The sequence below is a fragment of the Pristiophorus japonicus genome, chromosome 16 (assembly GCF_044704955.1).
Source record: "Pristiophorus japonicus isolate sPriJap1 chromosome 16, sPriJap1.hap1, whole genome shotgun sequence".
Lineage (NCBI taxonomy): Eukaryota > Metazoa > Chordata > Chondrichthyes > Pristiophoridae > Pristiophorus > Pristiophorus japonicus.
This window is the reverse complement of record NC_091992.1, coordinates 37852749-37996927: the sequence shown is the minus strand read 5'-3', so window position 1 is coordinate 37996927 and position 144179 is coordinate 37852749. Positions and strand designations below refer to the sequence as shown.

Here is a 144179-nt window from a genome sequence, read left to right as displayed (position 1 = left end):
TGGATTAGGAGCATTCAAAATTAATTTTTAAAATTGACTCTTATTTAAAATTCCATGACTGAAACAATCAGATTTACGCTGTCTTTTGGGATCCAGCATGTGAAGGAACTGAGAGTAACCTGCAGTCACACCTCAATAATAGACTGTAGCTGCACAGTCCAAGATCTTACCTGCAAGCATGGAACTGAACACCAAGTCGTCCCATTATGAATGGGATCCTAGTATTTTACACATAGAATGACATAGAATGTACAGCACAGAAACAGGCCATTCAACCCAACGGGTCTATGCTGGTGTTTATGCTCCTCATGAGCCTCCTCCCACAGTACTTCATGTAACCCTATGTCTTTCTAAAGCATAAAACCTCGAGTTTTCAAAAAGCTGAACTCAGCTGCAGTTATCCTGCCCCACCTCGTCTCCCCCCCCCCACCCACAGGGTGCTGACTTGTACAAGTTCCATGGGGATTGGCTGCACTCGCGTACATCACTCAATGGGGCCATTCTTCATGTCTAAACGGTGAGTGTTAGCAGGCTATTCAAATGTGAAGGGCATCACATACGTCTCCTCGGCTCTTCAGTGATCAGCTAACTTAGCACAGGGCGGAACGTCAGACTTTCCTAGTCTACCTGGCTCAGTACCATTCATCCACAGGTCTGTGATGGGACCTTTAGATCACCTTTCAATGAGGGTTGCCCAGAGCTAATATCCAAGTGTTCAATATCATTAGTGTTGTGTATTAAATTAATGACTCGTTTTCATCAGTTGTCATTCTGTTTTAGTGTTCTCCAAATTGCACAACTAGTGTCATTTAAATGTAAAAATAGATTGAAGATGATTATTGATCTTTGGGGTGTTCGAGTTAGTCACTTGCTGTGTAATGGAGAATCCTGCATTTGATTCAAACGGTCCCTGCCAGTTTCACCTCAAAAGGACAATGATCAGAAGCGCAGATTTCAAAACTCTTTTACCTACTTAAAAAAAGTCTTCCTTCTCATTTTAAAACAAATGCTAAATCTTTTGGTGCAAAAGGACAGTGTCCCTGTTGTCTACCTGCGGGGGCAGCGCCAGGGAGTTCTACATAGTGCTAGCTTTTACCACAGAGAACTATGTGACCACAAGACCATTGCATTCTCCTAAATGGTCAGTGGCAGACATCCACAGACAAGGCCTCAAAGCTGGAAGGACAGTGCTGCTGGATGAAACATACCTCGTCATCCTAAGCTAGAATTTATATCAAGGAAGTGCAGCTGTGCTCCGCTCATGAATAATAGGATAGCAAAAACCAGGAGAGCCAGGCACAGCCATTTCTACATTACAGCCCTCATCAGGACATCTCCGTGCAATTAGCACAGTGACTGACTGTAAGGCTCTGTAAAAACTGGTAATGCTGCATTCCTGCAACACAAAATCTGGCCACCTCAAGGGGGAGGAGCTCACTTTGTATTGGAGAAATTAATAAAAAGCTTTCAGTAATTTAATAAAATGCTCAAATCTCAATATTCAGTATGTTAGCTAATAGCCATTCAAATGAATTCCTGCCTCACTGGGAGCGCTCTCTACTTGCAAGGTTTCAGTGGGAAGCACACATTCTGGGCTGAGTTTGTTGCCGGGGAACTCACCCACTTTAGCAGCACATCGGCCTGTAGATTTTTGTGAATAGAAGCTTACGGTAGCAGATACATAGCCAATGGCCACATTTTGCTGGGGCATTGAGACTGAGCAGTATGGCGAGCTCGGAGCACGTGGCTGAGACCCTTGTTATAATCAACACCGTGCACAATATTACAGCAATTGTGTCTAATCACCACAAGGTTAGGCTAGCAGCCATTGTTTGGGTCAACAGTTTAGAGAAGGGAGAGATTACGAGTCAGCACTAGAATATGCGTTGAGAAACGAAAAATCATATGAGGAAGATGTTAGCTGTAGGAGTTTTGTGATGCTCTGGCACTATAGTATCTGAGGAGACCAGCATGTGACCTCTTCCCCTCCACACTTTATATAAAGTAAGCTCTTCTCCTTTCACATTCATTATTGAGGCTAGCCCCGCCTGAGACTTCAGTTTGCGATTTCTCAGTTGAGGAAAGATGAAATAAAACGGTCTGCAAAGATTGATGGAAAGGTTGGGTGGAAGTACCATGTGTGGAGGATGCTCTCTTGGAGAGAAAGATGAAGACTCGACTAGTGGCAGATTATCTCTCTTCAGGATGCATCCTCCACACACTGCTGGAGAACAATCAGTGGAGACCCTTGCAGGCAGAATGAACGTGCCACTGTGAGGATAGAGCATCCAAACAAGCCAGCATCCACATCGTGTCTGATGATTATGTACTGGTTGCTCCATGTTGCTTCAGAGGCCTAAGATGAGCCTTGAACCACATTGAGTGGGCAACAGTGAAGGGCACATTCGCCGAACAAGGGGGCAATCTGGTAAGCAGTTTAACAGTGTTTTAGGGATGTAGGAAACAAAGAAATGGCTCAACTTTCTGTTCAATGGACAAAATGTTAAGCCATAATGAACATCAAATGGGTTAGAACAAAATTCAAATCCCATATAGGAATTAACCGAGGGCAGTCTGGATGTAAATACCCGCTCGCTATGTCTCAGCATGAGAAATGAATGGCTGTTTTCCTAACTCACCCAAATCAGGTGATAGAAAAGTTGTTGCGCACACATGAATGCCTTGCTTTCACTTGAAGGTCAATTAACAATCTAAGGTACTCCAGAAATAAAGAAACCTCACTGGAGGGGGAGGAATGTGTTCCAGATCTCCCCAAAACTGTATCACTTAAGATTGTCGGTAGTGTAGGTTAATGGCTTGCATGAATCCCGAAGTGCATCGACCACTAAAGGATGAAGGCCTTGCTCTGGGAACCATTCCCCTCTCAACAGAAAAATCTGACCTGATACTTTGGAGTCAGGAGGTCTCTCCTGCCAGGTAGCAAGTTAAGTTCAATGCTTGGATATCTGACAACAAATTAACAAATGACTAGACAAGACAAAAGAAGCAACAGCAGAAAATATGAGAGGTAAATAAAAAGATGCAATGGTGCTGAATATCTATTTAGTGAAAGCATGGACTGAGACGTTTGATCCAGGGGCCAGGAGAAATCAACTTGGGGACGAGCGTGCCTTGTATAATGTTTGAGAGGAGAAGCTTGTCTTGTATAGTATGCGAGAGGGGTCACACGGGGAGTGGAGCCCTCTGCTATCTTAGTGCCATCACAAACCTTTGAAAGAGGAAGCCTTGTCATTCTTTCTCCCCTAGGAAATGACCCAATGCCAGCAATATGTAGAGATCGTCAGTCTGGGGCATTGGGCTCTTTCGTCAGTGTGTAACTGCCAGACAACCCACATGGTGTGGATGGAGAACATACCTGAAACTACTCTCCTCCCTCTGATATGAACATCAAGATCCCACCTGTACGTCAACTATACACAGCTCTCAGGGAAATCTTAGGATTTACAGACTACTCCTGATAATTCAAAGTTTATTGCACTACTAACATTTGAATTATCTAATCATTCAAATTAAGCAGCACAGCAAAGTGGGAATTTAGCTCAAAAGGTTGAATTATCAGATCTTTCAAATTAAGCGACTGCCATTACGAGGAACATACTATACACCTGATCAAAAGAGTGATGCAGGTTCAAATTGATTTAAACACAGAGTTCTGTTTATTGTTAGGGCTGAAATACAACAAGCTAGGAGTCATTTAAATCTAAAATGAGTATGAATTGGAGGTCTGACTCCATCACTGAGAATGGGGCATCACTCCAGAGGGTTCCCTCCCATGGTTTTTGGCGTTCTTTCGATCTGGCAGCAACACTGATGATAAGCTTTGTAATTTCTCAATCAAGACAATGGGAAGTGAATCGCCTCGTGTAGAAAGCAGGACCCAGCAGCACTGTCCGTCCTTCCAAAGCCCCAACATATCCCCTTTCCCAGTTTGGTGAGAGCGCCAGATGGGGAAGTTCAACTGGAGTGGGGGGGACGAACCAATGTTTATAGTAAGTGCAGATCGTGTGGGTCAAACAAAAGGGACACTGTAACTTGGGCAAGCAAAAAGATCAGAGGCTGCCCCCGAGATCAGTGTTGCCTCGTTTGAAGAACTCACTGTGCAATAAAGTGGACAAAATACCCCAGGTCCTTCTTACTCATTGAATTTATGCTGCATGTTACAGGATTTTTAAAAATGTGAAACATTTCCTTTCTGTGTCTGAAACTCTCACTGAGCCTGTCGTTTAACACACTGCTCCTCACCAGCAGTGCTTGATATTGTAAAGATGTGGATGGCTGTCAGTGTTGTCAGTTCTGCCCTCACTGCGAGGATTGCCCTGATTTGTAACTGTGCTGTAGAGCTGATTGTGCTGGTTTATGTGTCGCAGTTTGTTGCAGAAGTGAGGGATAGCGCTGTCTCCCGTCTGCTCTCCCAGCCATTGCCTTCTTGTAAAGTATGTTCATGCTTTGGTTGCAACTGGCTTCCTGCGTTGTGAATTCTTATACAAAATAAACAGTTCTGATCAATAACATGGCGTGGTCTAGTTTATTGCATGGAGGGTGGGGCACCTGGCTTGTTCTTGTCAGGACCAATGTTTGTACATTGTGATGGAGCTGTTGTTCCCTCTGCACCAGCTTTATTTTGAACAGATTGTATGTGGCAGTCTTCAGGTAAATACTGCATCTCTCTGCTGGGACAAAAAAAGGTACGTTGGACAGCAGGATTGCTACCCAGGCTATATTATCCTTCGAATGTTTTATAATGGGTAATCATTCCTTATCTATAAAGGAATAATTAAGCTAATTAGCAGTGGTGGCATTCTTTACCACCAGCCAAACAGAGGTTTGAACCAGTTGACTCTATTGCACTTCAGAGCAGATGTATTAACAGCAAAAAATGCAGCATCACAACCTGGCGTCTCACTGCCTCAGTAGACAGGAACACAATCCAGCATCTCACTGCTACAGCGTCACAACTAGACGCGTCACTGCTGTAGTGGAGATGGGTAATTTCAGAGTGAGAAGCAATTTCTTAAGCTTTAGAAGGTAAGGGGGTTAAAGCAACCTGGATTCATATGGCATCTTTAGTGCAATAAAATGTCCCAAATAACTTCACAGAGACAAAATTAACCAAACACAGCAATGGTGAGAGAATAATCAGGGTGGTGACCAAAGGCATGATCAAAGAGGTACGGTTTTGAGGAGACTTTTGAAGTAGTGGGGGCCACAATAGCATGGCAGAGAGATGAGGTCAGAGTCAGCATATGCTGGAACACAGGGCTGCGGTAGGAAGGGGTGAGACAAGGCAATGGGGGGCACTTGTAGATGAAGATAAGAATTTTCAAATCTATGTTTTGGGGGTTAGGGAGGCAATGAGGTTGGTATGGACAGGGTTATAAGGGAGCATGTTTTTTATTTGTTCCTGGGATGTGGGAGTCGCTGGCAAGGCCAGCATTTTTTACCCATCCCTAACTGCCCTTGAGAAGGTGGTGGCGAGTCGCTTTCTTGAACCGCTGCAGTCCGTGTGGTGAAGGCACTCCCACAGTGCTGTTGGGGTGGAAGTTCCAGGATTTTGACCCAGTGACGATATATTTCCAAGTCAGGATGGTTTGTGACTTGGAGGGGAACTTGCAGGTGATGGTGTTCCCATGTGCCAACTGCCCTTGTTCTTCTAGGTGATAGAGCTTACGGGTTTGGGAGGCACTGTCGAAGAAGCCTTGACGAGTTGCTGCCGTGCATCTTGTAACATAATATAGTGTGGAATAGGAGGCAAGCAGCATGGTAATTTCATGGGTAGGGACGCGAACAGCACAAGCACATTTTCAAGGAGAAATGAAGAACATTGGGAAGATGGACTGAGTAGTCAAACACTTGCAAAGAAACGAAGAACTTGCAGTTATATAGTGTCTTTCACAACCTCAGGATGTCCCAAGACCCTTCCCAGTTAACAAAGTACTTTTTGAAGTGAGCTACTGTTGCAATGTGTGGAAGCACAGCAGCCAATGTGCCCACAGCAAGACCACACAAACAACACTAAGATAAATAACCAAATAATCTGTTTTAGTAATGTTGGTTGAGGGTAAACATTGCACAGGACAACAGAATTCACCTGCGCTTCTTCCAACAGTGTGTGGGATGTTTTATGTCCATCTAAACAGGCAGACTCAGTTTAATATTTCATTCAAAACATGGCACCTCCAACAGTACAGCACTCCTTCGGTACTGCACGGAAGTGTCATCCTTGATTATGTGCTCAAGTCTCTGGCGGGAGGCTTGAACCCACAACCATAGAATCATAGAATGGTTACAGCACAGAAGGAGGCCATTGGGCCCGTCGAGCCCATGCCAGCTCTCTGCAAGAGCACTACAGCGAGTCCCACTTCCCTGCCTTTTCCCTGTAGCCCTGCAATTTTTTTCCCTTCAGGTACTTATCTAATTCCCTTTTGAAAGCCACGATTGAATCTACCTCCACCACCTTTTCAGTGAATTACAGATCATAACCACTCGCTGCATAAAAAAGTTTTTCCTCATGTCATCTTTGGTTCTTCTGCAAATCACCTTAAATCTGTGTCCTCTGGTTCTCGACCCTTCTACCAATAGGAACAGTTTCTTTCTATTTACTCTGTCTAGATCCTTCATGATTTTTAACACCTCTATCAAATCTCCTCTAAGGAGAACAACCCCAGCTTCTCCAGTCTATCCATGTAACTAAAGTCCCTCATTCCTGGAACCATTCTTGTAAATCTTTTCTGCACCCTCTCTAAAGTCTTCACATCCTTCCTAAATTGTGGTGCCCAGAATTAGACACAATACTCCAGTTGAGGCTGAACCAATGTTTTATACAGGTTCATCATAACTTCCTTGCTTTTGTACTCTATACCTCTGTTTATAAAGCCCAGGATCCCATATGTTTTTTTAACCGCTTTCTCAACCTGTCCTACCATCTTCAATGTTTTGTGCACATATACCCCCAGGTCTCTCTGTTCCTGCTCCCCCTTTAGAATTGTATCCTTTAGTTTATATTGCCTCTCCTCATTCTTCCGACCAAAATGTATCACTTCACAATTTTCTGCGTTAAATTTCACCTGCCATGAGTTCCTCCATTCCACCAGCCTGTCTATGTCTTCCTGAAGTCTATTACTCTCCTCTTCACTGTTCACTATATCTCCAAATATTGTGTCATCTGCAAATTTTTTAATTGTGCCCTGTACACCCAAGTCTAAGTCATTAATATATATCAAGAAAAGCTGTGGTCCTAGTACCGACCCCTGGGGAACGCCACTGTGTACCTTCCTCCAGTCCAAAAAACAACCGTTCACCACTACTCTCTGCTTCCTGTCACATAGCCAATTTTGTATCTATGCTGCCACTGTCCCTTTTATTCCATGGACTTCAACTTTGCTGGAAAGCCTATTATGTGGCATTTTAACAAACGCCTTTTGGAAGTCCATGTACACCACATCAATCGTATTGCCCTCATCAACCCTCTCTGTTACCTCATCAAAAAACTCATGATGACTTTGGCAGTATCTTCTTCCTTAGTAAAGACAGATGCAAAGTGCTCACTTAGTACGTCAACCATGCCCTCTGCCTCCATGTGAAGGTCTCCATCTTGGTCCCTAATCCCTTTTATGTTAGCTGTCCATCTATTCTCATATTCTCTCTTTGCCCCTCTTATTTCATTTTTCACTTCACCTCTGGAGTTTTTATATTCACTTGTATTATCAACCTGACATCTGTCATAATTTCTGCTTCATCTTACTAACCCTTTTGTCATCCAGGGAGCTTTGGCTTTGGTTGCCCTACCTTTCCCCTTGTAGGAACGTACCTCAAATGTACCTGAACTATCGCCTCTTTAAAGGCAGCCCATTGTTTGATTACAGTTTTGCCTGCGAATCTTTGATTCCAATTTAAGTGGGCCAGATCCATTCTCAAACCACTGAAATTGGCTTTCCTCCAATTAAGTATTTTTACTCTAGATTGCTCCCTGTCTTTTTCCATAGCTAGTCTAAGAAATAAGAACATAAGAAATAGGAGCAGGAGTAGGCCACCTGGCCCCTCGAGCCTGCTCTGCCATTTAATAAGATCATGGCTGATTTGATCATGGACTCAGCTCCACTTCCCTGCCTGCTCCCCATAACCCTTTATTCCCTTATCGCTCAAAAATCTGTCTATCTCCACCTTAATTATATTCAATGACCCAACCTCCACAACCTCTCTGGGGAAGAGAATTCCATAGATTTACAACCCTCAGAGAAGAAATTCCTCCTCATCTCAGTTTTAAATGATCAGCCCCTATTCTGAGACTATGTCCCCTAGTTTTAGTTTCCCCTATGAGTGGAAATATCCTCTCTGCATCCACATTGTCGAGCCCTCTCATTATCTTATATGTTTTGATAAGATCACCTCTCATTCTTCTGAACTCCAATGTGTATAGGCCCAACCTACTCAACCTATCTTCATAAGTCAACCCCTTCATCTCCGGAATCAACCTAGTGAACATTCTCTGAACAGCCTCCAATGCAAATATATCCTTCCTTAAATACGGAGACCAAAACTGTACGCAGTACTCTAGGTCTGGCTTCCTCAATACCCTGTACAGTTGTAGCAGGACTTCTCAGCTTTTATACTCTATCCCCTTTGCAATAAAGGCCAACATTCCATTTGCCTTCCTGATTACTTGCTGTACCTGATTACTAACTTCTTGTGTTTCATGCACAAGGACCCTCAGGTCCCTCTGTACTGCAGCATTTTGCAATTTTTCTCCATTTAAATTATAATTTGCTTTTCTATTTTATCTGCCCAAGTGGATAACCTCACATTTTCCTACATTATACTCCATCTGCCAAATTTTTGCCCACTCACTTAGCCTGTCTAGCTCCCTTTGCAGATTTAAACTATGATACTATGATCACTGTTCCCGAAATGTTCCCCTCCTGACACTTGCTCTACTTGACCCACCTCATTCCCCAGAACCAGATCCAGCAATACCTCCTTCTTCATTGGGCTGGAAACATACTGATCAAGAAAGTTCTCCTGAACACACTTCAGGAATTCTTCCGCCTCTCTGCCCTTTACACTATCCCAGTCTATACTAGGATAGCTGAAGTCTCCCATTATCACTACTCTATAGTTCTTGCACCTCTCTGTAATTTCCTTGCAAATTTGTTGAGATTAAGGTGGACAGTGAGGGGAACCCAATAAACAACACTCAATCCATACCAAATGCTCAACAATGTGATCCACAGGGACAGCAGATGACACTATCTTTACAAAATTCACCAAAAAGTGAGGAATAGCCCCTTCAGGTAACTATACAGGGGCTGCAACCTCTCACACTGACTATATACATGGCACTAGTTGGCAGCCTATAGAAATATCTAGTAGTGTAGTGGCACCTCTATCGTTTCTCAACACTAACCAAATAGATTATGTTCTTGACCCCCTCCAGGCAAACTCTCTCGTGCTGTAATATTCTCCTTAATACTGCCACCCCACCTCCTTTCTTTCCTTCCCTATCTTTCCTGAACACCCTTTATCCAGGACTATTTAGTACCCAATCCTGCCCTTTTTTGAGCCAGGTCTCCATTATCGCCACAACATCATATTCCCATGTGGCTATTTGCGCCTGCAGCTCATCAACCTTATTTACCACACCGTGCTTTCACATACATGTAAACCTATCTTAGACCTTCTTGAACTCTCTCTTAGTTTGACCCCACCTAATACCATACTAATAACCTTCTGACTCAGAGACAAAAGTGCTACCACTGAGCAAAGGCTGACACCTGTTTCCATCATTTCACTAACTCACTGCTGGCCTGAATTTAGCCAGAAAATAGAGAAATTAAATTGTAGTCAGATCACCAAGACTTCAGTAAGAGTAGGGCTCAACAGAAAGTCCATTTCAAATCTGCAATCTGCAGGCTGAACCATCCTGCGCTTGACAAAAATAATATGTTGGTTTAACTTTACATATTGCCTGTGAATTAAAAGGACAGCAACCAGATTAAAACAAGACAAAAATGCTTCACCTACATGTGCAGCTCTTCTGATGGCCTCTGCCACTGTAACAAATTCTAGTTTACCAGCGCTAACTGTCTCCTTTTCATTATGGATCTACATATCCATCCCTCACCAGGACAGCCTTCTGGCCTCCCAGTCCTTCCTCAACCAGCAGCCTAGTCAGTCCCCATCTGCTATCCCTCTCCTCCATCTGGTTGAATTTATTCACACACTGAACAACCTTTCCTTTAACTCAACTCAATTCTTCCAGAAAAAAAGTGTCACTATGGGAACCTACATCAGTCCTTTCCTAGCTATGCCCATCTTTGTAGGATATGTTGAAAACTCTTTGTGCCAGCTTAACACTGATCCCCCGCCTGACCATTCTTTCTGTTACATTGATCACTGTGATTGTGCTGTTTCCTCCAAGCACCCTGATATAGAGGATTTCACTGTTCAAATTTCCATCTTCCCCTTACCATGATGTGGTTCATCTCAGATTCTTCCTTCCCTTCCTTGACTTCTCCCTTTCTATCTCTGAGGAAAAGCAAATTATAATTTAAATGGAGAAAAATTGCAAAGTGCTGCAGTGCAACACAAACAGTTAGTATACAGGTACAGGAATTAATCAAGAAGGCAAATGGAATGTTGGCCTTTATTGCAAGGGGGTTAGAGTATAAAAGCAGAGAAGTCCTGCTACAACTGTACAGGGTATTGGTGAGACCACACCTAGAGTATCACGTACAGTTTTGGTCTCCGTATTTAAGGATATACTTGCATTGGAGGCTGTTCAGAGAAGGTTCACTAGGTTGATTCCAGAAATTAGGGGGATGACTTATGAAGATAGGTTGAGTAGTTGATCTATACTCATTGGATTTCAGAAGAATGAGAAGTGACCTTATCGAAACATATAAGATAATGAGGGGGCTCAACAAGGTGGATGCAGAGAATATATTTCCACTTAGAGGGGAAACTAAAACTAGGGGACATTATCTCAAAACAAGGGGCCGCCCATTTAAAACTGAGATGATGAGGAATTTCTTCTATCAGAGGGTTGTAAATCTGTGAAATTCTCTGCCCCAGAGAGCTGTGGAGGCTGGGTCATTCAATATATTTAAGGCGGAGATAGACAGATTTTTGAGCGATAATGGAGTAAAAGGTAATGGGGAGCGGGCAGGGAATTGGAGCTGAGTCCATGATCATATCAGCCATGTCTTATTGAATGGCGGAGCAGGCTTGAGGGGCAAAATGGCCTACACCTGCTCCTATTGCTTATGGCCTTTCCACTGACATCTATTAAAAGCCTAATGACCTGGAATATACTTCTTCACACTTTGCTTTCTGTAAGGACTCCATTCCTTTCTCCCAGTTCCTCCGTCCCCCCCGTCCCCATCGGATCTGCTCTTGATACCACCTTCCACACCAAAGCTTCTGAAATGTTTTCATTTTTACTCATCTAAGGATTCCCTTCCACCATAGAAGACAGGGCTTGCAACTGACTTCCTCTTGTTTCTCATGCTTCAACCCACACTTTACTTAGCTCCCCTCCAAAAAAAAACTATGATAGGGTCACCCACCCACCCCACCACCATCCCCATTCAACAGATCAACTTCTGCCATTTCCACCATCTCTAACATGATCTCACCACCAAAGATATCTTACCTTCTACTACCCTCTCAGCTGAAGCAACCATTCTCTCCGTGATACCCTGGTTCACTATTTCATCATCCCTGCCTCCTGTTCTCCTTACTCTGACATTTTTCTATATAACACCTCCTATGACACCATTGTCCAGGATCCCAACACTCCTTCCAGGTGAGACAAAAATGTACATGTGCTTTCTCCAACCTAGTATACAGTCTTCTCTACATCGTGGAAATCAAATGCAAGTCACTGGTTTGCCGAACATCTCTGTTCTGTCCACAAGTGTGACCCCAAGCTCCCTGTCACTTGCCACTTCAATTCTCTGTCCCACTCTAACCTCTCTGTATTTGGCCTTCTAGGCTGACCCAATGAAGCTCAATGAAAGCTCGCGGAACAGCACCTTATCTTTCTATCTGGCACTTTGCAGCCCTCTGGCCTTAATATTAACAGTAACAATTTCAGTCCTTAACTATAGCTCCCATTTTCTCTCTGACAGGAAATGCTTGCTGTCGATGTGGAATGGGTGAATCAGCATTTCTGTACCTCCAGGATTGTCCTGGGGAAGGGCAAGATTAGCGCTTGGGGTGGGAACCCACTATCAGAATACCATACTAATGTATACCCAGGTTCCTGGGCCACAACAGACTGCTCTGCTTCGCCAGTTTTTCACAGTTCCCTTTCCACCACTCTGATTCTCCTCATCCCATCCCTATTTAGATATTTACACACTGTGTCTCTTTTGTCTTTTATTTCTGTTATTATGCCTCCTATTATTCACTTCTACCATTTAACCATCTGCTGTTTTCCACTTAAGCATTTTACAGGGCATTCTATTCCTTTGTGTGTGGGGGCGTGGGCGTGTTTTCCTCGCCCCACTTGCTTTGTTCTGTTCCTGTGTAACATCTCTCAGCTCTGACAGAGCGTCCATACCTGAAACATTAACTTGTCAGTCCTCGTCCCAGATGCTGCCTGGCCTGTTGAATGTTTCCAGCAATTACTGTTTGGAATTTAACTTTCTTTCTAGATATTTTCTACCCTTCTTTGCTTTAGATTTTTCAGCTCCTTGCACCTAGGATTGCCAACTCTTCCAGGTTGTCCTGGAGTCTCTAGGAATTAAACATTAATCTCCTGATCACTGCTGCGAGCAACCTGGGAGAAAATTCATTAAAAAAATGATTGGAGGATTAAAAAAATGCTTTTCTCATTTTCTTTGGAACGCTTCCGTTTATTCGTGATGTAAAAAATACTGGAGATGGGGGGAAAAAGGCAGTTTGATTGAGGAGGATGGTTGGAGCTGGGAGGTCATGTGATGAGATCTCCAGGAATACACCCAACCAGATTTGGCAATCCTATTCCCATAGCTGAGGTCCTATACACTGCATAGTGTAAAGCCCTGTCCCCATTCTATGCCCTATTCTGCAGCAGCTGCAGGTCTCTGTTGCTCTTCCTCATCCTCATGCCCCAATGGCAGACAGAGCAGCACACCCATGTTGGCAGAGTAATTTTGTGCACAAGCCCTGGGCCACAGGTTGCCCTGCTGCTCCAAAATATAACTGCACAATTATTGAACTCAGCTGGAGCAGCTAACGCAGCCAGAAATTGGCCAAAAACCCACAAGGAGTCTAAAGTGACCAACCAGAGACTCTCCTGAATACGGCTGAGGATGCCTTTAAATAATACTGGTGCAGCCTCCTTCCCGGCTGTTACCACCATGGATTTTTTGGCAGGTTTTAGAGTGAACGAATACAGCGCTCCCAAAGTTCAGTTTGGCAGAAGGATCCTTAACCTGGCACATGACCCTGTATTTATATATATTTAGTAAGCCCCTGCTGCTTTCAGCAGACACCTAGGATGACTAAAAGTCACCGAGTCAATATGGCATCCAACGCAATTCGAGTGTCGCAAATCCCAACGTAAAATTCAGAGGTTAACGCCGATGTTATGCCGGAAAAATGGGTGGCCTTGAGGTGAATTTCTCCCTGGATAACTTTTAATATCGCAATGGTCTATTACAGCACCATATACACACGGAACAAATATTGTTGTTAAATGTGGTCAATTCAAAATGAAAAAGCCCATCGGAGAGGATGACATACAGGATTTCCATATATTTTGTCATGGAATGCTGGCGTGCAGCCAAGGTACAACTCCTACGTGTACTGAGCCAGATCATTCGCTCCATTGTCGTTCTGTGTGCTATGCCCTGCTAGTCCAATGCTGCAAGCTGTGAGTTCGGCTGTCCCCGCCTAGTTTCACCATTTTGACTGTATTTCAATTCTATAAACTGTAATTGCGCAACCTGTCCTATGAGATCGACATTGAGAGCACCCAGTAACGGTACTGATGTGGCCAGATTTCCCTTGATTAATCATGTTTTAATAAACAATTCTTTTCACTATATACGGACCTTTGCGTCGCGTGTTATCTTTTTAATACGCCACAACATTTGCCGCTGCGAGCAGGGTGTTCCGGGAAGCCGAAAGACGAGCGTATACGGATCCATCACAAGTGAGTATATTTAACTATCACTCATAATCCGATGTGAGCTGTTACGAGACGTGTCTGTTGCCCGGGGCACCTGAATCCATGAAAGGTCTGTTATGGTGTAAAAGACTTGGGGGAATTAGGAAGTCACAATAGACACTATCGTAAGGTATCGATGTGAGAGTTGTCTCTAAGTTCAAGGGGAACTGGGTAGAGGGACAATCAGTATCTAGAATACAGATAAATCGATAAGGGTGTCGATGGAATTGCAGGCTCTAGGGGTATCTGATTAGAGTGACAATCAGTATCTAGAATACAGTTTAAATCGATAAAAATCGGTGAGACCGCAGACAAAGTGAAACCAAGTAGGGAGACGGTCAGTATCTTAGAAGACAGTGAAACCGACATGGGGTAGACGTCCCAAAAACTGAGAATGGCGTGCAAAGATATGCTGGACACTGCTCCCTTAGGGAGGGGGGGGGGGCGGGTATATATTTTTCAGACGACCATAAAAAACCTGATAGTGACTATGTTAAGTGATGGATGGATCCAAAAATAGAGCCGACCAAACAATAGAATTAATAAGCTTTGATGAATGAAAAGTGCTTGTGTCATTTTTGACTGCGGTATATTTGAGGTGGGAATTAATGAATTTCTCATTTGTCTGAAAGCCTGTTTGAAAAAAATTGGGGAGCTGTCTGTTTGTTTTAGCTTCACCTACTTTTTCAGACAGAGAGATTGAAAGTGTTGTCCTAGCTGTGGGAAGTTTTAAGAAAGTGTGAACGTAGAATTGAATTACATTTTAAGTTAGAAACGCAGGTGTGGATTTATTTTGATGGGCAATGCACAAAGGATAGGTTTGTTTAACAAAAGATAAAAAATGCGTAGTCCCGTTTGTTTCTTAAAAAAAAATTCTGGCACGCTCACTTACTTGTTAAAAGAAAACATGTAATCAATGAGATAAAGAACGGAAAAGGGAAATTGTAATGCCTTTAAACAAAGTCTGCATGGGCCTCTCGAAGCTGCGGGCTGGGGAAGTACGACCCCATTTTCCTTTGTGTAAAACCTTGACATGGAAGCTTCCAGCTCAATAAAAAGAGTTTTGAATAAAAGATTGGCAGTACAATATTTGAATTGGGATTTTGAGATATTTCAGGTGATTCTCCTTGATAAAGATTTTGGTTGTATTGGAAAATCTTGGGTTTGGAAGCCTTTTTAATAAAAGTATACATACTGCGTCAGAAGCTGAAGCTTAAAAAGATGTAATTTATGAGGTACTGTATCACAAAGTATATCTTGAAGTTGCAGAGCAAAAGATTTTCGGCTTATGCTATTCCTACTTGGATTGGAGTTTTTAATGTTCAGCTTCTAAAACAGAAGTTAGGCACATAATTATAAAACAAGTACTTTGCATTCTGTGATCTGTGAATTACTTAGAAACTATAAGCATAAATGAGAATTCCAATATTTGACATTTTGTAATCCAAAGTTAAATACATATACTATAAAAGGGGAGCAGAAATTAGGATGGGAACAGTGAAGAGTTAATTTTGTTGTGAAGGTTTCAAGTACCACTGGTTAAGAAAAGGCACAACAAAATACTGAGATACATTCAAAATAAAATGTTAAATCTAATCTCTTAAAAAATAAAATGTTTGGAAACAATCTAGAAATACCTTCAGGGAACAAAGTATGCGGTATACTCCGAGAGGTAGAGGGAACAACAAACTCCCTGTTTGGCCCAGTGAAAGCCAGACGGATCATACCGGGTAACTATTGATTATACTGCCCTCAATAAGGTGACTCCCCGTCAACATCCTATCGTGGCTAGCCCAGCCACAATATTTAATGGATTGCAGAACCAATACAGCGGCTAGTGAAAGAGGAAAAACCATCCTTAGAAACTATAGAGTGGGGCCCTGAACAAGAAGCAGCATGCGGTAATTTGAAGGAAGCCCTAATGTCAGCTCCAGCGCTGGGACTCCCGAACGTGGATCTCCCGTTCCATATATATTGTGAGAACCAGGGAGGCTTTCATGGAGTCATGGTGACACAAATGCATGGGGATAGGGTGAGACCCGTAGCTTACTACTCGACATAGCAGTAACCAGTGGCTGCTGGTCTGTCCAGATGCGTGGCCACACTGGATTGTGCCATTTGGGCAGTCAAAATTAGCGAGCCTGTCATAAAGACAGGAGAAATAATACTGCACACAAAACACACACCAGTGGAAATGCTAAATACAGTGAAGCTCTCCAACGTCCGCCGGGCAAAATGGGAGGCAGTCTTAATACCACATGATTGACTCGGATCAAGGGACTAATTTCACGGGTCAAATGATGAAAGAAACCCGAAGAATATTCAGTATTAAACAGTAGTTTCACATCCCATACCATCCCCAAAGTTCAGGGATGGTAGAGAGAATAAATTGGACCCTTAAAACCGCCTTGAGCAAGGCAATGAGGTTACCAGAAAGAATAATGACAGGAGGAGCCGACTTAGGCCCTCTACGAGATAGAATCAGAAAGTATGTGAGGGAATTGAGTGAGCAGTTGAAAGGTATGTGACAGGAGGTCAGAGAAAGGCAGAAGGAGGACAACGAAGGTGGTGAGACAACCGCCTCGGCTATAATCCCCGAGGTGGGGGTGAAGGTAATGGTTAACGAAGTGGCAGAGAAACCAGGGTTCGCACCTAGGTGGAGTGGACCATATGAGGTATTAATTAGTGGAGATACGTGTGCTTGCGTGAATATGAAAGGTAGGGGCCGGTGGAAGCATTGGTCCCAGCTGAAAGAATATAAAGGTATGACAGATGGACGTTTTAGAGGATTAGGATGTATATTTGCAATATTAGGGGTACTGGCTATAATAAAATGGATCTGGAAAAGGGCACATGCCCAGAGAAACGGTACAAACAATCGCAGAAACGGTGCAAACAATCCGGTTGAAATAGAAATGGTAAGAATCTAACTAAAAACCTGGAATGTCCAGGATGTGTTTTATTAACAGAATGTATATAAACGTGATCACCACCACCCTTACAATTCTACAAGAACAAGCTACAAGGCGGAGAGTACAACAACTACGTAAAGCAGCCCCTAGGGGCGGCATCCGAGTGTCAGGAGCGTTTATCTTGAAATCACAAGATAAGTGGGTAACAAAATGTTACTTGAATATTGTAAACCAGGGGAATTAACTTCGGGAAAGTGCGTGGTAGTTAAACTTGGAACAGAAGTAATAGTACATTGTCTGTCCTCGTTAAAAGTGATAGAATGGGTCATATGTCAGGAAGAGAGAAAGTGTTCAGGTCCAGCAGTGATGACTAATTGGCAAAAACCTGTAGTCATGACCCCAGGACCAATAACACTACCACCAATTACTTGCCCCCCTCCTTACTGAAGACCTGCCCGGTTGGTGATGAGATCGAAGGGAATGTTGTTATTTGACAATGTGCAGCATGAAATGATACCTGTGAGCATAAATTTAACAGATCTATACCTGCCAGAAAAGTTTAGCCCCAAGACTAAAGCGTTGTACACACGGTTGCTAGACACAATCCTGAGAAAAGCTAGTGACGCATCAGGAGCAAGGGAGCAAGCAGCTGAGACACAAAGGAGGAAGACAGAGGAGATCTACAGGGAATGACGTATTAACTGGAGTAAGTACAGGGACCTCTCTAGTAGATGCACTAGATATACAGTAGATCCAAGCAGGAGTAGATAGTTTGAGGGGAACGATGGAGGTACTAATGAAGCAACAGGCCGGGATAGGGATTGAATTTTCAGAGTTAGGATTTAAAACATCCAAAATATTGCTAGAGGGCGTATCCATATTGGAAGGCCATGCACGAACAATTAACAAGCTAAATAAGCAGGAACGAGAGGACGATGCCGAGGACAGGAAAAGAGTCACATATGGATCAGATACAAACCGGGCGAGTCCCAGATTGGATAAATAGCACCCAGTTGAAAGAAATGGACAGCACACTGGGCCATTAGACGCCTGCACCTTGAAAGGAATGACTAGGGTGTACACGGTTACAGGATGATGTGAGGGGAAACAAACCCCTATGGTAGGGATAATACTAGTGATCCCCATAACAAACCAAGGCTTATACCTGTATCTTCAATATGAAGTTGAAAACATAGGGATAATATGAGGGGAAGAATACATCCGCGATGGACCAGTACGAGATCAAAAAGAATGGCAATATAAGGGAAATATCTTTATCTGGGTGCCGGAGAGAAGGAAGCCTAACTATATGCCCTCACCCAGTGGGAGACGGGAGCAAGGATAGCTGCGGGTTTGACAATACTGCGGAAGGATGTGTCATTGGAATAAGCCCTGCCCGAACTGAACCCACACATTACGCCTATTAAGGACAAGGAAAATATTGTGTGGTAACTAGCTTGGGAACTGACCATTATGGAGGCTTGACTTGTAACATTACAATGCCTAACTTTTGCTTTCCTCCCAGAATGTCGGTGGCAGTAGGAAGAGCATGCATGAAGTATATACCCACCAGGAAGACAATGACATTACATATAAGCGATGAGATTAAGCAAGATATTGATGATTACATGGAAAAGCAAGCATCAGCAATTCCCCTATAACTTGAAGATTTAACTGAGCTCAAAGGACCATTAAGAAATAACATTACAAGATATTATGAGCTTAAAGATAAAGGCAAACAATTGGACATTGAAATAAAGGATAACCTGAAAAACCCGCCTTGGTACTTGAGATTATACATCCGTGGATAAGGATCCTTTCACATACCCTAGTGGCAGTACAGATAGTAATAGCCTTGAGTTGGTTGGTGATGTTATGTAACAAGTGCAAAGACAGAAGAGGCATACCCGAGCAAAGTTACAAGCTAGGGATTAGAATTATATCCCATGTGTTAGTCCTAGTGCAGCTGATAGTGGTGCTGATGCTCCGGGGAGAATGTGCAGGCAGATACAAGAGACGCAGAGCGAAGACGTTGGCCAAGGCCCATAACCAAGAATGCAGAAAGCCTTTGCTAGATCCAAAAAGGGGTAATCAAACACAAAGATGACACGAGTACCTGATATGAGTCATGCATGTCCCAATCCTATCGCCTGATCAACGAAACCGAGGCGGGAGACACACGAATCAAGACAGGGAAAGGCAGGGAAAGGAAAATTGTTGTTCATGGTGGGTATTTGGGGTTACCACCTGATCAAATGGGGGATTGTAGGAGCGAAAAACCTTAATCAGGGGAGAATTTGTGAAGTTATGACATAAAACAAGAAAGGCTGAGAGAAAAGTTTAAACGCGTTCATGGTAGAATAGCTGAATCCCACATCCCAGCAATTAGGCTGAAACACAGGTCAGAGAAATTCTCTGAGGAGATAAGAATACCCACAAGATTTATGTAGACAGCTCACAGAAATAACGAGAGGAGTCCACCATGTTTCAGTCACATGAGATAACAGGAACAAAGCACCTTTGAGCAGACGGTAGCTAGATGGCTGTCAAGGACACTAGCCTGAGAGTTAGCCTGGGAAGACGTTCCCAAAAGGGGCCTTATCCCTAGCAACAGTCATCAGAATTGAATGTACCAATGGAATCATTAGAAATTACTGTAACCAATGAAATTAATGTAACTGTAGTAACCAATGACCTTGCTGAAAACGGTATTAACCAATGTATTAGCAGGTGGGCGGTGACTGGTGGCAAATAACCAATGGAACACTTCCCGCCTAGTTTCACCATTTTGACTGTATTTCGACTCTATAAATTGTAATTGTGCAGCTTGTCCTATGAGATCGGCGTTGAGAGCACTCAGTAACAGTGCTGATGCGGCTGCGTCTCCCTTGATTAATCAAGCCGTAATAAATAATTATTTTCGTTATGTACGGACCTTTGTGTCGAGTGTTATCTTTTTAATACTCCACAACAGTAAATAAAGAGAAACTGTTTCAAATGGATGAAAGGTCGATACAAGAGGACACAGATTTAAGGTGATTGGCAAAAGAACCAGAGGTGACATGAGGAAAAACCTTTTTACGCAATGAGTGAGTGGTGGGTACAGATTCAATAGTAGCCTTCGAAAGAGAATTCGATAAATACTTGAAGGAGAAATAATTGCAGGGAAAAGGGGGAAAAGCAGGAGAGTGGGACTAACTGGATTGCTCTTCGAGTCAGCACAGACTCAATAGGCCAAATGGCCTTCTTCTATGCTGTACTATTCTATGATTCTAGTGAAACTGCATCCTGACTTTAAGAGCAAAAATACAATTCCAGTGCTAGGTTTGGAGCCAACATTACCATGATGAACATTTAACACTGTAATTGCCCATCACAATGCCACCTTTAGGCATAACAGGTCATCATAGGCAGTCCCTCGGAATCAAGGAAGACTAACTTCCACTCTTAACATGAGCTCTTAGGTGGCTGTACAGTCCAATAAGAGAACCACGGGTGGGGCACAGGTGGGGAAGATAGTCCTTGAGGGAAGGGGTGAGTGGGACTAGTTTGCAGCATGCTCTTTCCACTGCCTGCGCTTGAGTTCTGCATGCTCTCGGCGACGAGACTCGAGGTGCTCAGCGCCCTCCTGGATGCGCTTCCTCCACTTAGGACGGTTTTTGGCCAGGGTCGCCCAGGTGTCAGTGGCAATGCTGCACTTTATCAGGGAGGCTTTGAGGGTGTCCTTGTAACGTTTCTGCTGCACACCTTTGGCTCATTTGCCGTGAAGGAGTCCCAAGTAGAGCGCTTGCTTTGGGAGTCTCGTGTCTGGCATGCGAACGATGTGGCCTGCCCAGCAGAGCTGATCAAGTGTGGTCAGTGCTTCGATGCTGGGGATGTTAGCCTGGTCGAGGACGCTAATGTTGGTGCGTCTGTCCTCCCAGGGGATTTGTAGGATCTTGCAGAGACATCGTTGGTGGTATTTCTCCAACGACTTGAGGTGTCTACTGTACATGGACCATGTTTGTGAGCCATTCAGGAGGGCAGGTATTACTACAGCCCTGTAGACCATGAGCTTGGTGGCAGTTTTGAGGACCTGGTCATAACAGGTACTGAAGGTATTTGTTGACACTTTTGAAATGAAATTTGTCAAAGACAGACCCTGACATAGAAATTTTCAATGCATTTTGAAATGTAATGTTTCAACCTACTTGTCAATTTTTAATATGTTAATAGAGATACAGGTTGGGACAGTGTCAGTATCTTTTAAAATTGTCGATGTATTGTCATTGAATAAAAGGGACAGCTACCTTAAAACAAGGCCGAAGTGCCTCATTTTTGTCACACTGTCTCCCAAGCACCAAAGACTGATTCGTATGTTGAAACTAACCTGAACAACCCTAACCGTTTACAAAACTCCCTTAGAATCGACTGCAAGCCTACCAGAGCTGATTCAATGTCTGATACAGTTGCAGTCAGAATAATTTTCCATACTTCCCATGTTAATACACCATGTGTCACATGATACTGTTTCAACAACTGCAGCTTGAAATTCCATCCATAATGGACTGTATTGCAGCCAGTCTAGACTATTTGAAAAGTCAGTGATCAGAAACGCCACTCCCCTAATGCACCGTTTCTACAATGAGATCTAATTGTACTTTGAATAATCTCAATATTTCTATCTCAATTACGTCACTTGGTAGATTATTCCAAACATTTATCACTGAGTGAAGAAGTATTCACGGTATTTGTCCACAAATTTAAATTTATGCCTTCTAGTCCCAATTATGTCCTCTAGGTGTCAGCCTTGGCTCAGTGACAGCACTCGTGCCAGAGGCAGAAGGTTGAGAGTGCTGCAATGTTGGAGCTGCTCTCTTTCAGATGAGAAGTTAAACTGTGGCCCCCTCTGCCATCTCAGGTGGACATAAAGGATCCCATGGCACCATGTGGTGAGCTGGAGAGTTCTTCTAGTGTCCTGGCCAATATGTATCCCTCAACCAACACTTAAAGCAGATTATTTGGTCATTCATCTCATTGCTGTTTGTGGGATTTTGCTGTGCACAAATTGTGTGCCCCATTTCCCTACATTGCATCACTTATTTCACTGGCTGTAAAGTGCTTTGGGATATCTTAAGATTGTGAAAGCTGCTACAATAAAAATGCAAGTTCTTTCTTACTTTGAAGTATAACCTGGATTGTTATTTATACCATTTTATATAGTTTGGCATCCCATAAATCTTAATTGAATTCAAAATCTTTCATGTGGAAGTTTGACCAAACATTCCTGAAAGTCTAAACTATAATCAAAGCGTACCACCATCTACTGCACGATCAGGGGGGACAGGCGCACCAACATGAGCATCCTCGTCCAGCCAACAGCCACAGCATTGAAGCACTGACCACACTTCATCAGCTCCGCTGCGCAGGCCACATCGTTTGCATGCCAGATTCGAGACTCCCAAAGCAAGCGCTCTACTCGGAACTCCTTCATGGCAAACGAGCTAAAGGTGGGCAGAGGAAAAGTTACAGCGACACCCTCAAAGCCTCACTGAAAGAGTGCAACATCCCCACTGACACCTGGGAGTCCCTGGTCAAAAGTGCATCCGGGAAGGCGCTGAGCACCTCGAGTTTCATCGCCGAGAGCATGCAGAAATCAAGCACAGGCAGTGGAAAGAGTGTGCGACAAACCTGTCCCACCCACCCTTTCCCTCAACAACTATCTGTCCCACCTGTGACAGGGACTGCGATTCTCTTATTGGACTGGTCAGCCACCTAAGGACTCATTTTAAAAGTGGAAGCAAGTCTTTCTCGATTCCAAGGGACTGCCTATGATGATGATCATTCTACATTCATGACTATTTCGTATTACATTTTTGCTATACAGATTCTGTACCTGCCTAATCCTTACAATCAATTCCATTATTTTACCTGTTACTGATACTAGGCTAATGAACCTGTGCATTGCTGGCACAGATCTGGGTCTCATCACAGCCGACTGCAATCCAAAAATAAACATGCCAGGATCCAGGTGGGCCAGAAGACTAACTTTGTTTTTACAAATTGGGCTGTGACTGTGACTTCTGGTCCCCACTGCAATCCATCCTTCTCACTTGAGCAGACGTAATGTAGACACTGGCCTCGCAGAAGGCAGAGGATGGGTCCATTAGATGCTCATTAACTACAACACTGTTCATCACAGCTGCCACCAGGAAAACACTCTTATCTGAGGCAATGTACATTGTTCTTCTGGGTTTCCATCTGTTGTTATCCCAAATAATGGCTAATTAGGGAGAAACATAACAGAGAACACTGCCCCGGTCTGGTAAAGCCTGATTAAATTACAACTTATAACACTTGTGATAAAGGAGCTTCAAAAAACCCAAAATGAAAGCTTCACAGTGCACTGAACATGTACCACATTTTGAGCACTGTGATCTATTCTGGTCAGCAAACTACTGCAAAACAGAGGCACTGCAGAGGGTGCAGACAGCTATAATACTGATCCCAAGTGTAAAGGGATAAACTTACGAGGAAACATTGGAGAAAGTTAAGAATCAAGGAAGCGGGATATAAAATTTTAAATGGTATGAAGTAAATCCAGATTATCATTTCGAAGTCAGGAAAGTCAAACCAGAGGAAATAAATGGAAATTATTGAAAAACAAACTCAAAAGAATAATGAACTTTTGGATGAATTCGCTAAGCGGGATAGTAGATTAAAAATGGGGAATGGGGATGTTCGAAATGCAGTTGGATGTACAGAATGAAGCCGAGGAGGAGTTGAGTTTACAGCATTAAAGCAATACACACATTAGTCCACCGTGAACAATGGCTCTGAATTCACGGTCGGTGGCGTAGCTAAGGAGTACGCCGTCGGCATCGCAAGGAAATCTACACTTACCTCATGTGAACCCCCCTACCCCCTTCTAGAGCTTGCTTTCAAACGCTCTGTGGGGCACTACACTGCACACAACTCTATGCGCCAACCTGGGATCACGTGGGACGGTGCTCCTTTCACTTCCTGACTCTTGGCCAATTGGCAATCCCCAAGTGAAATTCTGGGTAAACTGGTAATGCGACCAGTGTGGAGTCCATTGAGCAAACTTTTTATGGCAAGATCTATTTGTTAGGTTGAAGTAGCAATTTTATTTTTTAATTGGTTAACATAGAAATCCTAGGTGACAGTAGCCAGTGTTCATGGCACATTGAATAGATCTGAGAAGGGTTCCCTGCGATGCAAAATATGACATTTTTTTTTAAAAAAGTGTTTTGGAATTATACATTTTTCTAATACACGAGAAGAAAACACCCTTTCTTTGATGTGGGATATGGTAGAGAAAGTTTACGTATGGTCACTTGCAATGGGGCTTATATCAGGGTGTTGTAAATATTCAGAGTCAACAAACTGTATTTTCTACACAAAGATGTTGAGATATTTAGGTGTAGAATAAGTAGAACAGAGAGCTGTGGAGGCTGGGTCTTTGAATATATTTAAGATGGAGAGACAGACAGATTTTTGTATGATAAGGGAGTCAAGGGTTATGGGGAGCGGCCGGGGGAAGTAGAGTTGAGGCCAGGATCAGATCAGCCATGATCTTATTGAATGGTGGAGCAGGCTCGAGGGGCCAAATAGCCTACTCCTGCTCCTATTCCTTATGTTCTTATGTTCTAGGTCCATGGTTTAAAATAAAAAGCTACACCTATCCAATGGCAGCAAGTAATTGAACAGACATATTTACCTTTTGTATGGCATCAGTTAACAATTTGGATTTAGTAGGATGTGAAATGACCCTAGTTGTCTTTTACCTTTATGCCCATATTCTCATTTTGCCCCCTTGTCCTAGTTCTCTTTTTCTTTCTTTTTATGAAGTCGCTCTCTTGGTGAAACAGTATGTGCATGAAAACACCGCAGTTCATTCACATTAATTAAATCAACCATCGACATTAAACTGCTAGGATTAACTAAATGGAAAACAACTGTCAAGATAATGCACAGTTAATGAAACCAGAATTCCAGTCCCCTTACACGGCAAGAGGCTTCCTGCGCCTGTTTACACCAGACTTTAATATTTTCAGCATAATTACCTCGCAGTTGGTGGGCAATTAACCCAATTTTTCACCAGCACATTCATTTGTATGAGAAGATGAAAGATGCAGCAAAGCCTATGTGCAGTCGGAATTTGACAGATCCCAAGTTTGGGATTTAGCGCGAGTGCAAATCCTGAACTTGCGGTCAATTTCAAAGGCGGTGTGATGATGTACTCAGAGTACGCTGTCATACCGACCGCAAATTCAGGGCCAAAGTGGGAGGTTGGAGAGAATTCTGCATTTGTGTATAAAGATAAAAGGATTTGCATTTATATAGCGGCTTTCTGGACCTTAGGACGTCCCAAATGAGATTTATGACCAATTAAGTACTTTTGTAGAGTAGTCACTGTTGTATTGTTGGAAACACGCAGATAATTTACGCACTGCAAGGTTCCTCAAACAGCAATTAAATAAATGACCCAATCATCTGTTTTAGGTGTTAGTTGAGGGATAAATGTTGGCTAGGACACTGTGAGATGTCCCTTGCTCTTCTTCAAATAGTGCCATGGGATCTTTTACATCCACCTGAAAGGGCAGACACGACCTTGGTTTAATGTCTCATTTAAAAAACGGCACTTCAGACAGTGCAGCACTCCCTTAGTACTGCACAAAATCTAGGCTGACGCTTAAGACTTTGACTCGGAGGCGAGAGTGCTACCAACTGAGCCACAGCTGACACAAGGGAAACAACCTTTACTATAAATTAGCAGTTTTCTCTGGCTTCACATGATATCTCTGTGCAGCAAGTCAGATGATGCATTGCCCATTCATTTTCAATGCTAAAATCCCTGATTTTGGTTTACATTGAGTGGATTTTTGATTACCCAGTTAAAGGAGAAAATTCTTATTTTTCTTAATGGCTGAATGTTGTATAATTTGTGACCATAATCTTTACCTAATTGTATCTAGCGATTTTAAAGCGATTTTAAATTTCACAGTATATGTGTAAAGTCCAATTTGAAGGGGTTAGTACAGGTTGCACCTTTAATTGGACACATAGCCTGAAATAGTCATCACAGTTACATGTATAGCAGGTCAGGAAACAGTATGCTCAGTTGAGCAAATGTACTGTTTTTTTTAATTTCACAGGTAATTTTTACCCCATTTGAGGCTCCACAGCAAAGCAGAGCAAAACTTTAGCCCAGAACTGCCCATCTTCAGGATTGGCCAGCACTTCAAAAAAAAAAGCACTTAAAAAAAAATTTGAAGACCAAAACACATTGGAAACAAACATCTGTAAACTGCCAACCTACTATGCTGACTGTTGCTACATTGGAACAGAACACAATAAAATGAGAACCGGCTTCAGGTACAAAGGTTGAAAATTTGTATTTTCTCATTTACAGAAATTCTGCTCCAACCAACAGAACAGATTCAAATCTAGTCCTGGCCATCAATTCCACTGGTTCTTGAGAATGACTTTTACTGATGGCTGGAACCTAATGGCAAGGGATATTGTATCCACTTTGAGTACAAAACAATGTAGCGTTAAAGTGAAGTCACAAACATTCCTCTGAGCCTACAGAGACCCAGAAACACACAGAAACCGAAGGCAACACTAGCTTGCCGCAGTTTTATTCTTTCTTTGTACAAACAGCCTCTAATGCGCTCTGAGCATCATTGATCTGCTGCTGCAATCTCTCCCGCATTGCATCAGTTGTTGCTTTCTTTAGCCTGCCTTCCATCTCTTCAATAACCGCACGGTAGCCCACCACATTGTGGAAGACCCGGATTGCACGGTCACCATAGGAAACTAAAAACCTATTGTTGATGTCAAAGGCCAAGCCAGCAATCTCCTCCCCGTGCACGTTTAACAACTCTTCCTCCTGCTTGCCTGTCTTGGTGCTGTGCACTGTGATGTTGAAGCCACTGGAGATAGCTACCGCCCTGGCATCAGGAGAAAGAGCAATTCGGCAGGGATCAGAGACATTGCATTTCATCGTGAACAGCAAGTAAGGGTCCTGCTGCTGCTTGTACTCAACATCGGTGTCCCACAGCTTCCAGGTGCCATCTTTAGAGACTGTTGCCATTCTGTCAAGGAAACAAATTAGATAAATGAGTGATTTATTTTCACGAATTACTCAGACCTGTAAATGTTTTTTTATAAAAACACAACTCACTGAAAACTAGATTCTGTAGATTCAACAACTCCCAAACATTAATAATTTAACTTGGTAAGTCATTCCAAACCTATAAATGAATGATTTACACCAACCAACCAGTTAATAACTCACTTCCAACTCACCAGTTAAAAATGTAATACCTTTTACCTTTCCCTCTTTTAGCTCGCATTAATTCAAGCACCAAAACCTATTTGAAGGCAGGTGAGCTGCTCGGGGGGACTTTGACAACCTTGTTCCATAATTAATTGCAAGATGCAAGCGGAAGCAACCAATTAAAAACACTAACTACCCAATGTACTAATATACATAGATTAATGCCTATCCTGGCATTACACAATGTACAAACTAAAGGAAAGGTAATCATCAGGTACATCAAAAGTTAAATTTTTCATCCTTCCACTCACAGGGGTTTTTTTGGGGATGACAAGATTTGTTTATCCAAAGTGAAAAGAGCAGAACCAGTGGCTAAGGACATCAACTTGGATTGCTTCAACAGATATTTGCTCAAGAATTAGATCAGTTTGTTTGGGGCCCAAATCAATATTCAAACATGGTGCCAACATTCGAAAAGGTCAACAAGATAGAACCAGGAAATTGCAGACCCATGAGCTTGACTTTGATTGTAGGAAAGTTGCTTAAAGGCATCATTAGAGATGCTCTGTGGGAACACTGACAAAAGGGATTATTAGAGACTCTCAATATGACAACAAAGGGGGCCATGTTTTACCAAGCTGGTAGAATCGTTTTGATGAAGTTATTAAGTTCGTGGATGGAGGTAGCTTGGTCGACATTGTATACTTACATCTTCAAAAATCTTTTGAAAATCTGCCACACAATAGGCTTCTAAATAAGATGCAATCCTGTGGGATTGGCAATAGATCTCAGAGTGGATAAAAAAAAGTTTGCATTCTCATAGACATAAAGTTGTTATTGATGACAGTGGCTGTGTGGGGAGACAGAATGTTGTTATTAATGATAATGGCTCTGTGTGGGGACCAGACCGGTTACTAGTGGAATCTCATGGGGATCAGTGATGGGACGATTGCTCTTTGCCATGATTTGTACAATGGCATTGGGGGCACTATCTGCAAGTTTACAGATGATAAAAAGAAAAGGCTTTCATTTCACGACCTCAGGATGTACCAAAGTGCTTTATAGCCAATTAAGTACTTTTGAAGTGTATTCACTATTGTAATGTAGGAAACGCTGCAGTCAAGCTGCACACAGCAAGCTCCCACAAACAGCAATGTGATAATGACCAGATAATCTACTTTAGTGATGTTGGCTGAGGAATAAATATTGTCCAGAACACCAGAGATAACTCCCCTGCGCTTCTTCAAGATAGTGCCATGGGATCTTTTATCTCCACCTGAGAGAGCAGACAGGGCCTCGGTTTAACATCTCATCCGAAAGACGGTACCTCTAATAGTGCAGCACTCCCTCAGTACTGTACTGGATTGTCAGCCTAGATTTTTGTGCTCAAGTCTCTGGAGTGGAATTTAAACCATTGGGATGCAAACATTAATGCAAATGTTAAGACTTTAGATGAAAAAAACAATTACCATTGGAGCCGATGCAATGGGAGAATGGGCCTGCATTGGCAGATGTCATTAACATAGATAACTGTAGTATTACACTTTGGGGGGAGGGGGGGAAAGAGGGTATAAGGCGAACGCCAAGTATGTGTACATTATGGAGGGTTCAGAGTTTAAGACTGTTGAGCGAGAAAGGAACCTAGTTGTTATAGTATGTGAAACTCAAAGTTCACAATGAGGCATCGGGCGATGTATCTCATGGTCAATGGTCTCCTGGAACTTGTTTTAGGTATTAGCCCTGGCTCAGTTCATAGCAATCTTGCCTCGGAGTCAGAAGGTTGTGGGTTCAAATCCCATTCCAGAGACCTGAGCACAAAAACCTAGTCTGACGTTCCAGTGTAGTACTGAGGGAGTGCTGCATTGTCGGAGGTGCCATCTTTCAGATGAGACGTTAAACCCCAACTGCTCTCTCGAGAACATAAAAGATCCCATGGCACTATTTTGAAGCAGAGCGGGGAAGTTATCCCGTGTTCTGGCCAATATTGATCCCTCAATCAACATCACTAAAAACAGATTATCCGGTTATTATCCCATTGCTGTTTGTGGGAGCTTGCTGTGCGCAAATTTGCTGTGCGTTTCCTACAACAGTGACTTCACTTCAAAAAGTATTTCATTGACTGTAAAGGGCTATGGGACATCCAGTGGTCATGTAAATGCAGGCGTTTCTTTTTTTTTAAATTGCCTTCGGGAGGTCAGAGAGGAATTTCTCAGAATCTTGCCCTGAAATAGCCTCGGGTTTTTCTCTGAATTAGCCTGGTGGGTGGAGGTGATGTGCTCTTAATGCTCAACTGCACAATGACGAAATGGGAAAAGCTCGAAGGACCAGCTGGTCTTTTCCTATCCGGTCAAAAATGTTATATTAAAAATGTGATCTTCAGAGTCATTTTGTTTCTGTGAACTCTGGCTCTCCTGGTCACGCACCATTAAATCCTGCTGTTACGATTGTTTGAAAGCTATTGTTGAGTGTGTACAAATGAAACACAAATTGGGGTGGAGGGGGGGGGGCTGCTTTTTAAACAGTTAAAACAGCACATCCTACTCAGATACCTCTGATGAAATGTGCTCATCATACAAAGAGGTCTCACCTCCTGGAGTCGTTGGAGAAAGCGAATGAGTAAATGCCAGCTGAGTGACCCTTTAGGTCGAAGGCCCTCGTCACCTCCCGGAACTCGCCCGATTTGATAAAACACACCTCCCAAACCTTTACGTCTGGTGTAAAGCCGCATGAAGCAACAAACCTGCAGAAAAGAAATGAACCATGATCCATGGAATACTGTATTTAAAAGCTTTATAATCTGACTTCTCCACAATCTTTCCTTAGAGCTCCTGATAAAGTGAAGGTCTGCAACAATGTGAAGCCACAGCCAAACACTGGCTGCGAAATGCCATTTGGTCAGGCCCAATAGAGCTTTCTGGGCTGCCCTTTCCTCTCCTATTGCAACCAGTATGTATGGCATTACTGCTGGGCTTAGGTTATTTAATACCGAAATGTAAAATGAGAAGTGAATGACACTGACCTTCCGCAAGGAGACACCGTGGCAAATGCATTGTTCATCTGGTTAGTGTTAATTGTAGCCAGAACCTCTCCTTTCAGGTCCCAGATGAGGATGGTAGTGTCACTGGATGCAGACATAATGAACTTTCCTAAGGTTAAGATTAAAATAAACACATAGTTAATATATTTTGCTCTGTATAGAATATTTATAGTTGAAACTATAACTATAACACTGCTGAAGCCCTCATCCATGCCTTTATTACCTCTAGACTTGACTATTCCAACGCACTCCTGCCTGGCCTCCCACATTCTACCCTACGTAAACTAGAAGTGATCCAAAACTCGGCTGCCGGTGTCCTATTTCGCACCAAGTCCTGCTCACCCATCACCCCTGTGCTCGCTGACCTACATTAGCCCCCAGTTAAGCAACTTCTCGATTTCAAAATTCACATCTGTTTTCAAATCTCGCCATGGCCTCGCCCCTACCTATCTCTGTAATCTCCTCCAAACCCACAACCATTCCTCCGCCCTCCCGCTCCCCCCTCCCAAGATGTCTGCGCTCCTCTATTTCTGCCCTCCTGAGCATCCCTGATTATAATCACTCAACTAGTGATGCAAAGGCTGAGTCCCAACACGTGGCACATATTTGCATCTACAATTTCCCAATGCAGTAATTTCAGTCATGATTTCAGTCATGTCACCAGAAGGTACTGGCAATGCCTCGCTTTACACTGTAGGGAGGGAAACATAGCAAGTCATCCCAGATCATGATCACAGCCGGGATCTTTTGACCATTTTAACACAAAGGAAATTTTTACATTAAATGGTGTGCTTAAAAAGGCAAAATGCATGTGTTAAAAAAGGAATTTTGGGTAGATAAAGTGCTTATGAATTAGCTTTGATGCTTTCTCAGACCGCAAATAACAAAACAATTTGGGAGCTTATCTCTGCAATTGATAAACACCTCATACCCATTGAGCTTAGAGAGCTTTGATCTATTCTGATTAAAGCAGGATAGATTTATGGACACCAAAAAGGCAGATTGGCTTTTGTAATAGAATGCGATGCTCCCAGGAGTGAATCAAATGCTGGATGAACCCCAGCCAGAGAAGCGAACCACTAACACTGGATGAACCCTGAAATGGGCATTGAACCGCACCTGTTTCCGCAATTCCGATGTTCACAATGGGAGCTTTGTGCTTCTTCGCGAAGTCTTCAGGTGCAGCGGTGAATGTGAACGAACCATCATCCTTTTTGATCATTTTAAAAACACGGATCGTTTCTTCATTCGCCAGCCATGTGATGAAGGCTCTGCAATGACAGAATTAAAATGAAAATTAAATTAACACTCTGTTGGTATCTCAAACGCCACAATACAGATCAGACACAGTGGCTGGAGCTGTGGTTACTTGTTTTTTTTCAGTCTCACTGAATTTGCAACTCAGGCCCAGCTAATTGGCAAGTGGGATTCTTTTTGATGCACCTGGCACAGCTGAAATAATTTTCTTCCAATAACTTACAAATACTAAAAACCAAGTCAAGTGGGGTATCCAAAAATAAACAAAGGCCAAAGACCAAAATCCTAACAACTCATTAACATGCTGAAATATATCACATTTTACCTGGAGTCAGGGCTGAAGCAGACATGTGTGGCATGATCAAGCTCGACGTTAGCTCGCACACAACGATGGTCGCGCTCAAGAAAGTCTTTTGTACTCCAAATTCGCACTGTGCGATCATCAGCACAGGAAGCCAGGTACTTCCCATTACTGCTGAAATCCAGGCAGCTGATATTCGCACTGTGACCCTTTAAAACAAAATCACAATTCAATCATAACATTTTTTCAGTCACTGATAATAGTTGTCTTATTTATACTGACTTTAAAATATCTTGTCACATTTCAGGATCGCCTGACAATTTTTTTTTTTTACACAAAGTTTTTGGAAAAAGTGTTATTCTAAATGTGTTTTAAATACATAGTGTAGATTTTTAAAAAGGGGTCTGAGATGATAGGCAAGAATTGCTAATAAACTAGCTTTGATGGTGTTTCCTCATAGATTGTAAATAATAAGCAATTTGCTAGCTTTTCTCGGTAATCAATACCTCACTCCCATTGTGTTGGGGAGTGATTGGTGCTGGGCATTTAGGGGGAGATCTGACAGATCTTCCTTTTTCTTAACTATGTGCAGGAATAGACACAGTCAGGTTTTCAAACCAGAAAGGCTATGAAGGCAGTTAGGATTGTTAAAAAGAGCTTTTGCTGAGGTTAGAAATGCTGGAGGATAGTTAAAAGCTATCGCTCTCTAGGTTGAATCAAGTATGATGACCGACTGATGTGGGTAGTATAGCAGGATCTTTATTTTTTATTATTGTACAAATATAAGCTAAATGGATTGAGTTAAGTGTTATTCTGCATGTTCATCTTACTGTGAAATAAAGCAGCTTATTTTTGTGCATCACCGAGTGTTCATTTGATTCACCTTCGGATAATTTGAAGAAGTACACATGCGAAGCACACGAATACCACGTCCAGATCACAAAGGGCTATTATTGTCACACCTTGGGTTACAATACCATGCAAATAGATAGAAAGACAGAGAGAGCAGTGTGAGTCAACTCCCATAAAAGAAAGATGTCCAGACTGCTTACAGTAGCAACCGATACCAAAGGAGGCATTTACGGCAGATCCGGAAATACAACAATTTTGCTGAGATTAAAATGCATTATGGAGTTCTTCCTATGCACAGAGTTCCTCCAGCATCATTACCAACAAGTAGGGGCTCACAGAGTTCATTCTATACCATCAATGAAAAGTACAGACCTATAGATAATACCTCCAATTTCACCAACAGGTCATAAGAGTTCCTTGTTTACCATCAGAGACAAGCACTGGCCCAAGTATGCAGGAATCAGCAATATTACAGGGAAGAACTCATGGGCCAGCATCTATTACTGAGGGAGGAATTACACAGGCGAGAGTTCACTGTCGACTGAACAGGGAGATGGTCAGAAGGCCGCATCCCAGTGACCAGTTGGGAAAGATCTCAAAAAGTTAACACCCATCGGTGACCAGATGCGGATCCAGCACTTCTTAGTGATCAGGCAGAGAGGAAGTACACGAGGCCAATGCTCGGCAGTGACTGAATGGGGACAAATTCACAGGGCTGGCATCCATCAGCGATTAGAATGAGAGGAACTCACAGGGCCAGAGGCCATCAACATCCAGATATGAAGGAACCTGTGAAGAACAATCTACCCTCTCCGTGCACAAAACAATGTTCTAAGCTTATGGAGGGAATGTTATTTTATTCTTTTGCCACAGCTTCGCCAAAGTTGTGTCAGAGAGCCAGCAAAAGCTTTCCAGTGATCAGCTCTTCAGCGTGGAGCTCTGAGGAAGGAACACTGACATAGATTATTAATTCTTCGAACCAAAATGTACAGCAGTTGCATGAACAAAACATCCTGCACAGCACTGGCTGTTACATGGTGTTTACAGTCCTGAAAACATTTTCAGCTACATAAAAGGTGGACAAGTCCAGAATTAATTTATTTTTAAAAATTATTACTACATCTCTGTGATGGGCCTTTGGATGTTTTTCTACATTAAAGACACTATATAAATGTAAGTTGTTGTTGAACTACAAAAGTTACTCAGATTTCACCCTGTTTTCCCCATCTCAGGTATCACACTATCCTCATTCACACATGGTTGCTGAAGCTGGTAGTGTTGCGACAGATTTGCTGTGTAACTTTACAGATCCTTACCTTCAGTGTAGTGGCCAGCAGTGGGTGGGTAAACACATGTTGCTGCAATTTTTCTTTACGTGAACGCTGTAGTTTTTGCTTCTTGGATGCTGCGTTTCTCTCGTTCACACCATTACTGACTTTACTGTCCTCTGAATAAAACAACACAGCTTCAGTTCGCAAGCATTTTATAATAATTCAATTAAATATCTATCCATACCCAAAAGTTCTCAGCCAAACGTGCCCCATCGCTGCTGATGGGATAGCACAGACAGCGGCTATGAAGAGGGGCATAAGGTACAGGCTAGAGAAGGGAGCACAGGCAAAGACATTGCACCTGCAACTAACTTTGCACAACACGAGTCTGTGTAAATACCTGAGTGGGATTTCTACAGAAAAAAAAAGCACAAAGACACAAGTTTGCCTAATATATATTCTCTATAATGTGGTATCGTCACCATATCAACGGATGAGACGTTAAACCGAAGTCCCGTCTGCTCTCTCAGGTGGACGTAAAAGATCCCGCGGCAGTATTTCGAAGAAGAGCAGGCGAGGTATCCCCAGTATCCTGGCCAATATTTATCCCTCAATCAACATAACAAAAACAGATTATCTGGTCATTATCACATTGCTGTTTGTGGGAGTTTGCGTGCGCAAGTTGGCTGCCGCGTTTCCCACATTACAACAGTGACTACACTTCAAAAGTACTTCATTGGCTTTGAGATGTCTGGTGGTTGTGAAAGGCGCTATATAAATGCAAGTCTTTCTTTCTTTATATATAATCACTTTAATACATGATAAAGCTGTCACTCATTTGGATTTGCTCGTACTCTGCTATTGTTGTTTAGTGTACAATGTGCCCAATGAATTAGTGCACCAACTGTTGGCACTGAGCCATAAAGAGGAGGAAGGTCCCTGGGACCTTAGCATTTCCCAAAAGCCTGGGTTTGGAGTTTACAATTTGCCTAGAGCAGTGATTCTGTTAGCTGAAAGAATCCTGCTGTCTAGGCATGTGAAAATGTGCAGAATTTTCCCGGATGCATCAGTAATATTTAAGCTAGCCAACTGATATTATGCTTCTCTGCCAAACTGTAATAAAATCTATTTGGTTGTTTTTCAAAAATATTTGAAGAGCTAATGGATGACTATCAAAAACTCTATGGAGGTGAAATTTATACTGTTTTTTTTGAACAGTGGGTGTGTGCATGAGGGAAAAATATAAATAAATATACTGATTGTACAGTTGTTTCAGTTTTTGTTGGTTTCCTGTTATAAATACTCTAAACTTTGGAAAGTGTATTAAGCAGAGATACATTTACAAACAGGTCTTTCCTCATCTACCTCGTACTGCTAGACACCAGATAACTAACTGCAACTGGTACATCACACACAATCTTGGTGTGTAATTCTGCAAGTTAATACCTGTTGTTAATTCCTCCAGAAGTATTACTACAAAAAACGGTAGCCTGCAATCACATCATGAGACAGCTGTTTACACATCAATTTCTATTTTCAATCTTTACATAAGCAGTTTCAATGTTAAAAGTTGACATAAAAAGCATCAATCAAAATTGTGACACAGAAAGCAAGGTTAGTGAACGTAATGTACACACCGTATGCAAGAATATGTATGTCTATACCAATGCTTTCGCTTCTACCACCTTATTTGGTAGAAATAGTGCTGAGGAGTTAGAAAGGTTTTTCCAGGGGAAGAAGCAATGTTGGCATGTGCCACGAGGAGAGGCCCAGTCTGTGTCGGCCTAAGTTCAGTGGTATAGTCTGTCCTCTGAGTTGGGAGGTCATATGTTCAAGCCCCATTCCAGGGAACACAATTCTAGGCCGACACTTCTGAGGGAGCGCTGCATTGTCAGAGGTGTCATCTTTCGGTTAAGATGTTAAACCGAGGTCCCATCTCCAGTCTTGGGTGGACGTAAAAGATTCCACAGCATTATTCGAAACATATCATGAGAGATCTCCCAGTGTCTTGGCCAGCATTTATTCCTCAACCAGCAGCACCAAAAATAAAAACACATGCCCGATCTCCTCTTCATGCAGAAAGTGATCAACGCTTCCTGGCAGAGTGGTGGAGGTGAAAACCCCAGTTTTATTTAAGAATCAACGAAATATAAGCAATGGGGGGGAGGGGGGGGGGGGGGAAGAGAAAGACAGGGATCTTCTAAATGTATAAATTAGTACGGTTCTTTTAAAACATATGAATTAAGACAGGCTAAATGGCCTTCTTCATCCATTAGTGTCTTGTGATCTCTCATTGCTGTTTGTAGGAACTTGTTTTTGTGCAAACTGGTTACCACGTTTGCCAACAAAAGGCAACCATAACTACACCAAAGTATTTCATTGACCGAAGCACTTTGGAACGTCCTGTGGGCGTTAAAGGTGCTATATGAATGCAAGTTCTTTACTTTCATACCAGACCCGTCAGCCTGAGTCAGCTCAGAAAAGCACCACGATGAGGGGTGGAGGAGCAGATGCTGCTGGAAACACCCAGCAGGCCAGGCAGCGCCTGTGAAGTTCCCGAGTAAATCCTTGGGGACCCTTGGCTCTCGCCAGCCAAAGGCATGGGTACGGCGTAAATTATAGCGTGCGAGTGGTCAATCTATGGCACAGGCTCCCTGGAGAGATGGTGTATGCCGATATATTGCTGATTCAATCAGATTTAGACTAGATTCATTTCTTTCAGAAAATAACATTTTGGGATACATTATATGAGCAATTTGATATTGTAAGTGTAACATGCTTGGTCAATACCAGGGGGCATAGATTTAAAGTAATTCATAGAAGGATTAGAGGGGAGTGAAGGAGACACTTTTTTCACCCAGAGGGTGGTGGGGGTCTGGAACTCACTGCCTGAAAGGGTGGTAAAGGCAGAAACCCTCATCAAGGTCCCGCCTGCTCTCTCAGGTGGATGTAAAAGATCCCATGGCACTATTGCGAAGAAGAGCAGGGAAGTTAACCCCAATGTCCTGGCCAATATTTATCCTTCAATCAACATAACAAAAACAGATTATCTGGTCCAGATTATCTGGTCATTGTCACATTTAAATAGTGAGAATCTATTAAATGTTGGCACTCAAAGAGATTTAGCTGTCCTAGTACAAGAAACGCAGAGTTAGCATGCAGGTCCAGCAAGCAATTAGGAAGGCAAATAGCATGTTGGCCTTTATTACTGGAGGGTTGAGTACAAGAGTAAGGATGTCTTGTTACAATTATACAGGGCTTTAGTGAGAACTGTGCAGTTTTGGTCTCAGTAGCTAAGGAAGGATATACTTGCCTTAGAGGTGGTGCAATGAAGGTTCACTAGATTGAATCCTGGGATGAGAGGGTTGTTCTATGAGGAGAGATTGAGCCTATACTCACTGGAGTTTAAAATACCGAGAAGTAATCTCATTGAAAGATTCTGAGGGGGATTGGCAGGATAAATGCTGAGATTGTTTCCCCTGGCTGAAGAGTCTAGAACTAGGGAGCATACTCTCAGGATAAGGGATCGGCCTTTTAAGACTGAGATGAAGAGACATTTCTTCACTCAGAGGGTTGTGAATCTTTGGAATTCTCTGCCCCAAAGGGCTGTGAATGTTGAGTCATTGAGTATATTCAAGGCTGATAAGATAGATTTTTGGACTCTAGAGGAATCAAGGGATATGGGGATAGGACAGGAAAGTGGAGTTGAGCTCAAAGATCTGCCATGATCTTATTGAATGGCAGAGCATACAGACGGCAGCGGTTCAAGAAGATGGCTCACCACCACCTTCTCAAGGACAATTAGGGATGGGCAATAAATGCTGGCCTTGCTAGCGACACCCACATCCCAGGATCAAATTTTTTAAAAGCAGGCTCGAGGGGGCCGAATGGCCTACTACTAATTCTTATGCTCTTATTGCTGTTTATGGGAGCTTGTTGTGCGCAAATTGGCTGCTGCGTTTCCTACATTACAACAGTCAATACACTTCAAAAAGTACATTGTTGGTTGTAAAGTGCTTTGGGATGACCAGTGGTTGTGAAGGGCGTTATATAAATGCAAGTCTTTCTGTTTTCATTGTATTTAAAAAGTACTTGGATATGCACTTGAAGTGCCGTAACCTGCACAGCTATGGACCAAGATCTAGAAAATAAGATTAGGCTGTATAGTTCTTTTTGACCAGCACAGATACAATGGGCCGATCAGCCTCCTTCTGTCCCGTGAATTTCAATGGATCTAATTGCATTTCAATAACCACTGGACGTTCCAAAACGCTTTACAGACAATGAAGTACTTTTTAAAGTGTAGTCACTGTTGTAATGTAGGAAATGTGGCATGGTCTCACAAATAGCAATGTGATAATGACCAGATAATCTGTTTTAGTGATGTTGGCTGCAGGATAGATATTGGCCTGAATAACACCCCTTCGAAATAGTGCCATGGGATCTTTTACGTCCACCTGAGAAGGTAGACGGGGCCTCGGTTTAACATCTCATGTGAAAGATGGCACATCACTCCCTCAAAACTGGAGTGTCAGCCTAGATTTTTAGTGCTCAAGTCTCTGGAGTGGGATTTGAACCCACAACCTTCTGATTCAGAGGCGAGGGTGCTACCCACTGAGACACAACTCACATTGGGTATTCCCAAAGCTCTCCATCACTGGGGTTTTCCTTGTGTCTGGGTCTGCAGTAGAGATTTGATCTGATCGCTATGATTAGACAACTCCATTATCGTTGCAGCATAGGCCTAGGCGAACTAGATGGACCAAAGGACTCTTTTCCCCCACTAACAACTCTTTTAATTCCAATGCAATGAATGGAGCCTCTTCGGAGCCCCACCCACCTGCTCCTCCAGCCAATAGGGAGTGCTGACAGCCGATGCTATGAAAGGCCGCAGCCACCGGTGCTTGGGTCGGGAGTGACCCCGGCCGGATCACACAGCGCTCCCCGCGGGGCGACCCCTTACCGTCATTGCTATTGCTGCTGTTTTCCGGTGGCAGGCTCCTTCGCGAGCCGGTCACCGCCGCCGAAATGAGGAAAATGAGCGCCCCGATGAGCAGCGAGAGGGCGAGGACAGCAAACGGCTCCATCCGCCCCGTGCTCGGCGGCAACGTCAGCACGCGTGGCAGGGGAGCGTCGGCATGCACGGAGCAGCAACCGCGTTACGTCAGCGCGCAGCCTGCGTCCCGCGGGCCTGTTGGAGCTGCTGCCTTGGTGACGGGGCTTCTGGGGAGGCTTTAGTCTGATGGTTCCACCCCGCCCCTCGGGGAACAAAATTCGTCTCATGGGCCGCGCTTTGTACACCGTCTGAGCGCCTTGGACCCGGAGGGTGGGTTGGGGGTGGCCCCTACCCTCTGAGCTGCTAAACACTCCCACTCCGTGTGTGTTATCTTGCTGCCGGCAACCCGGGCTGAATGTCCTCGCCTAAATGTTATCAGAGGGCGAAGGGTCATCGACCTAAAACGTTAACTCTGCTTCCTCTCCACAGATGCTGCCTCACCTGCTGCAGAGGCAGCTGTCTAACACCAAGGCAGGAGACATGCATTACCCTGTTCCAGATGTGCCCACCTGACTGGATGATAACCAGAAAATATAAGATCTGTCTTTAAGACTCGGACGAGACGTTAAACCGAGGCCCCGTCTGCCTTCTAAGGTGGACGTAAAAGATCCAATGGCATTATTTTGAAGAAGAGCTGGGACATTATCCTGGCCAATATTTATCCCTCAACCCACATCACAAAAACATTATTTGACCATTATCACATTGCTGTTTGTGGGAGTTTGCTGTGCTCAAATTGGATGCTGCTCTTCCTACATTAAAACTGACTAAACTTCGAAAAGTACTTGATTGACTGTAAAGTGCTTGGGACATCCTGAAGTGAAAGGTGCTATATAAATGCAACTCCAATCCAGTCCAGATCACAAGAAACACTGGTTCATATGAGTAGTATAACATTGTGGAAAACACGAGGGCAGTTCTGATGATTTTAGGTGCCCTCTGTAATGCTTGTGGTGCCTCCTTTAAATTGGCATCAAATAAGGCCCTAAGCTGGTTTCAAGTCGTTCTGCACTTGCCCTGGCATTTTTAATTGTGCAGTGAAGAGTTCAGCACAATGGGCATTTAGTTTTATAAATGGCTGCAAACTTTCTCCTCCATGTGGCAGTGAAATCTTCCCAGGAAATGTTTTTAAAGACGATACAAACAACAGGGAAGTTACTAGGAGGTGTTAAAGAGGAGTCATTTGATATGCCGATGGCTCCAGATTGATGTGGCCCGCACTTGGTTATCACAAAAGCCATCCATCGAAAACGCTAGTAGTTTAATTAGAGGCAGTTGTTGAAAAGGAATTCAGTTATTGACTCATCATCTGCTTTCTGAACACTTGGGAAAAGCAATGGGAAAGTAGGATTGGAATAAACCTGAACAGACAGCGTGCATCAAATATATAAGGGTAGACAGTAGAAAGACCAAAATATACAGATGTGCAGGTAAGATGGGGTAATTTTCCATTTGGGAGTAGAACTGCACTTGCAGAAGCGAACATTGGAAAATTGTGCATTTTTTAACATGCATTCTTGGGGTGTGGCCGTAGCTGATAGAGCTGGCATTTATTGCTCATCCCTGATGCAACTGAGTGGTTTGCTGGGGCAGTTAAGAGTCAACCAGGCCCGCAGCCTGTAATTTTTGGCAACTGGGCTGACATAGCAATTTCCTGATGTGTACTTCTGGCAGGTGCAATTCTACACTGGCAGCACTGAAGCAGAAATTCTTTATTACTGTTGTGGAACACTCAATCCTCTCTTGTCTCCCTAAAGATTTTAACCCAAGATTATGCCTGATTTCAGAGTACAAAGTCAGCAGGAGAAAGTCAGAGATGTATGTATAGTGAGTGGAATTTATCCCACTTTTATTACATTAGTGTTAGCTGTGGCTCAATGGGTAGCACTCTCGCCTCTGAGTCAGAAGGTTGTGGGTTTAAGTCCCACTCAGGGGACTTGAGCACATAAATCTAGGCTGACACTCCAGTGCAGTGCTGAGAGAAGCGCAGCACGGTCGGAGGGGCCGTCTTTCGGATGAGACGTTAAACGGAGGCCCCATCTGCTCTCTCAAGTGGATGTAAAAGATCCCATGACACTATTTAGAAGAAGAGTAGGGGAGTTATCCCCGGTACCCTGGACAATATTTATACCTCAATCAACATAACAAAAAAACATTATCTGGTCATTATCACATTGCTGTTCGTGGGAGCTTGTATGTAAATTGCCTGCTGTGTTTCCTACATTGCAATAGTGACTATATTTCAAAAGTACTTCACTGGCTGTAAAGTGCTTTGGGCCGTCCAGTGGTTGTGAAAAGTGCTATATAAATGCAAGTCTTTTCATTCTGCCTGTGCAGGTGGATATAAAATAGTGTTGTCTAATGGAAATTACTTCCAAGCCGCAAATGTGGCTATGGTGACACTGTTTTAGGCACTTGTACTCATTTTAATGGAAAAACCTTACATACACACATAACACTGCTAAATGTACTTCATGTGTATATTTACTTAACAAACATTTACCACCATTCAGTAACCAAGGAAATAAAAACAGTTGCAAACTTTGTTCTTCATTTTACTATTTTATCAACAAATGCGCACGCCGTATGAATAAGAGTATTGAGATCACATGCCCAACGTCTTTTGCTGATTTTTTATTTACTAATCAGAAATGCAATTAGCTACTTGTGGCTAACATATTGGACAACACTGATGTAAATGATCCCATGGCACTATTGGAAAAATAACAGAGTTCTGTCTATGTCCTAGCCAACATTCCTCTCTACAACTATACCATTATACAGATTAACTGGTAATTCATTTGATTTGCTGTTTGTGGGGTGTTGCTATGTGCAAACTAACTGTTGTGTTTGCAACGGTGACTACACTTCAAAATTTATTGGTTATGACAGACTTTGGAAAGTCCTGAGCACATAAGATGTTATATAAATGAAAATGATTTTCTATCTGCGCCTTTAAAGTCAATGTTTCTGCACATCTAAACTTCTCTGTCCCTCCAGTCTTAAGAATGCCACTATTTAAAGTATACTTCCTTTCACTGTCCTTTTTCAAAAAATATATTGGCCGGAATTTGTGGTGGGTAATAACAGTGAACACTGATATTACCCCTTTGAAACTGATCGCAACTTCAGGATGTAGTGCTTGCGCGTCCAAGGTGCGTCACAGGAGTATTATGAGATTAAAAAATTGACAATGTGTAAATCCTGAAGTTGCGGTCATTCACTGCTCCGACACTGGCTGCGCTGTGTCGCTCCCCGCCACCCCCACCTCCATAACCGACAGTATAATCAGTGAAATCAGTGATACTGATGAAAACTTGGGCTTTTCCGTGGTAATAGCGCTGTTAAATATTAGGCTTGTTGGATTATGTGTAACTCTGGCTTTAACAGCGTATTGACTGCTTAAGCAAATATTATAGCCCTGAAAAACATTTTAATTTTCTGGAGATTTACATTTCTCCATTAGGTTTAAAATTAACATTTTTAAGAAACTTTATAAAAATGTTTTATTTTTTTAAAGTTTGTTTATGTTTATTTCAGGTTTACCATTTCCCCATTGTGAGAGCCCAATCTTTATTTTGCTCGCTCTAACATATTTTTAAAAGTCTGAATAAAAGAAACTTCTTTGCTTCCTGGTTCTTGCCTCTGACAATTCTGCATTGTGATTGGTTGCATAGACAGCTTGTTGATGTCACAGCAGTGCGCTCTAGGGATTCCCCACTATCCTACACTGATCTCAATTACGTGTCGAAAAAGGCAAACTTCTCACCACAGAGATCTTGAGATCTTTATGGGCAGCTTTCTTTGGAGCCAGCGGCGAACGCCTTTGCTTTGCTGCTGATCGCAAATTCCAGGCCATCATTTCATGTATCTCTGCATTGACTTCCATCTGCCACTGATCTGCCTACTTCATTAAGATGCCCTCCAAACTCCTTGACTTTTCCTCAGATTGCTATGCTATAATAAATTTTGTATCAACAAACTTCCATAACTTGTGATTCATTAAATTTACTATTTGTGGGATCTTGTGTGCAACTGGCGAACATGAGTGGCTACATAACAATAGTGACAGCACTTAAAAAGAAATTAATTGGATTTGAAGATGCCCTGAGGATGCGATGAGATGCTGTATAAATGTAAACATTTTTTCTTAACCAGGTAAAGTGAGCATTGTCAAAATGAATGTACGGCTCAAGGTAAACTGCATTCTTATTATGATTCCTTTGGCAATGCAAGCACACTAATTCAAGAAAAGCAAACAGAACCCTCTAGTATAAATTTAACTAAGGTTCAGAATGTCAGTACAACCTGAAGATTTAGACTTTATTGCAGCCCCTTTGAATATCTCAAACCATACCTGTAACTTTCCTGATTTCCTTCCACATGTAATTCTACATCTCTTCAAATTTGCCCATTTCTTTCTTTAGTTATGCCAACCTCATCTATTGTTTCACCTCGTTCAAATTCTTCTCCCTTCCAATTTTCTTCTTGCTACTCCCAATGTCTGATCCAAAGAGATTTGTGTATGTGCTGATTATACATTCCCGCTGCTCACCTTAGCTTCCTTGAATTATTTGTGTTTAACACTATATCTACTTTAACTTACCAGATTCTTCTGCTGTCGTCTAACCTTAACAACCTTCTAGAACGTTTCAACTTTTTAACAAAAACAAAATCAAATTCATTAACTCTTAACTTCCTTTCTGCCACAATCACCATCCTTGGTGACTATATTGTTCATCATTACTAGTGCGCCCTGCTTCACTTTGGCCCAGATCAGACTATCCTGAGTGACCTTGAACAACTCATCAAGCAGCCTACCAGTATCCCTAATCATTGCAGTAATTCAGCTAGCCTGGATATTGTTCTTAGAGCTTGTCCTAATCTTGACATTCTATTTGTCTCTTCACGGCTGGGCTAAAGTTATAACTGTACAAGTTTTCACATAAAAACATTGACTAATTATAACAAAAAAACATATTGATCACTGCTGTTTGTACAATTTGTTTTTTTAATATAAAGAATGGGTTCCATTTCCTAAACATCCTTGCAGGGTAACATTCCGCATTTCAAATCTGCACCAAGTCACCCATGGTTCATACCCAGAGTGGAACAGAGATGTAATGTAATTCAATAATGTAACCAGTGATATATCTGAAGTTTGTAAAGTCATGATTAGAAAAACTTTATTCAAAATTGCAATAAAAGGCAAGGTTCAGTCAGAAAAACCAAGCACTCTATAGGTTTTTTTTGTTTCCAACTAAAATGTTGTTTATTTACGTAAAATATTTCTTTTGAGTAGGGAGCTGGTAACATCGTGCTTTGTGAGTTATGTGGAGGATCAGATACTGAGAATGTGGTGATAGTGAATGTTCTATTCACAGTGTGTGCTCAGTTCTTATTCAACAACAAGGAGGCTTCAGTGATCAAGCTTATTCTCAACAGAGTCCACAGCTCACATATACCCACATGAAAAGGAGCATCTATTAAAAAAAACTGCAGGAGAACTGGACTGAATGCTGATTTTGTTTTAAACTTCAACTACACAAAAAGTATTATGTTTTAAATTAATTAAAAGTGGATAATTCCTGAGTAGTCTCTACAGATCTGTCAACTAGTGTGGTAAAGCAAATCTGCTTTCAAGCAGTGGTGTCAGCATCATTAGGGAATTGTGAGGAGTGAATGTGTGCAATATATATATGTGCAATGACATCAAAGGTGAGACACCATGCATTCTTAAATCAAATGACTGATACTCAACAGATCAATAAAGTTTTACTGTAGGGATTAACCAACTGTCAATAGTAATCAACGAACATCAGACTCAGCACTAAATAAAGTTTCAGTCTTTTGTTGGGAGCTTCTGTTTGTGAAGACATGCAAAAGGTTAATTTCGAGCTCGGCACAATGCTGAGCTCTTTTTCCACCGCCTACGCCTCAGTGCCCACTTCTTCGGCCAGGAGTCTTCCCCCCCCCCTACACAGCTGACCATTTCTCCCGTTTTCAGAATTCTCGCTCCAGCTGGACCCTTCCCTCTGGTCTCTTACCCTCTCTAGACCTTTTCATTGCAAACTGCCGACGGGATATCGGCCACCTAAATTTCTATGCTCCCCTCCCTCACTTCAACCTACCTCCTTCTGAACTTGCAGCACTTCACTCTCTTAGATCCAATCCCAACATTGTCATTAAACCTGCTGACAAGGGTGGCGCTGTTGTTTGGCGAACCAACCTCTACCTTGCAGAGGCTGATCACCAACTCTCTGACACTTCCTCTTACCTCCCCCTGGACCATGACCCCACTACCAACATCAAGCTATCACTTCCCAGAGCATCACTGACCTCATCTCCTCTGCAGATCTTCCCTCCACAGCCATCAACTTCATAGTTCCCCAACCCTGCACAGCCTGCTTCTACCTCCTTCGCAAGATCCACAAACGGGACTGCCCTGGTAGACCTATCATTTCAGCTTGTTCTTGCCCCATGGAACTTATTTCTTCCTATCTCGACTCTTTTTTCTCCCCTTGTCCAGTCTCTTCCCACCTACATCCTCTTCCGATGCCCTCCGCAACTTTAACAGTTTCCAGTTTCCCGGTTCCAACTGTCTCCTTTTCACCATGGATGTCCAATCTCTCTACACTTCCCTACCCCACCAGGATGGCTCCGCTTCTTCCTTGAACAGAGGCCCAGCCAGTTCCCATTCACCACCAAACTGCTCCACCTGACTGAACTTGTTCTCACATTGAACAACTTCTCCTTTGACTCCACTCACTTCCTCCGAATGAAAGGTGTTGCTATGGGAACCTGCATGGGTCCTAACTATGCTTGCCTTTTTCGTGCGACCTTTTTGTGGGATATGTGGAACATTCTTCGTTCTAATCCTACTCGGGTCCCCTCTCTCACCTCTTTTTCCGGTACATTGATGACTGTATTGGTGCCGTTTCCTGCTCTCGCCCTGAACTAGAAATTTTCATTCACTTTGCATCCAGTTTCCACACTTCCCTCACCTTCACATGGTCCATCTCTGACTCTGCCCTTCCCTTCCTCAACTTCTCCATCTCCAACACTGGGGATAGACTTTCGACCAGTATCCACTATAAGCCCACTGACACCCACAGCTACCTGGACTACACTTCTTCCCACCCCGCATCCTGTAAGGACTCCATTCCATTCTCCCAGTTTCTCAGTTTCAGTCACATCTGCTCTGACGACGCCACAGTTCACACTAGTGCCTCTGATATGTCTTTCTTTTTCCTCAAATGAGGATTCCCCTCCACCGTGGTTAACAAGGCCCTCGACCGTGTCCATTCTATTTCTCGCACTTCTGTTCTCACCCCTTCCCCTTCTTCCCAGAACCACGACAGGGTTCCCCTTATCCTCATCTTTCACCCCACCAGCCTCCACGTTCAATGGATCATCCTCCGCCATTTCCGCCACCTCCAGCGTGATCCCACCACTAATCCCTTCCCTCCCCTCTCAGCGTTTCGAAGGGACAGCTCCCTCCGCGACACCCTGGTCCATTCTGCAGTCACCCCCAGCACCCTCTCCCCTTCCCACGGTACCTTCCGTGGAGATGCAACACCTGCCCTTTTACCTCCTCCCTTCCCACAGTTCAAGGCCCCAAATACTCCTTCAAGGTGAAACAGCGATTTACTTGTACTTCTTTCAATTTAGTATACTGTATTCGCTGCTCATAATATGATCTCCTCTACATTGGGGAGACCAAAGGCAGATTGGATGACCACTTTCCAGAACGCCTTCGTTCAATCCGTAAGCGTGACCCCGAGCTTTCAGTCGCCTGTCACTTTAATTCTCCGCTCCACTCCCACTCTGATCGCTCCATGCTCGGCCTCAATGCAAACTCAAGGAACAGCACCTCATCTTTTGTTTAGGCACTTTACAGCCTTCTGGACTCAACATCGAGTTCAACAATTTCAGACCATAACATCTGCCCATATTTCTTTTCACTTTCTTCCATTTTTTTTTACAACCCCCCCCCCCCACCTTTTATTTCTCTTTCCCATGGCAGCTGATGATGACTGCGCCATTCACACCCCATCAAGAGTCATCTTTTGTTTCCTACCATCTCATTTTTCCCATCATCCCTTTTGTCTCTTAATTCTCTTCTGCCTTCCACCCGATCACAGACCTTCCTTTTTGTTCTTTCCTCCCCTCCCCCTTTCAGTACCATTTGCACTTCCTTAAGAATCTGTTACATCTCAAACTTTTCCAGTTTTGACGAAGGGTCACAGACCCGAAATGTTAACTCTGTTTTTCTCCACAGATGCTGTCTGACCTGCTGAGATGGCCAGCATTTTCTGTTTTTATTTCAGATTCCAGAATCTGCAGTATTTTGCTTTTACATAGGACAGTGTGCCATTGTGGCTCAGGGGAAGGCCAACCTTTTGCTATAGCCTTCCCTCCTTCCAGAAATCACTCCAATGCACTAAGAATGTGAATTCTTCCCTCCTGCACCAACCCTTCAGCCACATGATCACCTACATAATTTTCCTCTCATTGGCCTGCACAGTTCATTGAACAGGAGTGCTTGCTTTTCAATCTAGTGCCTCAAATCTCTGAAACTCTTGTTACAAGACCTTGATTATACTTTTCTGTCATTGGTTCCAACATAGACCACAACCGTTATCTGCTCTCTCTCTCTTCCCAGTGTTTTTTGCATTTGTTTAATGATATCCTTCATCCTGGCACCAGGAAGGCAACGCACCATTCGAAACTCCTGGTCACAATTGCAAGAAAGTAGTCTATTTCCTTTACAATATAATCTCCCATTACTTCTACTCTCTTATGGTTCATGTGCCTCTCACAGCGGTCGATAGTTCCCTTCTGCATGCAATCATCCTCCTCTGAGTCACTATCATTGTCCACCTCACAGCTGTTAAACGCTAGGCATCTATTGGACAACTCAGTAACTCGGGTTGCTTATACCATTGAGTCTCAACTCCCCGTTTCCCTCTGAATGCTCGCCCATTTCTCTATTTATCCTTATTTCCTAAAATGTCTAACAGAGCTTCTTAGGCAACCACATTCTGGAGACTGCAAAGTGTAGTTAATTGTTCCCCAGGAAGAGATCCTCTGCTCCACAGAATCAATTTTGTGATACTTAGTGCAAAATGCTGCCCCTGCATACACTGGGCATCCATGTGCCTAGCCTACTTAAAACCGTGAACATGTTAGTCTGATTTTTGCTAGCAAGAACCTCCACTTAGTCCGTTTACATAAGTATCACGCTTAGTATCACATCACGTGATATCAGCTAAGTGATACCTGGGTTCTTCCCCATCTGTGTATCTCAGTACCACAGCAAGTGCTGTATTTTTACATTAACATTTTTTTGATAGAGTCTGTTGCTAGGATGATTATTGGAAGATCTCTCCTGAATGGGTCCTGGTGTTGAATAGGGAGAGTCTCGGCACTCAGTAACCTATTAAATGTGATTGGTTCAATCATTACTCACCTGTCCTATATTAATAGGGTAGTCCCTTAAACTGTCTGACGTTATCTCAGCCTTTTCCATGCTAGCTAGTCCTCCTCTCTGCATACTGAGCTAAAATGAAGGCGTCTGCATCTCCGACATCAGCCACGTCTCCATCCCAAACTGTGGCCATCAACAATGCTGCGGATATCAGCGTGATTGTTCTGTACTTTGTTTTGGTCATCGGCGTTGGACTGTGGGTAAGTGTTCATTCCCTCACACTGTTTGGGTTCTTCAATGTTTTTTCATTTGCATACTTTTTACATAGTTGGTCGTATTTTATTTAAATGATTGTTCCCCATTTCTATACCTTGCAAATCTGATCATGCTGCCCCATTACTGAATGCAGTCCCGCTGTCCCATACTGGGCACAATTCCACTGCCCCATGCTGAGTGCAGTCCTCCTGCTCCATACTGGGTGCAATTCCACTGCCCCTTACTGGGATATAGTTCCAGCACATATTGTCAGCAGAGAGCTGCCGTGAGTCTGGCTAAGGCCTCAGGAATGGCCCCAGGATTCTTACAGCCAAAGGCAATTGATCCCTTCGAAGGAATTTTCAGAATTGTGGCCTTCCTGTCATCGGCCTATCCTGGGTCATCCATTATCATAGCAATGTGGCGCCAGTCCGATTTTCTATGGATTGGGGTGATGCGCCCTTACAGATGAGGACCACCCACCTCAGGTATGCAGATGACCCTGTACCCAAGACTCGGAAAGGGCTCTCGGTCTCCCTGTATCAGCAGACAGGGATTGCTCCACCACGCTTCTGCTGGCAGAGTGCACCGATTAGAATTTTGGGCCCTTTGTTTTTATGTAACTTTCTATTTTAAGTGTATAATTCAGTAGTTTCGGGCTCAATCCCTTTTCTGTGCTGAGTTAGTTTATCTCGCTCAGTGTGCTATTAAAACACACAGAGCAGGAAGGGCTCGGGTTCCATCCCAGTACTGAGTTAGCCCATTTCAGCCGGGGCAGTGGTAGTGGTGCTACAATTGGCTTCAATGCCTCTGGGTTAGCGATGGGAAAAATCAGCCAAGAATTCTGCTCCTGGCGGGCGTTTAGTGACTCCTCCTGGAAAGTGTGTGTGTAGGGACATCAGGCAATGACAGGTTTGGGGGCAGCTGTGATCCTCTCCTCAGTTGAATATCACGCTGACGCTCACTGTCTAGTCTCTCCCATGAAGAATGGCCACTTGGATGAGGTACCAGAGGCAAGCCAGTCAGCACTTTCACAAAGAGGAGAGAAAATTGGAGGAGAGGAGGTTGGAAAGTTTCTGCCAACACTTCAGGCTGCAGTCACACTGCCAGTCGAGCGAAAGTTGTGTGAATTGATTTCAGTTTCACATCAATGCTAAACTTGCTATGTAAATCCTGAATCAGGGCCCAATTCCTGACTTCTGAGTGAAGCAGAGCATGACTCCCTGGATTGAAGGGGGCAGTGTCACATTGCTTCAGTTTGACACCGTATGCAGTAAAAATGTGGTGCAGTGTGAAACCTGATTTGTAATGTGCTCCCTTAATGCTTTGTAAACCCACCTGCTCTTAATTGTTTTTTTTTTAAATTCGTAGCCAATCTTTCCAATTCTTTGTCAAATCACAAACGCCAGAGGTCACCTTGCACACATCAAGGATCACTCTGCGCCAATGCTCTTAGCCAAAAGGCCTAGAGCCACTGCACCGTTCCTGGAAGTACTGCAATACCAGGTTCGTGCCATGGAGGTGGATGGGTCAGGCCCCCCACCCACCTTAATTGATATGTTTAGAGGGTGGAGATTCTCCCCTCACCCACTCTGTAAATGTGGTGAGACAGTTCTGCCCAGGCATTTATCCATCCACGGCTTCTGTAGGGTGACTATATTTTCTAAACCGAATCTGCGGACACACGGGGGTGGGAGTCCAGCAAAGTAGCCAGGATGGAAAATGTTGGTTGCGCTGGGTAGCGAGGCAAAAAGTTTTAGCAGCCTCTATTTCAACAGTTGCACATACACACTACAAATGCAAAACACATGTGCATAGAATTACCGCGGATGTGACATCACACTATTGAGGACACCTGAATGGCGTGTTCTACATCATCCGCCATTGAGTCAGCGTCGTAGTTATGGCAACTGCAGTAGTGCTGTACCATCATTACTTGACTCAGAATACCCAAATTTTAATTTCTCAATTTTAAATCCGTTCCAAACAGACTGAGATTTTCCAGATAAGGCGTAAAACACCATCTGTCTCAGAAGTGATCAGAAACTCTTCCAGGTGGGAGAATTTAGAGCTTACCTTATTCATTAAAAAACACGATATGATCTGATCTGATCTTTGCACCATGCTGATCTCTGAGGTAAATCCACTCCACCACCAGCTTTCACCGCGCCCTTGGCTTCTCCTCCGATTTTGTTTCCCGCTCATGTTAAAGGATCTGCCCCCTAGCCAGTCTCTATGGGCTGCAGCTGGCGGTGTAGGTGGGACACGTGGGTTAGGTTTCATCCTATAAGGAGGCAGCTGCCGAACCCGCATGTCCCTCCTACACCGCTAGCAGCAGCTAATCCCAGGAGGGCATCGCCCTGAGAAACTAATGCTTACGCTCCGATTGGTCTAGATTTGAGGCGTGGCAAAGATTGCCGTTTCAGCAGACCAATGAATATGTCTCTAGTCTATTCGGGGATGAGTGTTGTGAACTGGGGACTCTTCTGGGTACATTGTTTGCCCGGCGACAAAATACCTCATCCGGGGCATAGTCCCTGGAAAATGGGAGCGTATGGTCACCCTAAGCTATTGGTTTCTGATGTCGAACTGTAATGTAAATGCACTCATAGCTTTCTATAGCTATACACTACATTAGGAGTGCTGCATATGATATAAACTCCCTTTAAGCATTACAGTTACTTCCTGTAACCATTTCCCCATTACACTTTGTTGATAACATGCCTCTTGTGATAAAACAGTGTAGCCTCCAAGTCACCATGAGCAACACTATAGCAGATCTGCTTATGTGATGTTAAAATTCTTGCAATTATATAACATTTCATCATATGACTCAGAAATGTCCAAAAGCACTTCCCATCCAGTGAATTACTTTGAAGTGTTGTGATGATGGTTATTGCTCAGGCAAAATTGACTGCCATTTTATGCATAGCAAGATGCCACAGGCAGGCATCATCATCATTATCATAAGCGGTCCCTCGAAGCGAGGATGACTTGCTTCCATGCCAAAAAGGGATGAGTTCACATGTGTTTCAATGAAAGACCTAATAGTCCAGATCCCGAACTACATGTTAAAGGGTGGAAGATGCCTGTAATGGATTTTTTTAACGTGTGGTGGCCGTTGCACACCAGCCACCACACAGGCTTGACAGAGCTAGGTCTTGATCCAGTGGCAAGGATTAACCAAGACGACTGGAGACCAGCTCTGCTGCACGGACCTAGCGCGCACACATATCGCAGTGTGGGGCTGGCCCGTGCTGCCCCTGGGCCCTCGCCTCTCCTGGGCCCCAAACTCACGCCTCTCCTGGGCCCCGATCACTTCCCTCTACAAAATCTTGCCGCTCCTTCACCCCATTACAGACAGTAATGACCAGTTAATCAGTTTCTTGGTTATGTTAGTTAAAGGAGAAATTCTTGCTGAGAAACTGGGACCTAAAATTCCAGAGCGCTGGAAACCTGCTGATGGCACCGCGGGATGCAGTTAACGTCTGCCGGAATTAATAGCGCTGGCAGCACCAGTATATTGATACTACTTGCTAATTAACATTAGCGCAGCACTAAACTCACTGTGCAATGCCGGTTTTGGGGCGGTAGTCTTAGCAGGAGGCCAATGTAGTGTGGCCATAGTGTCACTGGAGCAAGAACAGCATTCTCTTAAAGCAAGGCTGTCAGTTTAGAAAGCAGTGTTAGTCCCTTAAAGGCTTCTAAACTGAAACAAAAAATCATTTAAAATAGGTAGTTTATAGACCTTAGAACTCAATTGCCTTCTGAAAAAAATAAACATTAAAAATAATTCCCAAATGGCAGTCTTCAGCTCTTAAAGCTGAATTGCCTTCTACACCTAAAAAAAATGGGAATAGTGCTTCACACAAATTGGTCAGCAAGCCATGGAAGGGGCACCCAGGATCTCGCAAGCAGCACTCCAGCTTTGTGCAGGGGATTAACACTGTATGAGAGACCCTCTATCCACAGGGGCCAGGAGGCCCTCCAGAAAGAAGGATGTGGGACCAGGTCACCGAGGCCACCGTTGCCAGCAGTGTTGTCCCCATAACCTGGCTCAAGTGCCCAAAGAAGCTTCATGACCTCAGACCAGTGGTCAAGGTCAGTGAATGCATCTTCAAAAGCCGTTTCCTACCAACTGCACCACTAGCATCGCACACCGTTTATTGCATGACCACCCACTTACCAACAATCTGTACCAAACAGGAGACACACCTCCCATTCCTAGCTTCACCTCATCCCATTGGAGGAGATGGTGCTGGCCATTCTTGGCAAGGGCATGGATGAACCCTTGGCCAGCGGCAGGGCTGAAAGGATACAAGATGCTGGTATCCTCATACATTATCCTCCTTCTCGCTTGCACCCCATGCTTTCCCGCTCTTCCTTCACCACAACTCAACCCTTGTGCCTTCCTCATTTCACACACCCAAGAAATGCAGCTAGTGGTTGGTTTAGAAGAGGGAGAGGAGAGTGAAGAGGAAGAAGAAGAAACCCTATCGCTCGATTTCATTCTCTCAGCCACCAGCTTCTCAAGTGTCTCCTACTGAAAGTTAGTCGCATTCCACCAGCCATGCTGCAGCCACTGGGATAGCACTGCATGACATCAATAGGATAGGCAAAGACACACACAAGGGAATGCATCAGGGTGATTAGTTGATTTCTTAATATCTTATTGGATGGATAGATGTACGAAGTTCAATTGGAAAGTTTGCTTTATGGTGGTTTGTATTTCAGCATTGTGGCAAGAGGACGCAGTGATGGTCAGTAACAGATGGTAAGGTGTGGGACAAATGTTGAAAGGGGAATTGTGGTTGTGGTCACTGGGACCGCAGGTGGATGATTCCATCCTGGATATCCCGGCCAGAAAGGGACTGTCTGGGTTGCATCTTTCCTTCTGCTTCCTCCTCTACTTCCTCCTCTTCTACATTTTCCTCTTCTCTCTGCGAGCAGGTGCTGGAAAACTGAAATAAAAGCAGAAAATGCTAGAAATACTCAGCAGGTCAGGCAGCATCTCAACCTGAGACATGGGGCTAGAACCTCCACATTTTTGCATGCTTAATGCCCACTTAATGCCCATTTCACAGCTGAAATGGCGTATAATGCCCATATATCGCCCATTCTGGCACAAAATGGAAACTGATGGGCTTTTTTAGGAGATGTATCGCCAAGCCTTATTTTCCCAATGAGCTTAATGGCGAGAAATAATAACAATGCCCACCCACTTTTTTTGGGCGGAATCAGCAGAATGGGCGAATTCAACGCCCATAATAGGGCCCAGCATTACTTTCCACCGGATTTAACGCCGAGATTCAATATTAACGCCCGCCCACTGTTTTTCATCATAAAGAGCATATTTACGCAAACTAGCGGCCATGGAGATCGGCCATCTTCAATTTCACCACCTCGCACACATATCGCCCACAATATCGCTCGCTCAAAAAAACACCCACAGAAAGTGGAGCTAACCGGAACGAACGCCAGCAGTGTGGCTGACATTTGTTAAATCCCACTCTTACGTGAGGAGCTGATATCGGAAAGATTTGACTGAAAGAGCGCTGATGTGAGTGACAATGCTGATACACTGCTGTGCTGTTTGTGTGCAGCTCAGACATCAATGGTGCCCATCACCTTGGTGCCAGTTAAAGTTTACGTTGATTGATGTTAAGTTGTATTTAACCCTTTCATGGTAAGGAATCACCAGTATGTAACTGTCCAGCTATCTGAGACAATGTGCAACAAGGTTATGTTCAATACCAATATTGGTCTGAAATCATAAGTATCACGGCCAATAATACCCAACCCCCGCCCACATCCCACTTTTTCCACCATTGACATAAATCACATGTTCAACATGTCCAACAACACAGAATACAAAGGCAAAGCAGGAGCGTGGTCCCCAACCCCCATACATTACAACAAATTGCATACACCCAGATGGAGATATAACATAGCCATCACCTGCGCACATGCACCTCACTTTCCTTCCCTCCTCTCCTTCTTCTTCCCACCTCTGCCCCTTCCCCTCCTTGCTCAATGGCGCCTGGCCGAGGAGCTCCTCAGGTGGTGCCTCATTGGGGAGGATGAAAACAGATGGGTTGGTTGGACGGGTACGGGAGCGGGGGGTGCCGAGGGGGCAACATTCTCTGATGCAGAAGCAGGATCTTGGTCCTTGCTCTCATCTGTCATTCGCAGTGGTGGTGCAGAACCTAGGGGTGCAGTGTCGCACTCTGGGACCACTGGGAGGGCTGTAGCAGCAGTGGTCCTGGCTATCACAGCCAGGGACTCTGCCATGCGTGGAATGTACTCGGTCATTATGGCCGGGTGTTGGGATATGCCCCCAAAAAGCTCTGATGAGCAGGTCACCAATGTCTACAGTCCTCCTGGACAACTGTACCATTTCTCCGCTGTCATGTTGCGCTCGTGGAACAGACCTGCCGCGTCCACGAGGCCTCCGCGGGGTCGGCGCCGTCCTGGGGACAAATGGGGTGCCCTGTGGAGAGGTGCTTGGGGCCGGCAGCTCCAGAGTGGAGGCGAGAATGACCGGAGGACCAATAGATGGCCTTGGGGTGAATGGGTTCTGGAGCATGGCAATGCAGGTTCTTCGAAGTCCGCGCTCTCATTCATTGAGAAAAAGACCCAGCGGATTGACGGGCAACAATTGGAGCTCCTCAGCACCAGATGTAGTAGGATCGTCCGCAGACTCCTGCCTCACGCCCCCACCTTCTGGCCTCTGTGGCCTTGCCTGGGGCCGCGCTGCTGGTTGAGCTGCAAGACACAAATGAGGTTGTTAGAGGTGCGAGGGTGACAAGGTGAGTCCAGCGCTACACACAGCATATGCACGACAAAAGTACCACCGCTCTCAAAATCATCGCAGACATCACATTTCATGACCATCAACACATTGTGCATTAAAATGATTTTCATTAGGCCAGCATTATTTCTATGACACTTTTAGAAATCATCTATTATATATGATTGGTCGGATATGACTTGGTGTGGCATCTATTGATTTACATCACGCAATGGTGTAAGCTTTACTCACGTGGCATCACTTCAGGGTCTGCAGATGCATCCGTGGCTGTCTGGGGGTGCTTCCCCACGAGTGCTAGCACTCGCTGCTCCATCTCTGTGATGTCACTGGGGACTGGTGGCCCCCCCCCACCCGTTCGCCTTTGCTCGGACCTCATCGTCGAAAGCTTCTTCTGTAAAAGGTGACAGGACGACATGGCATGAGATCATTGCTAGGTACTGTCACAGAGACTGATACAGAGAAACATAGAAAATAGGTGCAGGAGTAGGCCATTCAGCCCTTGGAGCCTGCACCACCATTCAATAAGATCATGGCTGATCATTCACCTCAGTGCCCCTTTCCGTCGCAGTCCTAAATGGCTTAACCCTTATCCTAAGACTGTGTCCCCTGGTTCTGTACTTCCCCAACATTGGGAACATTCTTCCTGCATCTAACCTGTCCAGTCCCGTCAGAATTTTATATGTTTCTATGAGATCCCCTCTCATCCTTCTAAACTCCAGTGAATAAAGGCCCAGTTGTTCCAGTCTCTCCTCATATGACAGTCCAGCCATCCCTGGAATCAGTCTGGTGAACCTTTGCTGCACTCCCTCAATAGCAAGGAAGTCCTTCCTCAGATTAGGAGACCAAAACTTAACACAATATTCCAGGTGAGTCTCACCAAGGCCCTGTGCAACTGCAGTAAGAACTTCTTGCTCCTATACTCAAATCCCTTAGCTATGAAGGCCAACTTCTTACCCTCTTCAACGCCTGCTGTACCTGCATGCCAACTTTCAATGACAGATGTACCATGACACCCAGGTCTCGTTGCACCTCCCCTTTTCCTAATCTGCCGCCATTCAGATAACATTCTGCCTTCGTGTTTTTGCCACCAAAGTGGATAACCTCACATTTATCCACATTATACTGCATCTGCCATACATTTGCCCACTCACCTAACCTGTCCATACCACTCTGCAGCCTCTTAGCACCTCCTCACAGCTCACACCGCCACCCAGTTTAGTGTCATCTGCAAACTTGGAGATATTACACTCAATTCCTTCATCTAAATCATTGATGTATATTGTAAGGAGCTGGGGTCCCAGCACTGAGCCCTGTGGCACCCCACTAATCACTGCCTGCCATTCTGAAAAGGACCCATTTATCCTGACTCTCTGCTTCCTGTCTGCCAACCAGTTCTCTATCCACGTCAGTACATTACCCCCCCAATACCATGTGCTTTAATTTTGCACACCAATCTCTTGTGTGGGACCTTGTCAAAAGCCTTTTGAAAGTCCAAATACACCACATCCACTGGTTCTCCCTTGTCCACTCTACTAGTTACATCCTTAAAAAATTCTAGAAGATTTGTCAAGCATGATTTCCCTTTCATAAATCCATGCTGACTTGGACTGATCCTGTCACTGCTTTCCAAATGCGCTGCTATTTCATCTTTAATAATTGATTCCAACATTTTCTCCACTACTGATGTCAGGCTAACCGGTCTATAATTACCCATTTTCTCTCTCCCTCCATTTTTAAAAAGTGATGTTACATTAGCTACCCTCCAGTCCATAGAAACGGATCCAGAATCGATAGACTGTTGAAAAATTATCACCAATGCATCCACTATTTCTAGGGCGTCTTCCTTAAGTACTCTGGGATGCAGACTATCAGGCCCTGGGGATTTATCGGCCTTCAATCCCATCAATTTCCCGACTAACCCGACTACAACACATAACCGACAGATGTAATCATGATTATTATGATAATAATCATTCTTTACCTAAAGACGTACACCGTGACCACAGGCTTTGAGTAAAACATTCCCAATAAAATACAAGACCTCACATCTGCTGATAGTCACTCATGACTGTTACAAATCAAATTATATAAATACATAAGTACATGTAAATCAATGTAATACTTACTCTTGCGCATCCTACAAGGTCGTTCCATCGTTTGCGGCATTGGTTGCCCTCACACACCTCGTTGGTCGCTGACAAGACCACGTCTGCTATCTCGGCCCATATTCTCTGGTAGGCCTTTGGGGTGGCCTTCCCATGCCCTCCCTATTTCAAATCACCTCAGCGTGACTTGACCAACTGCAGGAGAGAGGCTTTTGCCTCGTACGAGAACCTCCTGGCTCTTTTGCGGCCTCCAATGTGCTCCTCTCCCACCTCACTGCTTTCTCCAGCATCAGTCACCACAGCGTGCTGTGATGCCTCCTCCTCTCTCTCCATTATAGGGCAAATTCAGTCAAATATGTGGCTGATAACAGCTACTTTTTTTTGCCTACTTGCTGTGAAGCTCTAAAGTCTCCCACCTTCCTCCCAAAGCGGCCTCACCACACCCAGCCACGCCTTCAGTCCCTCTGAGCTCGCTCTCTCTCTGTCTCCTCATCAGCGCATGTCATGGTGACCCTTGACCTCCAGAGTCACAGGAATCGAGCGTTGCCATGCCATTGCTAAGGACGGCCACACTTTACGGCAGAAGGTCAAAAGAATTTAACGCCACCGCCCATTTGATCTCGCTCATGGTAACGCCCATTTTCAAAAATGTAAACCAGGTGTTTTGAGAATGGGCGAGAAGTCGGCGATCTGAAAACACTTTTTTACCACCCATGCCAAAAATAACACCCATTTTGGGGCGATAAGCTCAAAAGTGGTGGTTCTATCCCGTGAACTCTGTTTCTCTATCCACAGATGTTGCCTGACCCGCTGAGTATTTCCAGGATTTTCTGTCTTCTCAGAGGTTTTCATTTGCCATCCGAGGCTTTGCAAACATCCAGCAGCACTCCCTGCACACTTTACAAAATGTTGCCATGTATTGCACCAAGCCACTAATTCAATAAAATATTTTAAAATTCCGTCCAAGTGCTTAAATGCAAACTTACCTGAAAGATGTGTGTTGTAAGTGGTTTTGCCCTTGGTGGTTTTGAATCACCCCCCTTACAATAGTTCTAGACCCCGGGTATTATAGTAGTGAACAGAATATTCAGTTATAGACAGATCTTTCAGTCTCAACTGTCGCAATACTTTTATTCAAGTTAAAACACACACCTGCTTCCAGCAACACACACCCTGGTGACGTAAAGCATACACAACACTGGCCATCTGAACAGGCCCCTATCGCGAAGTACACACAATTAAAACCCCCTGCTTGGATCAATAGTGCACCACCGAATCTGTCCAACTGACCGTGCGTACGCCAATGATCAACGCAGAACCTCCCCACTAAACCCCTAAGGCTTGGTTGGGACACACAACACCCCTTCACACTATGCGGTGGTCTAAAGGATGTGTGGGCTGGGATAATGCTCACTAGTTACCCCTTTGGCTTTCTCGCTGCTTCTCTCGATGAGGCATATCTTCTGGATCCGTGCCAATCTTTGGTTTCCAAGTCCCAATCTCAAAGTCAGCTTCTCAGTCGAAATAGCGAGGCTCTCTTTGCTCATAGATGTTGCTTTCTTCTCTCTGGCCCAGATGGAGTGTTCAGTCCTTGAATGCATTGAACGAAGTAAGCAAGTGTAGAAGAGGAGAGAGAGAGAGAAATGGCAGCAGACTGCCTTTCTCTTATACCTAAAAAATGCTTGCTGAATCCTCGCACCAAAAAACAGTCCCTTTCCTTAGGCAGTCCACCGAAAGAGCATGAAATCACATCTCTGGCCTGTGCCTTTGTTACCGGGCTCTTCCTGGGGATAAAGGTTTCAACGAGTCTGGGTGGCCGATAGCTTCCTTTGTCCTGAGGTTCCTGCGCTCCGGGGTTATCTCATTCCAGGATGATGGCTTGAGCACTGACCAGTTTACCTGATCTCTCACTGATGGGTTCCCATTACATGAGAAAAGGGTCCTCCATCAGCCATCTACCTGATGAGGTTCCTGCTTTCAGCCATTGACCCATCCCAGACTATCTCCGCCCACTTGATGTGTATTCCTGTCCCAGTCATGCTGTCAGCCCTTCTGCAGTAAATTCAAATATGGAAAAGCAATGTCCAAAACATAAAGTCCAAAATCCTGAAGTATGTGTCGATGCTTACAATGTGTCCCTTTAAGAAGTGCTGCCAGCATTTCTGTCAGTCTGCTGCACGCTCGCTTTTCAGACTGAGCTTATGCCCCAGCACTAAACTCAGTACAAAGGTCCAAGTTTGCAGAGCGTGGCGTTAATTCGGTGCTGTACCCCGACTGACATCACGTTCTCCAGATTTGCATGTCCAAGGGCAGCATTGCCAAAGGCAGCGCTATGGCCCTTACCAAAATGGCAGTTGGCGAGTCCCGCGCCAGAGGCGGGTGGAAGAGCAGTGGCCGCCATTTTTTTCAGGAATCTGCCGCAAATGAGCACCAATGAGCGGCCAAATTTCTAGGCCCATGAGTATTCCCGGCTCTCCTTCCATTAGTGCCATGGGGTAATTAGCATCCACATTAACAACCAGAACCAGGAAGCAGGCTACAATCTAATGTCTTATTTGAAGATGGTACCTCTATTAATGCAACACTGTATTCAGCAATGTATTGGAGCATCAACCTAGATTAATAACTGGAATGGGTTTGATTGTTCCACAGAATATTGTGGAATATTCCACCTGACATTGAAGCTTTACAGTGCAAAAGGGTAATAATTTCAAGGGAACCAGATTTGACAAAATATTCTCCTAATGTTTGTGTGGATTTATTACAGCAATAAAAATGTTTACTTCAAGGTAACAGTGGTTCAGCTGAAAAGGGAAAAATGATTGGCCCAGGAGTTTCAACCAATGTGCCTGCAGTGCAAGGGTTAACAATCACTTGTATTACTGAATGGGGAGGGGCATGGTTAGTTTAAGAGGAAGGACATTGTCAATCTACATTTCAGAATATTCCATCTGACCCTGTAAAAGTTGACAGAGCAAAAGAGTCAAAGGGCCCACAAATAATTACAAGGGAACATTCTTCAGTCATTTTAATTGCAGTCATTTCGCACAATTGTCAACTTAAGCAAAAGATTAAAGAGAAACATTGCATCAAAGATCTTGTTTACTCTGTTAGTTTACTGATTGGAACAGAACATCGATTTGGAAGGAGTCCAGCAGAGTAGTGTCCGTGTGATCTGCACAGGGCTATTAAGAGGGCAGTAAGTGAAAATGTTCCTCCTATATCTAGTTGCTTTTACCACAAGTAGTCTTATTATTGCCTGGAGACTGACATTAGCACTGGAGAAGGAAGAAGATATGTAAGAACAAAAGAAGGGTTTCCAAAATTACAACATACTGCATTAAATTAACATTAGTATGGAATCCTGAATTGAAATAACCGTGTCTCAATTATATGGAAGGTCTAAATGGGCCGAATTTAGGTGGTATGCATCAACTTGGCCTCCATTAGGTGGCAGGTCTCAATTGGACGCATTGGTTGTGATATTGTGGTGACCTGGAATTGACTTTCCTTCATTTATGCTGGCCGTAAGTCAAGTGTGCGTTGCCCACATATGAAGTGGACACTGTGTCCTCATTTTAGATGCCCTGCCATTTCAAGAGACGTGCTGAAAGTTGTGCTTTAAGCTTTTTTGAGAGATTGGGCATGAAATTCCTGCAGCACCACTCTGCCAGGACTCCAGACTGCCAGCCTGCCATGACCCTAACCCCAACCTCATCCCATTGACATCAGCAGAGAGTAAAATTGGGCAGGGCATAAAATGGGCATTAGACCCATATCTGGGCCATTCCCACTGGGCAGGTTAGGTTAAAATTGGGGCTCAAGCTTTTCTTATCATTTGTATTTCCTCATACCAGGCACCATTCTAGTAAATCTGCATTGTGCCCTCTCTAAAGCCTCAATATTCTACCTGTAGTGTGGTGCCTTCTAATACACACAATACTCTAACTGAGGTCTTATTAGTGTTTTATATAGGATCATTATTACCCCTTGGCTTTTATATTCTATAGGCCTAGAAATTCGAGATCGTGAAAAATCTGCCGGTGTCACCGCAGGCCGGAGTTAACGGCCGCTGAAATTGATGGCACTGGCAGGACCGAGATATTCATGCTGTTTGCTAATTAACATTAGCTCAGTGCTAAACTCACCCTGAAAGGTTGTTTTCGTGCCATTAGTTCCGGCAAGAGGCCCATTTTAGCATAGCCGTAGTGTCACTGCAGCATGAACAGCCTTCATGTTGGCTGCTGCATTTCCCACATTAAACAGTGACTACACTCCAAAAGTACTTCATTGGCTGTAAAGCAGATTGAGACATCTGGTGGTCATGAAAGGCACTATATAAATGCAAGTCTTTCTTTTCTTTCTTTCTCTTAAAGCAAGGCTGTCATTTCAGAAAGCAGTGCGGTCCATTAAAGGGGGATTGCCTACTGAAATGACATTTTTTTTTAAATCCTTTAAAAATGGGCAGTTTTTAGCCCTTGAAGCTCAACTGCCTTTTGAAAAAATGCAGGTTAAAAAGGAATCCCAAATAGCAGTCTTCAGCTCTTAAAGCTGAATTGCCGTCCACGCCTAAAAAAATGGGAAATGTGCTTCAGCACTAACACAAATGGGTCAGCAAGCTAGGGAAGGAGCACCCAGGGTCACGCAGGCAGCACTGCAGCTTTGTGCAGGGGGTCAATACTGCATGAAAGGTCCTCTACCCACAGGGGCCAGGTTCCGTTCCAGAAAAAAACAATGTGGGACAAGATTACCAAGGCCATCACTGCCAGCAGTGTCACCTCCACGACCTGGCTCCAGTGCGCAAAGAAGCGTCATAACCTCAGACTAGTGGTCATGGTTAGTGAATACCTCTTCAAAAGCTATCTCCCACTAACTGCACCAGTAGTCTCACACACTTCTCAATACACAACACCCCCTGTCCAATCACTCACCTACCAACAATCTGTACCAAACACGAGGCACACCTCCCGTTCCTAGCTTCACCTCACCTCCTTGGAGCAAATGGTGCTGACCATTCTTGGCAGGGGCAGGGCTGAAAGGATACAAGATATTATCATACGTTATCCTTCTTCTTGCGTGTACCCCATGTTTCCTGCCCTCCCCTCAACACAACTCTACCCTTGTCCCTTTCCGATTTCACACACCAAGAAATGCAGCCTGCCAACCAGTGATTGACCAATAAGAGGAGAGAAGAGAGAGGAGGAGGAGGAGGAGAAGAAGACGAAACCCCATCGCTCGATTTCATTCTCCCAGCCACCAGCTCCTCAAGGTCAACCTGCAAGGTCATATGCAGTGTCCCCCACTGAAAGTCAGCAGCCTTCCACCAGCCATGCTGCAGCCACTGGGGTAGCACTGCATGACATCAATAGGATAGGCAAAGGCACACACAAGGGCATGCATCAGGGTGATTAGTTCATTTCTTAATGTCGTATTGGATGGAGAGATGTACTAAGTTCAATTGGCAAGTTAGCTTTATGGTGGCTTATATTTCAACATTGTGGCAAGAGGACGCAGTGATGGTCAGTAACAGATGGTAAGGTGTGGGACAAATGTTGAAAGGGGAATTGTGGTTGTGGTCACTGGGACTGCAGGTGGATGATTCCATCCCGGATATCCCTGCCAGAAAGGAACTGTCTGGGTTGCATCCTTCCTTCTGCTTCCTCCTCTTCTGCGTCTTCCTCGTCCCTCTGCGAGCAGGTGCTGGAAAATTGAAATAAAAGCAGAAAATGCTGGAAATACTCAGCAGGTCAGGCAGCATCTCAACCTGAGACATGAACTCTGTTTCTCTGTCCACAGATGCTGCCTGATCCGCTGAGTATTTCCAGGATTTTCTCAGAGGTTTTCATTTACCATCCGAGGCCTTGCAAGCATCCCGCAGCACTCCCTGCACACTTTTTAAAAATGTTACCATGTATTGCACCAAGCCACTAATTCAATAAAATATTTTAAAAATCCAGTCCAAAAGCTTAAATGCAAACTTACCTGAAAGATGTGTGTTGTAAGTGGTTTTGCCCTTGGTGGTTTCGAATCACCCCCCTTACAACAGTTCTAGACCCGGGAATTATAGTCGTGAACAGAATATTCAGTTATAGACAGATCTTTCGGTCTCAACCGTCAGGTTACTTTTATTCAAGTTAAAACACACACCTGCTTCCATTAACCACACTCTGGTGGCGTAAAGCCAACACAGTACAACACACAACACTGGTCCATCTGAAGAGGCCCCTATCACGAAGTACCCACGACTAAAACCCCCTGCTTGGATCAATAGTGCACCACCGAATCTGTCTAACAGACTGTGCATACGCCTATGATTCACGCGGAACCTCCCCACTAAACCCCTAAGGCTTGGTTGGGGCACATGACACCCCTTCACACTATGCGGTGGTCTAAAGGATGTGTGGGCTGGGATAATGCTCACCAGTTACCCCTTTGGCTTACTCGCTGCTTCTCCTGATGAGGCGTATCTTCTGGTTCCATGCCATTCTGTGGTTTCCAAGTCCCAGTCTCAAAGTCAGCTTCCCAGTCGAAATAGCGAGGCTCTCTTTGCTCATAGATGATGGTTTCTTCTCTCCATCCCAGACGGAATGCTCGGTCCTTAAATGCATTGAACGAAATAAGCAAGCGTAGAAGTTGAGAGAGAGAAAAATTGCAGCAAACTACCTTTCTCTTATACCTGAAAAATGCTTGCTGAATCCTCGCACCAAAAAACAGTTCCTTTCCTGAGGCAGTCCAACAAAAGATCTTGAAATCACATCTCCGGCCTGTGCCTTTGTCACCGGGCTTTTCCTGAGGATAAAGCTCCAACGTGTCTGAGTTGCCAATAGCTTCCTTTGTCCTGAGGTTCCCGCGCTCTGGGGTTATCTCATTCCAGGATGATGGCTTGAGCACTGACCAGTTTACCTGATCTCTCACTGATGGGTTCCCATTACATGAGAAAAGAGTCCTCCATCAGCCATCTACCTGATGAGGTTCCTGCTTTCAGCCATTGACCCATCCCAGACTATCCCCGCCCACCTGATATGTATTCCTGTCCCAGTCATGCTGTTAGCCCTTCTGCAGTAAATTCAAATATGGAAAAGCAATATCCAAAACATAAAGTTCAAAATCCTGAAGTATGTGTCGATGCTTACAATGTGTCCCTTTAAGAAGTGCTGCCAGCATTTCTGTCAGTCTGCTGCACGCTCGCTTTTCAGACTGAGCTTATGCCCCAGCACTAAACTCAGTACAAAGGTCCAAGTTTGCAGAGCGTGGCGTTAATTCGGTGCTGTACCCCGACTGACATCACGTTCTCCAGATTTGCATGTCCAAGGGCAGCATTGCTAAAGGCAGCGCTATGGCCCTTACCAAAATGGCAGTTGGCGAGTCCCGCGCCAGAGGCGGGTGGAAGAGCAGTGGCCGCCATTTTTTGCAGGAATCTGCCGCAAATGAGCACCAATGAGTGGCCAAATTTCTAGGCCCATGAGTATTCCCGGCTCTCCTTCCATTAGTGCCATGGGGTAATTAGCATCCACATTAACAACCAGAACCAGGAAACAGGCTACAATCTAATGTCTTATTTGAAGATGGTACCTCTATTAATGCAACACTGTATTCAGCAATGTATTGGAGCATCAACCTAGATTAATAACTGGAATGGGTCTGATTGTTCCACAGAATATTGTGGAATATTCCACCTGACATTGAAGCTTTACAGTGCAAAAGGGTAAACATTTCCCGACAATAATTTCAAGGGAACCTGATTTGACGAAATATTCACCTAATGTTTGTGGATTTATTACAGAAATATTAATGTTTACTTCATGGTAACAGTGGTTCAGCTGAAAAGGGAAAAATGATTGGCCCAGGAGTTTCAACCAATGTGCCTGCAGTGCAAGGGTTAACAATCACTTGTATTACTGAATGGGGAGGGGCATGGTTAGTTTAAGAGGAAGGACATTGTCAATCTACATTTCAGAATATTCCATCTGACCCTGTAAAAGTTTACAGAGCAAAAGAGTCAAAGGGCCCACAAATAATTACAAGGGAACATTCTTCAGTCATTTTAATTGCAGTCATTTAGCACAATTATCAACTTAAGCAAAAGATTAAAGAGAAACATTGCATCAAAGATCTTGTTTACTCTGTTAGTTTACTGACCGGAATAGAACATTGATTTGGAAGGAGTCCAGCAGATTGGTGTCCGTGTGATCTGCACAGGGCTATTAAGAGGGCAGTAAGTGGAAATGTTCCTCCTATATCGAGTTACTTGTACCACAAGTAGCCTTATTATTGCCAGGAGGCTGACATTAGCACTGGAGAAGGGAGTAGATATGTAAGAACATGAGAAAAGTTTCCAAAATTACAACATACTGTATTAAATTAACACTGGTATGGAATCCTGAATTGAAATAACCGTGTCTCAATCATATGGAAGGTCTAAATGGGCCGAATTTAGGTGGTGTGCATCAACTTGGCCTCCATTAGGTGACAGGTCTCAATTGGACGAGTTGGTTGTGATATTGTGGTGACTTGAAATTGATTTTCCTTCATTTATGCTGGCCGTAAGCCACGTGCACATTGCCCACATATAGGGCTCAAAATTGGACCACCCCTTTTTTCAGCGCACTCACAAGCTAGCCCGCTGCCTTCCCGGGCTGAAGATGAAGGTAGGGTAAGACTTCTATTTTTTATTTGGATAATTTGAAAAAATTATGTAAATATGTTTTGTCTCTTGTGAATAGTGGTGACTATTTGTCAAGCCTATTTACCTGGTGCTACTATGAAAGAAGAACATAAGTGATGGAGGAACACTTGAGAGAATATCTTATTTATTGAAGTCGACTATATTTAGATAATATGGGCTCAATTTTGGCCCAGTATAATCATTGCAAACAAATAGTTGTGCTTTAATCTTTTTTATTGGGCATGAAATTCCTGCAGCACCACTCTGCCAGGACTCCAGACTACCAGTCTGCCATGGTCCTGACCCCAACCTCATCCCATTGACATCAGCAGAGAGTAAAATTGGGCAGGGCGTAAAATGGGCATTAGACCCATATCTGGCCCATTCCCACTGGGCGGGTTAGGTTAAAATTGGGGCTCAAGCTTTTCTTATCATTTGTATTTCCTCATAGCAGGCACCATTCTAGTAAATCTGTATTGTGCCCTCTCTAAAGCCTCAATATTCTACCTGTAGTGTGGTGCCTTCTAACACACACAATACTCTAACTGAGGTCTTACTAGTGTTTTATATAGGATCATTATTACCTCTTGGTTTTTATATTCCATAGGCCTAGAAATTCGAGATCGCTAAAAACCTGCGCTGTCACCGCAGTCCGGAGTTCATGGCTGCCGGAATTGATGGCACTGGCAGGTCGGGATATCCATGCTGTTTGCTGATTAACATTAACCCAGTGCTAAACTCACCTTACAAAGCTGTTTTTGTGGTGTTAGTTCCGGCAAGAGGCAAAACGTAGCATGGCCGTAGTGTCATTGTAGCATGAACATCATCAGCATAGGCGGTCCCTTGAAACGAGGATGACTTGCTTCCACGCCAAAATAAAAGGATGAGTTCACAGGTGTTTCGAAAGAAGAACCTGAACTACATCCTGAATGGTGGAAGATGCCTGTGCGTGGATTTTTTTAACGTGGGGTGGCCATTGCACACCAGCCCCACACAGGCTTGACAGAGCTAGGTCTTGGTCCAGTGGCAAGGATTACCCAAGACAGCTGGAGACCTGCTCTGCTACACGGACCCAGTGTGCACACATATCGCAGTGTGGGCTGGCCCGGGCTGCCCCTGGGCCCGTGGCATGAGAGGTCCTCTACCGACAGGCGGCCAGGGGAACTTCCAGAAAGAACAATGTGGGACAAGATTACCAAGGCCATCACTGCCAGCAGTGTCACCCCCACGACCTGGCTCCAGTGCGCAAAGAAGCTTCATAACCTCAGACTAGTGGTCATGATTAGAGAATGTCTCTTCAAAAGCCGTTTCCCACCAACTGCACCAGTAGTGTCACACACTTTTCAATGCACAACACTCCTTGCCCAATCACTCACCTACCAAACACGAGGCACACCTCCCATTCCTAGCTTCACCTCGCCTCCTTGGAGGAGACGGTATTGGCCATTCTTGGCAGGGGCATGGCTGAGTCCTTGACCAGCGACAGGGCTGAAAGCATACAAGATGCTGGTATCATCATACGTTATTCTTCTTCTCACGTGCACCCCATGTTTCCTGCCCTCCCCAACTCTACGCAACGCTACCCTTGTCCCTTTCCCATTTCACACGCCAAGAAATGCAGCTGCCAACCAGTGGTTAACCAATAAGAGAGAGGAGAGAGAAGGAGGAGGAGGAGGAGGAGGAGGAGAAGAAGAAACACCGTCGCTCGATTTCATTCTCCCTGCCACCAGCTCCTCAAGATCGACCTGCAAGGCCATTTGCAGTGTCCCCCCACTGAAAGTCAGCAGTGTTCCACCAGCCACTGGGGTAGCACTGCATGACATCAATGGGATAGGCAAAGGCATACATTAGACAATCACTAAGGGAATGCATAATGGCGATTAGTTGATTTCTTGATGTTATATTGAATGGAAAAATGTATAAAGTTGGATTGGAAAATTTTCTTTCTGGTAGTTTTCATTTCAGCATTGTGGCCAAGAGGATGCTATAATGGTCAGTAACAAAAGGAAGGTAAGGTGTTGAAAGGGACATTGGAGTTGTGGTCATTAGTACCGCAGGTGGATGATTCCATCCCGGATATCCCTGTAGAAAGGGACTGCCTGGGTTGCACCCTTCCTTCTGCTTCCACCTCGTCTGCTTCTTCCTCTTATGTGCCTTCTTCTTCTGCATCTTCCTCTTCCCTCTGCAAGCGGATGCTGTAAATCTGAAATAAAAGCAGAAAATGGTGGAAATACTCAGCAGGTCAGGCAGATCTCGACCTGAGACATGGACTCTGTTTCTCTCTCCACAGATGCTGCCTAACCTGCTGAGTATTTCCAGCATTTTCTGTCTTCTCAGAGGTCTTCCTTTACCATCCAAGGCCTTGCATGTGTCCAGCAGCACTCAGTGCACTTCAAAATTTTTTAACACATATTGCACCACATCACTTCTTCTATAAAATATAAAAATATAAAAATTCCAGTCCAAAATCTTCAATGCAAACTTATCTGAAAGATGTGTGTGTCCCTTTAGAAGTGCTGACAGCATTTCTGTCAGTCTGCGACACGTTCGCTTTTCAGAGCAAGCTTAGGACCCAGTGCTAAACTCAGCGCTAAAGTCCAAGTTCACAGAGCATGACGTTAATTCGGTGTTGTACACTGACAGAAGTCATGCTCTTCATATTTGCAAATCCAGGGCAAGCAAGGCTCCCACCAAAATGGCAGCCGCCGAGTCCCATGCCAGAGAAGGGCGTTAGAGTGATGGCTGCCATTTTTTTCCAGGATTGCGGCGGTAATTTGTGGCGCAATATAGCCCAATTTCTGGGCCCAGAGCTCTTGTGACAAGACCTAAAATGTTACAACTTTATCAACCTGACGCGCTGCCTTTAATGTCCTGTGAACCTGTACCCCTAAATTCCACATCACCGAGCCTACTTCCAGTCAGGTTATAATTACAGAGCTTTTTTTTAAACGAAAATGCATCACCTCACACTTATCGGCATTAAATTCCTTCTACCGCTTTTTAGGCCATTCACCACCGCACCCCGCCCGCCCCCCCGCCGTCAACCGCTCATCTTAGCAATAACACCTTACGGTTTCCTTTCACCTTCTAAATAATTCATAGAAACATAGAAAATAGGTGCAGGAGTAGGCCATTCGGCCCTTCGAGCCTGCACCACCATTCAATAAGATCATGGCTGATCATTCCCTCAGTACCCCTTTCCCACTTTCTCTCCATACTCCTTGATCCCTTTAGCTGTAAGGGCCATATCTAACTCCCTCTTGAATATATCCAATGAACTGGCATCAACAACTCTCTGTGGCAAGAAATTCCACAGGTTAACAATTCCCTGAGTGAAGAAGTTTCTCCTCATCTCAGTCCTAAACGGCCTACCCCTTATCCAAAGACTGTGTCCTCTGGTTCCGGACTTTCCCAACATCGGGAACATTCTTCCCGCATCTAACCTGTCCAGGCCCATCAGAATCTTATATGTTTCTATGAGATCCCCTCTCATCCTTCTAAACTCAGTTGATCCAGTCTCTCCTCATATGTCAGTCCAGCCATCCCGGGAATCAGTCTGGTGAACCTTCGCTGCACTCCCTCAATAGCAACAACGTCTTTCCTCAGATTAGGAGACCAAAACTGAACACAATATTCCAGGTGAGGTCTCACCAAGGCCCTGTACAACTGCAGTAAGACCTCCCTGCTCCGATACTCAAATCCCCTAGCTATGAAGGCCAACATACCATTTGCCTTCTTCACCGCCTGCTGTTCCTGCATGCCAACTTTCAATGACTGATGAACCATGACACCCAGGTCTCGTTGCACCTCCCCTTTTCCTAATCTGCTGCCATTCAGATAATATTCTGCCTTCGTGTTTTTGCCCCCAAAGTGGATAACCTCACATTTATCCACATTATACTGCATCTACCATGCATATTTGCCCACTCACCTAACCTGTCCAAGTCATCCTGCAGCCTCTTAGCATCCTCCTCACAGCTCACACCGCCACCCAGTTTAGTGTCATCTGCAAACTTGGAGATATTACACTCAATTCCATCATCCAAATCATTAATATATATTGTAAAGAGCTGGGGTCCCAGCACTGAGCCCTGCGGCACTCCACTAATCACTGCCTGCCATTCTGAAAAGGATCCATTAATCCCGACTCTCTGCTTCCTGTCTGCCAACCAGTTCTCTATCCACGTCAGTACATTACCCCCAATACCATGTGCTTTGATTTTGCACACCAATCTCTTGTGTGGGACCTTGTCAAAAGCCTTTTGAAAGTCCAAATACACCACATCCACTGGTTCTCCCTTGTCCACTCTGCTAGTTACATCCTAAAAAAATTCCAGAAGATTCATCAAGCATGATTTCCCTTTCATAAATCCACGTTGACTTGGACCGATCCTGTCACTGCTTTCCAAATGCGCTGCTATTTCATCCTTAATAATTGATTCCAACATTTTCCCCACTACTGATGCCAGGCTAACCAGTCTATAATTACCCATTTTCTCTCTCCCTTCTTTTTTAAAAAGTGGTGTTACATTAGCTACATGGGAACTGATCCAGAGTTGATAGACTGTTGGAAAATGATCACCGATGCATCCACTATTTCTAGGGCCACTTCCTTAAGTACTCTGGGATGCAGACTATCAGGCTCCGGGGATTTATCGGCCTTCAATCCCATCAATTTCCCGAACACAATTTCCCGCCTAATAAGGATAACCTTCAGTTCCTCCTTCTCACTAGACCCTCGGTCCCGTAGTACATCCGGAAGGTTATTTGTGTCTGCATTCGTGAAGATATAACCAAAGTAATTGTTCAATTGGTCTGCCCATTTCCTTGTTCCCCATTATAAATTCACCTGAATCCAACTGCAAGGGACCTACGTTTGTCTTCACTAATCTTTTTCTCTTCACATATCTATAGAAGCTAATTCCTACTATCTGTTTCCTCCCTTCTAACCATTTGTTAATCCAGTTTACTATCTTCCCCTAATTCTGTACCATAATCTTCTCTCGTAATTTCTCATGTGGCACCTTGTTATAGCTTTCCTAAAATCCATATAAACGACTTCCACTCCATTTTCCCCATCTACCATCCTTTTCAAAGTTGGACCCTGGGGGGTCTGAATCTCTGATTACATCAGAGGAAGTGACCTCACCCTCAGGAAGATGCTTCCTCTTCCTCCTTGACCACCTCCGTCTGCTCCTGCTCATCTGTGCTCTGTACATCATACAGTTTGCTGCCCTCAAACTGACTACTTAAATTCCCGGGATGCATGGACCTGTGTTGGTTCTGAACAACATGAGCTAGAATGGCAAGGTTCCAGCTGATTCCACAAACGAATCCCTCAAGTCAGCTTACTTGGCCATACATGAAGAAATATAAATATTTCCTCCCACAGAACAGGTTATCAGGCAGCAGAGTTCATGCTGCATGCCAACTTGTGTGTCAGTGCTTGTGTGATTGAATAAAATGGAGTGTGAAGGAAGGATCAGTGTGGTATAAACTTGAGTGGTGCCATGCTTCCTGTATCCCCATCTACTAACTCCTCTTTCTGTCCTTACATTTGTAGGACATGCTCGTCGAATGGGGTCAATCTTTTGACATCCCCACCATCCATTTGCAAACATCTGCCTCCTGTGTACTCTTTACCTTCCAAAACAGAAACAGGCATGATTACCTGTCAATGGTTGCATGGAATGTAATCTGATCTGTTATCTATATATTTTGTTTTTCTCAGTCTATGTGTAGGACCAACCGTGCGACCGTGGGTGGGTACTTCTTGGCCGGGAGGAACATGCGATGGTACACAGTAAGTGACTTTTATTTTATTGATTTCATTTATTTGACAATGGCTTCTTAAATTATAGCAAACCTTAAATCTGAAATCTTGAGGAAACTAAAATCAATTTTGTGTTAATCCACAACCGGGCCATTGTTGGGCAGTAGACCTCAATTGGCCAGTAGGCCATAGTCTGGATATGTGAAAATACGAATGGTTGGAATTAATTAATAATCTGTGACAGTAAAAAAATAAACATTATGTAATGTCCTTGCACACTACTATAAATTCACACGAGGCACATTCTGCAGACAAGGTCACTCTGTGACCTGAACCTTTATTCACAGGACCAAGAAGTGATGACCCTGCGTGGGTCCTCCCTTTATATACCTGGATGACCAGGTGAGGAGTGTCTCCCACAAGTTCACCCCCTGTGGTCAAGGTGTGCATTTCTTAGGTGTATACAGTATGCAGTGTTGTTATGAAGGTTACAGTTACATGAAGGTTACATACATGACACTTTATGGCTATAAGACTGTAAGCAGCAGTAATTACGTTTTAAAGCTATTTGGGCAATAAAGAAATTCCTCAACTCAGCTTTTTATGTAACAGTCCTCAGCTGGGCCTCAGTTATGTAATTGTCCTCAACTGGGTCTCAGTTAGGTGGAAGTAGATTGCCTCCAGGTTCCTGAGCTGAAAGTTCAGTGTGGTAGCTTATTTTGATGCCCAGTTCTCTGAAAACATTTTATAACTAAAGATTATTTTTTGATATCTAATTCAATCATTCTTGCAACAGAAGAAAGTTTTAGTTCCAAAAGAAACTTGCTCAGTCTCTTTCTCAATTCTCCCTCCAGGTTGGAGCCTCACTCTTTGCTAGTAACATCGGAAGCGGACACTTTGTCGGTTTGGCGGGCACAGGGGCAGCAAACGGCTTGGCCGTCGGTGGCTTTGAGTGGAATGTAAGTGTGGTGTAACAAGTATGACATCACTTTGTAGACAATTAACATTTTATAAATCCTGATTGGTGCATCTTTGGGATTCCCCATTCCAGCTTGACACACTCCAATGTGTATTCTCCCAGTGGGGGACACAATATTGCACCCAGAACTCCAGCAATGAGGTACACTACTGCCCTTGGGCCCCCAGTGATCAGAAATATTACTACCTCCGGACCCCCAGAGAACAGGCATATTACTATCCCTGGACCCCCTGGGATCAAGTACATTAATCTCCCAGACATCCAGCAATCAAATTCATTACTATCCCTGGACCCCCAGGGCTGTGGCACAATACTATCACCAGACCACCATAGATCAGACACATTATTGCCCCTGGGCACAATGTGAACAAGTACATTACTCATACAATCATAGAATTTTAGGGGCAGAAATTGGTGAAACCCAAGGCTCGCCCAAGTGCCGCCCAAAGAACCACCGATGGCCGCCGAGAGACCGGGCGGTATTTTGCCTGAAAGATTCCTTTAAAAGAGGTGGCAGTACCGCCCAGCAGTCAAACAATGGCTTACGCCGACAATCTGGGCGGCAGCGGGCGGGAGCTCTCAATCTCGGCGGCAAAGGCTCTTGCCGCCCAAGTGCCACCGAGGATGGAGTCGGGCCCAGCGAGGGTGGAAGAGCTGAAATGAAAAATCATAACAACAAAAAAACACCGGAACACCTTCAGGGGACTCCATCCAGGTAAGTCGCTCTAAAAAAAAAATTTAAATATCTTCACTAACCTTTTTTTCATATTTATCGTTGTGGTTAGAACAGCCTCCACACAGCGGTCCTTCCCCCTGCTGGCGCCGACTCCCTCCCGCAACAATCTGGCAGCTTGGTGGGCGGGAGGCCATTTACATTACTTGGCCGCCAGAGGACGTCAGTGGACAGTTCCCGGCGGTACTCCTCTCCCGCCCGTTCCAGCGCAAGTGGAAAATGGTGAAGAGAGGAAATCGGCAGCAAAACCCGGCAGCAGTCGGCGGCAGCAGGCAGCAGCGGGCGGTAAGGCCACCAATATCAGGGCCATTGAAACTTACAGCAAAGAAGGAGGTCATTCTCCCATCGTGCCTGTGCTGGCTCTTTGAAAGAGCAGTCGTGTTTAATCCCAAATCCCCGCCTTTTGTCCGTAACTCTGTAAGTTCCTCATCCTCGAGTACCTGTCCAACTCCCTTTTAAAATTATTTATAGAATCATCTTCCACCATCTTTTCAAATAGAGCATTCCAGATCCCGACAACTCTCTGAGTGATAACATTTTGCCTCATCTCCCCTCAAAATCTTTGTCAATGATTTTAATTTTATGATTATTGATTCAGTCACCAGAGGGAATACATTTTCTTTATATATATCAAAACTTCTTATCACCTTGACAACTTCTATTAGGTCACCTCTTAATTTTCTCTGTTCCAAGGAGAACAGCATAACTTTTCCACCCTCTCCTCATAACTGAAGTTCCTCATCCTGGGTAACATCCTGGGAAACTCTTCTCTGCCCTCTCCAAGGCCTTTACATCTTTCCTGAAGTGAGGTGCCCAGAATTGTCTACAATACTCCAGCTGAGACCTAACCAGTGATTTATAAAGTTTAAGCATAATATCTTTGCTTTCATATTCTATTCTTCTATTTATAAACCCATGTAATCCAATTGCTTTTTTAAGCCACCTTATCAATTTGCCGTGGCATGTTTAAGGATTATTGTATATGGACATCAAGGTCTCTCTGCTCATCTACACTTTTCAAAATCATGCCATTTATCGTATACTGTCTTTTCATATTAGCCCTTCTAAAGTGTATCATTTCACATTTCTCCATATTGAACTCCATCTGCCATACTTCAGCCCATTTCACCTTCCTGTCGATGTCTTCCTGAAGCCTATAACTAATCACATCACTATCTATTAATGTCTCAAATTTATTATCATCTGCAAACTTTATAATGCTGATCCCTACACCTGAATCTATGTCATTTATAAAAATTGAAAAGAAAAATGGACCCAAAACTGACCCATGGGGAACACCACTGCACACTATTACCGCCCCCAAGCTCCCAAGAAAGTGATGTATTATTCCCCTCTGACCGCCAGCAATCAAGCACATTATTGTCCCCAAACCCCAGGGATCTGACACATTATTTCTTGTGGACCTCAGTGACTTAGAGTCCCTTTGGTCAAAGCCAAGGCCCGCCCACATGCCACCCAAAGGACTGCCAATGGCCGCCGAGAAACCGGGCGGTACTTTGCCAGGACGATTCCTCTGAAAGAGATGGCAGTACCGCCCGACAGCAAAATAACGGCTTTACGCCGTCAATCTGGGCGGCAGCGGGCAAGAGCTCCCAATCTCGGCAGCAAATGCGATCCTCGCCAAAGTGCCGCCAAGGATTGAGTGGGGCCCAGGGAGGGGGGGTAAGACCTAAAAATAAAAATCTTTAAAAAACACACTGCAACACCTTCAAGATGAACCCATACAGATGAATCGCTGAAAAAAAAATAAAAGATGTTCACTAACCTTTTTTTGCAGGTCTTCTTACTTACCGTTGGGGTTAGACCTGCCTCCACGCAGCGGTCCTTCCCCCTGCTACCGCCGACTCCCACCCACACCAATATGGCAGCTCGGCTGGCGTGAGGTCACTTACGCAACTTAGCGGCCATCAGCGGGCGGTTCTCGGCGGTACTCCCCTCCTGTTGGCTGTAGACCTGGAGGAATCTACCATCGAGGGGGGAGCGCCGAAAAAACTCACCGGCAGTGGGTGGTAAGGCCACCAATTTCTGGCCCTAGGTATATTACAGTCCCCAGATCCACAGCAATCAGATACATTACTAACCCTGGATCCCCAGGGATCAGGTGTATTACTGCCCCTGGCCCCCAGGAATTCTGTACATTACTTGTGCATTACTGTCCCTGGATCAGACACATACATCCTACGTGACAGCATGTCAACTGGATGAGATATATTTGATGACATTAGTGCTCTCTATATCAGCCTCTCTTCCCTCTATTTTATCGATAGTCCTATGGTCAACGTTTTTTTGAACTTTATCTTTTGTCCTCTTTAAATCCAAATACCATTCCTACCTACTGCATCCACACGTTGTTGAAAACAAGACACTTCACTCTGTCTCCTGCTCGAACTCATTCTTTCCTAGGCACTATCACATCTCCCTTTCCTTTTGCAATGTACAGACTTTTAAAATCCAAGCATGATATCACCTAACCACTACTTCCTTATTTACCTTGTCATCTCTCATGCTTATTTTAACCTTGGTGCTGCCCTGTACTCCATGTCCCTCACCTGGGCCTCTCAGTAACAAGTAACAAAACAATCTGCCCTGCATAACTTTGGGATTTGCCTCCCACAGGCCCTCTTTATTGTGTTACTCCTGGGTTGGCTCTTTGTCCCGGTTTACCTGACAGCTGGGGTGAGTATGAGATTCCATTTCCATTCAACTGTTTTAGCATTTGTATTGTACAACTCCCAGAGGGTGTGTGGCCTTATTCAACACACTGTGACACCCAGTTTCCTGAGGCTGGATTTAAACATGGTCTCAGAGATGGAAGGCCAATATGTCCAACACACTGTGTCACCCAGTACTCTGAAGCTGGATTCAGCCCTGGGTGCCACTAGTGAAAGATAGCAGGGGTAATTTTGACTTTGGGTGAAACGGGTCTGATATCGATTCAGCCACCTGTTTACATCTCTCCTGATTTCCATCTCCATTGACTTCAATTGATATCGCCTGTTGTACACTATCACACAAAGTCAAAATGACCCGCAGTTTATCAAACAAAATGGCTGGAATTTTAATCGGGAGGTGGGATGGGGGAGGCTGCTAGGAAGCGGTCGGGAAGCTCAGGAAAATGGGTTTCCCGCAGGCCCTGCCAAATGTAACGGCAGCCAGCCAAATGGAGAGGCTGGCTGGCTGCGGGGCGAGTACATAAGAATATAAGAAATAGGAACAGGAGTAGGCCACCAGACCCCTCGAGCCTGTTCCACCATTCAATAAGATCATGGCTGATCTGATCATGGACTTAGCTCCACTTCCCTGCCCGTTCCGCATAACCCTTTACTCCCTTATCACTCAAGAATCTGTCTAACTCCGCCTTAAATATATTCAATGACAAAGCCAGAGAATTCCATAGATTTACAACCCTCTGAGAGAAGAAATTTCTCCTCATCTCGGTTTTAAATGGGTGGCCCCTTATTCTAAGACTGTGTCTCCTAGTTTTAGTTTCCCCTATGTGGAAATACCCTCTCTGCATCCACCTTGTTGAGTGCCCTCATTATCTTATAAGTTTTAATAAGATTACCTCTCATTCTTCTGAACTTCAACGTGTATAGGGCCAACCTACTCAACCTATCCTCATAAGTCAACTCACTCATCTCCGGAATCAATCTAGTGAACTTTCTCTGAACAGCCTCCAATGCGAGAATCATAGGGCTGGACTCAAGCATAGGGGAGAAAGGAAAGAGGATCGGGGGCTGGCCTGAAGATTATCGGTGGGGGTGGGGGGGACGGGGGAGTCCATGAGGATGATTGGAGGCATCGTGGGGTGGAGGGATCAGAGGCCTGGGGATGGAGGGGGGGGCGATTGTAGGCCTACGTGAGAGGTAATTGGAGGCCTCATTGGGGACATCTCCAATTGCGAGAGGTGGGTGAGGCAGGGACTCTCGATTCAGGAGGTAAGTGTAAAGACACTTACCTAATGGATCCAGCTGCCCTCACCTTCCATTAGCTGTCGGGTTCCCCGAGGCCTATGAAACCCGACCATCCACAGTTAAATTTTAAATGACGGTTAAATCTGAGGCATGCCAGCCTCATTCTAATATTTAAATGGGGAACCAGACTCCTGGGAGCGGGTTGGCTGCCTGCCCCCGCCTCCCCCCCACCCCCCGTCCCATCTCCGTTAAAACCAGAAGTGAGCGGGTTGGAAATGGGTTGTGGTCGGAATTCAGTTTTTTTCAACGTTAACCTCCCACCTGAGCCCACTTTTAGGGATTAAAATTCCCCCGCCCCGCCCCGCCCCAGTTTCAATTAATGTCTCCAGGTAACTTTTTTCCTGCCAATCCATTGTAACCTAGCCTGGCCCTTTTCAGAGATATGGATTCAGTGACTATTTTAACCAGGAGGAAGCCTGTAGATGAAAGCACTTGGATATTACTTGAAAAATTTTCCTGTGTCCTTTCCCAGGTCATCACGATGCCCCAGTACTTAATGAAGAGGTTCGGAGGAAGCCGAATCAGACTCTACCTCTCGCTCATCTCTCTTTTACTGTACATATTTACCAAGATCTCAGTGAGTATCTCCTCATGCCCATCACTGCATCAACTTTTTCTTGACTCTCTCACTTTGAAGGATCCCTGATGGTGAGATCTGTTCCTTAAAAAATGTTCTGATAGGGAAATCTCATCTTTAAGGGTCCCTGATGGTCAAACTCTGTCTATGAAGGGTCCCTCTTTAAGGGTCCCGATGGGAAGACGCCCATTTTAAGAGATCCTGATGGTTATTCTCTCTTTTTAAAGATCTCTGATGTTTGGACTCCTCTTCAGTTAGATTTCACTGTTATTGACATTTATTTATTGACAGCGATTTCTTTTGTTTGATTACCTGGCAGGTGGACATGTTCTCTGGAGCCGTCTTCATCCAACAAGCTCTGGGATGGAACATCTATGTTGCAGTAATTTCACTGCTGATTATTACTTGTATCTACACTGTCACAGGTAAGCACTGAAGATCAGGCAGGTGAATATCCAGTTTACATGGAGCATTCTGCGGGCTGACATTTTGGGAAGATGAAAATTGGAAAAATCAGTCATACAGAGCAGACGATGCTAGTTTCCATCTCTTGTTTCTGTTGAGTCAGCTGATCTCACCGGAGTAGTACTGAAACACACAGTGCAGGGATGTCCTGCGTTCTATCCCTGGCCTGTGATTAGTTAGCTGATCATAGAATCATACAATCATAGAAATTTACAGCACGGAAGAACGCCAATTTACCCCATCGTGTCTGTGCCGGCTGGCAAAGAGTTATCCAGCCTAATCCCATTTTCCAGCTCTTGGTCCGTAGCCCTGTAGCTTACGGCATTTCAAGTGCATATATCCAAGTACTTTTTAAATGTGGTGAGGGTTTCTGTCTCTGCCATCCTTCCAGACTGCCACCACCCTCTGGGTGAAGAAATTTCCTCTCAAATCCCCTCTAAACCCCCTACCAATTACTTTAAATCTATGCCCCCTGGTTGTTGACCCCTCTGCTAAGGGACCCTCTGCAGATTGCATCAGGGGTGGCGATAGGAGTGCTGAAATTTGTCTTAGTGGCCCTGGGTTTGGAGAAGACAAGCTGGGGTTCCTGCTTTTGATTATTATCTATCATTTGTGTGGACTTCAGGTGTGGACAGGTTGGACTCAACTTAGTTGCAAACCTCTGCCCCCTCCCATGAACGCATCATGTGGCACACGCGGTCTAGGTTTATTGAGTACCTTGCAAGCCAGCTCTGACCCTTACAAGCTTCCACTGTGGATATCGGTAGAGATAATCCCCCATTAAGTATGAGTCCCAACATCTGTTCTGATACGTCCTTACTATACAGTATAAATGCACACGAGGCCCATGCTTGAGAGAAGGCCTGTCTGTGACCTGTCCTTTATTCCTTAGCACTCAAGTGATGAAGGTGGGTGGAGCTTCCCCTTTTATACCTGAAGGTCCAGGTTAGGAGTGTCTCCCACCTAGTGGTCATTGTTCTCACAGTGTACAACTTAGGTCAGATTATACATGGTTTACAATGCTGGTTGAATACATGACATCACCTCCCCCCCAAAGTCTTCTTGGGATCACAGGTTGAGTCTCTCTGGTGGCTTACGCTCTCTTGTAGAGCACCTGAGTTGGGGCTCCGGTTGTTGGGTGCTGGCCTGAGTGTCTGCTGTTTGCCAAGCCTCAGACCTATCCAGACTGCCCACAGTGATTGGGCTCTCCTCCCTTTGGTTCCGGTGTGCGGTCACCTGTGGTGGAGTGAACTCTACATCGTGTTCTTCCTCTGCTTCTTCTATGGGGTTGCTGAACCTCCTTTTTGTTTGATCCATGTGTTTGCTGTAGATTTGTCCATTGGAAAGTTTAACTACCAGAATCCTATTTCCCTCTTTGGCAATCACAGTGCCTGCGAGCCATTTGGGTCCTGCAGCGTAGTTGAGGAAAAAAACAGGATCATTTACATCAATACATTGCGCCCTCGCATTCCTGTCGTGCTACTCATATTGTGGCTGGCGCCTGCTATCGACAATTTCTTTCATGGTGGGGTGTATAAGGGATAGCCGGGTTTTGAGCGTCCTTTTCATTAGCAACTCTGCGGGTGGAACCCCTGTGAGCGAGTGTGGTCGGGATCTATAGGCCAACAGGAGGCGTGATAAGCGCCTTTGTAGGGAACCCCCTTAGATTCTGAGCATCCCCTGTTTGATTATCTGCACTGCTCGTTCTGCCTGGCCGTTTGAGGCCGGCTTGAATGGTGCCGTTCAGACATGGTTAATTCCATTGCCTGCCATGAAGTCCTGGAATTCAGTGCTTGTGAAGCACGGACCATTGTCGCTGACCAAGACGTCCGGTAGACCCGTGGGCGGCGAACATTGCCCGTAGACTTTCTACCTTGGCAGAGGATGTGTTTGAATTTAAAATGTCACACTCGATCCATTTGGAGTAGACGTCTACTACAACCAAAAACATTTTTCCCATGAAAGGACCTGCGTAGTCCACATGGATGCGTGACCATGGCTTGGCAGGCCATGGCCAGGGGCTAAGGGGGGCTTCCAGCTGGGCACACGTGTTGCACCTGCGAACACAAAGTTCCAGATCTGCGTCTATCCCTGGCCACCAAACGTGTGACCTGGCAATTGCCTTCATCATGACAATGCCCGGGTGCTCATTGTGGAGTTCTCTGATGAACACCTCTCTGCCCATCTGGGGCATGACTATGCAGTTTCCCCACAGTAGGCAATCGGCCTGAATCATCCCTGCGCCTGTGAAATGGTTTAAATTCCTCAGGGCATGCCCTGTATGTGGCTGCCCAGTCCCCATTCAGGACACATTTCTTGACTAGAGACAATAGCGGGTCTCTGTTTGTCCAGACTTTAATCTGACGGACTGTCACGGGTGAGCCATCGCTTCCGAAAGCTTCAACAGCCATGACCATCTCAGCAGCATGCTCGGTAGCCCCCTCAGTGGTGGCTAGTGGGAGCCTGCTAAGTGCATCGGCGCAGTTTTCGGTGCCCGGTCTGTGCTGAATTGTATAGTCATAGGCAGCTAACATGAGTGCCCACCTCTGTATGCGGGCTGATGCGTTTGCATTTATGGCCTTGTTGTCAGCCAAAAGGGACGTTAGGGGTTTGTGATCTGTCTCCAGCTCAAATTTCCTGCCAAACAGGTACTGGTGCATTTTCTTTACTGCATATACACATGCGAGCGCCTCCTTTTCTACCATCCCGTAACCCCTTTCTGCCTGGGACAGACTTCTGGAGGCATAAGCTACCGGCTGTAACTGACCCTTGACATTGACATGCTGCAACACACACCTGACACCATAGGACGACGCATCGCACGTTAACACAAGTTTCTTACATGGGTCGTATAGTGTTAACAGAGTGTTGGAACATAACAAATAGCGTGCTCTATTAAAAGCCCTTTCCTGGCTGTCCCCCCAGACCCATTCACAACCTTTGCGTAGGAGCATGTGTAGCGGCTCTAGCAGCGTGCTCAATTTGGGAAGAAAGTTACCAAAATAGTTCAGGAGCCCCGGGAACGAACGCAGCTCCATCGTGTTACGGGGTCTGGGTGCTCTCTGGATCGCTTCCGTCTTGGACGCAGTAGGGCTGATCCCGTCTGCTGCTACCCTCATACGCAGAAATTCTACCTCTGGAGCTAGGAAGACGTACTTCGCCTTTTTCAGTCGCAGCCCTACCCGGTCCAGTCTGCGTAGCACCTCCTCCAGGTTGTGGAGGTGTTCTTCAGTATCGTAACCCGTGATGAGGATGTCGTCCTGAAAAACCACCGTCCCTGGAATCGACTTGAGAAGGCTTTCCATATTTCGTTGGAAGGTCGCGGTGGCCGAGCAAATCCCGAAAGGACATCTGTTGTACTCAAACAACCCCTTGTGTGTCGTGATGGTGGTCAGCTTCTTCGATTCACTCGCCAGCTCCTGGGTCATGTAAGCTGAGGTCAGGTCCAATTTTGAAAAAAGTTTGCCACCGGATAGCGTCGCAAAGCGGTCCTCCGCTGTCGGTAGCGGGTACTGGTCTTGGAGTGACACACGATTGATGGTGGCCTTGCAATCACCACATATCCTGACCGACCCATCCGCCTTGAGCACCGGCATGATCGGGCTCGCCCAGTCACTGAATTCGACTGGCGAGATGATGCCTTCCCTCAGCAGGCGGTCCAATTCGCCTTCTATCTTTTCCCGCATCATGTACGGCATCGCTCTGGCCTTGTGGTGTACTGGCCTGGCGTCCGGGTTTATGTGAATCACTACCTTGGCCCCCATGAAAGTGCCGATGCCGGGTTGAAATAATGAGTCAAATTTGTCCAGGATCTGTGAGCATGATACTCGCTCCACAGAGGAAATTGCATTGACATCGCCCCATTTCCAGTTCATGACAGCAAGCCAACTCTTCCCTAATAGTGCGGGACCGTCCCCTGGGACAATCCAGAGTGGCAACCTGTTCTCCGAATCTTTGTGGGTCACGACTATCGTGGCGCTGCCTAGCACCAGAATGATCTGCTTTGTGTAAGTCCGTAGCTGTGCGTCAATCGGCGATAATTTTGGCCTCCTGGACTTGGACGCCCACAACTTTTCAAACTGTTTGATACCCATCAGGGACTGGCTGGCCCCCGTGTCTAGCTCCATTGATACTGGGATGCCATTGAGGAGCACTTTCATCATTATCGGTGGCGTCGTGGTGTATGAACTATATACGTGCTCCACATGAACTCGCTGAACTTCAGTTTCCAGCGATTTCCCCCAGCGTTCATTTCTGCAATTTCTGCAGGTATTTTGCTCATCTCTGCAAACTCCGGCTGAGTGTGTGCCTCCATGCCTCCAACATGAGCTGCTGTTGGAAACAAAAGGTCCCTTGCCAGTCGATCGTCCCTGACTGCCCCTGTGACTGTCCTTGAGTGCGCCATTAACAGGTGTTGATGGCCCCATTACTGGCCGCATTGTCCCTTGCAATGGCATGAATCGCTGTTCAACTTGCCATTGTCTCTGTCGAACTCCCCTTCTGGGTTCGACTACATGTTGGGGCATGCCCAACTGCCCTTGTCTGCCTGGAGAACTGTGTGCTGCTTTAACAATGTTGAATCTCTGTCCCAACCATTCCTTAACACAGTACCTCTTGTCTGTTCTGCTAGTGGCCATGCTCGCGTGGTTTAAATCCCAGTTTCTCCTCGCCATTGATACATCCTTACTATACAGTATAAATGCACACGAGGCCCATGCTTGAGAGAAGATCAGTCTGTGACCTGTCCTTTATTCCTTAGCACTCAAGTGATGAAGGTGGGTGGAGCTTCCCCTTTTATACCTGAAGGTCCAGGTTAGGAGTGTCTCCCACCTAGTGGTCATTGTTCTCACAGTGTACAACTTAGGTCAGAATATACATGGGTTACAATGCTGGTTGAATACATGACATGTTCTTTCTCCCATTCCTAGGTCGGTTGCCATCAATCAGATAGTTCTTGTATTTGTATGTCCTCACTGGCTCAAAATTTAAAATGTCTTTTTATTTGATTCCGCAGCTTAATCTATATTTACATTTTACTCACTGGGCTGGGAGTTTCATATACAAAGTTTAAAAGCCATTAGCCAATTGATGTAATTGAAGAATTGGTTTACTAGAAGTAAACACACATGCAAAATGAGTTCTGCCAAGGCCATTACTGTGAACATTTTTGAAGCCTACTAAAGGCCTACTTTCTAATTGAGGCCTTGGAGAGGGTTACTTGAGGCCCACCAACTCATTGATGTCCAAAATTACCCCTACCACCTAATTCAGTCCTAATTTCCTCAATTCAAGATGCCATTAATTCAGTTCCTGTGATTTAGGAACTTTGTGTTTCCATGCCTCTTCTCCCCTCCCCAGGGTTCATGTGAGCCTTTGGCAATATTGAGGCTACCTGTGGTAGAAAGAACTAGATATCGGAGGAACATTTCCATTTACTGCTCTTTGAATATCCCTGTGCACAACAAGTGGACAACAATCTGCTGGGTTCTTTCCAAAATAACAATCTGTTCCGGTCGATAAACTAATATGTTAAACGAGGTCTTTAATACAATGTTTCTCTTTAATTTTTAGCTTATACTGACAACTATGCTAAGTGACTGGGCAATTAAAATTCCTCAATAATGCTCTCTTGTAATTATTCACAGGGTCTTTGACTCTTTCGCTCTGCCAATTTCTACGGAGTCAGATGGAATATTCTGGAATGCAGAATATCCTAGTAATAAAATTATATTTTTAACCTTTATACTGTGAGAACATTTGAGCCAAACAGTTTTATTCCCTTTCAACTGAGCCACTGTGACCTTGAAACAAACACTAATATTACAGCAATAATTCCATGTATACTTCAGGAGAATAGTTCTGAAATCAGACTCCCCCCACCCTCATCCCCACCCAAACATTTCTCGCTATACTCCTGTAGGTGCTGACTCTCGATGCATATTCCACTGGCATAACGATCATACTTCAAAAGGTCATTCTTCAGGCTTGGGCCCAGACATGAGTATCAGTAGGTCATTGTACCACAGGACAAGGAACGGCAATAATCATAGGTGATTTTAACCTTCATATTGATTGGACAAAGCAAATTGGCCAGGGTAGCCAACCAGGTAGCAGGCTATCTTAAATCTGATATTGTGTAATGAGACAGGATTAATAAATGATCTCCTAGTAAAGGATCCTTTAAGAATAAGTGACCATAACATGGTTCAATTTCAAATTCAGTTGGAGGGTGAGAAAGTTGGATCTCAAACCAGAGTACTTTAACTTAAATAAAGGAGACTACAAAGGTATGAAGGGAGAGTTGGCTAAAGTGGACTGGGAAAATAGATGAAAGTGTAGGACGGTTGATGGGCAGTGGAGACATTTAAGGAGATATTTCATAACTCGCAACAAAAATATATCCCAATGAGAAGAAAAGACTGTAAGAGAAGGGATAACCATCCATGGCTAACTAAGGAAATAAGGGATGGTATCAAATTGAAAACAAGGGCATACAATGTGGCCAAGACTAGTGGGAGGCCAGAGGTTTGAGAAACTTTTAAAAGCCAGCAAAGAATGACTAAAAAAATGATAAAGAGAGGGAAGATAGATTTTGAAAGTAAACTAGGGTGAAATATAAAAACATAGTAAGAGTTTCTGTCGGGACATAAAAAGCAAAAGAGTGGCTAAGGTAAATGTTGGTCCCCTAGAGGATGAGACTGGGGAATTAATAATGGAGAACAGGGAAATGGCAGAAATATTGAACAAATATTTTGTATCAGTCTTCATGGTAGAAGTCACTAAAAACGTCCCAATAGGGGATAATCAAGGGGCTATGGGGGGGGAGGAACTTAATGGAATCACTTTCACGAAAGAAGTAGTAGGTGGTAAAATAATAGGACGAAAGGTGGACAAGTCCCCTGGACCTGATGGCTTACATCCTAGCGTCTTAAAAGAAGTGGCTGCAGAAATAATGGATGCATTGGTTGTAATCTACCAAAACTTCCTGGATTCTGGGGCGGTCCCAGCAGTTTGGAAACCCGCAAATGTAACACCCCTATTTAAAAAAGGAGGCAGACAGTAAGCAGGAATCTATAGACCAGTTAGCCTAACATCTGTCGTTGGGAAAATGCTGGAGTCCATTATTAAGGAAGCAGTAGCAGGACATTTGGAAAAGCATAATTCAATCAAGCAGAGTCAGCATGGTTTTATGAAAGGGAAATCATGTTTAACAAATTTGCTGGAGTTCTTTGAGGATGTAATGAGCAGGGTGGATAAAGGGGAAGCAATGGATATGGTGTATTTGAATTTCTAGAAGGCATTCGATAAGATGCCACATAAAAGGTTACTGCACAAGATAAAAGTTCACGGGGTTGGGGGTAATATATTAGCATGGATAGAGGATTGGCTGACTAACAGAAAACAGAGAGTCGGGATAAATGGGTCATTTTCCGGTTGGCAAACATTGACTAGTGGGGTGCCGCAGAGATCAGTGATGGGTCCTCAACTATTAACAATCTATGTTAATGACTTGGATGAAAGGACCGAGTGTAATGTAGCCAAGTTTTCTGATGATAAAAAGATGGGACCTGGGGGTTCTTGAGCATGAAATACAAAAAGTTAGTATGCAGATATAGCAAGTAATCAGGAAGGAAAATGGAATGTTGGCCTTTATTGCAAGGGGGATAGAGTATAAAAGCAAAGAAGTCCTGCTACAACTGTACAGGGTATTGGTGAGGCCACACCTGGAGTACTGCGTACAGTTTTGTTTTCTGTATTTAAGGAAAGATATACTTGCATTGGAGGCTGTTCAGAGAAGGTTCACTAGGTTGATTCCGGAGATGAGGAGGTTGACCTATGAAGATAGGTTGAATAGGTAGGGCCTATACTCATTGGAGTTCAGAAGAATGAGAGGTGATCTTATCGAAACATGTAAGATAATAAGGGGGCTCGACAAGGTGGAAACTAAAATGAGGTGACATAGTCTCAGAATAAGGGGCCACCCATTTAAGACTGAGATGAGGAGGAATTCCTTCTCTCAGAGGGTTGTAAATCTATGGAATTCGCTGTCTCAGAGAGCCATGGAGGCTGGGTCATTGAATATATTTAAAGCAGAGATAGACAGATTTTTGAGCGATAAGGGAGTAAAGGGTTATGGGGAGCGGGCAGGGAAGTGGAGTTGAGTCCATGATCAGATCAGCCATGATCTTATTAAATGGTGGCGCAGGCTCGAGGGGCCAGGTGGCCTACCCCTGCTCCTAGTTCTTATGTTCTTATGTAAGGCACCTCACAGCGGAGCCTGATCCTATCCTCACCGAATGACCACACTTCTCAGCAGGAATCACCAGACAGCGATGAGGAGTCAGATACTTGGCTGATTTTTCCCTCTCTAACCCGGGGCACTGAGGATCATTGTAGAATTCTATGAGGCCGAAATTGCCCTCCACCCCAAACAGGGCGCACAATTCAAATTAAATGATCATTCTCCACCCCAATCCATGGGGCGGAGAATAGAAGGATTCTGCCCTCTTTTCCTCTGTGATTTAGTTGGGGCAGTGTTTCGGGCGGCTGCGGGGCGGAAATGGGTCGGGAGTGGGGCGGAAGGCGAGCGGTGTCATCAGCGTCGCACTGAGCACATTAGCGCGACACTGATGATGTCAACAGCGTCCTTCCCCTTCAGTTAAAGGGGAAGGCTGCTGCGAGCTCTGCAGCCACTTTAGTGGCGTTCACTGGGCCACCAGAGAGGGCTTTGGTCAGGCCAGCGGTCCGGCACCCAAGAGGAGGTGCTGGGCTGCCTGTTGGCGGCCCGGCCGAAGTCGTGGTCGCCATTGTTGGGGCGGCTTCAGAGTCGGCCAACAATTAAAATAAAATGGCGGCCGTGACGGAGCCTTTAAGGGTGGACGCGCTGCCCAGCCACTGGCAGCTTCCTGATGGGAAAAGCTGTTCCACTCCCATGGGGCAATTTCTGATGGATTGGTCCATCCGCATGCCCCCGGTCAGAAAGGCCTTATTGCCCCATTGCTATCATGGACCTTAAGGAGGGGGGCAATTTTGGCCCCTACCTCTCTTGTGTGACGGCACGGAAAGCCTGCCTTTGCGTCCTATGTCCTCTTTAAGTAGATTTCTGACTTGTAGGCTGGAGGCCTGACATGCGCTGTTTCCTGAGAAACAGCTAAACGAAAGAAAGGCTTGTGCCTTTCACCACCTCAGGATATTACAGAACATAGCCAATGAAATATTTTTGAAGTGTAGTCACTGTTTTATTCTCAAAAAAGCTGCAGACAATCTGCGCACAGCAAGGTTCCAAAAACATCAATCAGTTAAAGGACCAGATAATCTGTTTTTTTAGGTGATGATTGAGGGATAAATATTGGCCAAGACACCAGGAAGAACTCCCCTGCTCTTCTTTGAAATAGTGTTATGGGATTTTATAAAAGAAAAAGAAAGACTTGCACTTATATAGCACGTTTCACAACCACCAGACGTCCCAAAGCACTTTACAGCCAATGAAGTACTTTTGAAGTGTAGTCACTGTTGTAATGTAGGAAATGTGGCAGCCAATTTGCACACAGCAAGCTCCCACAAACAGCAATGTGATAATGATCAGATAATCTGTTTTAGTAATATTGATTGAGGGATAAATATTGGCCAGGACACCAGAGACAATTCTCCTGCTCTTCTTTGAAATAATGCTATGGTATCTTTTAAGTCCACCTGGGAGAGTAGGCATAGCTTCGGTTTAACGTTTCATCTGAAAGATAGCACCTCCGACAGTGCAGCACTCCCTCAGTACTGCACTGGAGTGTCAGGCTAGATTTTTGTGCTCAAGTCTCTGGAGTGGGACTTGAATCCACAACCTTCAGACTCAGAGGCGAGGGTGCTACCCACTGAGCCACAGCTAAGAGGGCAGACAGGGCCACGGTTTATTGTCTCATCCGAAAGACAGCAGCTCCGACAGCGCAACACTCCCTTAGTACTACACTGAGGCGTCAGCCTAGATTTTGTGCTCAAATCTCAGGAGTGGGGTCTGAACACACAACCTTTGGACTCAGAGGTGAGAGTGCTACCACTGAGCTGTGGCTGCATCACGGCGGTCGATTTCAGCGGTGCTGCTGGTACTGGGCCCAGATTCAGGGTGGCGATTGATCAGCAGGATGACAGATCTAATCCTGAAATCCCTAAGATGGTGTTTCCCACAAGCTGGCCTCGATTGTACGAAGACCGGATTGCAGAGCTCACTCAAGCTTGTGCCCCAGGGTTCCAGGGCTGCAGTCTGTTCTTCTGATGAGGATGAGGTACCATCTCTCTGGGCACTGTTGTGGGGAAACAGTCCCAGAGCAGAACGAAGCTGCCATTTGCTCCATTGATCTTTGTAACAAGGAGAAAGGTTTCCTGATGTTACAGTAAATGAGGTCAGTGCACCAAATGGAGGCTCAGGTAATATGTCACACATCCTGGAAGAGTGACCTCAGTGCCTGCACATAGGTGTAATGTTCATTGAAGATCATTCTTTTCATAGCAGACCCCATGAACTCTGAATCTGCTCCTCCTCAGCCAAGGGAAGCGGTCTCCACAGCCTCCAATGTGGATTATCCAAGTCCAGATCCACTCTCTGCTCCTCCGGCTCTCTCATGCATTGTAACTCACCTGGTACAAGATCCTCATCGCCACTATGTAGATCCCCCCCCAGATGAAAGTCTCGGAGCTGGTGCATGGGACAGATAAGATGGTGACAAAGGTGATGTAATTTTTGGGGGTGGAGGAATGGGACACGGGCACCAGAGAGATCTGCTGAGTTTGATGATCTCACCCAGTGTGGCAGAGCTGTGCAGATCAAGGGGCAGGATAGCTGTCATCATCGTCATCCAGCAACTCGTAAGGACTATCTTCCACCTCCTCCTCCTCCTCCTCATTGTCGTCATCCTCCTCTTCCCCTACATGTGGCTGTGTGAGACCTGTGGATGAATAGGGAATGTGGTAAGTATGGGTGCACAGCTCTCAGACAGGGTGACACGAGACAGACAGCCTGGAGTTCCGTGGCAACTAGGTCCTTCAAAACAGGTACAGCTTATCTCCTAGTCACCTGCAGCTGGTACTGGCTGAACAACCTCACCATTACCTATTATCAAACCCACTTGCCTCCCCTGCAGCTCAATAGCCTGTTTCCCGAAATCAGATCCCTCCCCAACCCTCCCCCAGTCCCCCCATCTCGCCCAGACTTTGTGAGCCAGTTTCTCCTGAAACAATGTTAACAGCAGTAAGGGAAGGTAAGTATCTGAAGGGAATCTGCCACATGGTAACAGACAGCTGATGTAACATATGCGAGAAGGACGCTGTAATTTGAGAGCTTGGAGCAGCAAGGGGCTGCCTGTGAGTGAAGCCCCGACAACAGGGTTCAATGTGGAAGAAGAGAGCCGTTGAATCATGATGCACTATGAAATAAGACTTATTATCCCATTTAAGAAGTGAGAGTGATGAGTAAAGGCAGGTTTGGGATCCCATGGTGCTAAAGCGAAAAGGCCTGTTTCTGAGCAATGCTGACTCTCTGTTTCTGTTTGGTTGTAGGGGGGCTGGCCGCACTGATGTACACGGACACAGTGCAGACGTTTGTGATCATCGCTGGAGCTTTTGTGCTGATGGGATACTGTAAGTGGGTCACTCTTTGTACCTTTCAGACAAGAATGATTTAAAAACTTCCCCACATCCTCTTAATGGCTCACTGAGTTTAAACTGTAAGTGACTGAGCCACAGAGCAGGAAGGGCCCAGGTTCCAATCCTGGTCTGGGCTGAGTTAGCTGATCATGTCCAGGGCAAGGGATTGGTGCGTCAGGACCTTGGTGCCCCTGGCTTTGGGAGGGAGGTAAATCAGCCAGTGCTCACACTCCTGATCAGTATCCAGCAACCACTCCTGGAAAGTGCACGTGAGTGGATGTTGTGCTTGGGCTCATTGGTGACAGCAGCCACAATTGAGTACCCCACTGACACTGTCTGGACTCACATGGGCACCTGGGTGAGGTGTCAGAGGGCGTTTGGCTCTTGTGGAACCTGTACCCAGAAAGAGTCAGCAAGTTGAGGAGAGGATGGGAGAAAACTGAGAGAGAAGACAGACGTGTCTTGCTCCACCAATAACCTGAATTTTCATCAAAACGCTGTGACACAACAATAACACGGGTACTCACTATACTGAAAAATGACAACCGTGAGAATCATTTTTAGGAGCGTTAATGCTTGTCATGGTTCGGGATTCTTTGGCCACTTTTCCACAAGTAAGAATTGGTCATGAGCAGTTTTTGATATGTATTCTGAGCAAAAAGTGCCTAAAATGCATTCACCTTTTGGGATAGCCCCACACACATAGGCAGTCGAGAGGCATTTAAGATGCAGTATGGCCTAATGTTTTGCACAGATGCCAAGCGATGGCCAATTCATTAACAATGCCTGAGCATCCAGGAAGACATCTAGCACCTTGGTGCTGACAAATCCTTTTGATCTCTGCCAGTGTTTGAAGCAAGGCGTTTAAAAATCAGACACAGAAAGTTCGGAGGTTTCCATGGTGTCAGTGGATGGGATCAGTGGTGGATCGGGTGGGAAAGTGTCTTTTTCACAGCGTGTTTGGAACCCTGCTGTCAACCCGACACAACGCGTCTTTCCCAATGTCGGGTCTGTCAGCGCTGAGCAGACCCAACAGGCAGCGGCAAGCGACTTAAACTCATTATAATGTACTTAACAGACCCTTTTAACTTTAATCTCATGGCCAAGGGAACCACGCTGTCTGGGGACCACGGCTGTTATGCTGAGGCGGGAGTTCAGTGGCCACTGCTCCAGCTGATTATTTGATAGCATCAAATGTATAGTAAAAGCTCCCACCTGACAGATCATCACTTTCCTCAGCTACAAGCTGTTTCTCAGTCCATTTCCGGCACAAATTCTGCAGGCTTTCTACTTACCACTCTCCATTCACTCTTACCTCATTGGACGAACTCTCTCACCAGTGACAGAATGCTTCTGTCATCTCTCTTTCATCTGCCATCTATTCCAGTAACATGGGTGCCCTTTATACTGTCAAACCTTGGTCCTCAGTATTCGAGGTATTCGAATGGAGAAGTCCCATACAGGGAGTCATGGGAGAACCTGGGTGCAGCCCTGTACCTCTGTGCAGTGATTGTCAGTGTTTGCAGCACTTCAGTGCTGTAGAACACTGACAGGACAAATGTCAAAAGTAAAGTGGCCATGGCCCCTTTAAGGAAACTGGCTCAAGATGCATCATGAATGACGTCATTAGACCCGCTTCCTCTAATTGGCCCAGGACGTGCGGTGGTCGGGCGCTACAACATAAATTCATTTAGGCAGCATAATGTGGCCAACAGCGGGGCCACAACCCACCACCGACATTGCCCGCACCGGACCCGCCAAGGTGAGCAAAATCCCAGCCTAAGAGGCAGTTAAGTCTCAGAACTAACTTCTGCCCCAATTGTCAAGACGGGTAGCTGTCTATTCTTTTAAGTTAAGCTACAAACCCCAAAGCAGACTCATGTATGTATTTTGTAATAGTATCCAAACTGAAGGTATACTGATTGTACCAAGTATCTCTCATTATACTCGGTGTTATGTATGTTTTGCCTACTGTGGAATAAAGCAGCTTACAATGGAACTGAACACCACCTCCCTAGTGCTGACACAGTCCACCTTCAGAGAGATTGAAGGAATGCACATGCATGGAGAGTCAGAACACAAAGGAGTTTTGTTGTTAAAGTCCTGAGTGTATTAGCTATTAGGCAGTGGGAGTCAACATCCGTAAGGAGCAGGTCACCAGACTGCTTAAGGGAGCAGCTGACACCACTGAACCCAAGTGGGAATGGACAGTAAATGGGATGAAAGATAGGAAACAAGCACTCTTAAGGAATTTATATTGGAATGGGGGAGAAGACTGAGTGGGTACCTCAGAGCTTAGTGTTAGGACCACTACTGTTTCTAATTTACATAAATGGTGTGGATTCAGAAACTTCATACAAAGTGGTCAAATTTGCAGATGATACCAAACTAGATGGGACAGTTGAATCAAAAGAGATACCTCAGAAATTACATTAAAAACTGGACAAAATTTGTAAGTAGGTAGAACAATGGCAGATGAAATGTAAGTGTAAAGTGCTGCATGTAGCAAGGAAAAATAGATGATATATATACTCTACTGATGGTGTTAAAATATCTAAGAATAAAATTGAAAGAGATCTAGGAGTCGTAGGAGATTTGATGGCTAGATATGACCAACCAATGCAGAGCAGTATTCGATAAAACCAACAGCATGTTGAACTACATAACCCAAATAGTGGAATGTCAGTCAAGGAAGGCAGTGATTAAACTTTATTGTGCTCTGGTCAAATCATACCTTGAATATTTTGTCCAGTTTTGGTTGCCAAGAAACAAAAGAGACATTCAAGCATTGGAGGCAGTGCAGAGAAGAGCCACGAAGGTGATCCCTAGTGTCAGAGGTCTGAGTTACAAGGCAAGACTAGAGAGACTCGGGACTTTTCAGCCTGAAAGTGAAGCATCTGATGTCTAATCTTATAGAGGCTCATGAGGTTGTTAAGAGAATAGAAAAGGTAAGTCCAGCGGCAAAGCAAAGGTGTTCACTGCTGGTCCTGAAGCAAGCTTCCCACAAAGATCTCTCAATCTCTGTGGCGAGAAGTTCTGCTGTTCTGGCAGCGCAGCCAGTGTCGGAGCAGTGAGTGACTGACCGCAACTTCAGGCTTTCCACGTTAGGATGCACACGCGCTAAATCCTGAAGTTTCAAAGGGGTAAAAGTAGTGAACCGTTTGCTATTATTACCCACCGCAAATTTTGGGCCCGTGTATAAATTAAATTGCAGGGGTAGAACAAGGACATACGGGTTAAAACTGGTAAAAATGTAAATTTAGGACAGATATCAGAAAATGATTCTTCAGTCAAAGAGTGATCAACGTGAAATAAACTTCCAGATAAAGTACGGAGGCTGGATATAATAGGATGCTACACTAGGGGAGTAGGGCTTTAGCATCTTTCTTGATGAATTCATTGGAATGGATCGGACGGCCCTCTTCACCTGTAATTATCTTGCGATTTTGTGACTCTGCCATTTACCTGTGGATTTCCCCTCCATCTTCCACAGCTTTCTATGAAATTGGAGGCTACCAGGCTTTGTTTACCAAGTACAAAGATGCCATGCCCATCTTTCATGATTCACTAGATCCCCTCCGCTATAACATCTCCAACAAGTGCTACCTCCCTCGCGCTGACTCATACAACCTCCTGCGAGATGCAGTCAATGGTGATCTACCTTGGCCAGGATTAATCTTCGGCATTACTATCATTGGAATTTGGTTCTGGTGCAGCGATCAGGTAGGCTGGTGATTGACCATTAATAATCTTTGATTCCCTAGGTCTCCACAAAGTTTTTTCTTTAAAAATAAATCAGCTATAAGGGACCAATAATGTTAGTTGAGCTGCCCTTTCACCCCTGGGACCTGGGTTTGAATCCAGCCTCAGGAAACCAAATGTCACAGTGGGTGTTAGGCACATTGTTTTTTCAGCCCCAGGATGATGGAATGAAAGTTTCCGCTGTCTGTTGGCTGAGTGTATTATTGGCCTTCGGGCACAATCAACCTAGTCTCTATAACAATTATCAGATGCATATCCATGCTTTAAGGTATCAAAGCATATCTGAGAGGGACTGATCAGACATGAGCCAGAAAGGGAATTAGGAGAGCTGACTGAAGGTGAAATCTGTGAAATGGGTTTTGAGGAGATAAAGAGAGAAGTCATGAGATGGAAGCCTTTAGGGAGAGAGCTCCAGAGTACGGGGAATGATAACTGAAGATACTGCCACTGATGATGATATAGGGGAGGGCAGACACACATTAACATAGACTCAAAAGAGGTGTATGGGGCAGGAATGTAGAGCTGGAGGGGGTTGGCTGGTTGGGAGGAACGAGGGTGTGGAATAATTTGAAGTTGAGGACGAGCATTTTAAAGTTATTGCTCTAAGGGCTGGGGAGGCAGTGGAGCGTGGTACGGGCAGAATTGAAAGGTGATGTCCATTAGGACAAACATTATAGATGATATCTGTAAGGACAGGGGTGATGGGTAAGAGTGCTCTGGCCAGGAGTGATAGATGCTGTCCATAAGGTCAGAGGTGATAGGTGAATGAGACAGGATGTGGACAGCGGAAGTCTGAATGAATTGTGGGCTCAGGAGGCCAGTGAGGAGAGTGCTGGAAACACCAAATGTGAGATGACAAAAAGTGTGGTTGAGATTTTCACTGGCACTGAGGGTGGGGGTGCGGCAAAGGCAGGAACTATTTCGAAGGACAAAACTGCCCCAAATTTGGTATTAAGTTGCCAAACTCACTTAGTGAGGATGGGAAATGGTGAAGGCGGTGGGGTGGGGGGGAGTAGGGGGGAATGGCACTGTTAAAATAGGGCTCCTCTTCCAAAATCAGGGTTAATTTATTTGAGCAGAGGGAATATCAGCTAACCCTTGCTGTACCTCAGCTCAGAGTGTTTGGCAGGGTAATGCAAAGAAAGCTGTTCTGGGAGTATTTGATGCCGACAGTTGACGCTGAATCCCTTCTGCTGAGATATTTCTAACTAGTTGGTGTCCATCTTTTCCAGGTCATCATCCAGCGTTGCCTTGCTGCTAAGAACCTGACGCATGTGAAGGCCGGTTGTGTCCTATGTGGTTACATAAAGCTGTTGCCCATGTACCTGATGGTCTTGCCAGGCATGATCAGCCGAGTACTTTACCCAAGTAAGTTTGAATCAAATGACTAATTATTCCATCCCAGTGTATCCTTGTTAATTGGTATGAGAACCAAAAAGAGTTACAAACCATTGGCTAGGGCAAGAGCTCATCAAACTCCCCACATCAAACCTCTTCACCCATACACTGCCACGGAATGGTAATAATGGGAGCTTGCATCACCATCATTGACTTTCCAATTTCAGATATTCTCTTGTGTACAGAGGTTAGCAGCCAATTTCAAAGCCACTCTAATGGAAGCAGTGAGGTTTACTGATGGAGTTGGAGACGGTGTTGTGTGATGATGTACTGAGGAAGAGTCTAGTTTTCAGTCCCGGTCTAGGCTGGGTTATCTGATCTCACCTGATATGATACTGGGCCATCATCATAGGCAGTCCCTCGGAATCGAGGAAGATTTGCTTCCACTCTAAAAATGAGTCCTTAGGTGGCTGAAAAATCCAATACGAGAACCACAGTCCCTATCACAGGTGGGACAGATAGTCGTTGAGGGAAGGGGTGGGTGGGACTGGTTTGCCGCATGCTCTTTCCGCTGCCTGCGCTTGATTTTTGCATGCTCTCGGCGATGAGACACAAGGTGCTCAGCGCCCTCCCGAGCACTTCCTCCACTTAGGGCAGTCTTTAGCCAGGAACCCCCTGTTTTCGGTGGGGATGTTGCACTTTATCAGGGAGGCTTTGAGGGTGTCCTTGTACCGTTTCCTCTGCCCACCTTTGGCTCGCTTGCCATGAAGGAGTTCTGAGTAGAGCGCTTGCTTTGGGAGCCTCGTGTCTGGCATACGAACAATGTGGCCTGCCCAGGGGAGCTGATCAAGTGTGGTCAGTGCTTCAATGCTGGGGATGTTGGCCTGGTCGAGGACGCTAATGTTGGTGCGCCTGTCCTCCCAGGGGATTTGTAGGATCTTGAGGAGCCATTGTTGGTGGTATTTCTCCAGTGACTGCACATGGTCCATGTCTCTGAGCCATACAGGAGGCTGGGTATTACTACAGCCCTGTAGACCATGAGTTTGATGGTGGATTTGAGGACCATTCAGAGCAGGCAAGGCTCAGAGGCCTGAAATGACACTCCATACGTTACCAGCTGAAGGAAATTTCAGATTTTCATCCCTACCGGGGGGTGCCAAAAATTTGCATGGCTCCATGGGGCAAGCTTAATTTCAGTATTTGTTACTTCTGTTCTGGGGGCATGTCCAGGTTTCTCCAAAAGGCATGCTGCCTTGTGCCATTGTTGTAATGTCATTCAGGTGCACGATAAGAGCAGAATAGGTTATGACAGCCTTCACAGCAACTACATCTTAAAGGGAAGAAAGCATCTGAAAATGAAATGAAATGTATTGTGGGGGCCGACTGCTGTATCTCTGGCCCTGTCAGTGCTGAGGTAAATCTTCCTCTCTTCCCCACTCTCCCCACTCCCCTACCCCGCCCCCGCCCCCCCCCCCCCACTCCCCCCAGCTCCCAGCAGCGGTATCAGCCACTTGACCTTTGATCTTAGATGGTGACTGGGTGACAGGATTCGGGAAATTGCCTGATTTTCTGTATACTGCCTCAAGTACTGACAGCCCGAGGGGCCACCAGGAGAAGGATGGCAATTGATCCGCGATTGTGGCAGGAAATCCGTAACGGCAATGTTGGGCGAGAGAGGGGCGATTAGTGGACATCGTTCTCTCTCTTTCTTCAGGCCCTTTTCCACTTTCCACAAGGCCCATGATACATGGTATTAATAAAAAGCTCTACGGGACACTTTTGTCCCCCTTTAAGCACTGCCATATTTTTTCGCTCATAGTGGTGGGCTCCCTCTGTAAGATTCCACGAGGATTCCATCCTGTATGAAGAATTAGACCCACCCAAGTAAATGTGTTTGGGCAGCGGACAGAAATTCTGCCCTAACCCACCTCTGGTGGTGAATCCGCCTCAGAACAAAATCCCATCCTGAGTGTCTCCTGTTAAAGAAGGTGTGTCTTACTGACATTGTACTGTGAACCAGTACAGATAAGTAGAGGGCTCAAGTTGTTGACTTGGGGGGTGGGGGAGGAGTAGTGTTGTTATATATGTAAACCTGTATTTAATCTGTACAGCCACCAGAGGGCTCATTCCCTGGAGTCCAAGGGATTTCATAATCCCTTGGGTGCACAGGTATTTAAGGAGGCCTCACAGGTTGGAGAGGCACTCTGGAGACCTGCAATAAAAGACAAAGGTCACACTTTACTTCGAGCTCACAGTGTTCAATCCGACTCTTTCTCCATACATAACAACTGGCGACGAGATACAGATAGCGAATCCAAAGATGCAGAGAACAGTGGGCTTCCTGGAGAAATTCTCGGAGGGAGATGATTGGGAAACTTTTGTGGAGCGACTCAACCAATACTTCGCAGCCAACGAGCTAAATGGAGAAGAGAATGCTGCCAAACGAAGGCCGATCCTCCTCACCGTCTGTGGGGCACCAACGTATGGCCTCATGAAAAATCTGCTTACTCCAGCGATACCCACGGCGAAATCATACGATGATTTGTGCACACTGGTCCGAGAGCATTTGAACCCGAAGGAAAGCGTTCTGATGGCGAGGTACCGGTTCTACACCTACAAAAGGTCTGAAGGCCAGGAAGTGCCGAATTATGTCGCCAAGCTAAGACACATTGCAGGACATTGCGAATTTGAAGGGCATTTGGAGCACATGCTCAGAGACTTTTTCGTATTTGGCTTTGGCCACGAAACTATACTTCGCAAACTTTTGACTGTAGAGACCCCAACCTTGAGTAAGGCCATAGTGATAGCCCAGGTGTTCACGTCTGCAGATGTCTCAGAGTCCACCATCAAGGGTGATGAATGCAAGGCCATTAACACCTTGTTGGCGCTGCGGGAGTGATCATCGTTTCCATTCATGCCGATTCATAGGGTACGTTTGCAAGGGCTGTGGAACAATGGGACACTGCCAACGTATGTGCAGGCGAGCTGCAAATCCTGTTAAACCTGCAAACCACCATGTTGCAGAGGAGGACAGATCCACTGAGGATCACGACGAACCAGAGCCTCAGATCGAGGAGGCAGAGGTACATGGGGTGCACACATTCACCACATTTACTTAAGGAAGGATATATTAGCTTTGGAGGGGGTACAGAGACGATTCACTAGGCTGATTCCGGAGATGAGGGGGTTACCTTATGATGATAGATTGAGTAGACTGGGTCTTTACTCGTTGGAGTTCAGAAGGATGAGGGGTGATCTTATAGAAACATTTAAAATAATGAAAGGGATAGACAAGATAGAGGCAGAGAGGTTGTTTCCACTGGTCAGGGAGACTAGAACTAGGGGGCACAGCCTCAAAATACAGGGGAGCCAATTTAAAACCGAGTTGAGAAGGAATTTCTTCTCCCAGAGGGTTGTGAATCTGTGGAATTCTCTGGCCAAGGAAGCAGTTGAGGCTAGCTCTTTGAATGTATTCAAATCACAGATAGATAGATTTTTAACCAATAAGGGAATTAAGGGTTATGGGGAGCGGGCGGGTAAGTGGAGCTGAGTCCACGGCCAGATCAGCCATGATCTTGTTGAATGGCGGAGCAGGCTCGAGGGGCCAGATGGCCTACTCCTGTTCCTAATTCTTATGTTCTTATTATTGTCCCCCGATAATGCTGAATGTTGAACTAAATGGAGTCCTGATATCAATGGAGCTGGACACGGGCGCAAGCCAGTCCATCATAGGCAAAAAGATTTTCGAGAAATTGTGGTGCAGCAAGGCCTCAAGGCCAGTCTTAACTCCAATTCGCACGAAACTAAGAACTTACACAAAGGAACTGATTCCCGTAATCGGCAGTGCTACCGTAATGGTCTCCTAATGGTACACAAGCTACCACTCTGGGTGGTACCGGGCGATGGACCCATGCGGCTCGGCAGGAACTGGCTGGGAAAGATACGCTGGAACTGGGACGACGTCCGAGCATTATCGCCTGCTGATGACACTTCATGTGCCTAGGTCTTAAACAAGTTTCCTTCGCTGTTCAAACCAGGCATCGGGAAGTTCCAAGGAGCAAAAGTGCAGATCCACTTAATTCCGGGGGTACGACTCATCCATCACAAAGGGTAGAGATCGAGCTGGACTGGCTGCAAAGAGAGGGCATCATCTCACCGATCGAGTTCAATGAGTGGGCCAGTCCGATTGTCCCAGTCCTCAAGGAAGACGGCACCGTCAGAATCTGTGGCGATTGCAAAGTAACTATCAATCGTTTCTCCCTGCAGGACCAATAGCCACTAACAAAGGCCGATGACCTCTTTGCAACGCTGGTGGGAGGAAAGACGTTCACGAAGCTGGATCTGACTTCAGCCTATATGACGCAGGAACTGGAGGAGTCATCGAAGAGCCTCACCTGCATCAACACGCACAAAGGTCTTTTTATTTATAACAGATGCCCGTTTGGAATTCAATCAGCGGCGGCGATATTCCAGAGAAACATGGAAAGCTTACTGAAGTCGGTCCCGCGCACCGTGGTCTTCCAGGACGACATCTTGGTCACAGGTTGGGACACAGTCAAGCATCTGCAGAACCTGGAGGAGGTTCTCAGTCGACTCAACCGCGTGGGGTTCAGGTTAAAATGTTCGAAGTGCGTTTTCCTGGCGCCTGAAGTGGAGTTCCTGGGGAGGAGAATCGCGGCGGATGGCATCAGGCCCACCGATTCGAAGATGGAGGCAATCAAAAACGCAACGAGGCCCAGAATGTGACGGAGCTGCGGTCGTTTCTAGGACTCCTGAACTACTTTGGTGACTTCTTACCAGGTCTCAGCCCACTGTTAGAACCATTGCACGTCTTACTGTGTAAAGGGGACGAATGGGCATGGGGCAAAAGCCAAGAAAATGCCTTTGTAAAAGCTAGAAAATTGTCATGCTCAAATTGCTTGTGTTGTATGATCCATTAAGCGTTTGGTACTAACATTTGATGCGTCGTCATATGGCGTCGGGTGTGTATTGCAACAAGCTAATGATTTGGGGAAATTGCAATCGGTTGCTTGTGCATCCAGGAGTCTGTCTAAGGCTGAGAGAGCCTACAGCATGATTGAAAAAGAAGCGTTAGCGTGTGTTTATGGGGTAAAGAAAATGCATCAATATCTGTTTGGGCTAAAATTCGAATTGGAAACTGACCATAAGCCATTCATATCCCTGTTTTCCGAGAGTAAGGGGATAAATACCAATGCATTGGCCCGCATCCAGAGATGGGCGCTCACGTTGTCCGCATACAACAATGCCATCCGCCACAGGCCAGGCACAGAAAACTGTGCCGATGCTCTCAGTAGGCTGCCATTGCCCACCACGGGGGTGGAAATGGCGCAGCCCGCAGATCTAGCCATGGTTATGGAAGCATTTGAGAGTGAGCAATCACCCGTCACTGCCCGGCAGATCAAAACCTGGATGAGCCAGGACCCCTTATTGTCCCTAGTCAAAAACTGTGTGCTTCACGGGAGCTGGTCCAGTGTCCCAATGGAAATGCAGGAAGAGATAAAAGCCGTTTCAGCAGCGCAAAAATGAAATATCTATACAGGCAGACTGCCTTCTGTGGGGCAATTGAGTAATGGTTCCCAAGAAGAACAGAGACACCTTCATCGGTGACCTTCACAGTACCCACCCAGGCATTGTAATGATGAAAGCGATAGCCAGACCCCACGTGTGGTGGCCGGGTATCGATGCGGACTTAGAGTCCTGCGTGCACAGATGTAATACATGCTCGCAGTTAAGCAATGCACCCAGGGAGGCGCCGCTAAGTTTATGGTCTTGGCCCTCCAAACCGTGGTCTAGGGTACATGTCGACTATGCAGGCCCGTTCTTGGGTAAAATGTTCCCTTGTGGTTGTAGATGCATACTGCAAATGGATTGAATGTGATATAATGTCGGCTAGCACGTCCGCTGCCACTACTGAAAGCCTGAGGGCCATGTTTGCCACACACGGCCTACTCAATGCCCTGGCGAGCGACAACGGGCCATGTTTTACCAATGCTGAGTTCAAAGAATTCATGACCTGCAATGGGATCAAACATGTCACATCTGCCCCGTGACCTGCGTCCAATGGTCAGGCAGAGAGAGCAGTGCAAACCATCAAGCAGGGCTTGAAGAGGGTAACAGAAGGCTCAATGCAGACTTGCCTATCCCGAGTCCTGCTTAGCTACCGCACGAGACCCCATTCACTCACTGGGATCCCACCTGCCGAACTGCTCATGAAAAGAGCACTTAAGACAAGGCTCTTGTTAGTTCACCCTGATCTACATGAACAGGTAGAGATCAGGCAGCATAAATGTGTCACGCGAGATTGCAATCAATGATCCTGTATTTATATTGAATTATGGACAAGGTCCCAAGCGGCTTCCCAGCACTGACATGGCCAAAGAGGGAAGGTCAAACTTTCAAATGGACTCATTCACCGGAAACACTTGGACCAAACCAAACTCAGATTCACGGACTATCCTGAGCAACCCACTTTGGACCCTACCTTCTATGCAGGGAGACAGAGGGAGACAAAAATTAGGCAAAAGCAAAAGACAGAAAGGAGATGAGGAAAAGTGGAGGGCAGAGAAACCCAAGGCAAAGAACAAAAAGGGCCACTGTACAGCAAAATTCTAAAAGGACAAAGGGTGTTAAAAAAGCAAGCCTGAAGGCTTTGGGTCTTAATGCAAGGAGTATCCGCAATAAGGTGGATAAATTAACAGTGCAAATAGATGTTAACAAATATGATGTGATTGGGATTACGGAGACGTGGCTCCAGGATGATCAGGGCTGGGAACTCAACATCCAGGGGTATTCAACATTCAGGAAGGATAGAATAAAAGGAAAAGGAGGTGGGGTAGCATTGCTGGTTAAAGAGGAGATTAATGCAATAGTTAGGAAAGACATTAGCTTGGATGATGTGGAATCTATATGGGTAGAGCTGCAGAACACTAAAGCGCAAAAATCGTTAGTGGGAGTTGTGTACAGACCTCCAAACAGTAGTAGTGATGTTGGGGAGGGCATCAAACAGGAAATTAGGAGTGCATGCAATAAAGGTGCAGCAGTTATAATGGGTGACTTTAATATGCACATAGATTGGGCTAGCCAAACTGGAAGCAATACGGTGGAGGAGGATTTCCTGGAGTGCATAAGGGATGGTTTTCTAGACCAATATGTCGAGGAACCAACTAGGGGGGAGGCCATCTTAGACTGGGTGTTGTGTAATGAGAGAGGATTAATTAGCAATCTCATTGTGCGAGGCCCCTTGGGGAAGAGTGACCATAATATGGTGGAATTCTGCATTAGGATGGAGAATGAAACAGTTAATTCAGAGACCATGGTCCAGAACTTAAAGAAGGGTAACTTTGAAGGTATGAGGCATGAACTGGCTAAGATAGATTGGCTAATGATACTTAAGGGGTTGACTGTGGATGGGCAATGGCAGACATTTAGAGACCGCATGGATGAATTACAACAATTGTACATTCCTGTCTGGCGTAAAAATAAAAAAGGGAAGGTGGCTCAACCGTGGCTATCTAGGGAAATCAGGGATAGTATTAAAGCCAAGGAAATGGCATACAAATTGGCCAGAAATAGCAGCGAACCTGGGGACTGGGAGAAATTTAGAACTCAGCAGAGGAGGACAAAGGGTTTGATTAGGGCAGGGAAAATGGAGTACGAGAAGAAGCTTGCAGGGAACATTAAGGCGGATTGCAAAAGTTTCTATAGGTATGTAAAGAGAAAAAGGTTAGTAAAGACAAACGTAGGTCCCCTGCAGTCAGAATCAGGGGAAGTCATAACGGGGAACAAAGAAATGGCAGACCAATTGAACAAGTACTTTGGTTCAGTATTCACTAAGGAGGACACAAACAACCTTCCGGATATAAAAGGGGTCAGAGGGTCTAGTAAGGAGGAGGAACTGAGGGAAATCCTTATTAGTCGGGAAATTGTATTGGGGAAATTGATGGGATTGAAGGCCGATAAATCCCCAGGGCCTGATGGACTGCATCCCAGAGTACTTAAGGAGGTGGCCTTGGAAATAGCGGATGCATTGACAGTCATTTTCCAACATTCCATTGACTCTGGATCAGTTCCTATCGAGTGGAGGGTAGCCAATGTAACCCCACTTTTTAAAAAAGGAGGGAGAGAGAAAGCAGGGAATTATAGACCGGTCAGCCTGACCTCAGTAGTGGGTAAAATGATGGAATCAATTATTAAGGATGTCATAGCAGCGCATTTGGAAAATGGTGACATGATAGGTCCAAGTCAGCATGGATTTGTGAAAGGGAGATCATGCTTGACAAATCTTCTGGAATTTTTTGAGGATGTTTCCAATAAAGTGGACAAAGGAGTACCAGTTGATGTGGTATATTTGGACTTTCAGAAGGCTTTCGACAAGGTCCCACACAGGAGATTAATGTGCAAAGTTAAAGCACATGGGATTGGGGGTAGTGTGCTGACGTGGATTGAGAACTGGTTGTCAGACAGGAAGCAAAGAGTAGGAGTAAATGGGTACTTTTCGGAATGGCAGGCAGTGACTAGTGGGGTACCGCAGGGTTCTGTGCTGGGGCCCCAGCTGTTTACATTGTACATTAATGATTTAGACGAGGGGATTAAATGTAGTATCTCCAAATTTGCGGATGACACCAAGTTGGGTGGCAGTGTGAGCTGCGAGGAGGATGCTATGAGGCTGCAGAGTGACTTGGATAGGTTAGGTGAGTGGGCAAATGCATGGCAGATGAAGTATAATGTGGATAAATGTGAGGTTATCCACTTTGGTGGTAAAAACAGAGAGACAGACTATTATCTGAATGGTGACAGATTAGGAAAAGGGAAGGTGCAACGAGACCTGGGTGTCATGGTACATCAGTCATTGAAGGTTGGCATGCAGGTACAGCAGGCGGTTAAGAAAGCAAATGGCATGTTGGCCTTCATAGCGAGGGGATTTGAGTACAGGGGCAGGGAGGTGTTGCTACAGTTGTACAGGGCCTTGGTGAGGCCACACCTGGAGTATTGTGTACAGTTTTGGTCTCCTAACTTGAGGAAGGACATTCTTGCTATTGAGGGAGTGCAGCGAAGATTCACCAGACTGATTCCCGGGATGGTGGGACTGACCTATCAAGAAAGACTGGATCAACTGGGCTTGTATTCACTGGAGTTCAGAAGAGTGAGAGGGGACCTCATAGAAACGTTTAAAATTCTGACGGGTTTGGACAGGTTGGATGCAGGAAGAATGTTCCCAATGTTGGGGAAGTCCAGAACCAGGGGTCACAGTCTAAGGATAAGGGGTAAGCCATTTAGGACCGAGATAAGGAGAAACTTCTTCACCCAGAGAGTGGTGAACCTGTGGAATTCTCTACCACAGAAAGTAGTTGAGGCCAATTCACTAAATATATTCAAAAGGGAGTTAGATGAAGTCCTTACTACTCGGGGGATCAAGGGGTATGGCGTGAAAGCAGGAAGGGGGTACTGAAGTTGAATGTTCAGCCATGAACTCATTGAATGGTGGTGCAGGCTAGAAGGGCTGAATGGCCTGCTCCTGCACCTATTTTCTATGTTTCTATGTTTCTATGTTTCTATGTTTCTATGACCCCCCCCAACATACACACCAGTGACAACCGGCACTGCGGTTGGCTACGAAGCAGAACTCATCATCCACAGCAGCCCAGCAGGACTCACCACACGAGGCAGCCCACCAAGGCCAGCTGCACAGCAGCCCAGCGAGGGCCCAACAGTTGATTCACCAATACCAGCTTTCACACCAAGACGATCAACCAGGGCAAGAAGGGCCCCAGACTCACCTTGTAAATAGTTACACTGTTGACTTGGGGGGTGGGGGAGGAGTAGTATTGTTATATATGTAAACTTGTATTTACTCTGTACAGCCACCAGAGGGCTCATCCTCTGGAGTCCCAAGGGATCCCTTAATCCCTTGGGAGCACAGGTATTTAAGGAGGCCTCACAGGTTGGAGAGGCACTCTGGAGACCTGCAATAAAAGACTAAGCTCACACTTTACTTTGAGCTCAGTGTTCAGTCTGACTCTTTCTCCATACATAACACAAGTATCTTAGCAGAATTCTCAAGGGCCTGTTTTTCCGCTTCTGGAAGGCTGTCCTCTTCAGAGTCAGCATTCATCTGCCCCGCCATCTCTCCCATGCCACTCTTGCTGCATTTTGTTGGGGAGTGTTCCCAAATGTGTTAGACGTCCTCTCCTGAACCTCCTTCAACATGACTTCCCAGGCTCTCTCAGTAAATGCAGTGCTCTGGCCTTCATCCTGTATGCATTTTCCAACACATTCACCAAAGTTGCTCCCCAAACGACCCTTTGTGTGCTGCACCGGAACCTTTTAAAGGGTCCGCTCCAGAAATGATGCCCCTTTTACCTCTGTGCATCCAGTGAGCTGGGCAAAGTATGCTGGCAGTGTAGCAATAAACAGCAGCACAAAATCTAGGGAGGTCCCCTCAGTGTGCCGGCAGTACAAAGTGCCCTTGTGCTGGCAGTGCAGCAGGAGCCCAATTTCAGGCTTCAGATTCCATTCCCGGCCTTTGCTGAGCCAATTGATCACACCCAGAACGATACTAAGCCACACAGAGCAGAAAGGGTCCAAGTTCCATCACAGGTTTGTGCTGAGTTAGCTGGAACTGGGTAGGTGGCTAGAACTGGCCTATGCACCCTTGCAGTTGGGAGGAGAAAATGAGACAGGCTTCCTGCTCTTGATCATTATCCATTATCCATTAACCATTAACCAGTGACTCCATTTGGAAAGTGTCTGGATATCAGGTGATGGCAGGATTGGGCTTGGCTGTGATGCCTCACAGTTGAATATCCTCCTAACACTCATTCTCTTGACCTGCACCTGATATATGGTTACATGGTCAGCAACTAATGCCCATGGACCAACCCCAGCGAGAGTCAGCACCTTAAACATAGAAAGCAAAATTAGACGGAAATCAATAACCAACGTATTTTTAATTTGATGTTCAGGTGCTGCTGTAATAACGTCTGTAGTTCATTAAGAAAATATGTTCCAACTTTCAGTAACATGGCGGGCACTTTCGAATCAGATGACCCAATAGTGGGCTATCCCACAGTTTACATACAGAATAAAGGTCACTTAGCCTGGCTCCATGGAAATGAAACTTTACATTTTTAAAAGTTAAAAATCCGATTCCTAAAGAATCTTGAACCATATCTCCTTTATCCTTAGCTAGGCCCAAAAAGCCTCAGATAGGCTCCAAATTGAAAGTTTGAAATTTGAATCATCACAGTTCTTGACGTTAGCTCATTTTCTCACGAGGTTCCTCCATCATGAATATGTAATAGCAAAATATATCAGAGTTCCAACCTGAAACTTGTTTTAGATACACAAGAGGGGGCTGTTCTGAGGGGCACGGCAAGCCACACTGCTCTAGTAGTTTCAAAGGAGCTTTACTCAGTATCCAACTCAATCTGCCCCTGAACTGGGAGTGTTTGATGGAACAATGTCAAGGGACCTTTATTCTGTATGTAAACTGTGCCGTATTTGACCTGGGAATGTTTGATGGAACAGTGAACTTTACTCTGTGTCTAAAATAATGCTAACAGTTGATCAACATCTGGGACAATATTTTATAGGGTCCATTGGAATAAATTAATTTGGGACAAATTTGGAAAACCTGGGCAGCTCCTTCTAATGCTTGCACCTTCTCCCACAGATGAAGTTGCGTGCGTTGTGCCAGAGGATTGCGAGCGAATCTGCGGCACTCCAGTTGGTTGCTCGAACATTGCCTACCCAAAGCTGGTGGTCACACTGATGCCCAATGGTAAGCCATCTGTGTAACTAGAAAACCAAGCTACAAATAGCCCATCATCCACACTTCTAGTTCCCTGTATCCTTTCTATGTTTAACTCAGAATTCATCCCAGCAATTTCTCTGGTTGTTTCTGCCCTCTTCGCCTTACTTATGTATGGCTCCACGGCCACGGACCACCATCTGGTACCTTGCCTAAGTGGTCATGTGTGAGCGAGGTTATTCCGTTGTGGGGAAAGTCGCAACTGACCCTGATCCTCTCCTCACCCAATGTCTGCACGCACATCACTTTCCAGCAGAGGTCATTGGACAGTGATCAGGATTTTTTCACATCCCTGATACAGGAATATTGGGGCTAATTGTAATCCCCTCCTGGCATCTTGTGTGAGATCAGCTAACCAGCTAACTCAATCCAGACCGGGGATGGAACTTGGGCTCTTCCTGCTCGGCAGGCCACAGCTCCACACTAGATAAACTTGCTCAGTCTCTAATTTGAATCTATTCCTTCAAAGGACCTCAAACCAGGAGCTCCGAGCCTCAGTCTTTCCCTCCATACACAGACTATTAAAGTCTAAACTTGGTATCACTATATCAACACTTCCCAATTTCCATCATCGTCTCTGATATTTTTTCAATCTCAGTGCTATCCTGCACTCTGGGCCTTGGCTTTTTACCTAATTCCAAAGGAGACCTGGAAATCTTCTCTACCCATTCCACTGTTCCCCGCTGTGTTCCCTTTATATAGAATGGTTGCAGCATAGAAGGAGGCCATTCGACCCGTTGAACCCATGCCGAACGCTCCCACTGTTCCCCGTATGCCCCCAATATATACACCACTGGGCATCTTCTCCATATCTCCCACTGTTCCCCAGTCTCCTTTATATACCCACTGTGTTGCCTCTATATATCTCACTGTTCCCTAGTGTGTCTCCTTTATATACTCATTGTGCCGCCTCTATATATCTCACTGTTCCCCAATGTGTCTACTCTGTAATTCTCTCTGTTCCTCAGTGTACATGTGGCACACCATGTTTCCTCTTTATATTCCAGTATTTGCCAGTGTTTCCTCTCTGTATATCCACTGTGTCTCCTCTATATATTTCAGTACCACTGTGTGTCTCCTGTATATGCACCATTGTGTCTTCTATACATAAAATACTAATCCAAGTATATCTCTCTCATATACCCAACTATTGCCAAGTGTATCCACTGTATATACCCCTCTGTTCCCCAGGTTCCCATCTCTGTCATTCATTTGAATTTGTCATGTGTCTCTGGACAGGACTACGTGGTTTGATGCTTGCCGTGATGTTGGCAGCTCTCATGAGCTCACTGGCATCCATCTTCAATAGCAGCAGCACGCTCTTCACCATGGACATCTGGGCAAGGATCCGGAAGGGAGCCAGCAACAAGGAGTTGATGATTGTTGGCAGGTGAGGAATCATTAACAGGATCTGAGGAATATTTCACAAGATAATTATAAATGAGGTAAGCTATTAGACCCATCTCAGGTCATCCATCCTGCAAGATCTTAACACACACACACATACCCTACAGCATCCAATTGGTTGTTAAATGACAGTATTGGTAGCAGTGACCACCGCACAGTCATTGTGGAGACGAAGTCCCATCTTCACACTGAGGACACCTTCCATTATGTTGTGTAGCACTACCACCGTGCTAAATGGGATAGATTCAGAACAGATCTAGCAGCTCAAAACTAGGCATCCATGAGGCGCTGTGGGCCATCAGCAGCAGCAGAATTGTATTTCACCAGAATCTGTAACCTCATGGCTCAGCCACAAGAGCAGGTCAGATCTGGGTATTCTGCGATGAGTGTCTCATCTCCTGACTCTCCAAAGCCTTTCCACCAACTACAAGGCACAAGTCAGGAGTATGATGGAATACTCTTCACTTGCCTGGATGAGTGCAGCTCCCACAACACTCAAGACACTAGCCACCATCCAGGACAAAGCAACCCACTCAATTGGCATCCCATCCACCACCTTAAACATTCACTCCCTCCACCACCAGCATACCATGGCTGCAGTGTATACCATCTACAAGATGCACTGCAGCAACTTGCCAAGGCTTCTTCAACAGTAGCTCCCAAACCCGCGACCTCTACCACCTAGAAGGACAAGGGCAGCAGGCACATGGGAACACCATCACCTCCAAGTTCCCCTCCAAGTTACACACCATCCTGACTTGGAAATATATCGCCATTCCTTCATCGTTGCTGGGTCAAAATCCTGGAACTCCCTCCCTAACAGCACTGTGGGAGTACCTTCACCACACGGACTGCAGCGGTTCAAGAAGGCGGCTCACCACCACCTTCTCAAGGGCAATTTGGGATTGGCAATAAATGCTGGCCTTGCCAGTGATGCCCATGAACGAATAATAAAAAAAAATAATTCCAGAGTTTTCGCTTTCACTATATTTTGAAATCCATTCCATATGTTGGTAACTATTTGAAAGCTTGAGTGAAGCGTCACTCTGTTATCGTACCGGGCATGCATTGCCACTCTTAGGCAGCAGTGTCATCAAAAGGTCACATTATCATGCGTCACTCACTCTTTCTGCTTTACCATATCCTCAAATAGCATGGCTATGGAAGAAATTCAGGGAACCCGTGCACGTGAGGAATCTCAAAGACATGAACAGCGTTCCTTGCCATACAACCAGAATGGAACCTTAACCGTAGAAATACTCATCATTTCCATGTCATCTTCTTCTCTTCCTCAGAGTCTGGATTCTCTGTATTGTGGCAATCAGCATTGGTTGGATCCCTGTGGTACAGGCAGCGCAGAGCGGGCAACTCTTTGACTACATCCAGTCTATCACCAGCTATCTGGCACCACCCATCGGTGCAGTTGTCCTGCTGGGCGTCTTCGTGAAGAGAGTCAATGAACCCGTAAGAAGCAATTCTGATATGTTTACAGTGATTGATGGAGTGAATTTTCATAATTATCTCTAGACTGTCCCATCAGCACTTCCAGGTCAGGTATAGCACAAATTAGGTACAAAGTGACGCTCCCAAGGCAGGTGCATCATGGATTAGACACAGATTAAAGGGGTCTGAAATTCCCCGATTTTGGGGGAAAAGGTGGTATAGTTCTAATGAAGGGGACCGAAATTTGGAAAATAAGTCAGACCCGCCAGAGTTACAATCCTTCTCAAGTGGAACTGGCTGTTGGCACAAGATATGCCAACCCCCAAAGTCAGTGCATAGAGGGTAATGAGGGCAAAAGCTGCTGCTATTTACATCAGAATTGCACCTGACTTAAGCTTGGATGAAAGAGGAGCAAGTTACCTGCATGACTTGTCAAACCAGGAAGAGTTTGAGTTCACAGGATTTAATTGACCACACTTTTAGTCTGAAATATCAGTTTTGACAGAAATGATTACAAATATTTTTTCTTAGCTGTGCTGCTAAAAAAGGATTCTGCAAGTTGCCTCACTGTAGTTTCAAGCAGGGAAATCTGTTCCTATCCTTCTATCAGGGAGCCTTATCTTGGGTTTACTATGAGTATTTTGATACCTATTGGAGGCAGAATAGGAGCAGAAGGAAGAGCAAATGAGAGAGGCATACAGGATGAGGATACAACAAAGGGGAAGAAGCCAAACTTAGAGGTTCTTTTCCACTTGAGAGTACAGACAATACTGCTCTCTCTAGAATGTACCCATTCTTCTAATTACTTTGTGACAGGTGATTCTCACAGTGCAATCTCCTCATTCCCAGTATCTATTCTCCCCAAGTGATAGCCTTTGGGCTGGTGATGGATGGAGGACAAGAGATGCAGTGGCTCACAATGCGGCAGTTGTCACGTATCTGAGGCTCTTCTTTTCTCCTCCTCCTACTGTGCCTTGCATGGCTATAATTCATCTGCAGAAGAGGACTAACAAAGGTTGGATTTGGTCTAGCATTATCTCATCCTGCTTGTCCTCATTAGGTCATTTAACATCTTCCTGGATTCCTGGGAATCAAGGAGCGAGAACCACCATCCTCCACAGTGTTCTAGCCATTGTTTTGACATCTTCCCATGGGTGTCCAGCAGGTGCACCTTACTGTTTTGAATTTGGGCCAGCAATAATTGCAAGATCCCCTATTGGTAAGATTGGCTGTGCATTGCTTAGAGGAGGGCCCAGTGGCACACACTTTGAGTCCTCAGAGGATTATCCCATGGATGGAGTGGATATTTCTCCAGCAATTCATTGCAGTACCACAGGTCCCTCTTTATCTTCTCAGAATTATCTCCTTGAGAGCAACTCTGCAGCCAAGACAAACACTTCCTTGTGTGATTTGACCCAAAGTATTTACAAAAATATTTGTATGTAGAACAAAGTGCTGTCAACTTACCTCAGTAGACTGATCCACCTATAATGAAACTGCCAGCTTTTAAGCCTGGTTGCACTTGTAACTGTTTGTGTACCCCACCCCTCACCCCTCCCCAACCCCACCCTCCCCCCACCAACCCACATAACTCTCCAATCAGTAGCAGGAATTGAGCACAAGGTCCATCTTCCAATGTTATGATTAATTGATCCCAGGACTCCCCACAAAGTCAATGCCCAGATTGATATAGCATACTTTAGCCCGAGTCCAAAGCTGCATTGGCAATTTGGGACGCCCAAACTTTCAGGGTCTCAGTCCCCTAGAGCTGGATTCAACTCATTAATGGAGGTGAAAGGACAGTGTATCCAGCACACTCCCTGAGACTGAATTCACACCCAGGTCCCAGAGGTGAAAGGAGAGTGTAATTAACACCCTGTGATAGCCAGTCCTTCAGTACCTGTATTGTGATCCAGGATGGATCAGGAAATAGCTTGCTGAAAACAAATTACAAACTAGTTATTAGATTAAGTAGCAGTTAGTAAATTCAATATTCATCATCATAGGCAATCCCTCGAAGCGAGGATGACTTGCTTCCATGCCAAAAAGGGATGAGTTCACAGGTGTTTCAATGAAGGACCCAATATTCCAGATCCCGAACTACATCGTGAAGTGTGGAAGATGCCTGTGCGTGGATTTTTTTAACGTGTGGTGGCCGTTGCACACCAGCCACCACACGGGCTTGACAGAGCTAGGTCTTGGTCCAGTGGCAAGGGTTACCCAAGACTAACTGGAGACCAGCTCTGCTGCACAGACCTAGCGCGCACACATATCGCAGTGTGGGCTGGCCCGTGCTGCCCCTGAGCCCTCACCTCTTCTGGGCACCAGATTCACGCCTCTCCTGGGCCCCGGTCACTTCCCTCTATGGACTCTTGCCGCTCCTTCGCCCCTCCTGCTGTGCCTGCCCGCACTGCAATCAGCGACCTGGCTTCGTAGCCATCGCCCTCCTGCAGCAGCACACGTTACTCCCTGCAGTGGTATGCCACCGCACACTGCTCCCTCCAATGGCCCCGGCCTGCTGATGGCCTTGCAGGCCGGGACCGCACCGATTTCCGGGCTGGGCCGTCGCACGCTGCTCCCTCCAATGGCCCCGGCCTGCTGATGGCCTTGCAGGCCGGGACCGCACCGATTTCCGGGCTGGGCCGCCGCACACTGCTCCACAACATGATGGAGGGTGTCCTCAGTGTGACTCCATACAAAAAGAGGTAATTGACTGAATATTATTCTAATTCTGCACGAACTCGAGCAGACTAAAACTTCCACTAATAATTCAACAAAGAAAACTATGATGCTTACCGGCAATAAAATGGAGAGCTGGTGGTGGTAAGTCATTACATTTCTGTTAGCTTCCATGAAATATCTCTGTGCGCCTTCTCTCCCGATCAAGCTTCTCCATAGTTAGCTGCATTGTGCATATTAGTAAACTGCTGGTTAGCACATTCTCCGCTGGTTGTGAGTGGGTTCTTGTTTATTACCCCTGCAGGGTGCTTTCTGGGGTTTGATTGGGGGCCTGGCCATGGGGCTCTGCCGCATGATTGCTGAGTTTGTCTATGGCACGGGCAGCTGCATCTTCCCATCCTCCTGCCCATTCATCTTCTGCGGGATCCACTACCTCCACTTCGCCATCATCCTGTTCAGTTGCACGTGTCTGCTGGTCCTCATCATCTCTTTCTGCACTCCAAAGATCGACGAGAAACATGTGAGTTCTGGGGATGAATACCTGACGGTTACCAGTCTATAACAAGGAAAGGCTGAGAATGTATTCTTTTTCTAACTCAGCCTCTCTTTTCTTCTGTTTCTGTCTCTGTCTTTCTCTTCATCACTTGGTCTGTTTCTTTCTCACTTTAAAAATCTTACTGAAAATAATGGAGATATCATATATTAGACAGAGAAAGGAATAGAAAGAGAGAAGGGGAGGGACGGAAGAAAGAGAGAAACAGAAGGGCGAGAGACAGAAAGGGGAGAGTGGAGAGAGAATGAGAATGAGAGAGAGAGACATACAGACAGACGCACACAAAGCGAGTGTCATAGACAGAAAGTAAAACGGAGAGAGAATGATAGATAGACAGCAACAGAGAAGAAAAATAGAGACAGAGAAACACAAAAATGAACAAAGACCAAGAGAAAATGGGAGGCAGTAAAACAGACATACAGAGGAAGAGACAGACACACAGAGAGACAGAGGCACAGATATAGAGACACAAGCACAGAGAGACGGAGATTACACAGAGGAAGAGAGAAAATGAGACAGACAGGGAAAAGCAGAGACACAGTCAGAGGGAGAGAGATAGAGAAAGAGATAACGAGAGAGAGAGAGAGAGAGAGAGACATATATCTTTGAAGAGACAACTGGAGGAGATTAAGGGTTATCACATTAGGGGAAAGTAGCAAACTGGATTAAAAACTAGTTACAAGGGGGGAAACAGTTAAGAGCAAAGTGATTGGAAGTGAATAGCAATGTCTCACCCGGTTCTGTTCTGGGACCACTTCTGTTCACTATGCACATCAATGATTTGGATATAGAGCTAGAGGGAGTGATGTCCAAATTTATAGAAAATACTAAAATAGGAGGCACAGTAAATAACTCTGAGGACCAAAGGAAGCTGCACAGGAATAGTGACTGATAAGATGTGAAATGGCCAAATCATTGGCAGGTGGAATTCAATGTCAGTATATGTAAGGTAGTATATTTTGGTTAACAAAAGTAATAATTATACTTTGAATGGGGAAAAGCTGAGTGAGGTTCACAAGACATTAAAATCAGCACCTGAGGAAGATACGGTCATAAAAAACCTAATGGAATACTGGGTTTTATGGTAAAAGGTAGGAATATAAGAGTCAAAATGTAACAAATCTGTATTAAACCTGAGTAAGATCACAGTTGGAGTACTGTGTTCAGTTTTTGGCTCCACATTATAGAAAGGATGCTGAGGCAATAAAGCGGCTACAGCACTGTAGATTGCACTACCAGAATTAATAACAGAAGCAAATTAAACTAACAGTAACTGTTTGACCCTCCAGCTACCACGCCTGGTGTACAGCCTCCGCTATAGCCGAGATGAAAGGATTGACTTGGACATTGTGGAAGAAGCCAAGCCGAAAATCAAAACTCAAGAAGAAGCAGAAAACGGCACTACCGACAAGCACCCAGTGCTAGCAGGTACTCAGGCTGGAAATGAGCAATTGCTGGCACCACAAGTCAGCAAGACTGAACTAGAAAGGAAAAGGAGCAGGAAGGTTGTGGGGAACATTTTTTTTTAATGCTGAGAGAAATGATAATTGAAATATATAACTTGCACTGTGAACACAGAACTAGAGAATGAGCATAAGTTTAATGAGTCCCTAGTGAGACAAGAGGTTAGAAGGAATTTGATTACCCACAGAGCGGTGAATGTGGAACAGACTCCCAGCTAAAGCCACGAGTGTTGTGTCCATTAACATCTTAAAAACACAGCTAAGTGGATATCTGGCTATAAACAAGACTGAAGATTAGAAGTACACAAATAAGGTTAAATGTTGTGTGGAACATGATGGATCTCTGAGCTGCTAGGACCATGGAAATGTCATCTGAGGAATGCAACTGGTCAACAAAGTAGACTAGAGGAGAGGCGGTTAGATAATGTGGATGAAGGCTAAATGATCCTGGGTTGGATATAAGCAGTACCACTTGAATGAGCCCAATGCACTAAAATTAGATATAAGCAGAACATTATGAATGTGGGACCAATGCTCTAATGTTAGATATGAGAAGCACAACCTGAATGGGCTCAATGTTCTAACTTTACATATGAGAAGCATAATTGAATATATTTAAGGTGGAGATAGACAAATTTTTGATCGATAGGGAATTAAGGGTTATGGGGAGCGGGCAGGGAAGTGGAGTTGAGGCCAAGATCAGATCAGCCATGATCGAGTAGGCTCGAGGGGGCCTACTCCTGCTCCTATTTCTTATGTTCTTATGTAAGCACCATTTGAATGGGCCCAATGTTCTAACAAGATTTAAACAGCACCCTCTATGAAATTCATTATTTATATGTTTCAGTTGCAGAACCAAGGAAGAAAAGGAATGTCTTTATCCGTTGCTGTGGCTGGTTCTGTGGCATTAACTCAGAGCCAGTGCCAGAGCCAACAGAAGAGGAAAAGGCGGAAGCCTCGAGGAAAATGGCAGACATCAGCGAGAATACATTCTGGAGTACTGTGGTTAATATAAACGCCATTATCATGATGTGTGTCGCCATCTTTCTGTGGGGCTTTTACGCCTAAAAATTAAAATAAAATAAGTTTATTTTCTTTTAAAAGTCTCTTAATTCAAACTATTTTATTGTTGCTGAACAGGTTTGAACAACTTTTCTCCAGGGCAACCGTCAGGGCTGTGCCTTGGGTCTGTGTTGTGTCTATGTTGGGTCTGTGTTGGGTCTGTGCCTTGTGTCTGTGTTGGGTCTGTGTTGGGTCTGTTTTTTGGATCTGTGTGTTGGGCCTGTGTGTTGGGCCTGTGTGTTGGATCTGTGTGTTGGATCTGTGTGTTGGGTCTATGTTGGGTCTGTGTTGGGTCTGTGCCTTGGGTCTGTGCCTGGGTCTGTGTTGGGTCTGTGTTGGGTCTGTGCCTTGGGTCTGTGTTTTGGGTCTGTGTGTTGGGTCTGTGCCTTTGGTCGGGGTTGGGTCTGTGCCTTGGGTCTGTGCCTTGGGTCTGTGCCTTAGGTCTGTGCCTTGGGTCTGTGTTGAGTCTGTGTTAGGTCTGTGCCTTGGGTCTGTGTCTGTGTTGGGTCTGTGCCTTGGGTCTGTGTTGGGTCTGTCTTGGGTCTGTGTTGGGTCTGTATTGGGTCTGTGTGTTGGGTCTGTGTGTTGGGTCTGTGCCTTGGGTCTGTGCTTTGAGTCTGTATTGAGTCTGTGTTGGGTCTGTTTTGGGTCTAGAAACATAGAAACATAGAAAATAGGTGCAGGAGTAGGCCATTCGGCCCTTCGAGCCTGCACTGCCATTCAATGAGTTCATGGCTGAACATGCAACTTCAGTACCCCATTCCTGCTTTCTCGCCATACCCCTTGATCCCCCTAGTAGTAAGGACTGCATCTAACTCCTTTTTGAATATATTTAGTGAATTGGCCTCAACTACTTTCTGTGGTAGAGAATTCCACAGGTTCACCACTCTCTGGGTGAAGAAGTTTCTCCTCATCTCAGTCCTAAATGGCTTACCCCTTATCCTTAGACTGTGACCCCTTGTTCTGGACTTCCCCAACATTGGGAACATTCTTCCTGCATCTAACCTGTCTAAACCCGTCAGAATTTTATACGTTTCTATGAGATCCCCTCTCATTCTTCTGAACTCCAGTGAATACAAGCCCAGTTGATCCAGTCTTTCTTGATATGTCCGTCCCGCCATCCAGGGAATCAGCCTGGTGAACCTTCGCTGCACTCCCTCAATAGCAAGAATGTCCCTCCTCAAGTTAGGAGACCAAAACTGGACACAAAACTCCAGGTGTGGCCTCACCAAGGCCCTGTACAACTGTAGTAACACCTCCCTGCCCCTGTACTCAAATCCCCTTGCTATGAAGGCCAACATGCCATTTGCTTTCTTAACCGCCTGCTGTACCTGCATGCCAACCTTCAATGACTGATGTACTATGACACCCAGGTCTCGTTGCACCTCCCTTTTCCTAATCTGTCACCATTCAGATAATAGTCTGTCTCTCTGTTTTTACCACCAAAGTGGATAACCTCACATTTATCCACATTATACTTCATCTGCCATGCATTTGGCCACTCATCTAACCTATCCAAGTCACTCTTCAGCCCCATAGCATCCTCCTCACAGCTCACACTGCCATCCAACTTGGTGTCATCCGCAAATTTGGAGATACTACATTTAATCCCCTCGTCTAAATCATTAATGTACAATGTAAACAGCTGGGGCCCCAGCACAGAACCTTGCGGTACCCCACTAGTCACTGCCTGCCATTCTGAAAAGTACCCATTTACTCCTACTCTTTGCTTCCTGTCTGCCAATCAGTTCTCAATCCACGTCAGCACACTACCCCCAATCCCATGTGCTTTAACTTTGCACATTAATCTCTTGTGTGGGACCTTGTCGAAAGCCTTCTGAAAGTCCAAATACACCACATCAACTTGTTCTCCCTTGTCCACTCTACTGGAAACATCCTCAAAAAATTCCAGAAGATTTGTCAAGCATGATTTCCCTTTCGCAAATCCATGCTGACTTGGACCTATCATGTCATCTCTTTCCAAATGCGCTACTATGACATCCTTAATAATTGATTCCATCATTTTACCCACTACCAATGTCAGGCTGACCAGTCTATAATTCCCTGTTTTCTCTCTCCCTCGTTTTTTAAAAAGTGGGGTTACATTGGCTACCCTCCACTCCATAGGAACTGATCCAGAGTCTATGGAATGTTGGAAAATGACTGTCAATGTATCCGCTATTTCCAAGGCCACCCCCTTAAGTACTCTGGGATGCAGAAGCCCTGGGGATTTATCGGCCTTCAATCCCATCAATTTCCCCAACACAATTTCCTGACTAATAAGGATTTCCCTCAGTTTCTTCTCCTTACTAGACCCTCTGACCCCTTTTATATCCGGAAGGTTGTTTGTGTCCTCCTTAGTGAATGCCGAATCAAAGTACTTGTTCAATTGGTCCGCCATTTCTTTGTTCTCCGTTATGACTTCCCCTGATTCTGACTGCAGGGGACCTACGTTTGTCTTTACTAACCTTTTTCTCTTTACATATCTATAGAAGCTTTTGCAGTCTATTTTAATGTTCCCTGCAAGCTTCCTCTCGTACTCTATTTTCCCTGCCCTAATCAAACCCTTTGTCCTCCTCTGCTGAGTTCTAAATTTCTCCCAGTCCCCGGGTTCACTGCTATTTCTGGCAAATTTGTATGCCACTTCCTTGGCTTTAATACTATCCCTGATTTCCCTTGATAGCCACGGTTGAGCCACCTTCCCTTTTTTATTTTTACGCCAGACAGGGATGTACAATTCTTGTAGTTCATCCATGCGGTATCTAAATGTCTGCCATTGCCCATCCACTGTCAACCCCTTAAGTATCATTCGCCAATCTATCCTAGCCAATTCACATCTCATACCTTCAAAGTTACCCTTCTTTGAGTTCTGGACCATGGTCTCTGAATTAACTGTTTCATTCTCCATCCTAATGTAGAATTCCACCATATTATGGTCACTCTTCCCCAAGGGATCTCGCACAACGAGATTGCTAATTAATCCTCTCTCATTACACAACACCCAGTCTGAGATGGCCTCCCCCCTAGTTGGTTCCATCCCTTATGCACTCCAGGAACTCCTCCTCCACCGTATTGTTTCCAGTTTGGTTAGCCCAATTTATATGCATATTAAAGTCACCCATGATAACTGCTGCACCTTTATTGCTTGCACCCCTAATTTCCTGTTTGATGCCCTCCCCAACATCACTACGACTGTTTGGAGGTCTGTACACAACTCCCACTTGCGTTTTCTGCCCTTCCACCCAAACCGATTCCACATCATCCAAGCTAATGTCTTTCCTTACAATTGCATTAATTTCCTCTTTAACCAGCAACGCCACCCCACCTCCTTTTCCTTTCTGTCTATCCTTCCTAAATGTTGAATACCCTTGGATGTTGAGTTCCCAGCCTTGGTCACCCTGGAGCCATGTCTCCGTGATGCCAACCACATCATATCCATTAACTGCTATCTGCACAGTTAATTCGTCCACCTTATTCCGAATACTCCTCGCACGGAGGCACAGAGCCTTCAGGCTTGCCTTTTTAACACACTTTGAAACTTTAGAATTTTGCTGTAAAGTGGCCCTTTTTGTTTTTTGCCTTGAGTTTCTCTGCCCTCCACCTTTACTCTTCTCCTTTCTGTCTTTTGCTTCTGTCTCCATTTTGTTTCCCTCTGTCTCCCTGCATTGGTTCCCATCCCCCTGCCATATTAGTTTAACTCCTCCCCAACAGCACTAGCAAACACTCCCCCGAGGACATTGGTTTTGGTCCTGCCCTGTGCAGACTGTCCGGTTTGTACTGGTCCCACCTCCCCCAGAACCAGTTCCAATGCCCCAGGAATTTGAAATCATCCCTGCTGCACCACTGCTCAAGCCACGTATTCATCTGAGCTCTCCTGCGATTCCTGCTTTGACTAGCACGTGGCACTGGTAGCAATCCTGAGATTACTACTTTTGAGGTCCTACTTTTTAATTTAACTCCTAGCTCCCTAAATTCGTCTTGTAGGATCTCATCCCGTTTTTTACCTATGTCGTTGGTACCTATATGCACCACAACAACTGGCTGTTCACCCTCCCTTTTCAGAATGTCCTGCACCCGCTCTGAGACATCCTTGACCCTTGCACCAGGGAGGCAACATACCATCCTGGAGTCTTGGTTGCGGCCGCAGAAACGCCTTTCTATTCCCCTTACAATCGAATCCCCTATCACTATTGCTCTCCCACTATTTTTCTTGCCCTCCTGTACAGCAGAGCCTGCCACAGTGCCATGAACCTGGCTGCTGCTGCTCTCCCCTGATGAGTCATCCCCCTCAACAGTAAAACGGTGTATCTGTTTTGCAGGGGGATGACCGCAGGGGGCCCCTGCACTACCTTCCTTGCACTGCTCTTCCTGTTGGTCTTCCATTCCCTATCTGGCTGTGTACCCTTTACCTGCAGTAAGACCAACTCACTAAATGTGCTATTCACATCATTCTCAGCATCGTGCATGCTCCGGAGTGAATCCATTCACAGCTCCAGTTCCGCAACGCGGTTCGTCAGGAGCTGGAGGTGGATACACTTCCCGCACGCTTAGTCGGTGTCCCTGATTTCCCACATAGTACAGGAGGAACATAACACGTGTCCGAGCTCTCCTGCCATGACTTAAACCCTAGTTTAACTTAATTTGGCAACCACAATGCTAAAGGTTACTTACTGAAATAGAAAAGAAAAAGAAAAGCTACTTACCAATCATCAGCCAATCTCTTACCCCTTTGGCTGTGACGTTACCTTTCGATTTCTTTCTACTTCTTTTTTGCCTTCTGTCCCCGCTGCAGCTGCACAAGCCACGCCTTTATAGGCCTCTTCACACACCCCGGACTCGCGCTGCTCGAACTGCCATTCCTCCTCCGACGTTGGGCCTTTTATAGGCCTCTCCACACCCCCTGGACTCGCGCTGCTCAAACTGCCCTCCTCCTCCGACGTTGGGCCTTTTATAGGCCTCTGCACACCCCCCCGGACTCGCGCTGCTCAAACTGCCCTCCTCCTCTGACGTTGGGCCTTTTATAGGCCTCTCCACACCCCCCGGACTCGCGCTGCTCAAACTGCCCTCCTCCTCTGACGTTGGGCCTTTTATAGGTCTCTCCACGCACCCCGGACTCGCGCTGCTCGAACTGTGTTGGGTCTGTGCCTTGGGTCTATGTTGCCCTTGTTCTTTCGAACTATGTTGGACCTGTGATTTATAGCTAACCTAGAAAACTAGCAAAAGTTCACCAACAGTTTCAACTACACTTCAAACCCCTAAAAGCAGACAATTCAGAACAGCCCTGACATAGGAAAGCAAGTTTTTCTTCATCTTCAGGTACATACAATATTCCTTCACTTGTGGATGAATAAAAAAACATAATCACATGAAAACCTGAAGGGGAATCCAAATGTTGATGGTACAAAGTTCTTGGCCTATTTGTAGAATGTTTACATTAAACTAATGCATTAGGTGTCAGCCTTGGCTCAGTGGTAGCGCTCTCGCCTCTGAGTCAAAAGGTTGTGGGTTTAAGCCCCACTCCGGGACTTGAGCATGTAAACCAGGCTGACACTTCAGTGCCGTCGTTCAGATGAGATGTGAAACCTAAGTCTTGTCTGCCCTCTCAGGTGGACGGAAACGATCCCATGGCACTATTCGAAGAGCAAGGAAGCTCTCCCTGGTGGCCTGCCCCAATATTTATATCTCAGCCAACATCACTAAAACAGATTATCTACTTATTATCACCTTGCTGTTTGTAGTACCTTGCTTCACGTAAATTAGCTGCCACGTTTCCTACTCTGCAACAGTGACTACACTTCAAAATGACTTCATTGGCAGTAAAGCACTTTGGGGCATCCTGAGGTCATGAAAGGCACTATACATATACAAGTTCTTTCTTTCTTTATTCTGATTAATTTTAAACACTTTTTTATTCATAGACTTTTAAATGGAAAAACAAATTGTTAAGTATGCAATAAAGGTACAAACTGAGTACTGTTTAACTGAACAAGGTACACCTTGTTCTGCTTTATTACGGCCCAAAGTGTCTGACTCACAAAATGACTGGCCTTTTATACCATAGCAGCACCATGTGCGTGCTGCTCAGTGATCTCCAACAATAACACCATCTGATGGCTACAAACAGCATGTACATACATGACAATACCCTCCTCTTAGATCTTATCACAGTCTTTCACCGGTTGAGACGGTCCGGTGCTTTACGCTCCAGGGTTGACCATCTCAGTTCGATTCCGGCCTTGGGTGAATGTGGCTGTTGTGGCTGGTGGCTGGATGGCTGACTTATTGGGGGTGGCAGTGGCCATGTCAGGAATTACAAGTCCATTTTTATTGAGCAAGTCTGTGATGGAAATTCCGGGTTCACTTGAGTCCACTGAAGGCTGCTGGTAGGTTGGCTGGTCATCACCGGTTTCTTTGTCCGACTGCTCTGGCTCGTCTATGTGCCTCAGCTTTGTTTGATCCATGTGTTTCCTGCAAGTTTGCCCATTCTAGAGCTTAATAACAAATACTCTGTTGCCCTCCTTGGCCATGACTGTACCAGTGATCCATTTGAACCCTGACCATAATTCAACACATATACAGGATCATTAACAGAAATCTCGCGTGACACAGTTGCGCGATCGTGGTACCCTTGTTGACTCTGTCCTCTGTATTCAACATGATTACTTAAATCCAGGTGTACAAGAGATAACTTGGTCTTAAGACCTCTTTTCATCATGAGTTCAGCAGGTGAGGCCCCTGTGAGTGTGTGGGGTCTTGTCCTGTAACTCAGCAGTATGCAAGACAAGCAGGTCTGCAGTGACTCTTGGGTTACTCTCCTCATGCTTTGCTTGATAATTTGTACTACACGTTCTGCTTGTCCATTGGACGCAGGCTTGAACGGTGCTGACCTTACATGTTTTATGCCGTGAAGTTTTACAAACTCATGAAACACCTGACTGGTGAAGCACGACCCATTGTCACTATGTCAGGCAGACCATGTGTCATGAACATGACATTGAGATTCTCTATGGTTGCCGTGGACATACTGGATGACATGATTATGCATTCTATCCACTTCGAATAAGCATCCACCACCACTAAAAACATCTTGCCCAGGAAGGGACCTGCAAAATCTACATGGATCCTGGACCAAGGTTTGGATGGCCATGACCACAGACTCCGCTGGTACTTTGCTGAGCTGCATGCAGGTGTTGCACTGATGCACACATGCTTCCAGCTCAGAATCAATTCCTGGCCACCATACGTGGGACCTGGCGATGACCTTCATCATCACTATACCCAGATGTGTGCTTTGTAACTCACGCACAAACTTCTCTCTCCCTTTCTTAGGCATTACAACGCAATTGCCCCACAAAATGCAATCTGCTTGAACAGACAGTTCGTCCTTGCGACGAATGTATGGTTTGGACTCCTCGCACATTTGCTTAGGTATGGCAAACTAATCCCCTTTGAGGATGCAACCCTTTACCACCGATAATATCAGGTCCAGACTGGTCCAGGTCTTAACTTGTTGAGCCGTGACAGGGGTACCTTCACTCTCAAAAGCATCCATGATTAACATTAAATCTGCCGGTTGTGGCGTTTCCACCTCCGGTGTGGGCAACGGCAACCGGCTCAAAGCATCGGCACAATTCTCTGTGCCAAGTCTGTGGCGAATGACATAATCATAGGCAGATAATGTCAGCGCCCACCTTTGGATGCGGGATGAAGCGTTGGTATTGATACCTTTGCTCTCGGAAAACAACAAAATGAGCGGCTTGTGATCGGTCTCTAATTCGAACTTTAGACCGAATAGGTATTGATGCATCTTTTTAACACCGTAAACACATGCTAAGCTTCTTTTTCTACCATACTGTAGGCTCTTTCTGCTTTAGACAAACTTTTGGATGCATACTCGACAGGTTGAAGTTTCCCCGACTCATTGGCTTGTTGTAACACGCAACCAATTCCATATGACGATGTGTCACAGGCCAAAACTAAACATTTACATGGGTCATAATGTACCAGCAGCTTGTTCGAGCAAAGCAGATTGGTGGCTTTCTCGAAAGCTCTGTCTTGCAATGCGCCCCACACCCAGTTGTTGCCTTTTCTCAATAACATGTGCAGTGGTTCAAGTAAGGTGCTCAGTTTAGGTAGGAAGTTACCAAAGCAGTTGAGTAGACCCAGGAACAAACACAGCTCCATCACATTCTGCAGCTTGGGTGCATTCTTGATGGCTTTGGTTTTCTCATCATTAGGTCTGATGCCATCAGTGGCGATTTTCATCTCGAGGAATTCGACCTCCGGTGCCATGAAGACGAACTGAGTGTTTAAGTCTGAGTCCCACTCTGTCCAAACGCAGTAGAACCTCTTTCAGGTTGTTCAGATGTTCCTTGGAATTACGACCAGTGGTCAAGATGTCATCTTGGCACACGACGGTTCTGGGAACGGACTTCAGTAGACTTTCCATATTCCTCTGGAATATTGCTCCAGCCGAGCAAATTCCAAATGGGCACATGTGATAAATAAACAGTCCTATGTGCATGTTAATGCACGTAAGTCTCTTCGACGTCTCGGCCAACTCTTGCATAATATAGGCCGACGTCAAGTCCAGTTTTGTGAACGGCTTCCATCCGGCTAGCGTCGCAAACAAGTCATCAGCCTTCAGTAACGGGTACTGATCTTGTTTCAAAACCCTGTTGATCGTAGCCTTTTCGTCTCCACAGATTCTGACTGTGCCATCACTTTTCAGCACAGGAACAATGGGGCTGGCCCATTCATTAAATTCGACCGGTGATATGATTCCTTCGCACTGGTTCAATTTCGACCTTCTCCCTCATCATATACGTCACTGCCCGAGCTTTATGATGGACGGGTCTTGCATCTAAGTACACGTGGATCTGCACTTTGGCTCCCATGAAGTTGCCGATACCAGGTTTGAACAGCATCGGGAACTTGCTCAGTACTTGGGCACATGTATCTTCCGACGATGACAACATCTTTATGCCGTTCCAGTCGCATCTGATTTTCTCCAACCAGCTCCTGCCGAGCAGCGTTGGGCCATTACCTGGAACAATCCACAGCGATAACTTGTGAACCGTACTGTTATACGGCACATTAATTTGTGCACTGCCAATCACCTTTATCAGTTCTTTGGTGTACGTGCGCAGCTTGGCGTTAACAGGGCTCAGCCTGGGCCTCACAGTCTTAGTATCCTACAGCTTATTAAATGCCCTCTCGCTCATGATCAATTGACTTGCCCCTGTGTCCAGTTCCATCGATACTGGTATCCCGTTAAACTTCACATTAATCAAAATTGGTTTACTCTTGGTTATGAAAGAGTACAGTCCATACACTTCCTTCTCTGGCATTTCGGATTGCGTATCTGGATCAGTGCTAGTCTGACTCTCATCCGCCACGTGGTGTGTCACGGCTCGTTTGCTCATCTGCGGACACTTGCACTGGAGATGCCCCACTCTCAGACAGCCTTTGCAACTATATTGCTTAAATCCAAATATTTTAGCAACAGTTACTTTCGCACATCCAATCCCACCACCAGTTCACAGAGGCACTCTACCCAGCTCACAAACACTGCACCCCAACACCCCATTTCCAACCCCCTGACTTCCTCTGGCACTCTACTCCCACTCCAATCCAGTTAAGCTGGTACCCTACCATTCTCCGCTGTTCAAGCTGGCACTTTGCCCCTTCACCTGCACCCCACCACCCCCCCACCCCCGACCCCAGCCCATTCATGTATATACTTTCCCTCCCAACTCTGTATTAGTTAATGGTGCAACTGTCCTTCCTCTGCCCCAAAGCACCCCTCCTGATCACCTCTTCCCCCCTCCTCTCCAAAGCACTGGCCCCAGCTTCTGCCCCTTCCCTCTACCCTTCATTACCTCCCATTTCACCTTCCCTCTATGGCCTTCCACTTATTTCCCCCTTCACTGCCATTGATTCTCCCTTCCCTCACATCTTCATTTTCTTCTTCCCTGCCCTCCATTTCCACTTGCTACCCAGTATACCAAGGCAGAAATCCAGATATTAGCAGTGGAAGTGTGTAATGAGGAAGAGCAGGTCTGACTGGTGCATTAGCCAGCAGACTGGGGAGAAACGATACAGGAGTGCAGAGGGGACCATGTTGTGCTGATTTGGATACACTGATTGGTACCCAAAATGCTGACAATTGCCACATGTACCTATCTTGGGCCTGTGCCTTGGGCCTATGTTGGGCCTCCACCTGTGCTAGTCATGGATAAATCAGGTGTCAGACCTTGCAGGCATTGTCAAATTTAATTTAGCAATCTAAAAAATAAATAGCAAAATAACAACCCTGTTCTTTGTTCTTTTGCTGATGATCTTAGATTTATGTACTTTAGTTACTGACTCACTGGCCAATTGAAATGGTGTTCCACAAGTTACCTGATCAAAATCGTTCATAATTTAACACCTTTTAACCTTCGAGGCATTGCTGAACTGGGAGCCAATCTAATTCAGCGAGCACAGGGGTGATGGGTGAACGGGGTGGTGTGAGTTAAGATATGGACATCAGAGTTTTGGATGAGCTCAAGTTCATGGAGGGCGGAAATTGGAATAATCGAGTCTGGAGGTACCAAAAGAATGGATGAGGGCTGAGAGAGGGGTGGAGGTGGGTGATATCACGTAGGATAGACTGGCTCTGGAGACTGAAGCCCATTGCAGGGAGAAGCAGCTCAGTTACGGAGTTGTGTAAAGTTGTGTTTAGCCTAAGCCAGGAAAGTGATGGAATAAGAGGCTCCAAGCCAGCCAGCGAGTGCCATTGGTCGGTTCCTCGGAATGTAGCCGCTTTTCGTTGTCCCATTGGCCAGGACTTGCTGATATCCTTCAGAATATTGGAGCTTGAGTTGCAGATTCAGCAGGTTCCAGAATCGGTTGGTGTTTGGTGTACGGGTGAGTGAGTTCCACACAGTCTCCACATTGGCTGCTTCCCGGCTACCAACAACTCCAGTAAAGGTAATGCCAGCACTTCCAGTTTGGTATTAGCTTAAATCAACAGATACATTGTGGCCCGTCGTATTACTGATGCTGAATCTAAATGCTAGCTGAGAAAGGTTCACTTGAAAAATCAAGATCCCCAACTTGGTGTATCCGGGATTCACTGTTCAATCTGCAGTCTCTCATTCCAAACAAAAATAGGTTTCATCAGTCACCAAAGGAAAATGAGAAGATATTCTGGTTGTCTTCATTGATATCGAAGGAAGACGACGAGGAGAAACATTTTATATAAAAAGTTACAGTTACTGTGGCAATAGAGGGCGAGTCCATTTTATTCATTCATTTTCTTTGCTTTTAGTAATTGTAACAAATTTTTGAAGTATTTAGTATCATAGATCGAGTTATATCGCGTCTAAAGCACAGAAACAGGCCATTTGGCCCAACTGGTCTATGTCGGCATTTTTGCTCCACACCAGCCTCCTCCCACCCTCTTCATCTAATTCTATCACTATAACCCTTCTATTCTTTTCTCCCTCGTGTGCTTATCTAGATTCCCCTTAAATGCATCAATGCTATTTGCCTCAATTATTTGCTGTGGTCGCGCGTTCCACATTCTTACCACTCTTTGGGTATAGAAGTTTCTCCTGAATTCTGTATTGTATTCATTAGCGACTATCTTATATTTATGGCCCTGAGTTGTTGAATCCCCTCCAAATGGAAACATCTTCTGTATGTCTACCCTATCAAATTCCTTTATAATTTTAAAGACCGATCAGGTCACCACTCAGCCTTCTCTTTTCTAGAGAAAAGAGCCCCAGCCTGTTTAGTCTTTTCTGATAATTATAACCTCTCAGTTTTGGTATTATCCATACACCTTCACCAATGCCTCTATATCCTTTTTATAATATGGAGACCAGAACTGTGCACAATACTCCAAGTGTGGTCTAATCAAGATTCTAAGTGACTTCCCTGCTTTTCAATTCAATTCCTCTAGAAAAAAGTCCCAGTGCTTGGTTTGCTTTTTATATGGCCTTATTAATCTGCGTTGCTACGTTTACGACGACAACAACAACTTGTATTTATATAGCACCTTTAACATCGTGAAACTTCTGAAGGCACTTCACCGGAGCAGCAGGGAATGACAGACCACAGCGTCAAGATTTCTGCATTTGGCTGCGCAGGCGCTAAGTCCTGAAGTTGCAGTCAGTTTCAAATGCGAAATTATGGCGAATACTGCCAGTTCGCCGTCATCAGGCCAATATGTTCACTGCGCAGTGATATAAAATGCAGCATTGTGTTGGACTGGTTACCAACAGCATTTTTACAAACTTTGTCAACGCATTAAGTTCTCAAATCTAAGAGCTCATCGAGAGACCATCGTGTTTTTTCCGATTTCAAAGGACAACTTTACAAGAGTTGGCATTTTTTTTAAACTTGTACGGTGGGGCCCACTGACAAGGAAGACCGTGATGTTGCCCTTTTAATTAACCACTTAAGACTGGGTCCCAGAACGGACGGAAGCCATCCATCCATTGGTTCCAAATTCCGGCGACTCTCGTCTGGTTAAAGTTACGTCGCATCTTGTGATTTATCCCGGGGGCATTCCAGCCAAGTGGCGTGTTGGGTTTCTGCTTTGTACAAAGAATAAATCACTATAAGTCTTCCATCCGCCGGGAAAAGACTCTCACACAATCTCCTGGCAACCAGCTTTAAGGGTTTTTTTTTAGCCACGCTGAAAGACGAGAAACTGAGATTGTCGGCGTTTGAATGGTGCTGTGTACAAGTTAACTGTCGCTGGAAGCCTGCACAGCTCGGAGGTAAGTACAGAATACGGATTTCTGTTCACTTTGTGTTTGATTGGAATAGGGCAAGGCCCGAAATCGGTTCTTTGCACGGGTTGTTTCTACTTTTATTAACAAACTGAAAGTCTGGCGAGATCGGGAAAGCAGCTGGAGTCAAGCCGCGGGCGCTTGCTGTCAGGGAATTAAATTGATGTAATTATTTTACAAACGCCGCGCACCAACTCCTGGGGCTGAATATTGAGTCTGGGCTGGCGGGGCTCTTTCAGGATTCAGGGCTGTCTGCATCTTGGGGCCAAGCAGAGAAAGAAACCCGCCCCGAGGTAAAGTTTCTTGTGAGTCTGCTGTGAAGGCCCGAACAGACTGGGAATTAAAGAGCCCCTGCACTCTCCCTGCCCCAGGCGAACATTGAGGAATTCTGATAGAGGTGTTCAAAATACTATACAACAATATGAAATAAACAAGGCAAACCTATAAAGCCGATCAAGCGAAGACAGACCACGATCTCAAGATAATATCAGAAAGGGAGATTAGAAGGAACTTGACCATATAGTTACTGGAATAGACTATGATTTGCCATAAGTGGTGTTTGGTCCTGTATTGATTACAATATTCAAAAGGCACTAGATACTTGAAAAGAATATGGGGAGGAAGCAGGAAAATAGGACTATATAAAATCTCTTTTTTCAACTCAAAGCTTGACAGGGACTGACTCCATGTTTTTATAACTTCAAGAATGCTTTACTAATGATATGGATTTTGACCCTTTTTGGGCATAAATTCACTAATGTCTTTAAAAGTGCCAAATTCTTCTGCATTAGTAAACTCAGTCAGTGAGATATTTGATGTGAGGCTTTGTTGTGGGAATAATTTCTCAAAATGTGGCTTCACTATAAAAAAAGTGATTCATGAAAAATAAGTTTAGTCTGGTTGTTAAATATTTCCCCCAAGGAAAGAGAATGTGATCCATAAACAGACTAACAAAGGTTTCATCCAGAAATAACTTCACCATTGGCCAAAAGGAGGGAGGAGAGGAAAGAACAAAAGGGAAGGTCTGTGATAGGCCCCTTTGTCTCTTGATTGCTTCTGCCTTCCATCCTATCACCGGCCTTCCCTTTTGTTCTTTCCTCCCCTCCCCCCTTTCCCTGCCCTTACACTTGCTTAAAAACCTGTTACATCTCTAACTTTTTCCAGTTCTACTGAAGGGTCATTGACCTGAAACGTTCACTCTGTTTCTCTCTCCACAGCTGCTGCCTCACCTGCTGAGTATTTCCAGCATTATCTGTTTTTATTTCCGATTCCAGCGTCCGTAGTATTTTGCTTTTGTTGAAGTAGTGGTGAACGGTTGTTTATTGAACTGGAGGAAGATACACAGTGGTGCCCCCAGGAGTCAGTACTGCTGTTCTTGCTATATATCAATGACTTGGATGTGGGTGTACAGAGTGCAATTTCAAAATTTGCAGATGACACAAAACTTGGAAGTATAGTAAACAGTGAGGAGAGTAGTGATAGACTTCAAGAGGACATAGACATGCTGGTGGAATGGGCAGACACGTGGCAGATGAAATTTAACATGAGTGCGAAGTGATATATTTTGGTAGGAAGAATGAGGAGAGGCAATATAAACTAAATGATACAATTCTAAAGTGGGTGTATGAACAGAGAGACCTGGGGATATGCATGCACAAATCGTTGACAGAGCAGGTTGAGAAAATGATTCTGGGCACTGCACTTTAGGAAGGATGTGAAGGCCTTAGTAAAGATGTACAAGAATGGTACCAGGGATGAGGGACTTCAGTTATGTGGATAGACTGGAGAAGCTGGTGGTGTTCTCCTTTAGAGCACAGAAGTTTGAGGAGATTTGCTATAGGTGCTCAAAATCATGAGGGGTCTAGACAGAGTAGATAGAGAGAAACTGTTCCACTAGTGGAAGGGTTGAAAACCAGAGGGCACAGATGTAAGGTGATTGGCAGAAGAACCAAAGACGACATGAAGAAACACTTTTCACACAACGAGTGGTTATAATCTGCCTGAAAGGGTGCTGGAAGCAGATTCAATTGTGGCTTTCAAAAGGGAATAGGTAAGTACCTGAAGGAAAAAAAATTGCAGGACGACAGGGAAGTGGGACGAGCTGAAGTGTTTTTTGCAGAGAGCCGGCATGGGATCAGCTGACCGAATAGCCTCCTTCTGTGCTGTATTATAGGATTCTATTCAAAGGTTTTGTAAAGTCCTGTCCCCTCAGTACAGATTCACACGAGGCATGTAGTGAAGTCAAGGTCACTCTGGACTTGCACCTTTATTTCACAGCTCTGGAATGCTGCACTTGCCTGAGACCTGTCCTTGTATACCTGTCTCTTGCAAGTGCACCCCTGGTGGTAAGGTATGCTGGTGGTTACAGGTCATATCTTATTACAGTCATGTATAGCATGTTGGGATACAGTTATATAATAATAATGTAAGATACATGACATCATCCTCCCCCAAGGTCTTATTGTTCAGGTTCAGTCTCTCAGGTGGTCTAAGCTCTCGCGTGCAGCATCTGAGTTGTGGTTCAGTTGTTTGCCTTGCTGTCTGTTTTTCTTTGGGTGTGGTTGCTGGTATCTCTCCTGGGTTGTCTGTTTTGATTGATGTGATTGTTGTTGACTCGCCTGGGCTGTCTGTTGGGATTTCCCTTTCCTCAGGTTGTTCCCTCTGTCTGTCCACCAGGTGTGGTGCGAGTTCCACATTGTAGTCTGCCTCTGGTTCCGCAGTGTTGTTGGTAAATCTGCTTTTGACTTGGTCTACATGCCTCCGGCAGGTTTTGCCATTGTCCATTTGTACTACCAGTAGCCTGTTTCCTTCCTTGCCCGTTACTGTCCCTGCAAGCCATTTGGGAACCCTGCCATAGTTTAGTACAAACACTTTGTCCCCTATCTCATTCCATCTCCCCCTCGAATTTCTGTCATGGTACTAAGTCAGCTTACGGCACTTTGCCTCAATGATTTTGTGCATGTCTGGGAGGATTAATGAGCCATGTTTTTAAAGTCCTTTTCATCAACAGTTGTGTGGGGGGGGATCCCAGTCAGTGAGTGCGGATGAGATCTGTATGCCAGCAGCAGTCGCGACAGGCAACCCTGCAGCATGGGACCTTGGATTTTAAGCATGCCTTGTTTAATGATTTGCACTGCTCTCTCCATCTGGCGTTGGAGGCCGGCTTGAACGGTGCCGTCTTGACGTGATTTATGCCGTGGTTAATTATAAAGTCTTGGAATTCTGCGCTGGTGAAGCACGGACCATTGTCACTGACCAAACATGCGAGGCTCTCCACAGTGGTGGAGGTTGTGCTCGAGTTTAAAATGGTGCATTTGATCCACTTTGAAAATGCATCTACAACTACAAGGAACATTTTGCCCATGAATGGGCCCACATAGTCTACGTGCACCCGCGACCACGGTTTGGTAGGCCAGGGCCAGAGGCTCAGTTGAGCTTCCCTGGGGGCATTGCTGAGTTGGGCACAAATGGTGCACCTTCGGACACAGAGCTCCAAGTCCGCGTCAATATCAGGCCACCAGACGTGGGATCTGGCTATGGCCTTCATGAGAACGATCCCTGGGTGCTCGCGGTGGAGCTCCAGGACAAATGCCTCTCTGCCTCGCAGAGACATGACTACTTGGCTGCCCCACATCAGGCAGTCTGCTTGTAGTGATAGCTCATGCATGCGCCTGTGAAAGGGTTTTAATTCCTCGGTGCAGGCATCGTGAGCCTCTGCCCAGTCACCGGTTAGGACACATCTTTTTACTAAGGATATCGTGGGGTCGCTGGCCGTCCAGACTCTGATTTGGCGAGCCGTCATGGGCGAACCTGTGGACTCCAAGGCATTGATTGCCATGACTATCTCACAGTCCTGTTCGTCAGACCCTTCTGTGGTCGCCAGGGGTAGCCTGCTGAGCGCGTCGGCACAGTTGTCTGTGCCTTATGGTATAGTCGTAGGACGCCAGCATGAGTGCCCACCGTTGAATTCGCGCCGAGTCGTTGGCGTTTATTGCCTTGCTCTTGGATAGGAGGGACGTGAGGGGCTTGTGGTCGGTTTCTAACACGAACTTAGCCCCGAAAAGGTATCGGTGCATCCTTTTGACACCGTACACGCATGCGAGCGCCTCCTTCTCTACCATTCTGTACCCGTGCTCCGCCCGCAAAAATGACCTGGAGACATAAGCTATGGGTTGTAATTTGCCCGCACTATTGACATGTTGCAAAACGCACCCGACCCCATACGCTGACGCATCGCATGTGAGAACTAGCTTTTTACCTGGATCAAAGAAAGTCAAAACACTGTTGGAACACAGAAGGTTGTGTGCCTTATTGAAGGTGCGTTCCTGGGCGTCCCCCCAAAACCAATCGCACCCCTTCCTGAGTAGCACGTGGAGAGGCTCCAGCAGCATGCTAAAGTTCCAAGAAAGGCGCGCAGTTCTGAGACATTCCGGGGCTTGGGTGCCAGGCGAATTACTTCTGTTTTGGACTCTGTTGGGCGGATTCCATCAGCGGCAATCCTTCTGCCCAAAAATTCAACCTCGGGTGCGAGAAACAGGCACTTGGATTTCTTGACTCGTAGGCCTACCCGATCCAACCGCTGTAGTACTTCCTCCAAATTACGGAGATGGGAGTCGGTGTCCCTGTCCGTGATAAGTATGTCGTCTTGAAATACAACCGTCCCCGGGATGGACTTAAGCAGACTCTCCATGTTGCGCTGGAATATGGCAGCTGCCAACCTGATGCCGAATGGGCATCGATTGTACATGAAAAGGCCTCGATGTATGTTGATGGTGGTGAGTAGCTTGGATTCCTCGGTCAATTCTTGCGTCATATACGCAGATGTGAGGTCTAATTTTGAGAAATGTTTATCTCCAGCCAATATTGCAAATAAGTCCTCCGCTCTGGGTAGCGGGTACTGGTCCTGTAGGGAGACTCTGTTTATGGTAGATTTGTAGTCCCCACAGATTCGTACGGATCCATCAGGCTTCATCTATTACATTTATAAAGTGCTCGAGAGTTTTATGGATAGGTTGTTGAAACCATTGTAATGAGTGTATAGCTATGGGGATGATTTATAAAACTTGAGGCTGGATCTGGAGTACAATGTTCAGTTTTGGTCTCTATCACAGGAAAGATGTAGTTTTATTGAAGGGAGTTTAGAGGAGAATTGTTGGGCTAAACTTAGAAGGCTTAGTTATGTGCCAAGGTTGTGTACCCTGGGACATTAATCTCCGGACAAGGGGAGGATGAAGAGAAACTTTTCACCAGATAGGGAGAATTTGGATCCAGGAAAGTTCATAAGCTGGGTGCCAGATTCAAGGACGTGGGGACATCAAAGTTCTGACTTGATTTGAGCCTGTGTAATATTTGGTGAACTGTAATGTGTTTGCTTCATAGGTTCTTTGCTTAAGAATTCATAGCAACATATTGCTATTAAGAACTAGTTGATTTATTAAAAAGGTTTAACAATCATACTACACATTACCAGTTCATCCACTAGGCTCACAACTGCATACCTCATCGTGGATGACCTCGACCCAACTGACTGGGGCTTTATTGAGTCTTGTGAACATCACGTGACTGGCTAAGCCACTCAATGCAACAGCTCTACAAACCTGTGAGAAAACTCTCAAGATGCATACATTTCAGCGAACCAAACACATCCATTAGAAATGTTTCCTTTCAACTGACGTGTTGCTTCCTTGGAACAATCTCTATCATCAGGGAGTCTCAGACAAGGTTACTCATAGTCCTAATATTGAGAAGTGAGGTTAGCAGCAGGCTAGCTATTACAATTTGTTAATAGATTATGGACTGAAATTGGACGTGATAGAGAGGAATGTGGAGGAAGGTAGCACAATCTGATTTATTTTGTACATTGTACGGGATGTATATGTAGTGTGGGACAGCTGTGGTCCAGCTACCTTAGCTTTTGCTTCTACTATGCTATAGGATTATAAACGTGTTTTTTTTGTATTTCTACAGGACCTTGCACAGCAATATGACTACACTTTCAGAAACAAAAGCTGTCCTTTGGAGTGCCGATGCAGTGTGTTTCGATGTAGACAGCACAGTGATAAAAGAAGAAGGAATTGATGAACTAGCAAAGTTCTGTGGAGTCGGGGATGCTGTAGCAGAAATGTAGGTGTGCATGGTCTTTTCTTTACTTTTTAATAATGGTAAACTCCATTGTAGTACTAAATTTTAACAGTCCTTACCCATTTTGAGCAATATTTTATATTTACCCCATAAACTTAAACGCTGACTCTCCAAGTTGTAATCATCAGGCTGCCTGTGAAAGCTCCTTTTTTTAAGGGTGTTATGCATCACAATAATGTAACTTAGGCTCATCTGCTGGCAAGAAAGTAGGATGCAGTTTTTCCAGTACAGAAGTTGCAAGGAGAAAGCCTACCACCCAATACATCATATTAGTGTATTGTCATAATGTCATTCTCACATGGGTTAGAAATCAATATTATCGGTGCCCAGCTCTTTTCAGTGGAATTCGGGTAGTGGAACAAAAAAAAGCACCTTCACCATACGGACTGCAGCGGTTCAAGAAGGCTGCTCACCACCACCCTCTCAAGGGCAATTAGGGATGGGCAATAAATGCTGGCCTGACCAGTGACTACCACATCCCAGGAACGAATAATAAAAAAAAAACATTAAATTCTTCTCATCTCCCCCTGTTTCTTTTGTCAATTATCTTAAATCGGTGTCCTCTGATTATTGACCCTCCTGCCAGTGGAAACGGTTTCTCCTTATTTATTCTATCAAAACCCTTCATAATTTTGAACACCTATTAAATCCCCCCTTCATCTTCTCTGCTTAAGGAGAACAATCCAGCTTCTCTAGTCTATTCACATAACTGAAGTACCTCAACCCTGGTATGATTCTAGTAAATCTCCTCTGCATCCTCTCCAAAGCCTTGACATCCTTCGTAAAGTGTGGTGCCCAGATTTGGACTCTACTCCAGCTGAGGCATAACCAATGTTTTACTTGTATGCTTTTGTACTCTTTGCCTCTGTTTATAAATCTAAGGATTCCATATGCTTTTTTAACAGCCTTCTCACCTTGTCCTGCCACCTTCAAAGACTTGTGCATGTGAACCCCAGGTTTCTCTGCTCCTGCACCCCCTTTAAAATGGTATCCGAATGCTTATATTGCCTCTTGTTTTTCCTTCTGAGGAGGATCAACCAATTAGCACTTTTGGCTGAATACTTTTACAAACATTTGGGTGTTGTCTCCTGCACATGTGCTGGTTTCCCCCATGGACGAGGATGGGAATCTTCCTGGAAACTCCTCTACCTGTTAGTTGTCTGGTTGTCCATCACCATTCTGCTGCACCACTAACATACTAGGGTTGGTCTCTCAACTTGATAGTGATTGAGAAGTGAGGGAAATCGGGGCCATGAAGTTACAGAATGTGATGGTATTCAATTCTGATGGTTTACAGTGCCTCGTGGATGCCTCAATTTGAGTTGCTAGATCTATCAGTCTGTACCACTTGGCACAGTACCATGCTATACCATAGAGGTTGTCTTCATTGTCTTCATTTGTGAGGTATATTGTAGCATTCAGTCACTTTCTCCAATCAACTGAGCTATTAATTTATTACAGGACACGGAATGCAATGGGAGGGACAGTCCCATTTAAGAAGGCTTTAACAGACCGTCTAGCTATAATACGACCTTCACGACAACAAGTGGAGAAACTAATAACTGATCATCCCCCTTATTTAACAGAGGGCATGAAGTAAGCTATTGGAAACACATTAATTGTAAAAAAAAAAAGTAGCAGTTACCATAAAAGTAGTTTCATTGCAGCAAGAAAGAAGGAACAACTTGCATTTATATAGAAAGATGAGGAAGAAAATGTAAGTTTAAAAAAAAATTCTGATTATTTTTTTAAACATTTCTCTTCTGAAGCCAGTTACCTGTGGCGAGTATAGATCTTCAGGCACTGATCCTCGCCATCGTGGCTATTATTAATGTGTGTGCCTAGAATAGTGAGTGGCCACAGAATCTCTGATTGCAAGTAGATAGCGATCAGAAACTGGAACCCTGCCACTTTAAAAAAAAAAAAAATCTTTCTTGCCGTGGGTCTCTGAGGTGTAACTCTAGTGGCCCGAGCATCAGCCCTGCTTGAGATAGTGTAATTGAAGCAGGCATGGACATTGTTCTCTCTAATTTCTTTTGGTGCAGGGCCCCTTTACCTGGCTACGTTGCCCATTCAAATTTTTGCGCAGGCACGGTTTCTTCCATTGACGAGCCGGTGAGCGGCCTGCGTGGGAACTCCAGACCAATGCGTGGCTGCGCAGTTTAGCAGGAACGTTCGGCCTGGAATGGAACCTGGTACCTCCTTGGGCTCAGTGGCTCAGCACTGCATATGTTGCATTTACACACTGAACCAATAGGAGGTGGGGGGCGATTTGTGTGCTAGGAAGCTAAAGAAAAATAGTGGGGCTGGGGACAGTGTGGTGAGAAAGAAACCGTTTAAGATGAAAATATTTTTCAATGCAGCTGTGTTACTAAATATCTCAGTTTAGTTTTGATCCCATGAAAGTGTAACTGTTAAACTTATATTTTTAAAACAGGGATCTGGTTGATCACCTTCAACAGCATGGTGTGCAAGTGTTCCTGATATCAGGTGGATTCAGGAGCATAGTGGAACACGTAGCAGCAAGGATAAATATTCCCTTATCCAATGTATATGCAAACAGACTGAAGTTTTACTACAATGGTAAGGATCATCACGATGGTAATTAGCTATTTGTGCCTCTCTTCCTTTCGTCCTCCTCTAAATTGTATTACTGCACAAAACTCCCTGCTAGAAACAAAGTATAACAGATACCCAACCGTTGACCTCGTTTTATTACAGGTGATTATGCCGGTTTTGATGAAACCCAACCGACAGCAGAATCCGGTGGGAAAGGCCGAATCATCAGTCTTCTAAAAGAAGAACGAGGTTTTAAGAAGGTTGTTATGATTGGAGATGGAGCCACGGACCTGGAGGCGTGCCCCCCTGCAGTATGTACAGATATAGAACTTGCTTTGTTGCTTCAAAGGTGTAACTTAAAAGTTGTGTGCTCCATTTAAATATACATTCAGTTTAAGCCTTTTGTTATTCAGCATTGTCTAGTACTAGAATCAGCCCCAATCAGCCTTACATTTTTAAATTAGATTCTGACTGCTGCTAAAATGTACTAAATGCTGATTTTACAGAAATGCCTAATAAACTATTGGTTTTCTGTCTTAGGATGCATTTATCGGATTTGGTGGGAATATTGTCCGACAGCAAGTAAAGGAGAAAGCCAAGTGGTTTGTCACAAGCTTTAAAGAAATTATTGGAGAACTGGAAAAGTAAATGTGTTTTTTTTTTAAAAAAGAAAAATAACTTTTTTTTGACAAATATCTGAGCAATGTGAAGAGAAAGTTTGCTGCTGTTTGTGTTCATAATTTTAACCCCGCAATGTCCTTATTGATCTCTTCCCAATTAGCTTCTGGCTTCTACATAGCCTCTACCAGCTGGAAAGGAGGTGTAGATGGGCTCTAGATTACCTTGAGCGCAATTGCCAATGTCACAAGATAGGTGCCAGATTTTATGTTCTCTCCACCTGCCACCCACTGTAGGAGGACTCCAGCCTGATGCCTGGCAGTGAAATTATAGAAGCTTCTTGTATGGCTGGAGGAATTGAGTGTTGAAACTCAGACCCATACCTGTTGTGGTATCAAGGAAACCATTTTTTAAAATGTATTGTGGATTGCCCTCCTTTCCATATTGCATATCCAAGGTGAGCAGGCAGACATTACTGTCACCTTTAGGAGAAATAGGAGAACCAGCTTTGTTGACTGGGCCCCTAATGTCCTTTCCCATTGTCCTCAGGAGCCCAGTAAGCTCTGCATAACTCCACCACCCCTCGCCCCCCCCCCCCCCCCCACAATCCCTCCTTTTTTATGTAAGCTCTGCGGAAAGAGGAGCCCGTCCTGTGGGGGGTGTTCCTTTTCAGACCTTCCCAGTTGACTTGTGTCCTGTAAAATGTATTTAGAATAGTGATTTTTTTCCAGAAAAATATTGTAATGTTATCTAATTATATTGAAACATAACATATTGCAACCGCTTTTATTAATGTAACTAAAATTTTGCTTGAGACACTTTTGTTTTACCTCCTGGATTCTGAGTTTGAATCCAGCCCAGAAAATCGAATCAAGATATTATTACAAGTGAATTGTAATTCTCTATTCTGAATCTTTTTTTATTAACAAAATCAGTTGGCATGAACTTGTGCAGAATTGGCCCTCTGCATAGAAAAGACAAATGGAATAAAAATGAATTTACATCCCCCAATATTTGTGACTGACCAATGCTTTTGCTACATTTTGCATTACATTACTTGTTGGCATTGACTTTCATGGTGTCCTGTTTTCAGATGGATAAGTTTAAACCATCACACTCTGCACAATTGCGAAGTTTTGTACTTGGCAAACTCTACCAACTCTCCTGCTGAAGTGCTTTGCTGTACTAATCTGAAGGACTCTAACCTGTGGCCTATCCAAAAACTAAAAGTGTGTGTGTGTGTGTGCGCGTGTGTGACACACACACACTCAAGATCTTAACCTTCAAGCTGTACGTTCAAATTTGCCATATTTATTTTGTTTCCCAGCAACTCTCCTAGTCCCACTAGAAAGTCATCATAAAAATGAGGTCAGTCGTTTAGCCTATCTCATTCTTCTATAGAAACTTAGCAAGCAAGTGTAATCTGGATTTTGCATTTCATCTACTTGAATTTATTCTGATCAGTGGCTTTGTAAGTGGTTGTGAGGTCAGCAACTCTGGCTGAAAGAGAATGGGTAGTAAAAGTAACCTGAAAGAGAGTGAAATGGGAACCAATAAAAACTCGTAAGCAAAGGAAATCTGCCTACGCTGAGGATGGTATTCCTTTTTGAAGACCAATTGCCTAACTTGCAGCAATATTTTCCACATAGCCCCAGCCAATTTTTGGGCAGGTAAAATTTGCTGGGGTGGGTATGCTTCCCCATGCCACAGTGGGTAGACCTAGTGACCTAAAATGTGCCTGCATATATGTGGGCAGGTATATGCAAGTTAGATTGAAATAAGGGAAATATGAGGGATGAAATTATTTTTCAGCATAAGAGCAAATTCAGATAACAAATTGGCAAACTGTTTTGCACCATGTCTGATTTTCATTTCCATTGGGCTCCTGATTGGCTGTTGCTCATTGTGCACAATCGCTTCTGAGGATCAATTTCTTCTCTTACAGTCCCTCGGCGTCGAGCATGACTTGCTTCCACACTAAAAATGAGTTCTAGGGTGACTGATGAGTCCAATGCGGGACCTACAATCTCTGTCACAGGTGGGGCAGAAGGTGATTGGAGGGACAGGTGGGCGGGGTGCTTAGGTTGTCGTACGCTGCTTCCGCTGTTTGCGCTTAGCTTCCGCTTGCTCCTGGTAAAGAGACTCTGAAGTGTTTGGCGCCTTTCCAGATGCTTCTCCTCCACTTTGAGTGGTCTTGGGCCAGGGATACTGAGGGGACTCGACAAGGTAGATGCAGAGAGGATATTTCCATTCATGGGGGAAACTAAAACTAGGGGACATACTCGCAGAACAAGGGGCCGCTCATTTAAAACTGAGATGAGGAGGAATTTCTTCTCCGAGTTGTAAATCTATGGAATCCTCTGCCCCAGAGAGTTGTAGAAGCTCGTTCATTGAATATATTTAAAGTGGAGATACAGATTTTTGAGCGATAAGGGAATAAAGGATTACGGGGAGTGGGCAGGGACGTGGAGCCGAGTCCGTGATCGTATCAGCCATGATCTTATTGAATGGCAGAGCACGCTCGAGATCCAAATTGCCTACTCCTGCTCCTATTTATGTTCTTATGGATTCCCAAGAGTCGGTGGGGATGTTGAACTTTTTAAAGGAGGCTTTGAGGATGTCCTTGAAGTGTTTCTTCTGCCCACATGGGGCTTGCCTGCTGTGTCGGAACTCCGTGTAGAGCGCTTGTTTTGGGAGTCTTGTATCGGGTATGCTGACGATGTGGCCCATCCATCGGAGCTGATCGAGCGTGGTCAATGCTTCGATGCTGGGGATGTTGGCCTGAGCAAGAACACTGACGTTGGTGTGCCTATCCTGCCAATGGATATGCAGGTTCTTGCGGAGGCAATGTTGGTGGTACTTCTCCAGTGCTTTGCTGTGCCTGCTGTATATAATCCATGTCTCTGAAACATATAGGAGGGCAGGTATCACTACTGTTCTGTAGACCATGAGCTTTGTACTGGGTTTGAGGTCCTGATCTTCAAACACTCTCTTCCTCCGGTGACGCTGGCACATTGAAGGCGGTGTTGGACCTAGTCATCGACGTCTGCCCTTGTTGACAGTAGGCTCCCGAGGTATTGAAAATGGTCCACGTTGTCGAAGGCCTCATTGTAGATTTTGATAATCGGGAGGCAGTACTGTGTGGCGGGGCAAGTTGGTAGAGGACCTTTGTCTTACAGATGTTTAGTGTAAGGCCTATGTTCTCGTACACTACGGTGAAAGTGTTGACTGGTTTGGAGTTCAGCCTCCGAGTGTGCGCATATGCAAGCGTCGTCTGCGTACTGTAATTCAATGACAGAGAATGGGATGACCTTGGATCTTGTCTGGAGGCGACGGAGGTTGAACAGTTTCCCGTTTGTTCGGTAGATTAGCTCCACTCCAGCGGAGAGCTTACTGAGTGTGAGATGGAGCATTGCAGCAAGAAAGACCAAGAAAAGCGTTGGTGTGATGACACAGCTTTGCTTGACCCCAGTCCGTACATGAATTGGGTCTGTGGTGGATCCATTGGTCAGGATCACGGCTTGCATGTCATCATGAAGCAGGCGGAGGATGGTGACAAACTTTTGAGGACATCCAAATTTGAAGAGGATGCTCCATAATCCCTCACAGTTGATAGTGTCGAAGGCCTTTGTGAGATCGATGAAGGCCATGTACAGAGGTTGGTGGTGTTCCCTGCATTTCTCTTGAATTTGAAGCGCAGTGAAGATCATGTCCATTGAGCCCCTTAGTCGGCGGAATCCACATTGCAACTCTGGGAGGAGCTCTTCAGCCACAGGGAGAAAGAGATTGAGGAGGATTCTTGCGATGACTTTCCCAGTGGTAGACAACAGAGAAACTCGTTCGTAATTACCGCAATCGGACTTGTCCCCTTTCTTGAAGATGGTCACGATTAAAGCATCTCCTGAGATGCCCTGGCATGCTCTCCTTCCAAATAAGAGAAATTAGTTCATGTATTCACGCCAATAGCGCTTCTCTGTCATGTTTTAGTGCTTCAGCGGAGATTCCATCTGCTCCTGAGGCCTTGTTCTTCAGTTGTCGGATAGCCTTTTCAACCTCATGCTGGGCTGGGGTTGTACAGAGGCGATGGTGGATAGCATGCTGTGGGATGGAGTAGAGTATACTCACGTTGAAGACAGAGTCTCGGTTAAGGAGATCTTCGAAGTGCTCCTTCCAGTGGGCACTGACTGCCTCTCTGTCCTTGATGAGTACTTCTCCGTTCTCGGTCCGCAGTGAGGTAGGACCTTGGGCTTGGGCCGTAGGTGGACTTGACTGCGTTGAAGAATCCACGCACATCAAGATTGTCGGCTAATTGCTGGATCTCCTGCATTTTCTCCACCCACCATCTGTTCTTTAGGTGGCGAGTTTTTTGTTGGACCCTGGCCTTCAGATGTCTGTAGAGCTGCTTTTTTGCTCCAGAGTTGTCTTGCTGTTTCCAGTTCAAGAATGCCTTGCGCTTGCAACTTATTAACTCCTGGATCTCTGGTCGTTCTCGTCAAACCATTCTTGATGTTTCCTGGTCGAGTGAGCATCGCTTCACAGGTGCTAATTATGGAGGTCTTGAGGGCAGACCAGACACTGTGGACACTGCGCCTCTGGATCACTGGGAGTCGTCCGGTTGGTAGTGAGGTGCTGGCTGAATCGTGCTTTCTTAGCAGGATCTTTGAATGCTCCAGCGTTGATTTCCCTGTGGCATTGTTTCTGTTGCTGCCGCTGTTTTGGGGCTGCATTGATGGATCAATTTCATCACCATGATTTCCATTATATTGCCCACTGTTTGTCCAGGTTGGATGCTGGGGCTGCCTGTTAGGGTCAGCGGAAGGTGTTCTGAAAGAAGAATCACTAATAACCTGTGCTAATGCCAAGAGCAGCCGTGCAGAGGCCCCAGCATTGGCACCAAAACATTGAACCGAAAAGTATGTCTTTTTAGAAAGTAGGCAATATGGTGGTTGCCTATTTCCTCTCCAGATACCTGTCTCGGCATGTAGTTGACCCCAGTCAGGCATGACTCCCTAGCAGAGTACAGAGCCCCTGTCTCCCACATATAAATAATCATGGGACCAGAAATATGGCTGGTATCAGAGAGGCATCTCTGGGACAGGTGCAGTACCAGAGCTGTGTCCCATCAGGATATGCAGGCTGTAGAATTCCCATTGTTTTTTTTTTTAAAAAAAGGCTCTTGATAGTGAGCAAGTTCTTTTTACTATTAATTTGTCTGTAATATGTACAGGACAGAAAATTAAATAACTGATAAATATTGAGTTCTTTACTAGCTGTGGGAGCTAACAAATCTACTTTGTCTCAGGCCCACTTAAATATTATTTCCTGTCTTAGGAACTCGTTTGTTTAATGAGAGGCAATCCCAGTGCCTGGGGCTCGCTTAAATTATTCAAATAGAGCTGACTCTGGATACTCTCTGGGGTAGGGATTGTGTGTCCAAGTAAAACCTAGGTTCTGTTTTATAGGTAAACACAAACAACAATGAGATAAATGACCAATAATCTGTTCTGGTTGCCATGAGATCTCCGTCCACCAGAGCGGACCCTTAATTTGACATGTGCGAGCGCAGCACCGTTGAGAATGTATCACTCCCTCAGTGCGACGATGAAGTGTTCACCTACAGGTGAAGCTTGAACCCAGGAGGCAAAAGTGATAGTTATGTCTGATGTACCTAATGAATGACTCCACGAGGCAATGTATTACTCAAACTGTAGTGACCTTGGTCCTTTATTCGTAGCTACGGAGTGAGGCAGCCGCATGTTGGCTACTCTTTTAATACAGCCTCTGCCATTGGGGCAAGAAACCCTGGTCTTCACCTATTGCACCCTCTAGTGGTGCCAGCATAGTATACACAGAGTTAAACCTTATTGATAGTACATCAGGTAAACAAGTCTCCATCTTATGCAACTATACAGTGACTACACAGAGTATGTCTGCATATATAACATACCACTGAGCCAAGCTGACACTTGCAAAGGG

The 144179-nt window shown here is 45.1% G+C and overlaps 3 protein-coding genes across 9 annotated transcripts; 2 read left to right on the top strand and 1 right to left on the bottom strand.

The window, feature by feature from the left end:
• Positions 1-26458: 26458 nt before the first annotated feature.
• On the bottom strand, positions 26459-39225 carry tbl2 (transducin beta like 2). The gene is made up of 7 exons (XM_070857229.1): positions 39052-39225; positions 34134-34264; positions 31990-32174; positions 31527-31678; positions 30390-30516; positions 29958-30110; positions 26459-27185 (listed from the first exon to the last, which is right to left on the bottom strand). Exons 1-7 carry the CDS (start codon positions 39173-39175, stop codon positions 26729-26731), a joined length of 1329 nt encoding a protein of 442 aa, XP_070713330.1. The 5' UTR covers positions 39176-39225; the 3' UTR covers positions 26459-26728.
• slc5a2 (solute carrier family 5 member 2) lies at positions 39203-116141 on the top strand. Of its 6 annotated transcripts, none has more exons than XM_070857224.1 (15): positions 39203-40574; positions 72142-72213; positions 73038-73142; positions 76533-76592; positions 78363-78467; positions 78787-78892; positions 90477-90557; positions 94057-94286; positions 95558-95693; positions 107356-107463; positions 108733-108883; positions 110196-110364; positions 113327-113542; positions 114865-115003; positions 115886-116141. In XM_070857224.1, the coding sequence occupies exons 2-15, from the start codon at positions 72145-72147 to the stop codon at positions 116104-116106; spliced, it is 1896 nt and encodes a 631-aa protein (XP_070713325.1). In that variant the 5' UTR covers positions 39203-40574; positions 72142-72144; the 3' UTR covers positions 116107-116141. The 6 variants fall into 6 exon arrangements, with proteins under 6 accessions (XP_070713325.1, XP_070713324.1, XP_070713327.1 ...); XM_070857223.1 differs by lacking the exon at positions 39203-40574 and adding an exon at positions 66034-66393; XM_070857225.1 differs by lacking the exon at positions 39203-40574 and adding an exon at positions 66077-66115.
• Positions 116142-128297: 12156 nt separating this feature from the next.
• psph (phosphoserine phosphatase) lies at positions 128298-139207 on the top strand. Of its 2 annotated transcripts, XM_070858105.1 has the most exons (6): positions 128299-128873; positions 134853-135008; positions 136488-136622; positions 137464-137609; positions 137748-137896; positions 138126-139207. In XM_070858105.1, the coding sequence occupies exons 2-6, from the start codon at positions 134869-134871 to the stop codon at positions 138231-138233; spliced, it is 678 nt and encodes a 225-aa protein (XP_070714206.1). In that variant the 5' UTR covers positions 128299-128873; positions 134853-134868; the 3' UTR covers positions 138234-139207. The 2 variants fall into 2 exon arrangements, with proteins under 2 accessions (XP_070714207.1, XP_070714206.1); XM_070858106.1 differs by lacking the exon at positions 136488-136622 and having other exon boundaries at positions 128298-128873.
• Positions 139208-144179: the final 4972 nt, after the last annotated feature.

Excerpts from the sequence above, each read along its gene's own strand:
- slc5a2 (XM_070857223.1), top strand. Across the intron at positions 90,558-94,056 it reads TTTTGTGCTGATGGGATACT|CTTTCTATGAAATTGGAGGC; the intron begins GTAAGTGGGTCA and ends CATCTTCCACAG. Across the intron at positions 110,365-113,326 it reads TGAAGAGAGTCAATGAACCC|GGTGCTTTCTGGGGTTTGAT; the intron begins GTAAGAAGCAAT and ends TTACCCCTGCAG.
- psph (XM_070858105.1), top strand. The coding sequence starts at position 134,869 with ATGACTACACTTTCAGAAACAAAAGCTGTCCTTTGGAGTGCCGATGCA. Across the intron at positions 135,009-136,487 it reads GGGGATGCTGTAGCAGAAAT|GACACGGAATGCAATGGGAG; the intron begins GTAGGTGTGCAT and ends AATTTATTACAG. Across the intron at positions 137,897-138,125 it reads TGGAGGCGTGCCCCCCTGCA|GATGCATTTATCGGATTTGG; the intron begins GTATGTACAGAT and ends TTTCTGTCTTAG.
- tbl2 (XM_070857229.1), bottom strand. The coding sequence starts at position 39,175 with ATGGAGCCGTTTGCTGTCCTCGCCCTCTCGCTGCTCATCGGGGCGCTC. Across the intron at positions 30,111-30,389 it reads ACGGTGTCTCCTTGCGGAAG|GTTTGTTGCTTCATGCGGCT; the intron begins GTCAGTGTCATT and ends TCTTTTCTGCAG. Across the intron at positions 27,186-29,957 it reads TTCTCCAACGACTCCAGGAG|AATGGCAACAGTCTCTAAAG; the intron begins GTGAGACCTCTT and ends TTTCCTTGACAG.